This window comes from Giraffa tippelskirchi, chromosome 7 (genome assembly GCF_054371585.1).
Source record: "Giraffa tippelskirchi isolate mGirTip1 chromosome 7, T2T-mGirTip1v1.2.pri, whole genome shotgun sequence".
Lineage (NCBI taxonomy): Eukaryota > Metazoa > Chordata > Mammalia > Artiodactyla > Giraffidae > Giraffa > Giraffa tippelskirchi.
The window spans coordinates 9326620-9466710 of NC_137281.1; the positions used below are offsets into that span (position 1 = coordinate 9326620).

The 140091-nt window shown below is 49.8% G+C and overlaps 8 protein-coding genes, 1 long non-coding RNA gene, 1 other non-coding gene and 1 pseudogene across 17 annotated transcripts; 6 read left to right on the plus strand and 5 right to left on the minus strand.

Annotated features, from left to right (window-relative positions):
• The first annotated feature begins 4304 nt into the window (after positions 1–4304).
• Positions 4305–14274, plus strand: DACT3 (dishevelled binding antagonist of beta catenin 3). Its single transcript, XM_081515573.1, has 4 exons — positions 4305–4687; positions 10316–10412; positions 10563–10715; positions 12017–14274. The coding sequence occupies exons 1-4, from the start codon at positions 4439–4441 to the stop codon at positions 13414–13416; spliced, it is 1899 nt and encodes a 632-aa protein (XP_081371699.1). The 5' UTR covers positions 4305–4438; the 3' UTR covers positions 13417–14274.
• A 6755-nt stretch (positions 14275–21029) lies between these two features.
• On the plus strand, positions 21030–25228 carry GNG8 (G protein subunit gamma 8). Of its 2 annotated transcripts, none has more exons than XM_081510645.1 (3): positions 21030–21591; positions 24506–24591; positions 24976–25228. In XM_081510645.1, exons 1-3 carry the CDS (start codon positions 21576–21578, stop codon positions 25102–25104), a joined length of 231 nt encoding a protein of 76 aa, XP_081366771.1. In that variant the 5' UTR covers positions 21030–21575; the 3' UTR covers positions 25105–25228. The 2 variants fall into 2 exon arrangements, with proteins under 2 accessions (XP_081366771.1, XP_081366773.1); XM_081510647.1 differs by lacking the exon at positions 21030–21591 and adding an exon at positions 21736–24073.
• Positions 25229–31674: 6446 nt separating this feature from the next.
• PTGIR (prostaglandin I2 receptor) lies at positions 31675–36672 on the plus strand. Its single transcript, XM_081515574.1, has 2 exons — positions 31675–33038; positions 34101–36672. Exons 1-2 carry the CDS (start codon positions 32271–32273, stop codon positions 34485–34487), a joined length of 1155 nt encoding a protein of 384 aa, XP_081371700.1. The 5' UTR covers positions 31675–32270; the 3' UTR covers positions 34488–36672.
• A 4559-nt stretch (positions 36673–41231) lies between these two features.
• CALM3 (calmodulin 3) lies at positions 41232–50445 on the minus strand. Of its 6 annotated transcripts, none has more exons than XM_081515579.1 (6): positions 50252–50445; positions 45999–46029; positions 43660–43803; positions 43403–43509; positions 42887–43022; positions 41232–42803 (listed from the first exon to the last, which is right to left on the minus strand). In XM_081515579.1, the coding sequence occupies exons 1-6, from the start codon at positions 50252–50254 to the stop codon at positions 42775–42777; spliced, it is 450 nt and encodes a 149-aa protein (XP_081371705.1). In that variant the 5' UTR covers positions 50255–50445; the 3' UTR covers positions 41232–42774. The 6 variants fall into 6 exon arrangements, with proteins under 6 accessions (XP_081371705.1, XP_081371702.1, XP_081371701.1 ...); XM_081515576.1 differs by having other exon boundaries at positions 43403–43534; positions 43610–43803; XM_081515575.1 differs by having other exon boundaries at positions 43582–43803.
• A 342-nt stretch (positions 50446–50787) lies between these two features.
• On the plus strand, positions 50788–51850 carry LOC145515360 (uncharacterized). Its single transcript, XR_014060857.1, has 2 exons — positions 50788–51232; positions 51329–51850. It is a non-coding gene; the product is annotated as an uncharacterized LOC145515360 (long non-coding RNA).
• Positions 51851–65771: 13921 nt separating this feature from the next.
• TRNAA-AGC (transfer RNA alanine (anticodon AGC)) lies at positions 65772–65843 on the plus strand. Its single transcript has one exon. It is a non-coding gene; the product is annotated as a tRNA-Ala (tRNA).
• Positions 65844–76357: 10514 nt separating this feature from the next.
• On the minus strand, positions 76358–95852 carry PNMA8C (PNMA family member 8C). The gene is given in 2 exon segments (XM_081515582.1): positions 76358–76550; positions 95249–95852. A coding segment is annotated over 1 exon segment (603 nt). The 3' UTR covers positions 76358–76550; position 95249.
• Positions 77566–79801, plus strand: PNMA8B (PNMA family member 8B). The gene is given in 10 exon segments (XM_081507626.1): positions 77566–77765; positions 78086–78261; positions 78264–78720; positions 78786–78880; positions 78883–79024; positions 79026–79099; positions 79102–79256; positions 79259–79552; positions 79554–79713; positions 79716–79801. Coding segments are annotated over 10 exon segments (1839 nt in total).
• CCDC8 (coiled-coil domain containing 8 subunit of 3M complex) lies at positions 82468–86900 on the minus strand. Its single transcript, XM_081515581.1, has one exon. It carries the CDS (start codon positions 84601–84603, stop codon positions 83047–83049), a length of 1557 nt encoding a protein of 518 aa, XP_081371707.1. The 5' UTR covers positions 84604–86900; the 3' UTR covers positions 82468–83046.
• Positions 95853–101297: 5445 nt separating the features above from the next.
• On the minus strand, positions 101298–101820 carry LOC145515363 (actin-related protein 2/3 complex subunit 3 pseudogene; annotated as a pseudogene).
• Positions 101821–122561: 20741 nt separating this feature from the next.
• PNMA8A (PNMA family member 8A) lies at positions 122562–131232 on the minus strand. Of its 2 annotated transcripts, none has more exons than XM_081515584.1 (2): positions 131206–131232; positions 122562–126089 (listed from the first exon to the last, which is right to left on the minus strand). In XM_081515584.1, the coding sequence occupies exon 2, from the start codon at positions 125999–126001 to the stop codon at positions 124520–124522; it is 1482 nt and encodes a 493-aa protein (XP_081371710.1). In that variant the 5' UTR covers positions 126002–126089; positions 131206–131232; the 3' UTR covers positions 122562–124519. The 2 variants fall into 2 exon arrangements, with proteins under 2 accessions (XP_081371710.1, XP_081371709.1); XM_081515583.1 differs by lacking the exon at positions 131206–131232 and adding an exon at positions 126235–126555.
• Positions 131233–140091: the final 8859 nt, after the last annotated feature.

The window sequence follows — 140091 nt, forward strand, 5'->3', positions numbered from 1 at the left end:
CTGGGGACACGGTGGTGACCGAGCCAGCCCAGGTCCTGCTTTCAGGGGCTTCACCATCCAGTGGGGGAGACAGGCTTGTTCCTGGCTAGTGAGGACCCAGAGCGGGGAAGGCTGGAATGGGAGAGCCCAAGAGGGTGGGGCAGCCTAGAATGAGCCTGGGTGTCTTTGGGGGCAGTTCTTCTAAGCTGACTTCTTGAGGTTCACCTTCACCCAGAAAGCTGTAGGCAGAGAGAACCTCTGTCCTTTGACCCCTGTCCTCCAGTGCCCTAGCTCCCCGTTATCACCCAGACTTTTGGCCCTAGAGCTGAAGGCAAGCGATCAGAGCATACACTTAGCCAAGTTCTCTATACACCTTGTTCATGCTCGAAGTTACACACCATAAAGATTTTCCTGAGCCCCATAAAACCAGGATGGTATTTAGCAGCCAATTTAAAACTGCTGCAATGCAGGGAATGCGGGTTTGATCCCTGAGTCGGGAAGATCCCCTGGAGGAGGAAATGGCAACCCACTCCAGTATTCTTGCCTGGGAAATCCCATGGACAGAAGATCCTGGTGGGCTACAGTCCATGGAGTCACAAAAGAGTCAGACACGACTTAGCAACTAAACAAATTAGGCTAGTACCTAGAGCTTAGGCTCCATGTCTTCCCAATTTATATCAATTAGCCCATCTGCTGGTCGGTTGGGGAGCTGCAGCTCTTTAATTTGAAAATGTTGAATGAATCCTAGTCAATGAGGATCTCCAAACAAACCAGAACACCTCCGAGGCATATTCGAAGCCCACGCTTTTGGGGCATGTCTCTTAGACCCCATCCTGAATGTTTCTCCTAAAACTGACTGGTCTAAAATCCAGAAGGGTAGACAACAGAGGGCCAAATCCATCTGCAATGATAGAGCCAGGCCAGGAAATGGATGGAAAGACTACTCAGGCCTGATCCTTGACAATCACACTGCTTCTATCTTGGCCACGACTTTGGTCAACATCCTGAGGTCAGAAATTAAAGGCGATCAAAAACATTGTGTTAGCTTGATTACAGAACTCCAAAAGAGTCCAACATGAGGATGCAAAAAAAAAAAAATCCACACCATCCAATTTAAGGTCCTGCTACTTAAACAACTGGAGATAAATAGGTAAAAATCCATCCTATTGGGCCATCAGAAACCACTAAGCCTAATCTTGAGAGAGACACCTACAGATACTATAAAGAAAAGGGACGTTGGACTTGAGGCTGTCCAGCTTTAAAATACAAAAATGGAATTTGAAGGACTTCCCTGGTGGTGCAGTGGCTAAGACTCTGTGCTCCCAATGCAGGGAGCCTGGGTACCATCCCTGATCAGGGGACTAGATCCCATATGCTACAACTAAGACCTGATGCAGTCAAGTAAATATTTAAATAAATAAATAAAAGGAATTTGAACCTGAGATTCATTCTCCCTGGTGACTCCCAGCAGACCTTCTCCTCTGCATCCATAAACACTCCTCAACCCACAGAGGCAAATGACCATCCCCATTAATGGGCATGCTACCCCCAGCTTTGTAGATACAGGGGCCACCCCACCCATTAAGTATTTCAACCGCCCTCAGGGCCCAGCAATGATTTTGATGAGATGCCACAATTTGCCACACTGTTTAATTTTTTTGGACTTACCACATGGCATATGAGATCTTAGTTCTGCATGGGTGTCTGCGTGCATGCGTGCCCGGTTGCTCAGTGGTGTCTGATTCTTTGCAACCCCATGGACTACAACCTACCAGGCTCTTCCGTCTGTGGGATTATCCCAGCAAGAATACTAGACTGGGTTGCCATGCCCTCCTTCCATACTCCCTTCCAAGACCCTTCCCAACTCAGTGCTCCATCTGCACAGGAAGCTCCCCCTACCCTATCATCTATGGATCAGGAGTCATGTGCGGTACGTTCATTCCCAGGAACTCTGCAGACATCATCATCATCACCATCCAAAGGCCAACAAGGAAATCCACAAAATTGCTACCACTCTTCTGATTCCACCTACTAAGGAAAGGATCTCTCTTCATCTCTTACTTGGAACCCTCTCAGCTGGCTGCATTTTTGTCTCAGATCTTTGGTTTTACTCCCTAATTGGATCATGAGCAATTCTCTTTTTATTTATCTTCCTAGGAATACTTATCTTCAAATGGCTGGTGACCAGAACCCTAAGTCAGCTCCAGATCCAACATTTTACACAGAAAATGTTTCCACTGGTCTTGCACAAACAGCAGGGATGAAAACCAATCCTGACATCACCCCACACACTTACTGCCAAGAAAATCTTGTTTGAGAGCAAGCTTTCCATATCCCCTTTCATCAACCTGATCATCTCCCCACTGTTGGTAAATTAATGTAACTTAAAAAAATGGCAACCCACTCCAGCATTCTTGCCTGGGAAATTCCATGGACAGAGGAGCCTGGTGGGCTACAATCCATGGGATTGCAAAGAGTCAAACACAACTTAGTGACTGAACAACAACAATACATGACAGTCTACATCTGTCTTAAACAAGAGGAGGATTGAATAAAGTTTATCTCTACTAAAATCCAGACTCATTTTTTTCTCCGTGGGACTCACAAGGTTATTTTTAACTTATTTATCAGACCCTTCTGTGGCTCTTTATAATGGAAGTGCGCCAAGTACTTGACAAACATCTCCCTTAATCCTCATAACAACTCTATGCAGTAGACAGTATTACAGCTCCGATTAGACAGCTAAGGAAAGTGGGGCACAGAGAGGGCAAGCATGTTTTCCAAGGTCACACAGCTAGAAAGTGGCAGAGCTAGGGCTCACCCCAGGCAGTCTGGTTCTGGAGTCTTTGCTCGCAATCTCTAACATTGTCTCTCCAGTCCAGGACCAGAAGGTAACCCGGGATCATAAAGGAGGGAGGATCTTGCATGATCTTCTGGGTCCTGGTTTTTAGGGAGTCAAAGTCTGTCTGAGAAATGGGTATAAATTTTGGAGCTAGATCTTAAAGGTAGTAGGGACGCACACTCAGCGTAGTGACACAGGCTGGCCGCCTGAGGGGGCACCAGCCCTGTTCAAGGAGCCAGGGGAAGGAGGCGGGAACCTTGCAAACGAATGTCAGGCTCAGACTCTTATGAACTGTAGTGTTGCGAACAGAGCATCTTAGAAGGCCGAGAACAAAGCCTCTTAGAACGTAGTACAAAGGCCCCTGGAATCGTTGAATGGTGAGCGCAAAGCCTCACAGCATCTGGGAGATAAAAGACACTTAGATTCTGTTCGGGCCAGGGTCTTACAATTTTCGAATTTGGGACATGACCGATCTTAGACTCTTAGACGTTAAGACTGGCTACCGAATTTGAAAGGCCTAGTGCAAAATGAATGGCGCCCCACTCCAGTACTCTTGCCTGGAAAATCCCATGGACGGAGGAGCCTGGTGGGCTGCAGTCCATGGGGTCGTTAAGAGTCGGACACGACTGAGCGACTTCACTTTCACTTTTCACTTTCATGCATTGGAGAAGGAAATGGCAACCAACTCCAGTCCTCTTGCCTGGAGAATCCCAGGGACGGCGGAGCCTGGCGGGCTGCTGTCTATGGGGTCGCACAGAGTCTGACACTACTGAGGTGACTTAGCAGCAGCAGTGCAAAATGAAAATGCAAGACCCTTTTTCAAAAAATAAGAATTTCAAGACAGTAACAGCAGTGTATTAAATCAAACTCGGGGCCCTCCTAAGCAGGTCATATCCCCGTGAAGCTGGCCTCCCTTAGCACAATTTTATGGGTGGATGTCGTCTCAGTTGGCCTGGCCCTCTCGTATTACAGCCGACTATCTGGGAAGGCTTCCTGGAAGAGGAGGCAAAATCAGCACTAGACTCTCAAATCCTTTCCGCCCCGCACGCCGCTTCAGAAGTTGAAGGTTAGGAGAGGTGGGGAGAGAGGAGCAGCTGCCAAATGTCACATGGACCCATTCTCTATTTATAGATCACCCCTGCCCTTCTCGCGGGAACAGTCCAATGGCAGCCACAGCTCTCCCGCAAGGGGGCGGAACCAGCTGCCGGAGGGAGAGACCAGGACCAATGACATCAGGGCAAGGGAAGACTTGTTTCAGTGTGACGCGTGGGGGCGTGGCCAAGGCCCAAAGGGCGGTGAGAAAGGGGGCGTGGCGAGGAGGGCCGTAAGCCGATCGAGTAGGCAGCTGCGAGCATGCGTCGCGTTGGGGGGGTTGCACAGCAGAGCATCTTCGTAAGGAAGGGTACCAGCCAATAAGCCGGGGTTGCTCTGTCGCCGGGGGCGTGGCCATGCAGATAAGGCGCGGGTGGGCGGCCCAATGGGCGGGCGCCTATGCAGATGAGACGGTGACAGCCGGGCCAGCGGGCGGGCTGGCAGGCGGGCTGTTGGGGCGGGGAGGTGGGACCGGGAGAGGGGTGGCCGCGGGGCCCGGCCGGTCTGGGGCGGGGGGCCGCAGCCATGATCCGGGCCTTCTCGTTCCCGGTGAGCCCCGAGCGGGGTCGGCTGCGGGGCTGGCTAGAGGGCAGCCTGGCCGGGCTCTGCGAGTTACACTGGCTCCGGGAGAGGCAGGAGTACCGCGTGCAGCAGGCGCTGCGGCTGGCCCAGCCCGGAATGGGGGGCGCCGAGGCCGAGGACGAGGAGGACGCCGACGAGGACGAAGATGCGGCGGCAGCGCGCCGAGCCGCAGCGGCCCTGGAAGAGCAGCTGGTGAGGGGCCGCCTGTCCTTTCGTCCCTGTGCCCCCCTCTGTGTCTGTCTGTCTGTCTGTCTCGGCTGGATGCTCAGACACCCGTCCGGGTGGGGGAGGGAGGAGGGGAAAAGGAGAGGGGGGTGGGGCTGAAGAGTCTGGGCGGCGGGCGGGATCAGGCCTCCCCGCCCCCAAACTGGGAAAGGGGGCTGCATCGCCTCTGCCGGACCCTCATGTGATGCACAGGCCCGCATTCCCTACACCCCTTCCCCAAAGAAAATACATCTGGGCGCCAAGTACGTGTCAAGCCCGGGCTGAGTATTTGGCAGGCGTTGTCTTCTTGCAGCTTGGGGGATAAGGGGCTGATAGTACCTATTTCATAGAGAAAAAACCCTGAGGCTCAGAGAGGGCAAACGACTCACCCAAGGTCACACAGCCGGATCCAAACATGCCCCTCTCCTGGCCTCCCTATCAGGGCCCCCCGTCTTCCCTAAGTCCTGGTGTGCTTGGAGATCTCCAGAGGGGGCGGAGAGGGGGGAGGGGATCCTCGAACCTCCTGAGGGAAGGATTGCTGCTGAGAGGAAGTTCACAGTCCCTTAGGATCCCACAGTGATCTCCACCCTTTGGTGACACTTTTCCCTCCTTTGCTACCTGGTCACAGCCCTGCTTAACCCAAGTGGTGGCAAATTGAAGCAGCATGGGAGTCTGACTTCTAGACGCCCTGGGTGCTTGATGGTGGAAGATGAGGCAAGGTGTCCAGAATGATTTAGGGAGCATCACCCCTCGCTCCCTCTCTTTGTTATTCCTTAATTCACCTGGGTTTCTTGCACTCTTTCCCCTCCTGCCACATCTCTGACTTTCTGTGCCTGTTTCTCTGCCTTTTTCTGTCTTCTGTCTCTCTGTCTCCCTTGGTCTTCCTTTCTTGCATTTCTTCCTGCCCCACATCCCTGTCTCTCTCTTCCCCTCCCCCCAGCCTGCCAGGCCCCAGACCCCCGCTCCACTTGCTGATCCCATCCCCAAGCCTGTGTGTGGTCAGAGCTTCCCGTTTGGGGAAACCTGAGCCGAGGTAGCAGGGGGAGGGGGCTCTCCCTGCTACTGACCTCTACTGCCCCCTCCTCGGATGGGGAATGGCGGGGAAGTGGGGGTAAACTGCAGCCAGACTCGGAGACTGGACGGCCAGCCCCTCCCCCCACCCCACCCCCACCCCACCCCCGCCAGGAGAGGGACCCTGCACATTCTTCTGTGGAAACAGAAACAGCTGTGGGAAGCCCCACCCCCTCCCAAAGTTAGAGCCGCGCGTCGTGGGGGCCCTCACCAGCTCACCCCACCCTAAGCTGGCTGGGCTTGGGAAGGCACCTCCCATCCCTCCAAAGAGAGGCAGAAGGCATGAGGATGGGCCAGCTGTGTCCTGCCTCCCTGCCCCTCATCCTCTCCCCCTCTCTGCCTCAGTCTCCCCCTTCTCTGCCCCTCTGTCTACTCCCAGCCATCAGTACTACACCCCCCCCAACAATCTCCAAGCAGAGCTCCGTCCCCGCATCAGGGAGGAGGCGGTGGCAGGCAACGGGAGGGAGACAGCGCCACTGAGGGAGGAGCAGAGAAGCGCTAAATATAAACTCCTCTGGTGTTGGGGGTTCCTGGGTCCTTCCAAAGAGGGGGTGGGGGGCTCTTCTGATCCCTGAGCCTCTGTTGTGTGATGCTTACCCCTTCGACTCCTCCACCACCCCCCCGACCCAGGGATACACTCCCTTTGAAACAAGAAAGATTGAGGCCAGAATTGCTTCATTTCTAGTAGGAAAGATAGGGATGCAGGGAAAGATTAGGAGGAACCTCAGAGAAAAGAGGCAAGAATCCTGAATGGGGCAGGAGTGCTGTTCTCTCCCGCCAAGGAAAATGGTCCCCTTCCAGCAAGGACTCAAGTTAGACTTGCAGAGGGACTTCCTAACAGAGATCAAGGGAATTGGACACAGACCAGGGGCATGTGAGTGGGGGCAGTAAAGGTCTGGGAAAGTTTGGGCAAAGGGGTCTTCAGGGGTCCGAACCACATTCATCTTAAACGTGCCTGAGTTGGACAGCCTCAGGCCCACTTGCAAATGGGCTTGCAAAAAAAAAAAAAGATGAGGGGCACTGTGAATAGGCAGAGAGCCAGATTCAGGCCAAGGACCTTCTGGTCTTTTAAAGATTCATCCCCTTGCAGCTGGGAGGATGAAGAATGAGGTCAGACTTGCAAATCGGGGAGTGTTGTGGGGTCCAGGCACTGGAGAGGAAGAGGCCTCTGCTATTTATCTTCCTTACTTCTGCTCTTCCCTGCAGTGGAAGAACTGAAATTGGACCTGCAGAACTTACTGGGGAAAAAAATCTTTTTTCATTTATTTCTAATTACACCAGTAAAGCATGATTTTATATTTTCCCTGTTAGGGAGCCAGGAGAGTGTGCTGGGGAAACTCATTCTACTGAGTTAGGAGCATGCTTTCATGTAATAATAAAAATCAGTATTTATTAAGTGCTTAAAAGGAACTGCTGTTTAAATTTGTTTAGTCCTTACAACAACCCCAAGGGAATCAAAAGATGCCCATGTTACAGATGAGGAAACTGAGGCCCAGCAACCAGCTCAAGGTCATACAGCTGGCAAGTGGCTGTGAGTTGAACTTGAACCCTGGCAATTTGGCTCCCAGCCGTGCCTCCATAAACACTTCATCCTACCATCCAGTCCCCTCATCCCTCCCTTGACCTCCTAAAACCCACCCTCTTGCCTGTGATCACCATTGTCACCCTGGTGTGAATTCTGCGTCTATGCACAAAAACAGCCTACATTCCAAAATACATAGAGTTTGCGTTGCTTTTTTCAAATTCCAGTTTTTTTGGGTGAGGTATCAGAGACTATGGCAGTGGTTCTTAAAGTGTGGACTGATAGACTAGTAGCATCACCCAGGAACTTGTTAGAAATTCAATTTCTTAGGCTCCTGCCTGGAATCAGAAGCTTTGGGGGGGTCAGACCCAGTAAGTTAGCTTTTAACACAATCCCCAGGTAGTAGTTCTGACTCATCATTATACTGTACATTCTGCTCTTTTTTTTTGGCTGTGCTAGCTCTTCGTTATGGCACTTGGGCTGTCTGTTGCGATGCACAAGCTTCTCTAGTTGTGGAGTGTGAGCTTAGTTGCCTTGGGGCATTTGGGATCTTAGTTCCCCAGCTAGGGATCAAACCCATGTCTCCTGCATGGTGGATCTTAACCACTGGACCACCAAGGAAGTTCCTCTGCATTTTTCTTTTTTCACTCCACAACAGGTCTCGGTGATGGTTCTATTATATAGAAATTGCCTCGTTCCATTTTAACAGCTGTATAGTATTCTGCTGTATTCACTCATTCCTTTCCCAAACACTTCCTGGACACGTACTTTAGGCCAGGAGCTGTTCTAGGCACTAGGACTGGGTTGGGGGTGGCGGTGACAGGGACGGCGCAGCAGTATACAGAACAGACACAAATCTCTGCCCTTCTGGGGCTGGGACTGAGAATCTGGTGAGAAAGACAATGAACAAATGACAGCCTGATGCATCATTTTAAGTCAGGAGGTCATTGCTGCTATGTCCGGGGGAAGAAAAGCAGGGCAACCCAGGTGCAGAATGATGGGGAGCTATTTTGGAAAGAATGATCAGAGAAGGGAACATGTAGGCATCTGAATGAAGCAAGGGAGGGAGCCAGGAGAGTGTGCTGGGGAAACTCATTCTACTGAGTTAGGAGCATGCCTGGCATGTTCAGGGAACAGTCCGGAGGCCAGTGTGGCTACAGTGGAGTGAGCAAGGACATGATTAGTGTGGGACAGGTTGTGGGGTATAGAGGCAGTCCTTGATGTGTTTTAGCATCTCTGACGCTGCATCATGCGGCTGCATCCCTGGGATCTGCTCAAAGATGACACCACTCTGAGCATCTCTGTCCACTGAGCTCAAAGTGAGACGATCTGTTGACTTTCCTCCCAGATACAAGCCCAGATGGGGGCTTCTGTTCTAGGAGGGAGGGGTAAGGACCAGAGCCCAGGAGAGCAGCCACAGGAATAGGAAGTTGGAGGGGGGTTTGTCTGCGGGGGAGCCGGCCAGTCTTTCTGCCCTAAATAGGCAAGCCTGGGCGGCTGCCCTCTCAGCCCCTCCTCCCCCCTTCCCTCCCTCCCGCTGCCTGCCTGCCTTCCAGACAAGCCGCTTTTGTCTGAGGGTCAACCGTCAGCCCGAGGCTGCCCCCACCTCTGGCCTCACCCAGATCCATGTGAGACTCTTCCTGGCTCCGGTCCTGTTTTTCAAAAGGGGGTTAAGTCCTAGTGTCTTGGAGACCCCATGTGTGTGGTTTCAGCCCTTGCCCCCACCGTGTCCCAGTCACTCCCCTTAAAGGGTTTCACCTTCATGTCTGATAGGAGGCGGTCTTTTCCTGCAGGACAAAGGATCCAGGGCAGACTCCATCGACATTTCCCATGGGGATGAGGTGCTGTGACAGACACTAGGGCTTCTGGGTGAGGATGGAGCTAGGGCAGGAGGAGGAGGGGTCCCTGCTGGAGACAATGGAACCTCCTGGGGTTTGCTATGGTAGTTCCACTAAGGCTAGATTCACGGAAGGGCTTTCCAGTAGACATTTGTTGTTGTTGATCAGTCACTAAATCATGTCCTACTCTTTGCAACCCCATAGACTGTAGTTCACCAGGCTCCCTTGTCCATGGGATTTCCCAGGCAAGAATACTGGAGTGGGTTGCCATGCCCTCCTCCAGGTGATCTTCCCCACCCAGGGATCGAACCTGCGTCTCTTGAATTTCCTGCATTGGCAGGTGGATTCTTTACCACTGAGCCACCAGGGAAGCCCTCCAGTAGGCATGAAGGGATTCTTTCTGTGAGGTGCAAAGATTTATATGAATCATGGTCAGCCTGTTTTACCCAGATGAGGGACAGAGTCAAACTGCAGCAGGAAAGACTTAAGGAAGACTTACAGAAGGACTTTTCATTGGTGATAAGGGGCATTGGGGAGACTTCCCTGGTGGTCCAGTGGCTAGGACACTGAACACTCCCAATGCAGGGGGGGCTTGGGTTAGATCCCTGGTCAGTGAGTTAGATCCCACATGCTACAACGACAACCTGGTGCAGCCAAGTAAATAAACAAATAAATGTTTAAAAGGGGGGCTGTGGGGAGAAGTGGGAGCACTTGAGAAGAGAGAGTCAAAGTCTGGGAGAAGGCGGATGAATGAATGGCTGAGAGATCTGCTAGGTCCTGAACACTAACTTCTAGCAGTGACCTGCCTTTACAGCAGGAAGACCTGAAGTTATGCTCAAAGAGCATTCTAATAGGGGTTAAGGGGCCATGAACTCCCAATGGAGGGAACAGCTGATAGAGAAGGGACAAGAGATGGGGCCTTTTGAAACCTTATCACTCACACTTAAGAGGGAATGAGGTGACTGGAGCATGAGGGACTGGAGTTAGATGACCAGGAGGACTTTCTAATGGGATGAAGAGACAGAGATATTGAAGGGAATCCTGGAAGTTGGGTACTGCTTTCACCTTTTTGAAATCGAGCCTCACTGTCAAAGCGAAATTCTGCCCATGAGCTGCTAGAATAGAGGACCAGTTGGCAGAGGACTGGGGGGTCTTCTGACCATCTTGCTCTCCCCACCTCCTTAGGAGGCCTTGCCTGGGCTCATCTGGGACCTGGGCCAGCAGCTGGGAGACCTGAGCCTGGAGTCTGGGGGCTTGGAACAGGAGAGTGGGCGCAGCTCGGGTAAGCATGGGTTAGAGGTAGTGGGGTCTGCCTGGGCCACCCCACCCCGCTGTCTCCTGTTTCTCAGGCTCCTCATTCTGCCTCTTGATCTCCTCCCCTCCACCCCGTGTCCCCCTCTGATTGTTTTCTCCCCTTCTCTTTGAAATCTAGGCTTCTATGAAGACCCCAGCTCCACGGGAGGCCCGGACTCACCACCCTCGACTTTCTGTGGGGACAGTGGCTTCTCTGGTTCTGGCTCCTATGGACGCCTGGGTCCCTCTGAACCCCGGGGCATCTATGCCAGCGAGAGGCCCAAGTCCCTAGGTAAGGTGGGTGGGGTTGGGCCCCTGAGAGCCAGGCTTTTAATCACAAGCATCTGAGTCAGACCAACCTGGATTTGAAGTCTGGCTGTTAACTGTCCCTTTCTGGGTGATTTTGAGCACATTCCTTCTTTCTGGGCGTATTTCTCCATCCATTAAAATGGGATTCATAACAGCATCTACTTCACAGGGAAGTTTTGACTATTCAGTGAGCCTCTACCCAAAGACATTGGAACATGGCACATGGTAGCCACTCAGTAAACAAAAATCGCTGCTATTCATTTGTTCAACTATGTTTCTGAGTCCCTACTATGTGCCTTCCTGGCACATATCATAGGGGTGAGGAATAGAGCAGTAAAGAAATCGCTGTCTTCATGAAACTGACATTCGAGTGAGAGAAATAGATAATATACGAGATAAATAAGTAAAACATCTAAGATATTAGATTTTCATTTATTTATTTAATAAGCTCCCTGGTGGCTCAGACAGTAAAGAATCCACCTGCAATGCAGGAGGCACCGGTTCAATCCCTGGGTCGGGAAGATCCCCTGGAGAAGGAAATGGCAACCCACTCCAGTATTCTTGCCAGGAAAATCCCATGGACAGAGGAGCCTGGCGGGCTACAGTCCATAGGGTCACAAAGAGTCTCACGTGACTGAATGACTTTCACTTTTCATTTATTTAATGGTCATGTCCCATGTTAAGATCTTAGTTCCCCGACCAGGGATTGAACCCATGCCCCCTGCATTGGAAGCACGGAGTCTTAACCCCTGGACCACCAGGGAAGTCCCTAATATATTAGATATTGACATGTACCATGAAAAGAAAATTATGGAAGGGGATGAGAGCATGTCTCTTGGAGCCGGGGAGGGAACTGCAACTGTAGAAAATATGGCCAGAGACGGCATCACTGAGACTGTGACATTGGAGTGGCGTCCTAAAGTAAGAGAGGGAGTGGGTCAAGCAGACATCCTGAGGGAAGGGTAGTTTAGGTAGCAGGAGCAGCCAATACAGAGACCGGTGAGGTGGCCCCGCGCATCCAGGAGGTGGAGATCTCTAAGTGCAGAGGAGTTGGAGGTCAGACACGCAGAGGCAGGACGGACCATGCAAGGCCTTGGAGGCCACTGTGAAGACTTCGTTATGAACCTGATGTGTGGAAAGGGGTGAGAGCAGGTGCTTCGTTGTTACTGTCGTTTTTAATGGGAGTGGGAGAGTAGGGCAGGCGGCAGGCAAACTGTTCCTCCTAAGCTCATAGGGAAAGGGCTTTGAGAGCTTCTCTCTTCCTTTTTTGCCTCCCTCCCCTAGGAGACGCCAGTCCCAGCGCACCCGAGGCAGTGGGCGCTAGGGCAGCCGTGCCGCGGTCCTTCTCGGCGCCCTACCCGACGGCTGCGGGGTCTGCGGGCCCGGAAGCCTGCTCCTCTGCGGAGCGACGAGCCCGCGCGGGGCCCTTCCTGACGCCCAGCCCCCTGCACGCCGTGGCGCTGCGCAGCCCGCGGCCGTGCGGCCGCCCTCCCCCGGACTCTCCGGACGCCGCGGGCGTGGGGCGGCCCCTGGACGGCTACATCTCGGCGCTCTTGCGCAGGCGCCGCCGCCGGGGGGCGGGCCAGCCCCGGACCAGTCCGGGGGGCGCGGACGGGGGCCCGCGGCGCCAGAACAGCGTGCGCCAGCGGCCGCCCGACGCGTCCCCGCCCCCCGGAGGCGCGCGATCCGCGCCCGAGCCCCCGGTGGAGCGCGCGGGGGTCCGTCCCGCCAGCCCGGCCCCGTTGGGCCGCGCCTGGGCCTCGCCGTGGGAGGCAGAGGCGACCCCCGAGCCCGTGGCGCCGCCAGCTGCCCCCTCGCCCCCAGACAGCCCGACGGAGGGCCGCCTGGTGAAGGCACAGTACATCCCGGGCGCGCAGGCCGCCACCCGTGGCCTCCCTGGCCGCGCGGCACGCCGCAAAGCGCCCCCTCTGACGCGGGGCCGCAGCGTGGAGCAGTCCCCACCCCGGGAGCGTCCCCGGGCCGCGGGCCGCCGCGGACGCATGACCGAGGCCTCGGGCCGCCGGGGCTCGCCCAGGGCTCGCAAGGCCGCTCGCTCCCAGTCCGAGACCAGCCTTTTGGGCCGCGCCGCCGCAGTTCCGCCAGGTCCCCCCAAGTACCCCACAGCCGAAAGGGAAGAGCCTCGGCCGCCACGGCCTCGCCGTGGTCCGGCGCCCACTCTCGCGGCTCAGGCCGCGGGGTCCTGCCGCCGCTGGCGTTCCACGGCCGAGATCGACGCTGCCGATGGGCGCCGAGGACGGCCCCGCGGCCCCGCCGCCCGAGGCCCGGGTCCTGGCCCATCTCCGTCAGCTCCTCAGCGCCGTCTGCTCTACGGCTGTGCTGGTAGCGACTCCGAGTGCTCGGCCGGGCGCCTGGGGCCCCTGGGGCGCCGGGGCCCGGCAAGCGGCGTCGGCGGAGGCGGCTACGGGGAGAGTGAATCGAGCGCCAGCGAGGGCGAGTCGCCTGCCTTCAGCTCCGCATCCAGCGACTCCGATGGCAGCGGTGGCCTCGTGTGGCCGCAGCAGCTGGTGGCAGCCACCGCGGCCTCCGGGCCAGGGGCTGGTGCGGGTGGAGGGGCGCCTGCGGGCCCCGCTAAAGTCTTTGTGAAGATCAAGGCTTCCCATGCGCTCAAGAAGAAGATACTGCGTTTCCGTTCGGGTTCTCTCAAGGTCATGACTACAGTGTGAGTTTAGAGGTTTGCTTGGGATCCCCCTTCATGGCCTCTGCACCGCCACACCCCCCAATCACTGACCCTTCTACACCTCCTTTCCAAAGACCACCATTCTCTCTGCTTCCAAAGACCCTTCACTGCCCCCATTCACTGCTGTCCTGGTTGAAACCCCTCCTCCTCCACCACAGGGAGGAATTGGGGAGGAGCCATGTTTGACCCAGTTGAGCTGCGGACTCTGCAGCCCTTGGGCTAGAAAGTTCCCTTTCTGTGGGCCTCACTTTCTTCATCTGTACTATGGGTGTACTATGGTATACAGAAGGGGTAATTCAGTTTGAATTTCCCCATTTTAGTTTAGGCAGTCCGTTTTTTCCGCTTCGTTTCTCTCACTGAGCCCCTTATTCCTCGTTTCCATGCCCAGTTATGGTCCCCCTTTACATTCACAAAGTGCCCCCCTCCACATCCTTGAACCCTTAGGATATCCCCTTAGCACCCTGGTCAGAGACTCTGTGGCTGACCCAGAGGGTGCTTGCAGAGTGCCCTGGAAAGGGAAGGAGCACTGACTTTGGGGTTTTGAGGGTCAAGTAGGAGTTGGTAACACCAGGAAAGAAAGACTCACCTCCCTCCCTGGACAGATATGAAGGATTGGGAGGTAGAAGAGGGGAAGGAAGATGGCTTCTATCTCGTGGCACCCCCTGTGAGAGGGAGTGGGGGAAGCCCAGGATGACCCTCAGTTGTTCCAATCCAGTATTTTTTCCTTTTTTTTTTAAAAAAATTACTGTATTTATTATGACGATGGTGACTCCCCAGTGCACAGGGGGGCCAGAATCTGTGTGTTTCTCTAACCTCTTTGTAAATAAATGCACAGTGTTACATATGTGGTGGTGGACTTTCCTTCTGTGGTTAAGTGGACTTTTCCTTTGGACTAATATTTATTGAGCAACTACTGTTTGCTTTGGGTATGGTAGTGTCAGAACCAGATGTCAAATCCTAGCCTAGGTCTCAATAGCATTTTTTTAAACCATGGAATATTTTATATCAATGAATCTAACCTTAGGTTGAGTTTTGTTTGGTCATAAATATGGTTTCATAAAATGGAAATAATAAATAAAAAATAAAATGTTTAGAAATGGAAATAATATAGGTAAAGTGACAGCCCCAAATGCCTTCTCTCAGAAGTCATCATAATCAGTTTGATGTGCATCCTTGTATGTTTTTCTTTATGTGTTTGCATACATGTATGAATCCTAGTAGCTATATAAATGTATGTGACTATACATAAGCATGAAGTGAAGTTAAAGTCACTCAGTTGTGTCTAACTCTTTGTGACCCCATGGATGTATATAGTCCATGCCGTTCTACAGGCCAGAATACTGGAGTGGGTAGATCCCTTTTTCCAGGGGACCTTCCCAACCCAGGGGTCGAACCCAGGTCTCCCTCATTGCAGGCGATTCTTTACCAGCTGAGCCACCAGGGAAGCCCATATATATTCATATACATATAGTTATACTCTATACAGCTAAAACTATTTACATAAGTTGAGCCATATGTATACATTGTTTATCAATTTTTTAATCTGTGCATGGAGATTTCTTTATGGGAAGGGTTTTAATTAATTAGTTGAATTTCTTTGAGGGTTTAGTACTATTTAGCTTTTCTGTTTATTTGTTTATGCTTTTCTATTTCTTCATATGTCAGTTTTACTAAGTTGTATTCTGGGAATTTTTTCATCTCATCTAAATTTAGGTGACGTATTTTCCTATCACTGTAGTAGCTGTGTATGATTCCAATGGGGTTGGGGTTACCCATGATCTAACCTTATTGTCAGCTCCTCAGTTCTTTCTATTTTGGACTTTAGTGCAGTTGTACCTTTGTATATGCCTCTTTGTGCATATACATATTTCTGTAGGAGCCTAGAAATAGACTTGCTTGGTCATTACAGTACAATCATTTGAAATTTTAATTGACATAGTCACAATTCCTTCTGCTGAGACTCCCCTCAGTTGACATTTCCAACAGTAATTTCTGAGATGCCCATTTTTTTCTCCCCTTCACCAAACAAAAGATGCTATTAATCATTTTCATTTTGCCAATCTAGGGGGAAAATGATGTTTTTATTTTAATTAGCATGTCTCCCTACTTTGATACAACACATTTTGTATGCTTGTTGACCCACTTGTAATTCTCTGAATTGCCTGTTCACACCTTTTGCCCATTTTTCTTTTGGGTAAGCCCAATAATTATACTAACTGCATGGATGGGTAAATAGAGACTCAGAGAGGGGCTATTACCCTGGTCACAAAGCAAGAGGGAGCCAGGACGAGGATCCAGTCTCCAACTGACTCCACAGTCTGAATGGGTATTTGTTGTTGCTTTGACCTTTGTGACTACATGGGCTACATGGGTGCGTCCACCTTTCTGTCCCTTTGACTTCTGAGAGAGTAAGGTCTGCTGTACTCACTTGTATGTCCAGGCCCCTCTAAGGCAATTGGGATACAGTAAGGAACAAAACAGAAAAAAGTCCTTGCCCCATGGAGTTTCCCTTCTGATAGATGTGAGTTGTAGTGGTGGTGTGTGTGTGGATTAAAAGATACTTCCTTTTACAGTAACAAAGGTGTTTTTTTTTTTGCTTTTGTTTTGATTTTTTTGCTTTTTTTTTGGCTGTGCCACGAGATTTGCAGGATCTTGTTTCTCCAACCAGAGAACTGAGGCATTGCACTGAAAGTGCCATCTAAAATCACTGGACCACCAGGGAACTCACAAAGTTATTTTTTAAAGTTTCCGGGAAAAGTCATTGCTTCTCGGGCCCTTGGGAATATTTCTCCCATCTCTGTTTCATAAAAGGAGCAACTAAAGCTGAAAGAGGGAAGCGATTTGTCTAAGGATACGCAGGTCACTCAGTGGTCAAGATGGTTGAAGTGCCGATGGCTGGCCTTTCTTCCTTTTTAAGATTTTAGTGCTTAATCATAAAAAAATAACAATCAACACTCTGTGAGCACTTACTATATGCCAGACTCTATTCTCAGTGACTAATTTAATTCTCACATTCTCACAGAGATGGATATGATTCTTATGCCCATTAAAAAATTTATTTATTTATTTATTTGGCTGTGCTGGGTCTTAGTTGTGACACTTGGTATCTTTAGTTTCAGCATGTGGAATTTAGTTCCCTGAGCAGGGATCGAACCCAGGGGACCCCTGCATTGGAAGCGTGGAGACTTAGCCACTGGACCACCAGGGAAGTCCCTCTTATGCCCATTTTGATGGAGAAACTGAGGCACAGCTCTCTGGAGTCACTTACCAGAAACCAAGTAGCAAAGTCCGATCTTTAAGTTCAGGCTGCCTACGAGTCCATGCTGTTAGCCATTGCCCCATCAGCCTATTTCTGTAGGATTATCTCTAGACAGATACACAAGGAACTGCTCACAGGGATGGAGGCTGGGTGGGTGGCAGGCAGGAGGGGATGCTGACATAATAAATATATAAATTCTATAATTTTAAAAAGGTGATAAGGACTGTGAGGGGAAAACTGAGCAGAGATATGAAGGAATTGGGAGGTATGGGGAGGCAGAGGAGTTTTTAACTAGACTGATCAGGGGTGTTCTAATTGAGAGGGTGATGTTTGAACAGAGACCTGAAGGAGGTAGGGAGTTGAGGCTTGTGGATCTTTTGGGAAAGAACCTCCCAGGCAGAGGGGTCAGCCAGTGCTGAAGCCCAAATAGTGCCGTTATGTTGGCAAAATAGTTGGGAGTCCAGCATGTCTGGAGCAGTGAGTGATGGGGGAGAACGGGGCCTGGGGAGGGTGCGGGGGAGGTGAGAGCAGAGAATGGTCTGGGACCACTGCATCACATGGGGTCTCATGGGCCATGGTGAGGAATTTGGTTTTTATTCCTCCAGAGAGATGAGAGCCATGGGAGAATTCAGAGCAGAAGAAGAACTTAGATGTTTGGGGTGTGTGAAGAGGGCGTTAACAGCTCTATTGAAATATAATTTACTACCATAAAATTCACCCATATAAAATATAGGACTCAGTGGTTTTTGTTTAAATTTTTTTCCCCCTTGTGATGAGAGCTTTTAAGATGGACTCTCTTAGCACCTTTCAAACATGCAATACAGGATTATTAATTATACTCACCATGTTGTACTTTATATCCCATTACTTGTTTTACAACTAGAAATTTGCTTTTGACTCTCTTCACCCATTTTGCCCATCCCCCAACCCCTCAGGCAACCATCAATCTGTTCTCTGTGTCTATGAGCTTGTTTTTGTTTTTAGATTCCATATATAAATGAGACCCCATGGCATTTGTCTTTTTCTGTCTGACTTATGTCATCTGTTGTCCATCCATGTTGTCACTAATGGTAAGATTTCCCTCTTTTTTATGCCTGAATAATATTCCATTATATTCACATTTTCTTTATTCATTTCCATCAGTGGACACTTAGGTTGCTTCCACAGTCTTGGCTATTGTAAGAATTGCTGCAATGAACATAGGGGTGACTGTATCCTTTTCAATTACTGTTTTCATTTTCTTTAGATAAATACCCAGAAGTGGAATTGCTGGATCATATGGTAGTTCTGTTTGTTTGAGGAAACTCCATACTGTTTGTCCATTGTGGCTGCACTGGCTTACATTCCTAGGAATAGTGCATGAGGGTTCCTTTTTCTCGACATCCTTGAAAACACCTGTCATTGCTTGTCCTTTTGATGATGGTCTTTCTGATAGATGTGAGGTGATATCTCATTGTGGCTTTGATTTGCCTTTCCCTGGTGTTTAGTGATGTTGAGCACCTTTTCCTGTACCTGTTGGCCATCTGTGTGTCTTATTTGGAAAAATGTCTATTCAGATCCTCTGCCTGTTTTTTAAATCAGATTTTCTTTTTGCTTTTGAGTTTTATGAGTTCTTTATATATTTTGGATATTAGTTCTTTATGTATTCTGGATGTTAATCCCTTATCTTGTACATGGTTAGCAATGTACCCCATTCAATAAGTTGCCCTTTTATTTTGCTGCTGATTTCCTGTGCAGAAACTCTTAATTTGATATAGTCCCACATTTATCTTTGCTTTTAGTGTCAAATCCAAAAAATAAAATCTCCACATCTGATGTCAAGTAGCTTACTGCCTGTGTTTTCTCCTAGGACTTCTGTGGTTTCAGTTCTTAGGTTCAAGTATTTAATTCATTTGAGTTAATTTTTGAGTAAGGTGTAAGATAGGGGTCCAGTTTCATTCTTCTGCATGTGGCTGTTGAGTTTTCAGAACACCATTTATTGAAGAGACTATCTTTTCTCTATTGTATATCCTTGGCTCCTTTATTATAAATTAATTGCTCGTGTATGCATCAGTTTATTTCTGGGCTCCCTATTCTGGTCTGTTAATCTATGTGTCTGTTTTTCTGCCGGTACCATACTGTTTTAATTACCATAGCATTGTAATATAGTATGAAATTAGGGCACATGATGCCTCCAGCTTTGTATTTCTTTCTCAAAATTGCTGTGGCTATTTAGAGTCTTTCCTGATCTCATGCACATTGTAGAATTGTTTGTTCTATTTCTGTGGAAAATGCCATTGGAATTTTTATAGGGATTGCACTGAATCTGTCAATTGCTTTGGATAGTATGGACAGCTTAACAATATTAATTCTTCCAGTCCATGAACACAGGATGTCTTTCCATTTATTTCTGTCTTCTTCAAAGTCTTTTATCAAGGTTTTATCAATGGCTTTTATTATAGTCACAGAGTTGTCCTGTGATTATATTATCACCACAGTAAATTTCAGAACACTTCCATCACTCCAGGTAAAAACTCTGCATCCCTTATCTGTCATCCTACAGTCTCCCCAGCCCGTGGGGGTCCACTTTTGTAGATCTATTTTTGTCCTTATTAGAGTAGCCTGTTCTGGAAATACATGTGGAGTCAGGCAATATATAGTCTTTTGTAACTGTGTATTTCACTTAGCATAATGTTTCAAAGTTTATCCATGTTGTAGCACATGTCAGTACTGCATTTCTTTTTATTGCCAAATGATATTCCACTGTTTGAATAGACCACATATAGTTTATCCATTTATCAGTTGATGAACATTTGGGTTGTTTCCACTTTGGGGCTTTTGTGAATAATGCTGCTATAAACATTCATATACAAGTGTTTGTGTGACTACATGCTTTCATTTCTCCTAGGTAGATACCTAAGAGTGGAATTGCTGGGTCATCTGGTAACTCTGTAATCTTATGAGGAAATGCCAGAGTATTTTCTAAAATGGCAGCATCATTTTACATCCCCACGGGCAGTGTATGAGAGTGGCAGTTTCTCCATATTCTCACTAGCACTTGCTACGGTTATCTTGAGACTTTGTTTTAAACAGGGTCCCTCTGGCTGCTCTGTGCTAAACAGGCTGAGGGAGACAGAGGTATTAATAGAAGCTGGAGACCCAGTGAGGAGGGACTATAATTGTCCAAGCTGCAGGGCATGGTGACTGGACCAGAGTGGGGGCAGCAGAGGAGGTGAGAAGTGACTGGATTGTGGACAGACTTTGAAGATGGAGTTAATGGGATTTGTTGCTAGAGCAGTTTCGGGGTGTGAGAAAGGGAGGGGTTGGTCAAGATTGACCCATCAACTGAGATGAATAAGACTGTGGTAAATGTGGGTTTGGCAGGTGGAATCAGGAGCTCAGTTTTGGGCAACTGAGTTTGAGACACTGCAGACATTCATGTGGAATGTTCAGTAGGGATTGGGTATTCTATGCTAGATTTACTGTTGGCAGTCATCGCACGTTTCTTTAATAATTCAAGTCAGAATTGAATCTGCAATCCAGGGTCTCAGTTTCTCCGTCCAGAAAATGGGATCAGGAGTACCACTGTCATGAGGCTGGGGAATTCCTCTGCAGCACAGGGCAGGATTGCACATCTGGAAACTAAGGTAATGCGTAGGGTGGAAAGGTCCACAACCGGGAAGAGAAATGGAGGTTACGCTTGGTTCAGACAGTGTCCGCCTGTCCGTCTCCCCGCCCCGAGCCTCTGGCTGCCATTAGAGACAGGGAGGGAAGATTGGGTCGTCACCCTGTCTTTCCCCGCTCTGAGCTGTGTTTCCTCCTCGGGGGCTGCCCGGGCCAAAACTGCTGATGGAAACCAGCTGCGGGAGGCGCCGAGGTTAGGCGTAAACCCAGGCCCCTCCCCGGCGCCGGCCGACCCCGCTGAGGGAGGGGGACGGGGGAGCCCTAACTCCCCACCGCTCTTCCGCAGCCGGGCCCGGGGCCCTGGCACGTCCGGCGCGCCTGATGCTTTCCAGATGTGAGCCTAGTTCCCCTCCCCCCAACCTGGCCCTGCTGCTCCCGCGCGATAGGGGGTTGGGGAGCCAGGGTCCGATATCCCCCTATCAAACTGGGGACCCAGGCCCGTATTCCCTGCCGGCCGGTCACGCTTCCCTGTTCAGGCGGTAAAAACCGAATTGGGATGGAATGACTGCATTAAAGCCGCTTCTCTCCCCGACCTCCACAGCTTCCCGGGGCTCAGCCTCCGCTCCTCCCGTAGCCCGCTTGGGAGGCGAGGTCGGTAGCTGGTCCCAAGACCCGCCCCTCGCGGCAAACCACACCCCGAACACGCCCCTTATAAGCCCCCCCCCCGACCACCACGCCCCTTCGGCGGCCCTGATGTCTTGCCTCTGGGACGCGCCTGGGCAGACCCCGCCTCTGCCGTCCGGTCCCCTGCGGAGGGCGCGGTCGGTCGTGTCTGTCTCTCTATCCCGTTCTGTCTGTGTCTCGGTGTCCGTGTTTCTCAGTCACTGTTTCTGACTACTTTTCTGTCTGTGTGTCTCTCCTGTACCCTGCACGTCTCAGTCTCTGCAACCCTCTGCCTGTCTCTGTCTCTCTTAGTCCCTAGGTCTCCATCTCTCCAAATTTCCGTCTCTGTGTCCCTATTTCTGCCTCTGTCTCTCCCGGCATCTCTCTCTCCCTCTCTCTGAATTTCTGTGTCCCAGTCCATCTTCAGTGAGCTTTCTCTAGCTCCCTCCACCTTTCTGTGTCTCTCCCACCTCTAATTCGCAGCCAGCCAGCGGGGGCGCTTTGCCCTCCGGGTTTCCACCTTCTACGGCTTTCGCGCCGGCCGGGTGTGCGGTTCAGCGGGCCGCGGGCGCCTCTGTGTGGCCGGCAGGGAGCTGTCAGGAGACGATCGCGGGCTCAGTATGGGGCACCCGCAAGGTGTGTTCAGGGCAGGACACTGTGGGCGTCCGTGGGTGACACTCGCTGTGTGAGTGTGTACTACTTTGAGGTCGCGTGTGACGTCCAGAGGTTGTGCGTAGCTATGTGACCTTGTGAGATTTCCTGTGACAACCAGAAACTGGGCGTGACTGTGTGAAATCTTGTTCAGTTCATTCGCTCAGTCGTGTCCGACTCTTTGCGACCCCATGGGCTGCAGCACGCCAGGCCTCCCTGTCCATCACCAACTTATGTCCATTGAGTCGGTGATGCCATCCAACCATCTCATCCTCTGTCGTCCCCTTCTCCTCCTGCCTTCAATCTTTCCCAGCATCAGGGTCTTTTCAAATGAGTCAGTTCTTCAAATCATGTTACCCTGAGACATAGTGTGTGACTGTGTATGTGAGTGACCAAGATGACATATCGGTGACTGCATGTGACATCATGAGTTTGGGTGTCCCTGAGATACTATTTGGGGGACTGTGACATTGAGAGACCATGTATGAGCAAGAGGTCATGTGTGACAGTGTGCAATATTGTGAGGATGGGAGAGTTGTCTGTGTCCATGGGGAGATGGTGTGTGAGAGAGGGCAAGAATGAATGAGAATGGCCCATCAAGTAATGGTGTGAGAAGCAGTGTGAGAGGCCTGTGGGGAGGGAAGCTGAGTGTGAGTGACCTTGTGAGTGTGTGACAAGGATGTGTCAGCCACAATGATGATCTGTGAGATGCTGGGTGTGATTGTGTGTAACACAGATTGTGTGGGACCCTGAGAGACTCGCAGAGTGTCATGACAGTGTGTTAGAGAGTGTGCAACTGTCCAGGGTGCTCAGATGAGCGTGCAAGAGAAACCTCATGGGTGTAAGTTGTGACACTGGGAGGCTGCGATGTGAAGGCAGCACCTGTGTGTGATACAGATTGTGTGAGGCTCAGCAAGACATCTTAAGAGGTTGTGTGTGATCCTGTGCGGAACTGTGTGTGTGTACACTTGACGCTCAGAGGTCATCCCTCTGACGGTGGTTGTGTAAGATGTCACTGGTAGTGATGGGCCTCTCAGGGAGATTGTGAGGAACTGTGTGACATTTCGAGAGGTCGAGTGACTGTGGCGCTGTGGAAGGTTAGGGTGGTTCAGGAGACTGTACACAGCATCATGTGACACAGTGAGGAGTTGTGCATCTCCCTGCGAGGGACTATGAGTGTGATTCTGTGTGCTGAGAGGGGGTCATCTGGGATGGGGTGACACGGAGGTTGTGGGTGTGACAGGGTGGCAGAGCATATGTAATGGAGTGTAAGGCTGTGTGGGACCCACAAGAGAGATTTGAATGACTGTGGGATAAATGCGGCAGAGCGGGGGGCTCATCCTAAGAGACTCTTTACCTGTGAGTGTGTGTGTGTGTGACAGAGATAAAGACAGAGATTGAGAAGGAAGAGTGACACAGAGAGAGAGAGGAAGGGAGAGAGACACAGACACACAAAGACAAAGAGAGAGATGGACAGACATAACGAGAGGACCCAGAGAGACAAGACGTGAGGGTGATGGGGATGCTGGTGGCGGTAGCAGGAGGAGGCGGGTCCTCAGGGGCTGTGCCCCAGGAGAGGGGGCGGGGCAGAACTGAGGCGGGGACCCAGACGCTGTGTCTCTGTCACCCGCCTGCCTTCCCAGCCCTGAGCAGCAACAGGTAGGAGGCTGTGGTCCTGAACCCCGACAGCTGGTCCCTCTGCCTGGGAATGAATGAATGCGTGAGTGAATGAATGCCTTTATCCTTGCTCATCTCCATCAGCCTGCCTTTCCCTCTGTCTCTCCGTGCGCCCCCCTCTGTCCTCTTTCGTCACTCCGTGTCCCCTCCTGCCCCTCCACTTCCTTCTGTCTGCTCCCTGCCCTTTCTCTCCTCTCTCCCCTCTATCACTGTCCGTCTCTCTAGCGCTCTACTTGCCCTTCTTTCTAGTCTCTCCCACCTCCGTCACTCCATCTCTCCCTAACCCTTCCATCACCCCTTCTCTTTCCTCCCTCTGTCCTTTTCTCCGCTCTGTGCTTCTCTCTCCCGGTATCACTCAGTCTCTTTCCTCACACCCCTGTCTCCCTCTCTCCCTCTGTGTCTACTCCCTCCATCACTCCATCCCTCCCACCTGTCTCTCCATCTTTCTCTCCCTCAGTCTCTTTATTCCCCCTCCCTCTCCCCATCTCTCTCTGTTTGTCCCCTCTGTTTGTCCCTGTTACCATCCTCCCTGTCCCTCTCCCAGTCCTGGCTGGGTTGCCCCCCTCTCCAGCCCTTTCTCTGGCTGCTAATGAGCAGAGGAGCCTTTGAGGTGGCCAGGGCTGGGATGGGGGGCTCCCCGAGGGGGGCGGAGGGGGCAGCTGCTGCTAAGGCCCTAATGAGGCCCCCTCTGCGCCCCTCCCGCCGTGATCTTAATTCCTTCTTCTCCCTGGAGCCACCGCTAATTGGCCTGGGGAGGGCCCCCTCCTGGCTCTTGGGCTCTCTCCGGGAGGTGAGGACACCTGGATCTCTGGATCCAATACCTGTGTTCCTGTCTTTCTGTCCCTACCTCCACCTGCTTCTCAGCCTCCCATCTGTGCTTCCCCCCACCTTCCCTCTCTTCTCTCTGTTCTCTCCTTCACCTGCCTCTAGGTACCCCGTCTGTGCACCCCTCCAAGCCTTCTCTTGGCCCTATCGTCCTTGTTCATTGGTCCCTCTTTCAGCCGGCTTCTTGGTCCTCCATCTACGCAGATCTCCATCTCTCCCCTTTTCTTCTGTTTTCCTGTCTCTTCCTCCACTCTGGGCACCGCATCGGTGAGCCCTTCCACGCACGCCCCTGTTACTGGGTTCCATCACCACCGCCAACCCTATTTGGGGACCCAGCTTTGCCTTAGCCTACTCCTTCGCCCCCACTCCCACGGCTTTTAACCTTTCCCCGCTGCAGCCATGTCCAACAACATGGCCAAGATCGCGGAGGCCCGGAAGACCGTGGAGCAGCTGAAGCTGGAGGTGAACATCGACCGCATGAAGGTGCTGGGTCGGGGTGGGGAGGAAGGCGGCGGGCTCCAGGGCTGGAGTCTGGACTGGTCAGAGTTGGGAGTGGAGCCAGGAGCCCGGGTGGAAAGATCACCTTCGGAACCGGACTGGACTCCAATGAGTGGGGGGGTGGGGGGAGAAGCTGGACAAGGGCTGGACCGAGAAGGGGCGGGGCCAGAGCTGGGGCGGGGCCTAAGGGCGGGCCCGGTAATGGGAGGGGCCCGGGCACGGGGGCGAGGCCTGGCAATGGGAGGGGGCCCTGACACGGGGGCGGGGCCTGACAAGGGGCGGGTCTGACTAGAGGAGGGGCCCAGGCAGAGGGCGGGGCCCAGGAAGGGGCGGGGCGGGGCGAGGACATCTCCCGCTGGGTGCCCGCAGGTGTCCCAGGCAGCGGCCGAGCTCCTGGACTTCTGCGAGACTCACGCCAAAGATGACCCACTGGTGACGCCAGTACCCGCCGCAGAGAACCCCTTCCGAGACAAGCGCCTCTTCTGCGTCCTGCTCTGAGCCCTCCCGATAGTTCGACTCCCTCATTCCGTCACAATATGATTCCAATAAACGTGGTGACTTCGGGGGTGCCTGTGCTCTCGGGGAAACTGAGGCACGTGCAAAACTTGGAGCCATCATGGAGGAACCCGTGTCCCTTCTCATTCCTTCTGTGTGTGTGTGTGGAGTGTGGGGGTGTAGGGGGAGGTTATGTGGATGCCGAGCGGGGGGATGTCAGAGGAAATAAGCGTCCTGGCTCTGGACTCCACGGAGTGTTCCCGAGATCCTGAATTGATTTAATCGTCCCAACAGGCCCAGAATGCTTCAGCTGATTACTTGTATGAGGAAACTGAGCCAAAGGAGGTCCCTTACTCAGAGTCACAAGCTAAGAGATAATGGGGTGAAGACTGGGCGCTCCTCCTCCCTCTCGGCTGGCGGCTCTTCTCGCCCTTCTCCTGCGTTGGAAGTCCTTACAATACCCAGTACCCACTTTTCTTGTCCCCTGAATGATTCCAGCCCCCTTTTTCACATGGGCCTACTCCCTACTACAGCTCCACCCCCACAAGCACTGAACTTGTCTCTGTTCCCTTATTCATTCTTCCAAACATTCTTGGTCCTGTAATGGTTGAAACAGGGGTCATGGACATGACCAAAACAGCCCTGGCCCTGCGTTCCTGGGGTTCAGAATCCAGTGGTAGTGACAGACCTGTCCTTGGATAGTGATGATTCAGAGTGGGCAGGGCTGGGCTGGGGGAATTCAGAGGGAAGGCCTGACTCAGCTTGAAGGTCAGGGAGGGCTTCCTGGAGGAGGGGACATATGAGCTGGTACATGGTGGGAATTAAACGTGGGGACCCAGAGAAGAGAGAAGTGGGGCTACAGGAGACAAATCAGTGTGTACATTCTTTTCTATTTCCTTTTTCTGGGGACCCGGATGATGGTGACAGCCCTAATTCCTCTTCTGTGTTTCCCACTTCATACATTGGTGATCTCTAGGACCTGTATTTGTTGTTTAGCTGCTAAGTTGTGTCTGACTTTTGGGGACCCCATGGACTGTAGCCCACCAAGCTCCTCTGTCCATGTGATATTCCAGGCAAGAATACCGGAGTGGGTACCCATTTCCTTCTCCAGGGGATCTTCCCCACCTAGGGACTGAACCCATGTCTCCTGCATTGCAGGCAAATTCTTTACCACTGAGCCACCAGGGAAGCCCTTTAGGGCCTATATAGCCTGCAGTTAAATGAGAGTACTTCACATAAAAGCCCACCTTGATGGCTTCTTCCATCTGGAAGGTCTGGGTGACCTCAGAACTGCACAACCTCCAGGGTGACCAGAGGCTGTGAGATGGGGCCCTGGCTTTCCAGTTTGCCAAAGTCCCCACCATACCCTATTGTCTCCAGGGACACTGAGGGTCAGACACTATTTATCACAGAGCCTGTGCCAGGAGCTTCTTACAGAGAAACGAAGAGAAAGGTAAAATGCCTTGAACCCATGATTCTGTTGAAAATAAAAAATGCAGACTGGGTGAGCTATGGGCTTGGTTAATTATTTAACCTGCTTGGTCTGAGGTCCACTGAGTTTGCGACCCCTCCCCTCTCCTCACGCCCTCTTGTCTTGAGTCTGCACCCCTGGATCCAGGTGGAGATGACTCCCTGGGCCTCCCCTCCTCAGAGGGGCTCTGCCTGCGTCTGGCAAGTGCTCCATTATTCACATTGAATTAGGGTCCCCTGGGCCCCAAATCTGAGCTTCCTGTTGAATTGAGGCAGGAGATGCTGTAATTACATCTCCCTCCTGCCTCCCACCTCTCAGCCTGGCTCCAGCCCTGGTTGCATCATGTCTGTGGGAGCCCCGGGGGAGACGAGGGGGGGACAGAGAGAGCCAAGGATGAGCTGAAGGGAGGAGGAGTGATGCTGAAGGGAAGTTGCCAGAAGGATTCTGGAATTTCACAGACTCAGCATCCTTGCATCTTAGAACCTGAAATGCAAGGGAATCTCAGAAACTCAGAGGGCTGGAATTCTGGAGTCTTTGAACCCTGTGGGGCCAGGGTGATGGGGTCCTGTCCCCTAATTGGTCTAGGATTCCAGAACTCCGCACTTCAGAAGTGTACGGACTTCTTGAGCCTGGCCTGTTAGACCCTTTGAACCCTGGGATCTTAGAGTTGGTCTTGGGGAATGGGAAGCTGGGGAGAAGCAAGTGGGTTTGGCTGACCTAGTGGTGGGGCAGGGAGCCGGAGGAATGTGTGCCTGCCTGGAGGAGCAGGGCTGGGTGAGCCTGCACCCAGACTGAGGCTGGGAGAGACGAGAAGCCAGAAGGGAGAAGCCAGAGCAATTCCTGGGTGACCAGCCTCCAAACTGGATAATCTCATTAGTGGGTGGCACCTCTGGTTCCCCCTTCCTGCCACCCCCGGCTGTGAGGTCAGCTCTGGGGTCAGGAGTCAGAGCCAGGCCAAGAGGCAGAGAGGTGAATACCTGGGGAAGTGCTGGCATTTAGCAGTTCCCTCCCACTTCACCCCAAACCCCAGGGCTGCGGGCTGCCCCACCCAGCTGTCTGCATGCTTGGCACTGAGGGGCCGGAGAGTAGGAGTGGAGATAGCAGGGCCAGAAGGAGCCATAATCATGGCCATCACTTATCGGGAGTCCGGTTTCACAAGCCCCATCTCACTCCATTCTAATGGCAGCTCCCACAAGGACTCTGCTTACCCCCTTTTACAGACATGGAAGACCGGCATGGAGAGATAACCCGGTCAGTTGGCGCTTGAGGTTGGAGTGGGAGGAACGAATGGATGACCTCCAGAGGGGCTGGAGGGGTTCAAAGGGGGCCTTGAGGGACAGAAGTGAGGGGATCCTAGGGGAGGGGCCCAGCACAGGCAAAGGCAGGGCAAGGGCAACAGAGTAGGGACACCAGGGGCCAGTGAAGGAAGCGGCGGCTAGTAGGTGGGCAAGGGCCCATTGTGGGGTGGAAAACGGGGTAGTGGGCAGAGAATATTGGCCTCTAGCTGTAGGGGCTGGGGCCTGCTAAGGAGGGATGGTCAGGATGGACACACAGCAGCTCCTCACAGCAGTGAGTGGGGACAGATGACAAACGGGCCTGGCAGGCATGAGCAGCTGGTGGCATGTGTGTCTGTGTGGGGGGATACGAGGTGGGGCCAGCTTCCTCCCAGGGCAGGGCCTGGAGAACGGATGCCCGGGAGCCAGGAGAGGGTCAGGCCCAGGGCAAGCTGGCATCTTAGGTCAACAGCGTGACCAGATGCAGGCCTGGGCAGGCAGCTGTAGGCGCTGGCCGGCAGGAGTGGGAGAGCTTGTCCCAGTCCCATTTCCTGGCCTGCTTGGTGCTTCTCCCCATGAGGACACTCGCCCAGATGGAATGACTCAGCTGAGGGCCTGCCCAGGCTCCAGCTGTGACCCTCTACTCCCACCGCTTGTCGCACGCCACTTGGGACCACACCTCCATCAGATGGTACCACCTCTAAGTCCCTCAGCCCTCTACACATGGAGGTTTGTTGAGTGAATAGCAACCCCACCAGTAACTGTCTGAGGGCACCCTAAAAGCAGGCAGAGTGAATTCCGTCTCTAATCTAGGTCCATATAGTCAAAGCTGTGGTTATTCTGGTAGTCATGCAAGGACGTGAGAGTTGGACTATAAAGAAAGCTCAGCACTGAAGAATTGATGCTTTTGAACTGTGGTGTTGGAGAAGACTCTTAAGAGTCCCTTGGACTGCGAGGGGATCAAACCAGTCCACCCTAAAGCAAACCAGTCCTGAATATTCATTGGAAGGACTGATGCTGAAGCTGAAGCTCCAATACTTTGGCCATCTGAAAAGACCCTGATGCTGGGAAAGATTGAAGACAGGAGGAGAAGGGGACGACAGAGGATGAGATGGCTGGATGGCATCACTAACTCGATGGACGTGAGTTTGAGCAAGCTCCGGGAGTTGGTGACGGACAGGGAGGCCTGGCGTGCTGCAGTCCATGGGGTCGCAAAGAGTCAGACACAACTGAGTGACTGAACTGAATCTTTGTTCAGTCACTGAACAAAGTACAACATGTACTTTGTTGTACTTTGTACAACATCCCAACAAAGGCAAGGCAGCCATTTGATGAAGAATATCAAGGCTTAGATACATACCGACACACGTGGGCTGACAGCCACGAAGAAACACGTGATTGCCGATGAACAGACACAACACACCAATAGACACAGATACACAAAAAGACCTTACAGGAAAGAATACCCACCGCTCACACATACACACATACACACACCATGCTGATACAATGCTCACTTAGGTGACCCAAACCCACACACGAAATTCATAGGTCCACAGTCTCTAGCACACTCCCTTCCGGGTACCCATTCCTCCCCCACCCGATGCTGCATGTCCATTCCCAGTCCTCCCGGGGCTGTCCTCCGTCTTCTGCAGCGCTACCCCGGGGTCCCTCTGGGGACACTCGAGTCCCTTCTCAGCAGTGTGTGGCAGGGGGAGGGTGCTGACTCACCCGTCCAGAGCAGTTCCTTCCCACAGCTCTTCCACCCCCGGAAGCCACCACCCCATCCTCCAGCCCAGCCCAGCTGGGGTGACCTCTCGCAGCTGAGCAGGAGGCTGGGGGCTCCCCAGAAGGTGAGCGTGTCTGACCCCGGCATGGACCCCAGGGATCCTTAGGAATGAGTGACAGTCGTCACCTTTCCTGCCTGCTCTGGAGCACAGAATTCATGTCAAGGTCGCCAGGGCTTCTGACCCTCAGCGGCAAAGGTGGGGAAACCGAGGCCTGGAGGGTGGTACCGTCTGAGACCCTGCAGGTCAGGGGAGCAGCATGGACTTCCCGAATGCTCAACAGTGCCTGGCAGGGGCAGGAAGCCAGTGACAGGGAGGCTCCGGGGACCAGAACACCCCCTCCCATCCCTGCAGTTCCTCTGATGCTGAGACAGGACGCTAGCCTGCCAGGCGTCATCCTTCATTAATATGAGAGAACTTCCTGAATTCCCTTTGGTCTCGCTGGGGATCTTGCAGAGTACGAGGGGGGAACCATGTGGCCAAGAAGTCTGAGACACAAACACCAGGCACCCTCAGAGCAGGGCTGAATGGTCACTCTCCAGAGCTCCTGGTGTGGCCAGAGCTGGGGCACCCATCCTGGCGGAAGCTGGGAGTGCCAGCTGGGCATGGGTGATAGGGAGATGGGAGATGGGGGAGAGGGGAGGGGATTGTGGTCATGGAGGCAGGGGTGACATGAGGGCAGAGAGAGGAAGTCGGTAGCTGCCCAGTGTCCAGTCCTTGGGGTCAGGATCATTCTTCCTGGCCTTGGATGTGCTATGATATCTACACAAGTTCTCTCCTTGTTCCAAAGAGGAGTCTGGGATGGGCCACTGGCCATGGTCAGCCCACCAGGCCCATGGAATCAGTGTTGCCCCATTGTACAGGTGAGGAAACTGAGGTCCACTGGCTTCCCTTCCTGGCCTTGGAACCATCCCATAGCAAGGAGGTGGTTCAATGGGGACAGAAACTCCAGTCAAATGGCGTGAGATCTTGAATTTGTCATCTCTGCATTTAAATGGCCTCCCTGAAAAATAAGGGGCATCTGAAAAGGTCTCTGAGGTCTTATCTGACCCTTGGGTGGAGAGGCCGCATGGGAAATGGGCTTTGTGGGAATAAGGACTGGTGACTGCTGTGCTGGCCACGGGCACACACAGGCAGACCACACAAGCGGGAGAGTGGTGCAGCTGGCAATGTGTCTGTGGAGGGCTGGGAGACATTCTGGAAGAGCAACGTTGGAGCCCTGGACTGGACGGCTGTCTGTGGCTAAAATATTATTCCTTGAAGTCAAGGTCACCAGCGCTTGGCCTGGGGCCCGGGAGGGCTGCTGGGGTGAGAGGCAAGAGGGCGGGAGGGCGCTCCCCTTTGATACTGACCAGTGGAAATCCTGGCGGGGGGAGCTGTCCCCTACCCGTGGATGTCAGGTCCCTCCTCCCCCCACGGCCTCTCCAGGGCTCGGCGGGGGCGGGAGAGTGGGCGAGCTGGGCGCCTGTGGACCGACAGGGCTCTAGGGACTGGCATTTCTTTTCTCTGGCAGGGCCACCTCTTCCCCCAGCCTTGTGGAAGGAATGAAGTGAGTCCAGGGAAAAGAAATCTCAGTTGTGCCTGGAAAACACTCCATAAGGGAAGAATTTCCTGGTCATTTCTCAACCCTTAGGCAATGCCCTAACCCCGAGGGGCCTGAGCTTAGAATAGATGCCAGAGGCCACCCCCAGACTGCCTCGCAGACTGGCCGGCTATGCTGCTCAGGTCCTGTCCAGGTCCCCACTGGTGAGCTCCCCATTCCAGGGAGATGATGACTCAGGTGATCCCCACCCGGGGTGCCGCTGGGCAGCGCTGGGAAGGCAGAAGGGTGCAGAGTCAAGAGCATGCCGGAGGAGGTGGCAGGTGGTTCAGGATAGGGTCCGCAAGAGGACGCGAGGAGGGAGAGGGAGACACGGGAGACGGATGGGTGTCTTGGGCAGGGGGGTGGAGGGGAGCACGCCAGGGAAGGCGGGAGGGAGCCAAGGGGCCTCTGGAGAAAGCAGGGGGAGGGAAGGCGGGGCAGAGAGAGGAAATGAAAAGCCCAGGCGAGCGATCGGGGCTAGATGAGTTAGGGAGGGAGGTGGGAGGGAAGTCGGGAGAAGCTGCCACTCGGAGCGGACTCAGAGAGCAAGACCCCGGAGAAGGAGCGCAGGGGGACAGAGGGGCTGAGAGAGTCGGCAGAGGTGCGGTGAGGAGGGGCTGGGCAAGCAGAGATGCAGAGGAGGGGATAGGTCGGAAGAGACAGGGAGGGAGGAAGGGAGAGGTGAAGAGAGTGGACCAGGGAGGGGACTGAGACAGAGCCAGAGCAAGAGGCAGAGGAGGAGAGAACTAGGGGCTTGGCAAGGGCAGGACTAGACAGAGAGACAGAGATAGCAAAGGAAAGAAACACCGGAGAGAGAGACGGGGAGGGAGCCTGGGGAGACAGAGGGCAGAGAGAGAAATAGACGCCCCAGAAGTGCGGAGGGTAGCCTGGGACGCCCCTCCGCCTCCAGCTGCACCGAGGACCCCGGGGGAGCAGGGAGTGAGGTGCTGGGCATCACAGGGCAGACCCGTCTCCCCTTTCCTCGCCACCTCCCACCACCCCCTCCCCGAGGACCTCTCCAGCCAGCCTCCCCGGGAGGCAGCCGGAGGCCGGGGATGGCGGATTCGTGCCGGAACCTCACGTACGTGCGGGACTCGGTGGGCCCGGCCACCAGCACCCTGATGTTCGTGGCGGGCGTGGTGGGCAATGGACTGGCGCTGGGCATCTTGGGGGCGCGGCGGCGGTCGCGCCCCTCGGCCTTCGCCGTGCTGGTCACCGGGCTGGCGGTCACCGACCTGCTGGGCACGTGCTTCCTGAGTCCGGCCGTGTTTGCGGCCTACGCCCGCAACAGCTCGCTGCTGGGCCTGGCCCGGGGCCGCCCGGCGCTGTGCGATGCCTTCGCCTTCGGCATGACCTTCTTCGGCCTGGCCTCCACGCTCATTCTCTTCGCCATGGCTGTGGAGCGCTGCCTGGCACTCAGCCACCCCTACCTCTACGCCCAGCTGGACGGGCCCCGCCGTGCCCGCCTGGCGCTGCCGGCCATCTACGCCTTCTGCATCGTCTTCTGCTCGCTGCCCCTCCTGGGCCTGGGCCAACACCAGCAGTACTGCCCGGGCAGCTGGTGCTTCATCCGCATGCGCTCGGCCGAGCTGGGTGGCTGCGCCTTCTCGCTGGCCTACGCCAGCCTCGTGGCCCTGCTGGTGGCCGCCATCGTCCTCTGCAACGGCTCCGTCACTCTCAGCCTCTGCCGCATGTACCGCCAGCAGAGGCGCCACCAGGGCTCACTGGTTCCCGGCCCCCGGGCGAGAGAGGATGAGGTTGATCACCTGATTCTGCTGGCCCTCATGACAGGCATCATGGCTGTGTGCTCCCTGCCTCTCACGGTGAGTCTCCTGGGCAGCTCCGGTGGGCGGTGGGGAGGAGGGCAGCGTCCAGTTCTAGCTGCCACCGCTTGCGCCCATTTCACAGATGGGGAAACTGAGGCTCAAAGAGGTCAGAGGCTTTGTCCACAGTCAGACAACTCCAAACTTTACAGAGACGTCTCTACTCACTTGCTTCTGCTCCATTTGACTCCTCCTGACCCTTGTCTCCTCTCTTCCACATCCCTAGCCCCCTACCCCTGCCAGTGCTACCCCCCCACCAACCTTCCCCTACCCCTGCAAGACTAATAAGATCCATCATTCAATATTTCACTCTGTCTACCCTGTGTTCAGTGGTTTAGAAATCCCTTCTCTGATCATCTCAAGAATGATCTTATGCATCTATTCCACAAGCATTTAGCAAGAAATGTGATGAAGTTTCTGTTGGCATTTCTACAAAGGAGGCTTGATGATGTCTTTTGCCCACGATCACACAGAGGTAGGGCTGCACCCTGGGCTCCTCTAATGCCAGGGTCTGATCTCCTTGCCACCCTGCTCCCCACTTCTCCAGCCCCACCCATGTAGCTGCCCCTGGGCTCTCCTGGCCTCACCCCTTCACTGCAGGAACTCCTGCCCTGCCCCACCCAGATGGCAGCAGGGCCGACCCTGGTCCTGTGGCACCCCGTCCTCCTGATACTCTCTGGACCTCAGCTTCTCTTTCTGTAAAATGCAAGGGCTAGGGTTAGAGTTGAGAGTCATCAAACCTTTGAGGGGGTGACGGAGGACTCAGAGACGGGACACACACAGACACACAGACACACACACAGCCCTGGGACCCAGCTCCGACACCCCACCTCTCTCCCTCTAGGGTTTTGCTGACTGTCTCCTGGGGCTTTCTCTCCCTCTGCCCCCGGATGTATTCCTTATTTAGTTCTTGTCTTATTTCTTTCCCCTTCCGACATGCCGCGCCTCCCTCATTTCTGCCAGTGAGCAAGGGAGAGGAGGGGATCCAGAGAGGGGTGTGTGTTGAGGGGTGGGGCAGAGGAGTCCTGGGGTGCTTCTTGATCGCTCTCCCCTTGCCCTCAGATCCGCGGCTTCACCCAGGCCATCGCCCCGGACAGCAGTGAGATGGGAGACCTCCTGGCCTTCCGTTTCAATGCCTTCAACCCCATTCTGGATCCCTGGGTCTTTATCCTCTTCCGCAAGTCCGTCTTCCAGCGGCTGAAGCTCTGGTTCTGTTGCCTGTACTCAAGGCCTGCCCAAGGCGACTCTCGGACATCCCTCTCTCGGTCCGCCTCGGGGAGGAAGGACTCAAGCGGCCCCCCTGCTCTCGAGGGGAAAAAGGGGAACTGGGTGCCTTTGTCAGCCTGGGGCGAGGGGCAGGGGGCCCCCTTGCCGGCCGCACAGCCACCCACCAGCACCATGGGAACACCCTCCAAAGCGGGGTCTGAGGCAGCCTGCTCCCTCTGCTGACATCTGCCTGGTGATCTCCCGCCCTGTCTTCCGGCAGCAGCTGCCAGAAATTCAGGAACATGACCGATGGTTGGCTGCGGGCAGATCCGCCTAGAGATGGCTCCTGGAGCCCTGCCGGCAGGAACATGGACCCTCTGGATTCAGGGGATGATCAGCTGCTATTTCTTCTTCCTCTGGGTGGCCACAAGGGGCTGCGGGAGGACGGAGATAGGGAGAGGAATTATCCTGGAACATAAAAAAGAACAGTTCTCTCAAAATATCCGGCGGCCTTGCCGGCCTGCTCTGGCCCTCACTTGCCCATCCATCTCACTGTCTAAATATTTAGAAGGCAGAAATGTTCCCAGCAGCTTCTGTGCGCTCAGGTCTGCTCTGGTTAGGGTTCTGCCTCTGATCTTCCTTCATTCAGGGTGCTCCTGATGCCCACCCCAAGGCCCTAACGGACAGCCCTGAGCCCAGCTCTGCGGGGGTTGGGGGGTGTCCCCAAGAGCCACCCTCTCTCTGCCTCATGAGAGCCTGGGATTCCCTGACAAGTTCCCTGTCTCCCTTTCCTTCCGATTCCCCATTGGACTTGGGAGGCCTAGTCCACCCCCCACCCCACCAGGGGAGAAGGGGCGACTGTTGCCTTGGGAGTGACACCACTGGACAGTTGCTTGAGAAAAACTGCATGCCTTGGTGAGTTGCAAGATGTGGATGGCGGGTGGCAGGAGAAGCTGGAGAAGGAAGGGGTGAGAGCTACAGAACCCAGGGACGGCCCAAGGACTCAGACCTAAGTCTTGTACCTATCCGTGGATAAATAGCTGCCCCCCTAACTGCCCCTGCAGAGCCTGACCTCACCCCCTGTGTCCTTGGAACCCTTGCAAAAATGTCATGCATCCATTCATTCATTCAACAAATAGTGGGCCCTGAATCTACCAGGTGCTGGGGTCACAAACCGGTCTCGGCCCCACCTGGGACTCCTCTAGGGTAATTTCCAGCCTTCATTTTCCCTTCTGATAGCCAGGGCTTTTCCAGCTATCCACCCCTCTCTCCTCATTAGCCATCCCCTGCCTTTAGGCACCAAACTCAAGGGTTTTCCAGGAGTGAGCATGAAAGGAAGTGGTGCTTCGGATGGTGGGAGGTGAATGGGAAAGCCCCCAGACTCTCCCCAGCCCTGGTTCCACTTTCTCACTTGCTTCAGGGTTAAAGCAATCAAGCTGCCCCTGGGCGGGGTGGGGGTGGGTGGAGGAATAGATGAGGCAAGAGCTTCCTATAAAGACAGCGGCTGAAGTGAGTCCTCCACCTCGTGAGCTGCACCCTCCTTGCTCCAGCCTGCTATTATTAGAGCCACTCTACATAGGCTGGAATCAAGGTCCAGAGAGGGCAATCCCCAGCCCCAGGTCACACAGTGAGGAGAAACTGCAGCCTGCAGGTGGAGCTGGGTTTTTTTTGGCCATGTTGTGCAGCTTGTGAGATCTTAGTTCCCCATTCAAACCCGGGGCTCCTTGCAGTGGAAGCGTGGAGTCCTAACCACTGGACCGCCAGGGAATTCCCCGGTTTATCTTTGTATCTCCTTAATCCAGGTTGGGTTAGTGAGTTTGCCTTGGTTTCCTATTGAGTAGAATGGTGATCGTAATCTAGTACTTAATTTACAGGGCTGTGCTAAGGATTAAATGATTCAATTTAATCATTTAAAAGCAATTTAGCAGAAGACCTGGAGTAAAGCCCACAATATGTGTTACTGTTACTGCTGCTATCGCCCTGGCTATTGGTGTTTGTTGTCTTTGGCATCTGAGCACATCTGGCTTGAAAACAAAACTTTTCTCCATTGTTTTGACTTATTCCCCCCTACCCCAGTCACTTTATTTCATTTGAGGGAATGGCTGTGAGAGTTAAAAATAGATCAAGATGACTGCTTAATGGGTAGGGGGTTTCCTTTTGGGGGAATGAAAATATCCTGGAACTAGAGAGTGATGGTGGTTGTACAATGTCGTCAATGTACTAAATGTCACAGAATTGTACATTTTGAGATGGTTAAAATGGTACATTTTGTGTTATGGGTATTTTACCACAATTTGAAAAAAAAACAAACCCATGTAATACTGGAAAAAAAATTGAGGAAGTTTAGAAACTTTTATAGTAGTCTTGCCAGAGTCATATTGGATTGCTTGAATTTAATAATAAACATGTTGACTTGTACCAAAACAAACCAGAAAACGGGTCTAGCAACATCAGATGGGGGTCCGGCCTTGGCTACCAAATCTGCCTCAGTGGGAACCAGCTCAAAGGACCTGGTGTGGAGGGGTTGTGTTTCAGGCAGGAGTCAAGGGCATACCTCCCAGCTCCACCCTCTGCCTGTCCAGGCAAGATTCCCTGGGGGTGGGGTTGCACGCCTCCTCTCTCCCCTGAGGGTGGGTCCATTCAGGCCCCTCAGAATTCGCTGAATGGCAGCGTAGGGCTGGGCTTTTGAACTCCCAGCGCCCCAAGGTGGGTGCCACTATCAGTCCTCTTTTTCAGATGTGGTTTAAGGGAAGAAGATTCAGTGTTGAAGCTGGTTTTCTGCTGACTTTTACCCACCAGGCCTAACAGCTCAGGATTCCGCCCCCTCCTCTGCATCCCACTGTGGATGTCTAAGCTGTCCGCCAAGGGCCCCAACTCCCGCCCCATCAGCCCGGATCTGGAAGCTCCTCTCCCTGCTGGTTCCTGGGGTAGCGTCTTCGCTGTCCTGTCTGGAGCTCCTGAGTGGCCCATCCCCTGCCTGCCAAGCTCCAAGGGCTCCCACTGCCTGGAGGCCAAGGGCCAAACTCCCACGCTCTCTGCTTAGCCACAGCAGAAAATCAAGATTTCCCCAAAGAGCACAAGACCTTTCAGGCCTCCACCTCTTTACTCATTGGGCTCACCCTTCCTGTAAGAGTGTTTCCCTTCTCCATTCATCAAAAGCAGCCTTGCCTTTCAAGGTCCCACTGAGGCTCCTCCTCATCCTTGAAGACATCATCACTCCTCTCAGGTGCTCTAGGCACTTCTGGGGCTCCATGGTGGCCCTCACTGCAGCCTGCAGCACAGACATCTGTTCATTCATTCAGAAGGCTTTGATTGAGGGTTTACTGTGTGTCAGATTTTGTCCCTGTGATGTTGGGGACATGGTGATGACAGATAGCCTTGGCCCTGCTCTCCAGGAGCTCACTGCTCAGAGTGGGCAGGGCTGGGGGATTGGGACCCGGGAAGGTGGAGTCTAGGGAGAAGATCAGGGAGGGCTGCATGGAGGAGGAGATGGCTGAGCCAGGATGGATCTGAGGATTGTAAGAAAGTGAGCCAAGTAAAGAGGAGAGCTTCTGCTGTGCTCAGGGTTCTGACTCCGGTTTCTAATGCCTCCTTTCTTTCATCTCTCATTCATTCCGTCAACTCAACATGCATTCCCTTGAGCCTGCTCTGGGCTCAAGGCGGCTCTGCGCTGTTAGGTAGATAGCAGGTGACTGACATTGCCTTGGGCTTACCTTGCTCACAATCCAGTGGGAGTGACAATTTTTCCCCCCTGCAGCCTGTGGGACCTTAGTTCCCTGACCAGGGATCAAACCTGTACCCCGTGCCAGTGGACGTGCGGAGTCCTAACCACTGGACAGCCGGGAAGTTCTCAGGGGGTGACAATTTTATAATCACAGAAATATGTATTATAATAAGCAGTAAAAATACAAATTTATAAGCTGTGAAATGTACTGAGAACACAGTGCAAGGGAGGTGCTAGCTCTGGTCTGGGGTTGGGGTCAAGAAGTGAGAGACTAGGAACAAGTATGTTTCCTTCAAGGAGACTTTATGCACTTTTAACTTCATTTCTTTATTCATTTCTGATTTTGGAGCACAGATGGGACTTAAGCATGCACGCCCATATACACCCTGGCGGGTCCTTGGGAGTTGCCGCTTTCTGGACCCTCTCTAGTCACTGCCCCACCTGCTGGCCACAGTGGGAATGACACAGAGAAGTGGTCCCACAGCCACTCCCTCCCACAAGTGAGGGGAGCCTGGGTCTCTCTCCTGTGGGCCCCGATTTGGCACCTCTCCACGTGTCCCCCTGCCTAGTCACTTTCTCAGTGACAGGCTTTGAGCTGGCCCAGCGGATCCATGAGCCTGAGTTGGAAATGACTTCCACGACCAGCGTCAGCTGATGCGTGCTCCTCTGTGTCTGCCCGTGTCCATTAGCAGTGCAGAGTGCCATCTCTGTGACTGTGGTTAATAAAGAATGGGAAGGGGAAGTCATGCCTTTTTAATAATGCAGGTTGTACGGGAGTAAAAGTCTTTCAAAAACTAGGGCCCAAGGGGGGAAATAATCGACAAGCAGTAGAGAAGTGCAGGCAACGCGCTGCGGTGGTTAAAAGCGTGGGCGTTTGGGATGTGAATAATCTGGAGTTCAAGTCCCAGCGCAGCCACTTCCAAGAAGAGTGCTGTGAGAGGCTTTACTGCCCAGGCCTCTGTTCCTTTCCTGTAAGCTGTTTAAAAAAAAAAAATTATTTTTGGACACACCATGTGACATGCCAGTTTCCTGACCGGGGATCAAATCTGGGTGCGCCCATCTCCACCTCCCCCCTACCCCTGTAGTGGAGGCTCAGAGTCTCAACCACTGGACTGCCAGGGAAGTCCCTCCTGTCAGCTCTTGATAACTTATGCTCATATGCCCACTGGGGAGGATACATGTCATAAATGGGAAAAAGGGCAAAAAATTTTATTAGGACTCAACCTGGCCTTGGTGAGACATAAATGAGATGATGTCTAGAAAGTGGCACACCCCTCTGAGGTGGATGTTTTTATGTTCCTCCTTTGAGAGATGATGACTGTTTCCCATTTTGCAGATGGGTAAACTGAGGCTCAGAGAAGTGAAGTCACTGCTCCAAGGTTATGAGGCAGGCAGCGTTGGAGCTAAGACCTGAGGCTTAGTAAGTATAGACACTGAAGTGAGTGGTCGCACTGTGTTGGAGCCCAGTTCTGTGAGTCACCAAGACCTGTCTTCTTCTGACCTATAAGACCAGAGTTTTCCACAGGTATACCAGCTGCTAAGAAAGCAGCTCTCATCCCAGATTCCACTGTTTTGACTCCAGCCTCAGCCTAGCCTTCCCCTTATCTCTGGCCTGTTAGTCACTCAGTCGTGTCTGACCCTTTGCCACCCCATGGACTGTAGCCCACCCAGCTCCTCTGTCCATGGAATTCTCCAGGCAAGAATACTGGAGTGGGTTTCCATTTCCTTCTCCAGGGGATCTTCCTGACCCAGGGATCGAACCTGAGTCTTCTGCATTAAAAACAGATTCTTTACCATTTGAGCCACCAGGGGAAGCCCTCTGGCCTACCTGAAGTCATTTTTCAAAAGAGATTTCGTATGTTTGGCTGTGCTGGGTCTTTGTTGCTACGTGTGGGCTTCCTCTCGTTGCTGAGATTGGAGGCTACTCTCTAGGTGCGGTTCTTGGGGCTCTCAATGCAGTGGCTTTTCTTGTGGAGCACGGGCTCTAGAGTGCGGGCTCAGTAGTTGTGGTGCATGAGCTTAGTTACCCTGGGGGCACATGGGATCTTCCCCGATCAGGGATCCAGCACTGGCAGACAAACTCTTAACCACTGGACCACCAGGGAAGTCCCGCCTCCCTGGGCCCTTTTTTTTTTTAAATGACCGTTTACTCTGAAGCCACAGGAAAGCCCCTGAGTTTGGGCCTCACCAGGCTTCTCTATCCTCCCAAGGCCAGGCAGAGGTGAATAGGTGGCTTTTTCCTCCACTGAGCTGTTTCTGCTCACCTCCTGCCTGGTCCCCGTGGTCAAAGGGACAGTTGCTCAGATATTAGACTGTGTCTACTGACCATTCACTCCCGCCCCTGAGAGGGAATCAGATGGGTTTTGTAGCTGGGGACTGGGCCTCCCCACCTAAGATTTTTTTTGATATGGACTATTTTAAAAGTCTTTGACTTTGTTACAATATTGCTTTTTCTTTATTTTAGGATAATTGCTTTACAGAATTTTGTTTTCTGTCGAACCTCACATGAGCTTGTTTTTGTTGTTGTTCTGGCCTTTTGGCACTATGTGGGATCTTAGCTCTCCCTCAGTTGGAAGGCAAGGTCTTAACCACTGGACAGCCAGGGAAGTCCCATGCTTTCTTTTCCATAGCTCTACTTACCCTGGGGAAGTTGAGCTTTCTAGGGTTTCTAGTAGTTGTTCTGAGCTTTAGTCCTTTGTCTCTCAGGACTGACTGAAGCTGTAAGATCAGGAACACATCTCTTTTCTCCCCACTATGTTCAGTTCAAACTCAGCACTTAGCCTGCCGATGGGCACTGGTCACCTTGTAGCCAGAGGGCCCTGTCAAGAATCCCCCACCTGGCCTGGGCCTCCCGTCTGACCCGGCCTTCCGCTGTTCTTGGATGATGTCCTTCCTCCTCCTGCACAGCAGGTGACCATCCTCCACCTTTCAGCTTGCCACTGGTTTGTCCCCAATCCGGAATGCTCCTGTGACGCGATGGACCTGCCTCAGGCCTTGGGCCTCACCGTGCGGTCCTGTGTGTGACTGAGAGGTGGCCCTACTAAGGCTGGGTTGGTCTTGCACACGCGTGCAGGCGCCGAGCACTCAAAGCTGACAGGCTGGGACTTCCCTTGTGGCTGAGACTCCACATTCCCAGTGTGAAGGCCCCAGGTTTGATCCTTGGTCAGGGAACCAGATCCCACAGCAGACAGATTCTTTTGGGGCAGGGCTTTAGGCCTGTGCAGGGAGCAGGCCCAGAAACCAAGACAAGAGGAGAGGAGTAGTCAGGTAGTCACTGTATTTTATTGGAAAACATTGATATATATTTTTCTTCACAGCTTGAACACAAATATTGCCCGGTTTGAAAAAAAGAAAAACCAAAACACTCCGAAAACATCCACAGCTTCACGCCTACCTGCCCGTACCCTCAGCTCTTGGCTGGGTCTCCCGCTATGCCCTCCCCCCTTCCCTGGAGGCTGGGTGCCACAGGGTGGACGAGAAGATTCTCAAAGCTGGGCAGGTCCCAGGAAAAGCCACTTGATCAACCTGAGGGGTGGGGTGGGATGGGGGTGGGGGGCAGGTGAAATGAACGGAAAAAGGAGAAAAAAAAAAAAAAATCCAGACGACCGAACTGCCCATGTTGACTCACTTGTCCCAGAGGCAAAAGTCAGAAGCCAGGTTGCGGATCATGCTCTCCGCTGGGGAGTGTGGGGGCAGGCAGGTGGGCGCACAGACAGCACAGACGGGGCTGGGGAGCCGGCGAGTCACCACGGGGAAGCGGAGGGGCCGGCGGGCGACAGGGCTATTTTATTGCAGGTACGTTCTCTTGAGCGCGTGGTGGGGCACATCCTCCCTCTCCCCGCCCTTCAGCTAGCCCGGCATGGTTTCAGACAAAATTAAGAGTTTTAAGGGGTATAAAGAAAAAACGGAAGGATGAGTAGCATGTGACAAAGCGGCCAACCCCACGTGCGTTCCCAGGAGGGGACCGGGATGCGGGTGGGAGGGAGCGGCGTGGGATGTTAGCACCAGGACAGCTTGAGATCGCTTCGGGAACACGGGATGGGGGCAATGCGCAGGGCACCAGGGGAGCGGTCCCCACTCGCCCCACCTCAGGGAGCCAGTCGGATGGTTTCAGAAGAGCGGCCAATGGGGTCTGAGCGCTGCCCAGCCTGGCTGGCCTCCTCACGTGCTAAGAGCATGCCAGCTTCCAAGTCTCCCTCGCCCCCTGGCCTCCTCCTGGGCCACATCCAGTCAACACCACAACTCCAGGCCCTCCCCACCACCCTCAGTCCTTCTGGAATGCCCCGCTCGGCACTCCTGCCCTGAAAGGCTCTGGGATGGGCACAGGGTATCACAGGCTGGTCACATGCAACAGCAAAAGGCGTGCTTCTCGCGCCCGGCCCTCCTGAGGGCCTCGGCCCCTCCCCAGCAGGTCCCGGGACAGCACTGGCGGCCACCCCAGCACCCCAAAATAAGATGACAAACGAACAGAAACAAACCAAAACAGACGAGAGCCACCTGGGCTGGAGGAGGGCAGAGGCCCCTCGAAGGGGACTGGGGGGCTCATCTTATGAATGCATCAGGCCTTGGAAGATGTGAATGGAAGGCGGGAGGGCCGAAGGAAGAGATGGCGGGGGCCGGGAAGGAGACTCGGGAGGAAGAGAAAGAGCAATCATGCAGCTTGGGACAAATCTTTTGTTGCTTTATCAGATTCTCAGTCCATCAACTGGTGTTTGCTAAAACCGGGATAGGCAGGGAGTGTTGAAGAGAGTGCGCGCGCGGGGAGAGAGATCAAGAGAACGGGCATCACCAGCTGCCCGGGGGCCTTCACTTTGCAGTCATCATCTGTACAAACTCTGTGGAGGGAAAGACAGGGAGGTCAGCCAGAGAGTGGGGCGCCCCAGGCCCCCACGGGCACGGAGACGGGCCGGCGGCTCACCTTCATAATTGACCTGGCCGTCCCCGTCGATGTCGGCCTCCCTGATCATCTCGTCCACCTCCTCGTCGGTCAGCTTCTCGCCCAGGTTCGTCATGACGTGGCGCAGCTCTGCGGCGCTGATGTACCCGTTGCCGTCCTGCGTGTTGGGGGACAGACGAAGGCTCTGAGTGTGAGGTGTTCGTCTGCCCGGCTCTCTCCTGGGGGGCAGTGGGGAAGAGACCCCAGCACATCCGTCCTGGGTGTCAGGGGACAGACAAAGGCTCCAAGCTCGAGGCGTCCGTTTGCCTGGCTCTGTCCTGGGGGACAGTGGGGGAGAGTCCCCAGCGGGGGGCCTGTCAGTCACCTCCCTTGGCACAGGCAGGGGCTTCCTGCGGTGGCAGAGCAAGTTGGCAGTGGGGCTGGCGCTGGAACCTGGCCTCCGGAAGTGGGAACTCCGGTTAGGCTGGGTGTCCTGCGACCCCACCTGTCCTGCTGTCTGCCGGAGTCCCAGAGCCTCTTGGGGAAAGGCCTGCTCACCTTGTCAAAGACACGGAAGGCCTCTCGGATCTCCTCCTCGCTGTCCGTGTCCTTCATCTTTCTGGCCATCATGGTCAGGAACTCGGGGAAGTCAATGGTCCCGTTCCCTGCAGGGGGGGGGGGGAAGATGCTCTGTGCCTGGCCTGAGGACATGACCCCAGGGCCCTGGCAGAGGAGACGCTGGCCATCCACCCCGCAGGGCGGCACCCCGGGGGCGCTGGGAGGGGGCTGCCCTCCCACTCTGGGTGCGGGCTCACCATCTGCATCCACCTCGTTGATCATGTCCTGCAGTTCGGCCTCAGTGGGGTTCTGCCCCAGGGACCTCATCACCGTCCCCAGCTCCTTGGTGGTGATGGTGCCGTCCCCGTCTTTGTCAAAGAGGGAGAAGGCCTCCTTGAACTCTGCGGTGAAGAGGACAATGAACCAGAGGTGAGGGCACGGGAAGGCCTGTGAGTCAGGCCCTCCTCAAGAAACCAGGAGGTCCGATGCCAGCCCAAGCCTCCCGCCTCTGTACTGGGGACGGGCCCCTTCCTTCCTCCCATCACCTCACTGAGCACCTGCTCAGTGACGGGGAAAGCTGCCTGTCCTGCCCGGCTCACTGAGGACACGGGGGGGTGGGGAAACGGGCTGACGGTGACCTTAGATCCTCTACATTTCTTTTTGGTCCCTGACTTCAGTCTCTCCCTCGAGTGATGAAACAGACCAGTGTCCTGGAAGGGAGAAGTGTCCAAGGAAGTCTCCATCTGAAGTGTGCCAGCCAAGGTCAGCTGGCCAGGAGAGGAAGGGCAGGAGAGACTGCAGGATGGCTCCGGGCACCACGGCATCGCGCCCGATGGGGACTACCAGCCCAGCTCTCAGTTTCCAGAGGAGCCACGTGGGGTGGAGCGTGGGGGCGGCCGGCAGCGGAGCAGGGCTGATGGACTGTGTGTGGGGTAGGCGGGGTGGGGGGTGGGGGGTGTGGAAGGAGAGGGGATGGCTGCCAAGCCAGGAGGCCGAGGAGCTGGGGGTGCTGAGTGGGAAGGCCACAGCTGGAGCCACATCAGGAGCGGGAGGAGAAGCACGTGGCTCCTGCCCTCCCACTGGGCCCATTTTGGCACCTGGTGCTCCCTGCCCCCAAACCCTCAGGGAACAGATGCCTGGCAGCCTATTCCCAGAGGGTGTGGGCTGGGGTGAGGCGGTGGACAGTTTTCTAATGGGGATGGGGGTGGAGTGGGGGTGGGGTGGGAGGTGATGTGGAGCATGTGTTGGTGTCAACCGAGGGCAGAGCTGGGGCTGTGGGTGGCCGGTATGGGAGCCACAGGTAGAGCCGAGAGGCTTTGCCCTCGCCCAAGCCTCTGGGCCCTGTAGACCCCGAGTCTCCTGTGGGATGCTGGCACCTCCCTGTGCCGAGGCCTTGTTGTTCTCAGGGGTCATGTGGGCACTCTGCACTCAGGATCACTGAACAGCAAGGCAGTTCTCTGGTTTGCCTTGGTGGGTCTCTGTAGCCACCCACCCGGGGCCAAAGTTCAGAAGTTGAAAATGTGGGGGGAGCGGGGAGGAGAGGGGAGGAAAGAAGAGAAGGCAAGTCCACTCCTGCCTCCCCCCACTTCAGAAGCTGGGCTTTCTGTGCTTGTCACATGCAGCCTGTTGAACCTGACAGTAAGGCCAGGGTCCAGGGGCTACTTTGTGCGGCCCATGGCTGTGGGACTTAACTGGGAGCTGGTCTCTGTCCTTAAGTAGTAGCTCACAGTCTGGGGGGGCGAGAGGGACAGGACACGGAAACCGTCTCAGCACACAGTACTTCCTGTAGCTGAGGATTACTGGGCTTTAGGGGAGCCTACAAAAATTAATTACATAGGACTCAAGGACTTCTTTAAGCTTACTGGGAGATATGTGATTGTTCCTTTGTTCATTTAGCTATTTAGCCAACAAAAATGTACGCAGCAACCATTATGTTGTAGGCACCAAAGGTACAGCAGGGACCAACACACAAAAAAGCCCCCCAGTAAGGAACTCGTCTAGTGACAGGTAGATGCAGCCGGCAAACATCAGAGATTAATTTCAGATGGTGAGAAAGGCTATTAAGGAAACAGAGAGGGATGGAAGGCTGTTTATTTGAGACGGGGTCAGGGAAGGCCTTTCCAAGATGACATTTGAATCAAGACCCAAAGGAGGAGAAGGAGCTGCCTGGTGCAAAGAGCTGGGGGAAGGCACTTCCGGCCCAGGAAGAAGCGAGTGCAAGCAGGCGTGCAGAGGTGGGAGTGACGAGCCCTCTCCTGGGTGGCTCCTGAAGTGGGCCAGGAGCCCCGCAGGGGAGTTCACCTTCTAAGCCTAACTGGTAGGAGCCAGGAGAGACGGCCGGGCTCACCCTGCAGCCACCGATTAAAAGGCCCAGTGACCCCCTCGCCAGGAGAGGAACACAGCCCTGCCGCCTGATGAGGGCCTGGCTCAGGACTGCGGGGTCTGGTGTCACTCGTGTGCTCTCATACACGTGAGTGTCTCTGTCAGATGCTCCTCCTGGCTGGAATAAGACTTGGCTGGGGATGCAGAGGCATTCGTGCGGCAGGGTGAGGGGAGGGAGAGGGAATGGGGGAGGGAAGGAGGGAAGCAAGCTCACCTGCGATCTGCTCCTCGGTCAGCTGGTCAGCCTGGAAAAGCAGGAAGGAGAAAGTTAGTCACAGGCTGGCACATCTTTCCTTGCTCAGCCCGGCCCCCGCTGGTGCGGCCAGCTCCACATGGCAGCCCATGTACCTGGGCAAGGGCGGTCATGCCAGAGCCAGTACTGGGATCAAGTCTGGCGATTCGGGAGGCTGGAGACCCAGGCCAGCCTGACCCAGGGCCCGACGACACCCTCGATCCCAGGGTCTCCAATCTGAGCCAGTGCTCTGGAGCCAGCCCCAGCCTAGCCGCATCTGCGCCAGTGTCGTCACGGCCGCTGGGAGCCCCAGAGGCTGAGTGAAGGGAGCAGTTGCCCTGGAAGCCTAATCAAGCAGCTCTTCTAGAAGGCTCCAAACTGAAGCAGGCCAGGCCCAGGGTAGGCAGCTGGCTCTTTCCTAGTTTCTATGTCACCAATTTGGAAGCACTAGGTCCAAGCACTGTGGACCCAACTGGTGTCTGTGGAGTGCCTGAAAGAACCCCGGGCAGGCAGGGGGCAGCCCCCACTCTCTGGAGCGGGCACCATTCACTCCACTGCTCCTTTGGGGCAGGAAGGGTGAGTGTCGGGGAGGTACTGCAGCAGGCATGGCGCTGGTGGCAGAGGCTGGAGCACTCAAGTCAGCTCCCCCTGCTGTGCTGCAGTTGTTAACCCCTGCTGGCCCCGGCCACACTGGGGACTGGCCAGTCGGGGTTGGGCAACCCTTGCTGCCTGCCAGGCTTGGGGTCGGGGAAGAGGAGAAGCAGAGGCCAGCAGAGGGATCCTCTGGGGGAGGAGCCATGCAGGGGTGGAGGGGCTGAATCCCAATGTTTAGCTTTAGGCAGTAAAAGAGGAATTTTCTTTGGGGTCCGTGAATGCTGCCAGAAGACATGGCTCGCCCTTGGACCACTGCCCTCTTCCTTCATTCCCTCTTCAGCTAGGGGAAGGGGCTCCAAATCTACAGCAGGCTTCCAGCTCTGAGTCTGACAGCCCCTCAAACTAAGGCATGCTACTGTGTGTACTAGCGTTATTCTACACAGAGGTTCTAGAACTTCCTTGGGAATCTAGCAATAGCCCCACCCCCACCCTTCTGCCCCATCCCAAATGTGAAGACCAATCACATTAGAACAAATCTGACATGTCCTTTTTCTTTCTTTCTTTTAAACATAAAGGAAGAAGGACTCGAGGCTAAGCCCCAAACAGGCAGAACAGGAGGGGAAATCAGGGTGATGATTACAAAAGGGAAATGGCTAAGGGAGAGGGAAGCAGGAAGGTAGAGAAGGAAACACACCACACATGCCCATTCTGGAAAAGTCCAAAGTCTAAAGGGAAGGTTAGGAGGCCAAATGGAGATACTTCTGCATCACTTCAAAACCGACTCAGGGCGGCCAGGCTCCTGCGTGCCAGCCGGGCAGCCCCAGGCCCACGAGCCCTTTGCTCCTCTGCTTCCCTTGGCTTCTATGAGCAAAGAAGCCTGAGCTGATCGCCTAGGTCCTGACACCCGAGGAAGCTGCTGGGGGAAAGTGAGAAGACAGGATGGGCTTCTGTTACCAAGGCCAGGCAGTGCCAGGGGCGGGGAGGAGGGCTGGGGGGAGGGCTGCCCTCCCCCAGCTTTCATCCTTTCCCCTGGCCTTTGTGGTAAGGGCTAGCCCAACCAGGGCCCTTCGCACCCCTGCCACACCACCCTGGGCAGCACCCGCAGGGGCTGGGGGCAAGGAGGCTGGGGCAGGTTGCAGAATGCCCGAGTGGTGCTGAAGGCTGGTGTCCACCGCTCCCTGCCGCCAAGCTGCAAAGCGCAGAGGAGGCACCGCCACTGTTTCAGGCTTGCTGCAAATAGGCGTGGCTCTGCCTGTAGGGCCGTCACACTCCCTCCCTCCCTCTTAGGAGACCCTCTCCTCTGCGTGGGGAAGGAAAAGGGCCCAGCTCCCAGCTAGAGATCTCAGAGCAAGGCTGCTGCCCAGAAAACTGATCACTGCCAGGGATCCCTTCCTTCTCAGGGCTTTTTCCCTTTCCAGATCTGCAGATTTGCAGCTTTCACCAAAAACTATCTGCAAAATAACCCAGCTGGTCCCCTGCTTCCCCATCCCTTTAGGCTCCAGCAACAGGCTGGACAAGAAAGAAAAAAAAAAATCCTGGGGTGGGGGAGGGAAGAGGGTATTATTTCTCTGCCTTGCCCCAGCCCCCAGCCAGTGCCAGAAAGCAGTGTTAGATGAGATCAGAAACCAAGGCCAGGGCCCCTCACCCGGGCCAAGGAGGAGCCACAGAGCTCAGGCCAAAGTCCAAAGCCAGTTAACAGTGACTTGTCCCACCCATACCTTCCTGATTACAAAGGGAAAGAGAAACTAGTGGGGCCAAAGCTCAGGTATTATTTGGCAGGTGGGGGCCTCCTGGCTCCTGTCAGTGATTCGGCACCCCTTTAGCAAGGCTCTGCTGGGGGAAAATGGGGTAGCGGCGAGAGGAGCCATCAGGCCTGTGTCAGCAAGTATGAGATCTGATACACAGCAGCGGCTGCCTGTTCTCCCCAGCCTTGCCAGGGAGGATGGCTGCACACGGTTCCGAGGCTGAGCCTGGGGGGGCTGGGGGACTGTGGGTGGCAGGGACCAGGAAAGAACTAGTCTGCTGGTTTTCTCTCAAAACACGAGCTGTGGGAATTAACAGAAGCACTCAGGGAGGGCCCCGAACGGAACAAGTGGCCCTGGGGCTGATGAAGGGGTCCCTCTGGAGGTCCTCTCTGCAGCCCCCACCCCGAGGCCATAGGAACAGGCATGCGATTGTCACCGACGCCACAATGTACTGCACTGTCATTTGGCACAAATGAGGAGATGCAGAGCGGTGTGTGGAACTGGAGACCAAGATAAAACCAGCATTCCTGTTTGGAAAAAAACAGCTCTCTGGGTCTGAAAGGGGCAGCGAGCAGGTGAGGTTCAAGGCTTTAAAAGCTGGCTCATTTGATGCCTCCCAAACTTTGCTCCTCCCCACCCCCATTTCATGCGGCTTCAGTGCGCAATAGAGGCCCCAACAACTCCGCCCACCTGCTCCCACTGCCCGGTGCCTCCTGCCCAGCCCCATTCTTCCTGGGAAAGGGACCCTTGAGCCACTCCCTCCGGCCTCTGCAGCCCACTCCCCATCCAGACTGAACAGCCTTTGTCCCGGCTTTGCCCTGGAAACTTCCAGAGAGCTACCCACCAAATCCACCTCCAACCCCAGGCCCACCTCGGCTGCCATTCATTTTCTTTAACATGTCCCGGATCTCCTTCCACCTCACCTCCCACCACAGAAGCCGAAGTTCTCTCCCACCCCTCACTTTGGAAACGCACCTCCTCATGAACCCAAACACAACACCCTCCTTCCCCCCAAAAACCCCAATCTCCCTTCCTAGTTCAATAGTCTTAACCCACTAGGAACCTCAGAACCTTCTCTGGCTGCCCCTCACATCAACCACGAGGAGCCCTGTCCCCCCACCACTGACAAGCTCGCCATCCCTTTTTGACCCCTTCCCCGACCCCATCCTTTTCAGTCCCCGTAGGCTTCCAGAGCACCTTCAAAAGGCTTCCAGAGCATCCTCTAACCTTGGCTGCCACCCACCCCAGGCTCTTCCTTCCAGAGCATGCACCTCACCCTCCTCCTCCCTCTGCAATGTCGGTCTTTGGAGAACCCCCCTTTCTCCCCTCAACGGTCTGATCTGCAGAAGCGACCCTCTTCCCTGCCTCCCGGGAGGGGTCCCCCTCCACCCTGGCCCAGCTACCCACCACCCCCTCTCAGGGAGTTCCCCAGCAGCCCGGCTTCCCTCCGATCCCCCTTCTTTGCCTCCTATTAGGACCCAAAAGCCTTTATCAGGGCACAAATCACCTCCTTCCCTAGCCAATGGCTCTTACCTCGCCCCCCTGGAATCTTAACACTCCACCTTAGCGACCAAACGCCCCATCCTGGGTCCAAGAGTCCAGATGCTCCATCGGCTCAAATGCCCCCTTGGAGGGCTCAAGTGCCCTTTCTGGGGTCTAGACACCCCATCTGGTGCTAACTGTCGCTTCTGGAAGCCCCCAACTCCCTTTGGGGATCCAAACCCCCCACTGTGGGCTCAAATGCCCCCGATCGAGGGGCAGAGAAGGGTCCAGAGGCGCTCCCCGGGGCCCAAACGCTCCCCCCCTCCATTCTGAGTCCACTCGTGCTCTCGGGGGTCCTGCTCCGCCGTGCTCGCCTCAGTGGCCCCAACCTCGGCGGCCCTCAGTCTCACTCACCATGGCGAGGGCCAGGTGTCCGGAGCGCGGGTATCAAGGTTCCTCCGGCGGCGGCAGCAGCTGCAGCAGCTCGAGCTCCGCCGCGCGTCTGCGCCTCCACACTCACTGCCTGCAGCGCGCGCCGCCGCCGCCGCCGCCGCCCGCCCCAACGGTCCCTCAACGGCCGCCGCGCGCGCCCCGCCTCGCCCGGCCCCGCCCCGCCCGGTCCGCGTGCCGCCGCACTGCGGCTCCCACGGATCCCTCCGCGCCTCTCTCCGGACTGTCGGGCCCGCGACTCTTTCACTCCTCACAGGGTTGGGTTTATGGCCGGCCGCGCGCGCGCGCGCACCCGCCGCGGGACTACTTTCCGTCACCATGCGCCCCGCCCCCTGTGCCCACTCTACTTTCCTCCTCGGCGGAGGGGCACCGTTCGGCTGGAGCGTGACGCGTCCCTGTGTGAGACGCGCCGCTATTGGGCCCGGACCACGGCGGAAATGAGAGCGCGGTACCGATTGGTTCGGCCTTCCCTGCAATGCGTCAAACTGGGGCGAGCCACTGCGTGGTGGTGGTGGGCAGCCTGAAATGTTTGACTGTGTGGAGCCGTGAGGCGCAACGAGACGAAGGGGGAAATTGTGTGACTGTTAGAGAAGCAAATATATCGTCTTCGTGGTCAGGAAGTGATAAAAAGGGTGGCGGAAGATGCAGAAGTACTTTCTTGGTTCTCCCCTCTGACAGATGGAAGATGGTGCAATCCAAAATGCTGGTCTGGAAGCCCCGCCCCCAACTGGGCCCTCGGGGTGGCGGGGTCTTCAAGGTTCAGCTTTTATCCTGAAAGTTCCGCTCATCGCCCGTCGGGGCATGTGTCTGCACCGTGAGACACACTCCACAGGTGTGCGAAGCCCCTGTCCTCGCTTCACTTCACTTCTAATCGGTTCAGGGTCTGTGAAACGGACTGTTCCAGGACAGCCCTGGGAACAAGGCATTAATTCAGTCATTCATTCAGTAAGCCTCGGTGGGGTGCCTGCTGTAATTCAGGGACCTGTGCTTGGCTGGGCGGGGGAGAACAAACTTCCCAACCATTGTCCTGCTGTCTTGTAGACCACCTGAGGCTTGCACTCCTTGTTCCAAAGTTCCAAGCACAGAAGGAAGAAGACTGGGCAAGTTAACTGAGACTATTTACTGGCGCTCAGAAGCGGCACCCCCACCTCCCCAACTTCTCTTGTTTTGAATTAGGGCTATATTTGCGTCTGTGCCCTGCCCCCTCTTGGTGATTGGCTGACGAGTGGCAAGTGAGTCAAACTGGACCAATCTTTATGTTACACCTGGAACAGGATGTAGGCTGAGCCAATGAGAGGTCTTCCCTGGGATTTTGGATCTAGACTTTTGGGGGCAGGAAGTCTTTTGTGTGGTGAGGCTGTGGAGAAATAGGTCTGGACCTATCTATGGCCTTTTCCACACCCAGAGGAGAGAATAAAACTGATTCCAGGGAGAAGCAATGAAGAGGTGGAGTGAGAGAGTCCTGTTGCCAGTCCCTTCCCTGATTCCAGCTTGAGGCCAGCTGCACACCATCATGCTAGGATTTTGATTATATGAGCTATTAAAATGTCCCTTTTATCCCAAGCTGGTTTGAGTTGAGTTTCTGTCACCTACAGCCAAAGAATTTGTGATGGATATGAGCCAGGTTAAACTCTGTCTTGGTCATCAGCGTTGGCCCTGAAACAGAGAGGGCCAAGGACCCAGTCGTCATTGGCTGAACAAATAAGCAAAGGAAGTCACACTCATGCTCTCTCTTTCTCTCTTCTCCTTGTCTCTGAGTCTCAATTTATACCAGAAAGACCTTAACTTCTGAATTACTTAGTCCATGAAATGATAGATGTACTACTATCAGCACGTTTGAACACTTACTGTGTTCCAGGCACCATTCCACCTGCTTTGAGTGCATTAATTCATTTAATTCTTACAACCTCCCTATGAGTTTGTTACTTTCACTTTCCACCTTTTGAAACTGTTTTATTGCCACTGGAATTAGATGAGCTCGGAGAAGTATAAAGCCTTGACCAAGAACAGGGAAGTGAAGTAGCTTGCCTATGGTCACACAGTAGGAGGCAGAGTCAGGATTTTAACCCCAGCAGTTTGACCGAAAACCCCACACTCTTAACCACATTAAACTACCAGTGGGAGAAATCTTACTTGTTTTCCATTATCCATTTTCCCTGTTTTCCAGCCTAGTAGAATTTTAGCTGGGCGCATTGCCATCCTAAGTAAAAACAACATTTCCTAAACTTCCTTGCAGTTATGAGTCCTCATTTGATGGAATTCTGTCCCAAAAGGATGTGAGCAGAAATGATACATGAGACTTCTGGGTATACCCTTAAAGGGAGAGGACATATCTTCCCTTTTCTTCTTGCCTGCTGATAGGGCGGCCATGAGACCAATGGTGACCATACCCACCTGGGACTTTGATGATTTTCCTGAGGAGAGTCTACCTTTCCTTACCTAGGGACAAACTTTTATTTGAGAGGGAAATAAACTTCTATATTGCTTAAGCCACTGGTATTTTGGATCACTTGTTTATAACATATACATGTCCTCTCTTTGGTTACTGCCCTTGTTTTGGTGGAAGCCGACTCTTGTGCCTAATTTAGTGAGAGGTCATGTGGCTCAGATGTTAACCAATCAGCGTGTCCTACTTCCAAACCTCTGACTGCTTCAGAGCCAATTGTATGACTTTTTCTCTCTCTCTCTTTTTTGTATTGTTTGCATGTGTGACATAATTTACACTCAATAAAATGCTACAGATCTTAAGTATGAGTGAATCTTAAGTACAAGTTGAATCTTATACTTAAGATCTTAAGTTGAATGAGTTCTGACAATAGTGTACACCCATATAACCACCACCCAAGACAAGTTACAGAACACTTCCATCACCCCAGAAGTTAGATCCCTGTGGCTCTTTTCAGTCGATTCCTGTTCCCCTCAAGCAACTATTGTTCTGGCTTCTGTCATTGGAGATTAGGTCTGCCTGTTTTAGAATTTTGTAGAAATGGAATCCATATAGCATGTGTTTTTCTGGTCTTGGCTTCCTTCACTCAATGTAATATTTTTAAGCAAAAGTTGCATGGACCATACTTAACACTAAAATACATTTTTTGTTGATCTGGAACTCAAATTCAACTGGAGTCCTGTATTTCTAATTGCTAAATCTGATGATCCTAATCTCAAAGTGCTTTCTTTCCAGGATTGGGAAATGATCTTCAGTGACCTTACAGGGGACCACCTGGATTTCCAGGCTTTGGGGTGTCCTATGCTATAGCCCGGCAAGAATTTGACAGCAGCTTCAAGTGGTCTGAACTTTAGGAATGATCAATAAACTAAAGCTCAACCCCATTATCGTCAAGGAAATTCAAATTAAAATCACAATAACACACCAGTTCACATCAATTGGACAACCACCAACCCCAATAATACTCTGTTGCTGGGCCCACCCAGCATCTGGTGACCTTATTATTTCTCTGACTCCCTACACTTTCCCCTTCACTTTGTCTCTTCCAGCCACATCAGCATTTTGCTGTTCCTTGAACACATGTGGCTGATTCCTGTGTATGACCCTCTGTATTATTTCCTCTCCTTCAAATGCTCTCCCCATAATAGTCATGTGGTTTGTCTCCTCCTTAGCTTTGTTCAAGTGACACGTCCTCAGTGATGGCCTCCCTTGATCATCCCATTTAAAATTGTAACCCAACACTCCAAATTCCCTTTCCTTTGCCTTATTTTTTCATAGGTGTGACCGCCTTCTCAAATATGATATACTTTTCTTATTTATTCTATTTACCATTTGATTCTCCCACTGGAATACAAGCTCCATGTGGTCTGGTCTTCTTTTTTTTAAATTTTTGTTTATTTATTTATTTACTGTCGCCTCTGCTGGGTCTCCCTTGCTGCACGGGCCTTTGTCTAATTGCTGAGAGCGGAGGGCTACTCTCTGGTTGTGCTGCATGGGCTTCTCATTGCAGTGGCTTCTCTTGTTGTGGAGCACGGGCTCTAGAGTGCTGCGGGCTTCAGTAGTTGTCATGCCTGGTTTCATTAGTTGCAGCTCTCGGGCTCTAGATCACAGAATCAGTAGTTGTGGTGCACAGGCTTAGTTATTCTGCAGCATGTGGGATCCTCCTGCGTCAGGGATCAAACCTGTGTCTCCTGCCTTGGCAGACAGATTCTTTACCACCGAACCACCAGGGAAGCTTGGGTCTGGTCTTTCTATTTTGTTCACTGTTGTATCTTCAGTACCAAAAGCAGAGCCAGGAATATAATAAGTGCTCAGTAAATTTTTTTTTAAATAACTGGATAAATATGGGGAGGTGGAAATTCTCCTGCAGTGCTGTTGGGAGAATATATTGATACAGAGACTCTAGTGAGTGTCCCATTCAGAACAGGCTAGGTTATAGTACAGTAACAACTGCAAAAACCTCAATTAACACAGTAAGTTTCTTTCTCACTCACATAAAATCCACCAAGGGTCTTAGTTTTTCCATGGGACAGCTGTCCTCCATGTGGTCACTCAGTGCCCCAGGCTCTTTTCTCTCTCCTGAAGTCCTCTATGTTGCCGCAGCAGGGGAAGGGAGACTGGAGAATGTCCCAGGGAGTTTTCATTGTCTTAGTCAAAGTGACGTCTGTCACTTCAGCTCACATTTCATTGTCCAGAATCAGCCACATGGTCCCATGTCACCGCTGAGGGATAGAGAAGTGTATTTTCTTGTGTGCCTCAGAAAAAGAAATAGGAAACAGAACGTGGTGACCATATCATGGTCTTGGTCATGGAGAGCTAATTGACCACCTCTATAGAGAACTTGGACCTGTACATTTGCTAAAAATCTAGCAATTCTGCTCTTAAATGTATCCTTGATCATTTCAAATTGTTTTTTTGTCTGTTTGTTTTTGGTTTTTCTTTGGCCATGCCCCATGGCTTGTGGGATCTTAGTTCCCTGATCAGGGATTGAACCCGTGTCCCCTGCAGTGGAGGCATGGAACCCCAATCACTGGACCACCAGGGAAGTCCCTCAAATTGTTTTGGATGAGCTTCACAATAAGAACCACATTTTACATCACAACTCAGCCATGTTTCATATACATATATACATATATATATATATTCAGAAACTATGTATTTAGTCTGAAACAAAAATTTCAGAAACAGAACTTAGTCTTATTATGGGCAAGGCACTCTTGGTGTTTTTGAAATTATTCCATTTCATGTTTCAGAAGTTATGCTCATTGTGACCTACTGATTCTACCAGCCGCATCATGTGTGTGTAAGTGTTTGAGTGTGTGTGTGTGTGTGTGTTAGCACTTCCTTACTTTCTCGCCTTATAAACTGTTTCAGAGTCAAATTGTATAGTTCCTGCTTCAATCCTAGAATCAATCATTTCTCTAAGGAACCTTGGGCCCTTTTGTTGGAGAATGATGTTGGAAATGAAGATCTGGGCTCTGAGTGTCCTTGTTGCTATTGATGATTGCTTTTTTAGACTCTACCTCTTTGCATTATTATAATTATTGCTCCAAATATCCTTAAATTGATCACCTATCTGTAATTACTACCACATTAACTTTTCTTTAAAAATCTTAATGGTTATCTCATATGTTCTGGAGGCAGGTGAGACCAGGATTGATTCAGTGGCTCAATGATGTAACAAAGAACCCAGACTTTTTCTCCTTCTGCTCTGGTATCTTCAATATTTCCTGTCTTCAAACTTGTTGCTTTAGGTGGCAAGATGGCTGCCACAGCTTCAGACATTACTTCCCAAGGCAGTAGCTGAAGTCAGGATGGAATAAAATAAGATTCTTTTATTTCCCTTTATCAGAGAGAATAAACCTTTTCTCAAAACCCCTTCAAGTTTTATTGGCACATAATGGATCACATGATAACTCCTAAGTCAATCGCTAGCAAACAGGAACAAGGTTTAGACCAATCAGGGTTCACCTTTTGGGGCAAGACTCCCTTTCCTGAGTACACTGTTACCTGACACCTGGACAATACTGGGGTTGGGTTAGCAAGAGAGAGGGATGTGTGGTGGGAAAAAGGTCCACCCCATGGAAATGTTTTGGATTTTTCTTGGGAAATTCCTGGGGGAAAAAAAAGGAGAGTTAAATTGTCTATGATACGGGGAAACATTCTTAATCCCTTTCTTTGTGTGTATGTGTGTGTGTGTTAGCTGCTCAGTCATGTCTCTTTGAGATCCTAAGGATTAAAGCCCATCAGGCTCCTCTGTCCATGGGATTCTCCGGGCAAGAATGCTGGAGTGGGTTGCCATTCCCTTCTCCAGGGGAATCTTCCCGACCCAGGGATCAAGCCCACATCTCCTGCATTGTAGGCAGATTCTTTACCATCTGAGCCACCCCGGAAGCCCAACCCCCTTGCTTTACTTGTTTCTATTTTGTCTCCCCATGGACTTTGCAACCTGACTGCAGCCCTCCAGGCTCCTCTGTCTATGAGGAGGTATTCTCCAGGTAAGAATACTGGAGTGGGTTACCATGCCCTCCTCCGAGGGACCTTCCCAACCCTGGGATCAAAACTGCGTCTCTTATGTTTCCTGAATTGGCAGGTGGGTTCTTTACCACTAGCGCCACCTGGGAAGCCCCAATTAGCAGTAAGGCAAAGAACCGGCCAAGAAGGGCATTTAGGGATTTCCCTGGTGGTCCAGTGGCTAAGACTTCATGCTCCCCAATGCACAGGGCCCAAGTTTGATCCCTGGTCAGGGAAATAGATCCCACATGTTGCAACTAAGAATTCAGATGCCGCAACTAAAGATCCCATATGCTGCAGTGGAGAACGAAGATCCCACCTATTGCAACAAAGACCCAGTGCAGCCAAATAAATAAATATATTTTTAAAAGAAGAGAATTTAGGGTTGTCACTGAGAAGATTCAGTAGTTAGGGTAAGTAATTCAAGATGCTGTAACAAATAAACTCCTAAGTCTCAGTGTCTTAACACAAAATTGTATGTATGTCACTTACACGATGTCTAACATAGCAGTTCCTTTTAGGCAGATGGTCTACAGGGCCCAGGTTCCTTTTCTTTTATGGTCCTGCTCTCCCCCGCAGATTTCCCGGGTGGCACTAGTGGTAAAGAACCTGCCTGCCCATGCAGGAGATGTAAGAGACGCAGGTTAGATCCCTGGGTCGGGAAGATCCCCCAGAGGAGGGCATGGCAACCTACTCCAGTATTCTTGCCTGGAGAATCTCCATGGACAGAGGAGTCTGGTGGGCTACAGTCCACAGGGTTGCAGAGATGGACACGACTGAGCGACTTAGCATGCACGCATGCATCCCCTGCACACTCACACTTCTCTTCTGGATCCTCTATCCAGCCAGAATTTGGGAAAAGAGAGGACACAGAGCATCATGAGGTTACTTGTCCTGAAAGCAGCGCATGTATTTTGACTGCGTTTCATTGGCTAGAACCCAGCCCCATGGCCAGCCGTAACTGCAAGAGAGACTGGGAAACCTATCTGGCCGTTTGCCCAAGAAGAGGAAACAAGATTCGATGGACAGTGGACATTCTTTGCCACAGGAGATGACCCAGATGTTACAAATGTCACTTCTGCTTGCAGCCTGTTGGTCTAAAATTGTTCATGGCCACTTCTAGCTACAAGAGAGGCTGATTTTGTAAAACTGATACTTTATGGATTTCTAAAACTATGATCGTCTTAACTTTAAGAATTAATTTTGGGGAAGAATTGGCACGTCCTCTTTTGAAATTTTCTCATTTGACTCCTACTAATGTGGGATAGGATTATTTCTAGGTATTTTAAAGTATTTTTGCTGACAATGTGAAAGGAGCCCAATTTCCCACAACATTCTCTAGCAGCCCAGGATCTATTGACATGGTGACTTTTTATAAGTGATCTTGAATCTAGCCTTCTATTGAAAGCGTTAGTTGCTCAGTCATGTCTGACTCTTTGCCATCTCATAGACTGTAGCCCGCCAGGCTCCTCTGTCCATGGAATTCTCCAGGCAAGAATACTGCAGTGGATTGCCATTCCCTTCTCCAGAGGATCTTCCCAACCCAGGGATCGAACCCGGGTCTCTCACACTGCAGGTAGATTCTTTACTGTCTGAGCCACCAGGGAAGCCTCCTACTGAGGTTGATTCTAATACTGAGGTTGATTCTAATATCAGTTTGTTCTCTGGATTATTTCTAGGTTACTACAGATTTACTTCTTTGCTCAGGGTCATTGCTGCTCGAGATATTGTTCTTTCTTTCTTTCTTTTTGCTTTTTGGCCCCATGTGGGATCTTAGTTCCCTAACCAGGGATGGACGCTGCGCCGCCTGCATTGGAAGCTCAGAGTCTTGACTGTTGGACCAGAAAGTCCCAAGACATCATTGTCTGTGCCTTCAAGATGCAACCTTTCTTAAAGGATGCTCGGTTTTTGTCTCCAGGATTTTCTTCCAAGTCACTGTCACCCATGCCCAAGGTTAGATGTGTGCAGAGAGCCAATGACACCTGCAGGTTGACTGCTGCCTGATTGACATTTGTCGAAGAGGAAGCCTGCATTCAGACACATTAAAATGAGCAACTGAGAATCGATATTATCCATGGATAAGTTTATGTATATATTTTCTGGATCATTTGATAATGAGTTGCAGACCTCATGTCAGATTACCTCTAAATACTTAAATGTGAATTTCCTAAGAACAAAGACATTTGCTTATGCAATCATAGTGTGTGTGTGTGTGTGTTAGTTGCTTAGTCATGTCTGACTCTTTGCAACCCCCTAGACTGCAGCCCACCAGGCCCCTCCGTCCATGGGATTCTCCAGGCAAGAACACTGGAGTGGGTTGCCATTTCCTTCTCCAAAAGGAACTATAGAAAAAAAGAAAGTGAAGTCACTCAGTCGTGTCTGACGCTTTGCAACCCCATGGATTGTAGCCTACCAGGCTCCTCCATCCATAGAATTTTCCAGGCAAGAGTACTGGAGTGGGTTGCCATTTCTTTCTCCAATGCAATCATAGTACAATGATCAAAATCAGGAAATTCAGCAGTGATACAATAATCTAATCTACAGACCTTTATCAAAATTCATCAGTTGTTCAAAAAATGACCTCTATAGCAAAAAAAAAAAAAAGCTTGTTTAAAACGTTTATTTTACCAGTCAGGATGACATAGTCTATTTAGTTATCATATCACTTTCATTTGGAACAGTTCCTCGGTCTTTCTTTGTGTTTTATGACATTGACAGTTTTGAAGGTTTCATGTCAGTTATTTTGTAGACTGTCAGTTTGGGTTGGTCTGATGTTTTCTCACAACCAGATTCAGGTTATATACTTTTGAAGAATAGAGATTGTCATAAAAGTCATTCTGTGTCCTCAGTGCATCTTATCAGGAGGCAGACAATGCGTTTTGTCCATTACTGCCCATGGTGATGTTTCTCACTGTAAAGTTACTCTTTCTCTCTTTGTGGTTAATAACTAATCCACAGGGAAATACTCCAACACTGCATGAATACCAGTTCTCACCAAACCTCCACTTGCTTGCTTTAGATTACTTCATTTTTTCCCACAGATTGGTATTCAAGAACCATCCTAAAAGATGGGATCTAAACTATCCAGTCTAAATGACGGCATTCCCAAACGTACATGTGGATGCGTGTTAAGTCACTTCAGTCGTGTCCAATTCTATGCAACCCCAAGGACTGTAGCCTGCCAGGCTCCTCTGTCCATGGGACTCTCCAGGCAAGAATACTGGAGTGGGTTGCCATCCCCTTCTCCAGGGGAATCCTCTCAGCCCAGGGATTGAACCTGGGTCTCCTGCATTGTAGGTGTACTCTTTATCATCTGAGCCACCAGGGAAGCCTCACATGTACAGAACTCTTCAAAGTCATGGCTGCGATTAGTGCTTTTCTGTCTTTATATGAATTATATACAAATTGTAAACCCTCATCATCTTTTTCACCCCAGAAGTGTAGGACAGCGTAATCTCCATCCCTTCATTGACTCTCTCCCAGGACATAAATGATGGGCACTATATTCAGCAAAGATGCTCCCAGGGGTCCACATTCATGTCTGTAACCACTAGACGGCAGTACATGGGACCATTTGCACATATTTCTGCCACCTTCTTTTCTTTCCTGGCAAAAGTGTCACAGACATAACATTTCCAGAGGGGGTGGCTTTGTACTCTGGGAACTCATTGCATGTCTCACTTTGGGGTAAATGTCATTGTTTTATTCCATTCGTATGGTGAGCATCCCAGTTTGTGGGTAGTTCTGATGGGGAACTTGTCATCCAGGGACCGTGAACCTGGATGACACAGTTGTAGCAGCTTGGGCCCCCACAGGAGCTGGGAGCAGCTCTGGCACTGATGGAAACAGATGTTAGCCATGGCAGACCTGAAGCACCGGCCAGCAACACCAATGCTGGTTCTTTCTCCAGATCCTGCTCTGATCCATACACCTGGCACCTCAGTCTTCTCCAGATCCCCACTGGATATTCTTTTGATTTCCATTTTTAAAATCAGGAAAGTGAGGTTACCATGGACCAGGGATACATAGGTAGTGGCAAAGCTTGGGTTTGGACACTGGCCTGCCCGGCCCCAAAGGCTGGGATCTTGTTGTTGTTCAGCCGCTAAGTCACATCCGACTCTTTGAGACCCCATGAGCTGCAGCACACCAGGCTTCCCTGTCCCTCACCATCTCCCTGAGTTTGCTCAAACTCATGTCCATCGAGTCAGTGATGCCATCCAACCATCTCATCCTCTGTCACCCCTTTCTCCTCTTGCCCTCAATCTTTCCCAGCATCAGGGTCTTTTCCAGGATCTTGACCTTGGTGCTATTCTGCTTCTGGAATTATCCATGGAGTTATCTGGAGGTCTTTGATAAGCTATTCAATAAAAGGCAGATCCAGCCCATGAATCCTTAAATATTCTCCCAAAGAGATACCCTCTCCCCAAAGGACACCTTTTGTCCTCAAAACAATTCTTAAGTTCTTGGATTCTTAGGGTCTCAAGACCAAAGCTCGGCAGAATCTTCAGCCTCCCATCTTCCCCCCAGTAAAATGTCCACTTCTCCTAGAGAGGGGGCAAGGAGAGATGTAGGGGGAGATTTCACTCTGCCCTAGGCTGACTTCAAGAGTATGGCAGATTTTCTTTTCTGGAGGTGGCTGCAAAAACCATCTATGGCTGCAACAAGGCTTCTAGAACCTTGCTACTCCTACATCAAGAGTGAAGTCTGTGTCTCCTTCCTTGGGAACTGAGAGAGCCTTGGTGACTGCCTTGACTAATAAAGCGGAAGTGATGTTATGTAATTCCAAAGCTAGCTCATAAAAATGCCACACACTTCTGAGTTGTTCTCTTGGGACACTTGCTCTTGGAATCCAACTGCCATACTGTAAGGAAGCTCAAGCAGCCAGAGGAAGAGGAGGAAATGAAGCCTCAAGCCCTCAGCTCCAGCTGAATTTCTCACATGAGTGTGAGGACACACTCACATGAGTGTGCCATCTTTTTTTAATTTTGGCCATGCTACACAGCATGTGGGATCTTAGTTCCCCAACCAGGGATCTAATCTGTGTCCCCTAATTGCAAGTGCAATCTTAACCGCTGGATGGCCAGGGAAGTCCCCCAAAGTGTGCCATCCTGAAAGCAGGTGATGCCATGTGGAGCAGAGTACTGTCATTACCTTCCCTGAATTGCAGTTTTGTGAGCAAAATGAATAGCTGTTGTTCTAAGGCACCAGGTAGTTGGGGTGATTTGTTATACAGCAATAGATAACTGTGACACACACAGAAACTAAGCTACCAGTTGTCTCTTGGTCTCCACAAGGGATTGGCTCCAGGATCTCTCCCCCAGCTCTCCCATTAGATGCCAAAATCCTGAGATGCTCAAGTCCCTTACATAACATGGTATAGTATGTGTGTATAGGCCATGGACGTTCTCATGTAGACTTTAAATCATCTCTAGATTACTTATAATACCTAATACAGTGTATTTGCTATGTAAATAGTTGTTGGAGCAGCTATTCACAAATTCAAGCTTTGCTTTTTGGAACTTTCTGGAATTCCTTCAAATATTTTTGATCTGAGGTTGGTTGAACCCACGCATGGGGAACCTATGGATACAGAGGGACTGTAATCAGAAACTGGCGCAGCTGTCGCCTAGGTTCAGAAAACACTTTTTGCACCGAGTCAGGGCCACACGCTCATCCAAATCCTTCAGAAGAGCAGAACCCTTGGAGTCAGGCAGACACAAGTTGTCAATCAGGAGAATTTAGTAAGATTATGTATCTCAAGTGCCTAGCCAAGAATATAGCATGTAACAGGTGCTCAATAACTGTTAGTCACAGTTATTGTGACTAACAGTTACTAGGACTGTTCTGTGGATGGATGTTGAAAGTCTCTTGCTGGATAGTCTCTCTCGAAGGTAGACCGGGAGGCTTCTGAATCCCACCACACTTCCTTTGGGCTGAATTTCTCTGCCTAGAGTCAGAGAGCCTGCATGCTCACTCAGACATGACCGGCTCTGTGAAACCAGGGACTGCAGCTCGTGGACTGTAATGGAATTTTCCAGGCAAGAATACTGGAGTGGGTTTCCATTTGCTACTCAGGGGATCTTCTAGACCCAGGAATCGAACCTGTGCCTCGTGTGCCTCCTGCGCCTCCTGCATTGGTAGGCGGATTGTTTACCACTGAGCCACCTGGGAAGCCCAGAGTCAGAGAGATCTGGGTTTAACTAACTTATGGCTCCTCCAGTTTCTGGCTGTGTGACTTTGCACAAGAGACTTAACCTCTCTGTTTTTGAAGTCCACATCTGCAGAAAGTCAAGAGATCATATTCCCTCCTAAAGGGGTTGCAATGAGGTTGGCTAGTGTGGAAGGCTTAACACAATGTCTGGCATACAGTAGGTGTCCATAGCGTGTGCTGAGAGAGGAGGGGGTATTCCCTCCACCCTCTGCAGAATCTCCAGGGATCTCCGTCCTCGCTCTGTCCTCCACCGCGAGTCTGACCAGGTAGGTGATGGTGGTGAGAGGTCCAGAGAGGAAAGGAGGGGAGGGGTTCTTCTAGCCGGGTCAGCCCTGTTGTTCTCTCATTTCCCACCAGCGGGCGCTCTGATGAAGTTAGGATTACAGCTCATCGCCATTGCGGTGACCATAGCTAGCCCCGTATGTGCAGATCTGACTGCACGCGGTTGAGCGCTTTGGCTCTCTTAAATGAGACAGGATTCTCAATGTCTTTCTTAAAATTAAGAAATCTGGCAGAGTCACAGGCTTATATTCACTATATTTGTGTAAGAAAAGTGCCAACCATCCTCTTCTGATGGAAAGAGAAAACCGACAAGTATTTAATTCCTTTTAATAATAGAGATGATGTTATCACTATGGCAACAAATGATCAAGGAAGACAACCAATCAGAACTGCAGGTTTCTCCCGGAGGTTATTTTTCTCAAGACATGGCAACAATTTTTAGGAGACTCTCAAAGACTCTTTTGGAGAAGGAAATGGCAACCCACTTCAGTATTCTTGCCTGGAGAATCCCGTGGACAGAGGAGCCTGGTGGGCTGCTGACTATGGGGTCGCAGAGTCAGACACGACTGAAGCGACTCTGCATGCATGCATTGGGGAAGGAAATGGCAACCCACTCCAGTGTTCTTGCCTGGAAAATCCCGGGCACGGAGGATCCCGGTGGGCTGCCGTCTATGGAGTCGCACAGTGTCGGACACGACTGAAGCGACTTAGCAGCAGCAACAAAGACTCTTTTGTTCAACTTATCCTTCAAGGACAGTCTTAAATGAACAGACCTGGTTGGTGACAGGAACTCAGCCTCCAGGTTGCACAGGAAAACCAGATTGGTGTTCTCAGTTTACTTCCTTATGGGATGGATTCTTTAGATGGTTTATTATGCAAAACAGCATCTCTGTATGTAGCTAGCTGCAGGGGAGAAAGAACAGCCTTACCTTTTTTTTTTACATTTTAAACATTATTTTTATTAAAAATTTCAAATCACTTTTTCACACTCCCTTGGTTAATAGTTGGGGACTTGCATGTTAAAGGGCTGGTTCTGAATCTCTTGGGTTGACACCACAGAAAAAAAGCAGCACCTTGATCTTGGACTTCTCAGCCTCCAGAAGTGTGAGAAAATATATGTCCATTGTTAAAGCCACCCAATTGAGGGTATTTTGTTATGGAAGCCTAAGCAGACTAAAACATTGAGTTCCCTTCTTCTGCCCATAGTCTCAGTGGCCCACAGACTAACACACACCTCTCGTTCACCTCTGACCCCTAAACACTCCTGAACAAGGGATTTTGTCCCAGATCAGCCTGAGTGGGTAGAGGTTGAGAAAAAGTTCTATTTTCCTCAAATTCTTCTCTGGTTGAGGCATTGCCATAATAACCGCTGTTCATCTTACTCTCTTTCCAGCTGTGTTATGTACACAACAAAAGCACACACATGGAAACTGAACTCTGTAGAGCTGCAGCTTCTCAACAGAAGCTACTCTAAGTATTTTGAACGGAGAAAATTTAACGCAGGAGATTTACTAGGAAGGTGTCCATAGGGTCAGAAAAGCGAGAGCCAGAAAGGATGGTGGGGGCAAAAAGAAGTAGCATGTATCAGTCCTTCGTTCCTTTTTATGGCCGAATAATATTCCACTGGAGGGCTTCCCTGGTGGCTCAGCGGTAGAGAATCTGCCTGCAATGCAAGATACAGTCTGTGGTGTCATGAAGAGTCGGACACGACCTAGCGACTAAATAACAACAACATTCCATTCTACGGCTATGCTGTACTTTGGATTTAAAAAAAAATATTTATTTATTTGGCTGCACCTGGCCTTCGTTGTGGCATATAGGATCTTTTAGTTGCATCATGTGGGATCTGGTTCCCTGACCAGGGATGGAACCCAGGCCCCCTGCTTTGGGAGCCCGAGTCTTAGCCACTGGACCACCAGGAAAGTCTGCTGCATACTTTAGTTATCTGTTGATGGCCATTTGGGCTGTTACTACCTTTTGGCTGTCATGAATAAGACTACAGTGAACATAGATATACAAGTTTTTGTTCGAATACTTCAGTATTTCTGCTCTTGGGTGACGAAAATGCTCTAAAATTGATGGTGCTGATGGTTGTGCAGCTCAGGAAATATACCCCAAACCACTGACTGCTGCTGCTGCTAAGTCGCTTCAGTCGTGTCCGACTCTGTGCGACCCCATAGATGGCAGCCCACCAAGCTCCGCCGTCCCTGGGATTTTCCAGGCAAGAACACTGGAGTGGGTTGCCATTTCCTTCTCCAATGCATGAAAGTGAAAAGTGAAAGTGAAGTCGCTCAGTCGTGTCCGACTCTTAGCAACCCCATGGACTGCAGCCCAGCAGACTCCTCCATCCATGGGATTTTCCAGGCAAGAGTACTGGAGTGGGGTGCCATTGCCTTCTCCGGTATTATTTGTTAGAGCTACCGTAACAGTGTCTACAGCAACTTACAGTAAATACTATCCTGCTGTTCTCCCACTGACCACCAGATAGCACACTGGATTTAATATTAATACTTGCCACTAGAGAAACAGCGGGGGGTATAGCTCAGTGGTAGAGCGCATGCTTAGCATGCATGAGGCCCTGGGTTCAATCCCCAGTACCTCCATCTCCATATTTTGTGCTTCCCTAGTGGCTCAGACGGTAAAGAATCTTTCTGCAATGTGGGAGACCCAGATTTCATTAGATCCCTGAGTTGGGAAGATCCCCTGGAGAAGGGAATGGCTACACACTTCAGTATTCTTGCCTGGAAAATTCCATGGACGGGGAGCCTGGCGGATTACAGTCCACTGGGTCGCAAAGAGTTGGACACAACTGAGCGACTAACACAACACGTAGAAGAGCAGACACTGCTAAGTGCTTTTGTTAATTTAGTTGAGATGAGACTTTTGATTTCTTTCTTAAAAGAAATTTATTTATTTACTTACTTTTGGCTGCACTGGGTCTTCATTGCTGTGCTCAGGCCTTCTCTAATTGTGGCAAGAGGGCTCTAGAGCGCAAGCTCAGTAGTTCTGTTATGTGGGATCCTCCCGGATCAGGGATGGAACCCATTTCCCCTGCTTTGGCAGACTGATTCTTAACCACTGGACTACCAGGGAAGTCTGAGTCTTTCAATTTCTTTATCTAAAAGCAAGTCTAGAAAAGACTTGGGCCTTTATTTCATAATGTTTGTGGAAAGACAGAAGTAATCTTTTCCTGATTTGATAGAGAAGACCTGTTTTCTTTTCTTTAAAAGAAAAATACAGAAAGGCTATTTAGTCTTGCTATCACCATGGCAACAAATAATCAAGGAAGACAGCCAATCAGAAACCTAGGCTTCTTTGAGAGGTTATTTTCTTTGGAAATTGCAACGATTTCTAAGAGAATCTCCCAGACTCTTGTTCAAAGTCTCTTTCCCAGGACAGACTTCAATAAACAGAGAACAAAGGAGGTTGGTAACAGAAAAATTCACTCAAGTCTCCTGGTTGTAACGGAAAATAAGATGGATGTTTTGGGATTATTCTCAATCTGTCGATTTATCAAAGCTGATTTGATTTACTGATTGATTTATTGTCCTTTGGCTGCACCAGGTGATTTGTGGAGATATTGGTTCCCTGACCAGTGTCCTTAACAGTGAAAGCACAGAGTCCTAACCACTGGACTGCCAGGGAGTCCCCTTGCCTGAAGTTGATTCTTTAGAAGGATTTATGATGCAAAATAGAATCCCTCTCATTGAAAGTGCAGGAGAGAAGGGACATCTTTATCTCTCTTTCTTTTGATGTTTAAAAATTATTTTTGCACTGTGCATGACTTCACCTCAATCATTAATAATGTTGATTGGATAATCTTACAGTCACTTCCAATCTCTTCTCATGTATTACTATGATACTATAATAGATGATGGACAGGGAGGCCTGGCGAGCTGCAGTCCATGGGGTCACAAAAAGTTGGACACGACTGAGGAACTGGACTGAACTGAACTGGTAATAGCTAAAAAGGCCAGCTCCACTGTTTTCCAGACCCACTTGCAGCTGCTGGTATGTGGTAACCTAGTTCTGGGCAATGAGTGTGCTGGAAGCTTTGGGGAATTATTTTTGCTGCTGGATAAAAGAGGAGAGGCATGAGAGGAAAAGACTCTGTCATCATACCTATCTCCCTACTTTTTTGCTTGTTGTGTGAGAAGGTGATGTCTGGAGCTTGGCAGCCATTTTGTAACCATTAGGTAACAAGGTAGAAGGCAAAAGCCAACAAGCGGAGGAATAGATTCTTGGTTCTCAGTAACATGCTTGATTAATTAAATCCAGAAGCCTCTTTCCTCCAAAATTTTAATTAAAAAGCTGAGAAATGTCCTTATTGTTTATGTCTGCTGTCAGTTTGGTTATCTGTAACGTGTAGCCAAGACACACCAGGCTGATCCATGTTCCTCCCCAGATTATGCTAGAGCAGGGCTCCCAAGCTCAAATATACACAGAGACCAGGTAGCTGATGTGAAAATGAAGCTGCTATAACCTTATTTTCCTTTTATTTGCATAAACTTATAAAAGGAGAAAAAAAGCACACAGATCCATTTCTTAATGCCAGGAGACTCCCCACTTTCTGGACTAAGTGAGTTAATTATAACCGGATCAGTGGTGTTTTCATCAGGGAGTTAAATATTTGCAGCTAGAGCATGAGCTTTACTTCCTATTTTAAAAACATGCAATGAAGAAATAAAATTTCCCACCCCCAACATTTAGAACATGCTTTGTAGCAATTATGACTGCAGGGTGAAGAGTTACATTCCAGAAGAGATCAACCCAAAACCAGTAGGGTTAAAGTGGCCTCTGATAGACAATCTTCTCATTCATTCATTCATTTATTCATTCATTCATCTAACACTTAGCTTCTCCTCTGTGCCACACACAGTTCAAGGTGATGGGGACATAGCAGTGATCAATCAGGCACTGGTTCCTGTTTGTTTGGATCTTACATTCTTGAAACCTAATCAGAACCTTCCCCCACCTGCCTGGGAAATATTTGTGTCAACAGTCTCTCCAGGGGACTTACAGAGGTTAAGACTCTGTGCTTCTAATTCAGGGGGTGTGGGTTCAATCCCTGGTGGGGGAACTAAGATCACTTATGCCTCATGGTATGCACCCCCCCAAAAAAAAATAAAACCACAACAGTCTCTCCAGGCCAAAGTTTCTTATTGTTATGTGCTGACTTGTGTCATTCCCCAAATTCATATGTTGCAATCCTGACCCCAGCACCTCAGAACGTGACTGTATTTGGAGATAGGATGCTTAGAGAAGCGATTATGTTAAAATGAGCTTAAATTGGATTAACAGGTCCTAATCCGATTGGACTGGTGGTATAAGAACAGGAAATTAGGACACAGACATACACAGGGCAGAGCTTATGAGGACACAAGAAGTTACCTGCAAGGCAAGGAGAGAGGCCTCAGAAGAAACCAACCCCTGTTGACAGCTTGATCTCAGACTCCCAGCTTTCAGAATTGTAAGAAAAATTAATTTCTGTTGTTTCAGCCACCTAGGCTGTGGTGCTTTGTTCTGGCAGCCCAAGCAGATAAATACACTCATCAGCAGTTCTAAAAATTTTTTTTATTTTAATTAATTTATTTAGTTGCACTGGGTCTTAATACAGGGTGTAGGCTTACTTGCCTAGAGGCATGTGGAATTTCGGTTCCACACCAAGTGATCAAACACACATCCCCTGCATTGGAAGGTGGATTCTTAACCACAGGACCACCAGGTAAGTCCCCCCATCAGCACCTTTGAAACTTGCGGCCAATGGTTTCAATCCTAGTTCTAATTAATGCAGAATCTAAATACTTGAGACTTATTTTTTTAAATTTCCAGGAATACCCTGACGGTGCAGTGGTTAGGATTCTGCACTTCCACTGCAGGGGGCATTCCTGGTTGGAGAACTGAGATCCCACATGCTGTGGTGACGTCCAAAAAACAACCCAACCCTGGATTAAAAAAATTCCACGAAAAGATGAGTCATTCATCACATGCATATGCACCCAAGTTTTCTGTCGACTGTTCTATGAATTGTCTGTACATGCTTCTTATTTATCCTGTGAAGTCCTTCTCTGAACCATTCCCAAAAGGCTTCGGATTTGTTCACTTTTCTGGGGGCGTAGTAAGCCCAGATCACAAATATGTAGTATTTAATTGGGCTTCCCAAGTGGCGCTAGAAGTAAAGAACCCACCTGCCAATGAAGGAGACGCAGGTTCAATCCCTGGGTCAGGAAGATCCCCTGGAGGAGGGCATAGCAACCCACTCCAATATTCTTGCCTGGAGAATCCCATGGACAGTGGAGCCTGGAGGGCTACAGTCCATGGGGTTGCAAAGAGTCGGACATGACTGCAGCGACTTAGCACGTGGCAGTATTTGATTCTTTTAACCATTAGATCTAAAGCTTCTGCTACAAGGGATCTGTTCTGGGTGGGGTTCTTTACCCTCCATCAAATGGTATAGTGTAGATAAAGGGTGTACAAATTCTCAGTGCGTTAGCTGGGATGGTTAACTGCAGCGTCTGCCCACGACCTTTCCGTGTGGCTTAGGCTTCTGAAAACTTAGCAGCTGGGTTTTCCAAGACGCTTTCCCAAGAACAAGTGTTCCAAGAGTCAGTAAGCAGAAGCTGGCAGACTTAATGTCATCACCACTTCCTTCTTAGTAAACGGAAGTGAGTGCTAGAAAGGAAAAGGCTGGATCCTCAGGGGAGGAGGGTCGAAATAGCTAGAGCTGATCCTGGATCGGGACCCACTTCCCGAAACAGGTGACATTGACCTGAGTCTGAAGGGAGGAGGTGACCTTCTGTGAAGTAGGGACAGGGAAACAGTGCTTTTGAAGGGGTTAGTGTACAAAAACCTCGGTGGCAGGATGGAGAACAGGAGACCTGAAGAGCTGGTGAGAGTAAGGTGTGACTGCGTGGGGAAAGCGGCAAGGCCAGGTCCACTGGGAATTGTGAGCTGATTATGCCAGGGATGTGACCAAGGAGCAGAGGGCTGTTGGATCACCAAGACCAGAGCTGGAAGTTTCTCTGCAGTTTAGGCGCTGTGTGACGCTGGGAGAGTTAAACAACATTTCTGAGCTGCACTTTCCTCCTTTGTGGGATACTTTGAGCTACTGTGTTGAGTTAGGCACGTAGAGGGCTTCGCACACGTCCTGGAGTGCAGTAGGGCTTTACGTGGCGAATATTGGTATTCCTCCTGCTTCTCCTCAGTACTGTCCTAAATCCCTTTTTGTATGGAGAGAAGACGAGACGATGCTTTAGGGATTTGCTGCGTCAGAGCGCCCTCTGGTGGGCACAGGGAGATATGGCTCACAGAAGAAAGATGGACCAAAGGTTTCTATCTTAAAGATCTTTCTTCCCTCTCTCCCTCCCTCCTTTCGATCTCCCGGTGGTCTTTACTTCCTTTCACATGCATTCCCCCAGGACCTTAGCTGGAGACCCAGCGGGGGTCCTGGTTTGAGGCAGGCTTCCCCCCCTCACCTTGGAGTGATCCCCAGTCTGGGAGTCTCAGGGCGCGCAGGGTGGGAGCGAGGGCGGGGTGGGTCTCCCTGACACACGCCTACGGACGTGACCGAATCTCCAGCCCAGTGTCCCCACACACAGCCCCTGTTGGCGGTGGCGCCCCTTCAGCCCACGGGGTCCGAGATCCCTGCGCCCCAGGGCAGGCCCGGGTTGAACCTGGTGAACCCGAAGGATAACCTAGTGGGTCCCTCTGTGCGTGCCTGGGCAGGCGCGACCCTCCCGACTCCTAACGGGGGGTGGGTGTGTGTGAAAGTGCGCGAGGGGCGGGGGTCGCTGGGTCAGGGGACCCTGCATGGAGGTCTCCTGGATTTGATTTTGTTCACGTGCTTATAGTTGCGGATGTGGGTGTTTCTCTTTGGGGCTGAGGCATATGTAGTTTATCTACGTGTTTCATTTGTTACGACTGTGTGTCTCTCCGTGAGTGTAGGTGGGGCGAGTCTCGGGGTGTGTGCACATTGTGTGTGTGTGTGAGTGCCCGTATGTGTGTATGTATGTAGGCTCAGTCCAAGTGTGTGTCAATGTTAGTTTGTGTGAACGCAAGTGTGAGTGCGTGTGAGCCAGTGTGAGTGTTTTGTGAATGTGTGATCGTGAGATTGTGGCACGGGCTGACATGAGCCTGATGCCACACCTTGAATCGAACGAACCTCCAACACCAGCCCCTTCAGTCTGGGGGGGCGGGGAGATAGATCTAATGTCAGAACCTGAAGTCGCAAGTGTCCGGTCAACACTCGGCCCACCTCTCAGCGATGTTCCGTGTCGCAGAACCGCGGGAAGGGAATAGTGGAGGCTCTGCGAGCAGTAGATGAAGGTCTGACTGTGCCATATGAGCCGGTTGGAGTGTCTGCAGGCGCGGGCTGTGGCTCCCGAATTGACCACCAGGAGGCGCTGCAGGGCTGCTACTTGACGCACCTGCGAAGGCGCCTTCCCGGAGCTCAAGAGCGTGAACGAAATAATTTGCTCAAATAGATTCAGCTCCGAGGCAGGGGGCTGGGGCTCAACACTAACAGCAAAAGCGATAACTATTATTTATAGATCAATACATGCGCGCTGATTATTTAAACGCAAGTGTAGGCGCTCTTATTGTACCCATTTTACAGATGGGAAAACAGATTCAGAGAGGGTAGATGACTTGCTCTGAGTCACCCAGGGCTGGAATATGAACCCAGGAGGGCTGGCTTGACTCAAGTCAGGTCCGTGTGACTCCAGAGTCCCTGGCTGGACCCGTTCCTTGCTGTCTCCCCAAACCCTGGAGGGACAGGGGAGGGGGAAACTGGACGTGGAGGAGCGAGGGCTGGGGAAGTGGCCAGGACGAAAGGGTGCAGAATGTTAGGGACCCGAGGTGCTGGGATGGGGACTCGGTTTGGGGACTCGCAGTGGTCTCTGCATAAGCTGCCCCCATTGAGATCTTGGTCAGGTGTGGGTGATCTGGAAGCGACTGGCCGCTGATTCATAACCTCAGTAGGACTTGCTGAGGGCTGCGGGGGGTTTGCTGGGCACCAACATGCCACAACCTCTCCTATCTTCCTGACAATGGTAAAAGAAGGTGATCCCCATTTTCAGGGACATGAATGGAGGCATGGAGAAGTTAGTTACCAGCCCAAAGTAGTAAGGACGGGACAGGTGCATGCTGGTTATTTTTTGCTGCATAACAAACCACCCCAGGGTTTCCCTTGGTGGTTCAAGTGGTAAAGAATCTGCCTGCAATATGGGAGACCAGGTTCGACCCCTGGGTCAGGAAGATTCCCTGGAAAAGGGAATGGCAACCCACTTGCCTGGAGAATCCCATGGACAGAGGAGCCTGGCAGGCTACAGTCCATAGGCTTGCAAAGAGTTGGATATGACTGAGCCATTAACACACATACATACACAAACCACCCTGAACTCAGTGACATAAAACACAAAATGTTTTATTATGTTCATGGAGTCTGTAGGTCAGCATAATGAAAAAGCACAATGGGGATGGATTTTTTAAGTTTTGCAATGTCTGGTGCCTTAGCTGGGGTGACTCTAATGACTAAGGTCTGGAATCAGCTGGAAGCTTCATCAGTCATGTTTGGTGCCCCATCTTGGATGATCTGAAGACTGCACTTAGCTGGAGATGTTGACTTGAACACATACACTGGTCTCTCTATGTGAGTTGGGCTTCCTCACAGCATAGCAATTATGCTTCAAGTGGGAATGTCCTGGGAAGGAAGTCTCACGAGCAAATATTCCAAGAGAATTGGGCAAAAGCCTTATAATTGACCTTGGGAGACACAGCATCACTTCTGCGATACCTGTTGAGGCAGTCACAAGCTTGTCCGGGGTCAGATTCAAGAAAAGGGAATGTGGACTGACCCCACTCCTAGATGAGGATCGAAGAACTTGTTGCCTTGCTTTAAAACTGTCATCAGTGTCTCTTCTCAGGAGTGGACAGGAAAAAGGTAAAATGTGATGAATGACCATCCTGCAGCTCTGCTCAGCAGGTAGAATTACAGACAAGATATATAACTGGTATTGCTCTAAGACACTTTACCACCAGTGCTAAGAAAGTGGGTAACATTAGGGAGTTTGGGATTGACCTGTAGACACTGCTATATTTAAAATGGATAACTGGGACTTCCCTGGTTGCCCAATGGTTAAGCCCCGGAGCTTCCATTGCAGGGGGCACAGGTTCAAAACCTGGTCTGGGAACTAAGATTCAACATGCCATGCAGCATGGCAAAAATAAAATAAAAGAGATAGCCACTACTGTATAACACAGGGAACTCTGCTCAATATGTAACAACCTAAACGGGGAAAGAATTTGAAAAAGAATATATATGAATCACTTTGCTGTACACCTGAAACTATCACATTGTTAATCAACTATACTCCAAAATAAAATTTAAAAATTTAAAGAAGTTGAGAAACAAATGGAGAGAGATACCATACAAGGAATTGTGCAAATATAGCATAAATGCCCCCAAACAGCAATGCACATTTTGCAAGAACACATGAAAACAAAAAGACAGACATGAAAATGTATAAAACGAAGAGTTTTCCGGGGTGATGGAGGAATGTGAGAAGGGGGTGAGGATCAAATGTCATTTTAAAGACATGGAGGCAGGTGGAGTTGACAGTTCCTTGGATCTAGATGTCCTGAAAGGCATGCCACAGGCCACTGAGATCTAGACACAAGGCAGTGAAATGCATTTTGCTTTGAGGATCTGCTGTTGTGGTTTCCCTGGTAACCACTGGAGGGAGAGACTGAAGAAAGAGGAGCAGAAAGACCACAGAGTGGGGACAAAGAGGCAGTGAACTTCGTTCCCATGATTCAATTATAACCTGCAGGAGAAAACCCCCATCACTTTTTTCTTATCTGAGGGCTCTAGGGTACCTTTTGCTGTAATATCCAACTCAGTGGTTCTGGAATTGCTTGGTCTCAAGACATCTTACATTATTAAAAAATTCAAGGACCCCAAAGAGCTTTTGTTTCTGTGGGTTCAATCTGTCGATATTTACCATTAGAAGAATGTCAACTGACCAATTAGAAATATTTACTTATGAACTTGTTTAAAAATAGCAATAGCAAACATATGTTATGTGTTCACCCAAATAACTTATTTTCCAAAACAAAAACAAATTGAGAAGAGTGGCATTGTTTTTATCTTTTGGGAAATCTCTTTCCAGTCTGACTCAGCAGAAACTGGTTTCTCACACCTGCTTCTGCATTTGTTCAGCTGCAATATCTCATGTCACGTTGCCTCTGAAAAATTCCACCGAACACTCGTGAGAGAATGAGAGTGAAAAAGACAGATAATGTTTGAGCAGTATTATGAAAATAGTGTCGATCTCATGGACCCTCCGAAAGGTCCTTGCAGATTCCCTAGGGGTCCCAGGACCACACTTTGAGACCCTCTGCTCTGATAGGGTGGCTGTTGTTGTTCAGCCGCTGACTCGTATCTGACTCTTTGAGACCCCAGGGACTGCAGCACGCTGGCCTTCCCTGTCCTCCTCTCTCCCAGAGTTTGCTCAAACTCATCTCCATTGAGTTGGGGATGTTATCTAACCTTCTCGCCCTCTGCATCCACTAGTAGTCCTTCTTAACAAGCAGGCTCAGTGTTTGTCCTCAAACACAGGGAGTGGGGAGGATTTTGCAGAACATTTGATAAGCGCTCTCTCTTTTTTTTTTTTCCCCAGCTTGGAGGCAGTGGCTAGGCCAGTCATGGGTCCCATCTCTGTCCAACAGAGTATCCTAATTCCAGGACAAATATCTAGAGAGGGGCTAGGCAGGACAGATGGGGTTCCCAATGCTCTGCCTGGCTGGTGTTTGCTCTCTAATTTTCTACTCAGCTTCCGGGACCATGTTCCCGCTCAGCTCTGGCTCACTCTGATCAGGAGAGAAATGAGGGAGAGTTCCATCTGCGGAAGAGTGTGGCCAGAAAATGGAACAAAGATCCATTGCACCTGTCTTTTGTGAATAAATGTGGGCTTAAGTACGAAAAGAAACTTGCATTATGCAAGAAGGATGGCGGGGGCCCTAGAATAGAAGCTGCCATAGTCGGTGGTGATGAAAACCACTTTTAAAATGACGCTGTGTGTTTGTATGTTACATGGAGTTAGGTTCTGAGCTGAGATCACTGTGAACTGATTTTTTTTTATAGGTGTGAATGCCTGGTGGGATCCCCAAAAGGAGGGGAAGATGTGGATCAGTTCAAAGTTCATGACTGTTTCCTACACACAGGCTTCCCAAATGGGGCGCTAAACACTTCAGGTGCCCAGATCACATTTGCAAACCACCCTCCGGAGGTCAAACTGCAGTTAATAGAAACGCCTGAAATATACTTCAGGGACTTGCCTCTGAATCTTAATCTCTTTCTATTTCTTCACCACCACCACCTGACAACCATTGGTTTGTTTTCTGTATCTATAATTCTGTTTCTGTTTTGTTATGTTTGTTCATTTGTTTGTTTTTAGATTCCACATATAAGTAAAATAATATAGTATTCGTTTTTCTCTGACTTATTTTGTTCAGCACAATACCATCTAGGTCCATCAGTGTTATCCCAAATGGCAAGACTATTTACTTTTTAAAATGGGTCTTTAAATAATAAATTCCATTATATTTAGTGGAATATTACTCAATCATATGTACATAATCTTCTTTATATATAAATACATGTGTAAATACTATATATATTATAATATACAATAAATATGAAACAATCTTGTTTATCCATTTTATCCATTCATCTGTTAATGGGCACTTAAGTTGCTCCCATATTTGGCTATTGTAAATAATGAATAATGTAAATAAATGAAAATCTATTCCTAACATGCATTTCCCCTGTTTTTTATGTATTGAAGGTAGCCATTAGCAAACTTACATATTACACATGTGGCTTGCCTTGGGGGATCGCATTATATTTCTTTCAGACCACACTGCTCTAGAGTGAAGAGTGACATCCATTTGGTGGAAAGGGAAGGGAAGGAAAAGGGGGAAGCAGGGAAAATGAAAGCCAGGGCGCATGTGGGAGAGTGAGTAAGCAGTTTGGTTTGCCCTAGGACCAGTTGCCATGGTAACCTTGCAATAAATTCTCTTCCTACTTTAAAAACAAAACAAAAATGAAGTGTTTTGGTTTCTTTTTTAAAATTTCCTTCTTTATTTTTATATCTATTTGACAATTAATTGTATATATTTATATTAAATGGTTGTATAAAGGGTCAAGAAAGAATAAATTCCCATCGCCATCTTTCAGGGAGCACCAGCTCTGGGCCAACCTCTGTTCCAAGGGCTTTCACGGATCATCCCGTTGAATCCTGATAATGATCCTGTGAAAGTGAAAAGTGAAAGGGTTAGTCGCTCAGTCGTGTCTGACTCTTTGCCACCCCATGGAGTGTAGCCCACCAGGTTCCTCTGTCCATGGGATTTCCCAGGCAAGAATACTGGAGTGGGTTGCCATTCCATTCTCCAGGGGGTCTTTCCAACCCAGGGATCAAACCCGGCTCTCCCACGTTGCAGGCAGAGTCTTTAACATCTGAGCCACCAGGGAAGCCCAAGGATCCTATGAATAGGGTTAATGGTTATGGCCATTTCACAGAGGAGCGAACTGAGGTGTAGAGAAGACCAGGAAACTGCCCAGAGTCATAGCGAGGGCAGCAGCAGGAACCCAATGGCTGGGCCACAGCGCCTGATTTATGCAGAGTTGGGGTGAGGGTTAGCAAGGATGATGAAGGGGAAGTGTGTTCGGGGTTGCTATGACATTCACCCATCCCAGCCTGTGGACCCAGTTAGGATCAAGGTCTTCTTCCGAAAGTGATGTTTAATATCACTGCCGATCACACCCACACACGAACCATTTGCAAAAACACACAGTTAATAGTAGGTGTATGGTTATGGCTACAGAAACATCTGTAAGAGTGAGGCCTCACTGAGCGAGGCCAGACCCCATCAGTGAGGGTTGTGAACCCTAAAGGATGCCAGCACCTCACCGCTGAGGCCTGTATATACTTACTGAAGCCGATTCCCACTGAGTGAGGTCTGAAAACTCTGAGCGTGGCTTGCACCCCAAGAGTGAGTCCTGTTCCACCATGGGAGCCAGAGGCCCTTGATCTACAGACTCTCTGCAGCCTGAAACCCACCTGTACACTGTGGAGGGCTGGAAGCGTCTACCCCTGAAGCTCGGGTCTCCCTAACTGCTGTCTCGGCCCCTGTGAATATGGCCTTTGGGAGGGCTCATCACTGATGGTGATCCCAACCCCCAGAGTCTTCCTTTGCTTGGGCTCCTAGAGCTGGATCCCTTCAGACCCCAGCAACTGCGACCCAGGCTGCAGCCCTGGCGTTGCCATGGTAACGGCCCAGCTGGAAGCAGGGGCGAGCCCGTGTGCGCAGGCGCAGGGCCGCTTCCCGCCAGAACTGCAGACTGAGCAAAGGGCGCACCGCCAGACTTGGCCCGGGCGCGGCGAGGGGAACGCGCCCCTCCCCGCAGCCCACCGCGCCGCCCTCCCCAGCACTTGGCCCGGGTGCCGCCGTGTCATTCTGCCTCGGTCAGGCACAAAGGGCGGAGCAGAGGGGCCAGTGGCACCCTTGAATTTGCCACGCAAACTCCCTGTGGGTGCTAGGATGCCCATGAGGAGGGGGGTCTCGGGAAGGGCCGCCGGGTCAGCTGCCCGGGAGCAGCAGGAGCCCGAACCTGGCCACGTTCACCTGAATCTGAACTCCGGGCCCTGCGGCGCTGTTCCAGGGTGTCCAGGGTGGCATTTGCCCATGGCCCCGCAGCCCACGTGTGCCTCGGGCTCCCTCCTGCTCTGCAATCAGCGCCAGAGGCTGTACCATGGCCACGGGCCCTCTGAGGGGACTGGTGCAGGGGGCTGGCCCTGGACGTGCACGGGGCCGTCCAAGAGGTCCTACAGCCGGTCTTCCTGCCCCAGGGCACGTTCGGGCTGAGGAATGCCAGGGCCATGAGAGTCGGTCAAGAGAAGGCCAAGGCCACCGTGATGGAGTTTGTGGAGAACATTAATCACGGCGTCATCCCCAGGGAGATTCGGGCAGGGACGGCATCTAGAGGGTTCTGTGCAAGGAAAGCGCGGAGGACAAGAGGGTCCTGAGGCAGATGAGACGGTCGCTGCTGGATGAACTCCCGTCCCCCGAGGAGGCAGTGGCCAGGGTCTCTGGGGACAGGTCCACCCCTCCCACTTCGGAGACCAAGGCCCGTGGGTCGGAGCCGGCGGTCAGGGAGGCTGACCTCGCTCCTGGTGCAGCCAAAGATGCTAGAACATTCGGTCATCGAGGTCGCGGAAACGGAACCAGAGGCAGCAGGTGGACCCAGAAGGGCAAGAAGAGGGACTGTGGAGGGCGGCCATCCACGTCGGGGAAGCGGGAGTCCGAAGACTCTTCTGAGGAGAGCCTGAGGCTCATGAACCAGGAGATGGATCGGGAGGACCTAAGCGGGGATGAGGATCATAGCATGCTGCAGGCCGTCGAGGAGGAGTTACTTAGGTCGTGGGCCCTCCAGAGCCAAGGAGATGACAGGCAAGGTCCTCCGTGAGTTCTTGGCTCCGGCAAAGCCAAGAAGAAGAAGAAAGATATCCCCCTGCCCAGGGAGGGGTCGACTTATCGGTCATACTGGCAGTGGGAGACACGTCGGATGAGGAGACCGCGGACAGGACACCTCCCAAAGTGAGTTCCAGGAAAACGGGGATCAAGAAAAAGAGAGGATAGACAATCCTGAGTTTGTGGCCATTGTGGCTTACACAGATCCCTCTGCCCAGGACGAGGTGTTGAAAATGGCTTCTGTGATGGAGTCGCTGGACTGAAGGACAAAGAAGACAAGAGACCCTGCTAGAGGTCTTGTCCGTCATGGCTGAGAACATCTCCGGAACTGCGTGAAGGTGCAGGAGGCAGGCCGCCAGGTGGCCGCCGTGGTCCTGAGGAAGTCCAACGACAGCATCTGCTGGAATGAATGCGTCTCCACCAAGACTGAGCCCCAGACCCCCTCCAAGGGGAAGAAGGCTCCCCGGGCCCCCCTGGGGAGCTGGGGGGGGGAGATGAGGAGGAAGATGGGGGAGGGGGGCTCCTGGAGCTCGCGGCGCTCCGGGCGACCTAGGACGTGGCTGAGTTGATGGAGGAAGAAAAGGAAAAGGCCTGGGAGGGGAGGAGGTTGAAATTCTCCAAAGGCCACCTGGGGGAGGTCTTGGCGCTGCAGGCCGCCCGCGGGAACTGGTAGTCGGAGGAGGCGTCGGAGGACGCAGAGAGCTAGGAGTCCGAGTCCGAGGACCGGGCGTCCAGGACCAAGCGGGCCCGCACGGCCTGCAGGGCCCTGGATCGAGCAGGCGGCGTCAGCTCCTGCCCCGTCGGGGAACCCGTAAAACCTGAGAGGAGGGGCGTGGCGGCCGAGGCTGGAGGGGCGCCCTCCCGAGACGAAAACCCAGGAGGAGGCGGCGGGAAGCAAGAGCAGGAAGGGGCACGCGGGAGCCGGGACTCAGGCCGAGGCCGGCCTAGGGCTCAGCCGCCCGCGGGCTCCAAGTCGGCGCGTGGGAACAAGACGGGTTGGGGCAGGAGGCTGCACCCCAAGTGCCGCTAGGGCCGCCCCGAGGGGCGAGGCTGCAGCTGCTGGTGGGCCCCAGCTCCGCACTCCCTCTGTCTTCCCCGCCGCGGAGGCGACTCCAGTCAAACCATGCATTCCCGGCTCTTCTCTGCGCGCCGCCCACCGCTCGCTCTCTAGTTCTTTCAGTCCCTCCTCTGCAGGTGGCGCGAGCGATCCTGATGCAAAAAGAATGTAACGTGTAATGAGCTCCCGCGGAGGCAGCAGCCCCAGGTGATGGGACGGTCTCAGGGCCCACCCAGCCGGCTTGGCTTTGGGTCTCCCGGCTTAGCACAAGGGCGAGTGTGTCCGTGGACACAGGGCACCGGAGGAGGCCAGCAGTGCCGGGGCGTTCTTTCCTGTTCTCTGTGGAGCCCCGATCCCTTTCAGACTCATGGTTCTGGCCAGCGGCTGTGAGCCTCTGTTCCTCATCCCAATCTGATGGAGGCTGGCCTGTGTGATGGCGGTTCAAGCCGGACAAGGAGGGTGTCAGGGTGCAGCTGAGCCAGGAGGCTGAACCTCCTGCTGGGGGAGAAGAGGATTCCAGGAAGAGAAGCCTGAGAGGCAGGGCGGGGGTGTGCTCCTGCGGGGAGGGGAGAAGAGGTGGGGGAGGGGAAGGGAGGGGCGGGGACCAGGGGGCCAGGAGCAGGGGAGAAGGGGGAGAGGGAAAGTCCCTGCCCATTTGAAGTGCAGCTGGTACAAACGCACCAGCTTCTCAGGGCCAAGGCCTCCTGCTGGTTCCACAGGCTGAATCTGAAACTCGACCTGCAGTGTTTTCAAACAATGGGACTTCTTAGCAACACTTTCAATTTGGGACAATTCACATACGGTATGTTGGCTTTTCTCTGCAGTACGAAGCAGTGCAACTCCCACAGGTCTGTGGCTCCCCCTAGATGTCCCACCAATTCTCCCCTACCCACCTACCGTGGGGTGACAGTCCCCTGGGCGCTGGAGGGAAGGGGTGAGGCGGGCGGATGCCCAGTGGAAGCGCACTCAGTAGGCAGAACATCCCGTGCAAAAGCCCCAAGCCACTGTGGAGACTGGGGTTTATTCATGTGTAACCCTTGAAGCCTCGGGTGCCAGGATTCTCTGCTGGGCATTGGGGAGACCATGTCTCCAAACAGGACCCCTGCCTTCACAGGGTTGGCCGTCTAATTACATTCCACGTGACTGGAGTTTAGATTGCTAACTCTGCCGAGGTCCCTGGGGTCGGAGCGTGCAGAACTGCCGGGAGCATGTCCCCTTCCCGGTCCTGGGACCCCTAGGAGGAAGCTGTCCCGCCCCTCGGTAGGCTCAAACGGAGAGAAGGGGGTCCTGAGATTCTCGGGAATGTCATCTGGTCCTGGAACGCCCGGAGGAAGAAGCCAGAAACCGGTAAGCCTTTCCCACAGTTTAGGGCCCGGAGCCCACGAGGCCCCGCCTTCCTCATTGCAGGCCCCACCCCACACAGCACGCTCCGCCCCCCCAAGAACTAGGCCTGCGGAGGAAGCGTCAACCGAGGCGAGCGCTGTCGTGGCCTGTTTATACACTAGGAGGCGCCCTAAGACCAATGGCTTAAATCGTGAGCACAATGACCCTTCTTGGGGTCCACCGCCATGAAGTTCTGCCTGTTTTCTCAACGCCAGTCAGCCCAAAACCGACTTTCCAGTAAAGCTGCAAAGTAAGGTCCTGAGACCAACTGCATCCACATCTCCTGGGAACTTCTTAGCAATGCATATTCTCAGGCTTACCTCAGACCTACAGACCTACTGAATGATGTCTAAGAAGTCCAGGCCAGGACTGCAGCCTGTCGGGATGACCCAGCTGGGCTTTAGACCTATCTCCAAGAATTTCCCTTTATCCCGCCTCTATCGAGGCCGGGGCCGGAGAAGGCAGTGGCACCCCACTCCAGTACTCTTGCCTGGAGAATCCCATGGACAGAGGAGCCTGGTAGGCTGCAGTCCATGGAGTCTCTAAGAGTCAGACACGACTGAGCGACTTCAATTTCACTTTTCACTTTCATGCATTGGAGAAGGAAATGACAACCCACTCCAGTGTTCTTGCCTGGAGAATCCCAGGGACAGGGGAGCCTGGCAGGCTGCCGTCTGTGGGGTCGCACAGAGTCAACCACGACTGAAGCGACTTAGCAGCAGCATCGAGGTCGGGGGGCATGGTTATTTGCTGTCTGTTTTCCCTGGGGTTAGGATGGGTTAGGGGGACCCAAGACAATACAGGGAGAAGTCCCCCAGCTCCCAGGGTGTGTAGCAACCCAAGTATAAGCTCACTGTAGCAACTTGATACACTGCTCACTACCACACCACAATCCACTTCTTTGGCCTGTTCCTACTGCAATGATTTTTTTCCAATGTATCCAGTGACCAAGCTGCCCCAGATTCTTGGGCCGCATAGCCTGCTCTAGCAATTCACAGCTCTGATGTGAAGGGCCCCTGAACCCGCGCTTTGGACGTTTCCCAAATTATTCTTCTGTACGTGGTAACCAAGATGGGATGAAGCATGTAAACTGCAGGACCTGGACCCACCACGCCTGCAGAACCCGGGGGTGTGGGCATGGCAGGAAAAGTGACTTAAACACGGGTTGGCATCTCGGAGGGTGGGAATAAAGGAACACAAGGCTGTGACAAAATCACCCCGGAGCATTTTTCAGTTGCCAAGCCAGAGCCAAGAAATAAGTTGGTAAATATTTTTATTTGCATGTTGACCTGCGCCCTCTTTTCCAGTTCCAGGAGGCAGTGAGTGAAAGTGTGCAAGCAAAAGGGGGAAGAAAAAGGGGAAGAGGAAGGGATTTCTCCTATGCCTCGCTCCCTTTTCCAGGCTGAGCACCTTGAGTTGCATTTGAGGAAGTTAAAATCATGGGGGATGCAACTCCATTGTATGGGTTTCTTTCATTACATTCCTTGGGTTACTATAAAGAGGCTGTATTAAAAAAAATCAATGCATAGGGAATTCCCCGGCAGTCCAGTGGTTAGGACTCGGTGCTTTCACCACTGCGGAGGCCTGGGTTCAATCCCTGGTCAGGGAACTAAGATCCCACAAGCCATGTGGGAAAAAAGAAAAAGAAAGATAGAAAAAAATCAATGCATAGAAAATACAATTTTAATAAGAAAGGGGCATTCGGTAGAGACGTGAGAGGCACTGCCAGGCCCTCACTCTACCTCCGTTTTCAAGTGTGGAGAGCTGGAGACGTGCCATGAGTGACCCACACTGTGGCAGGCGGTGAGGTCCTCCTCGGCCCCCCTGCCCTCACCTCACAGCTGGTCCTCTTGCTCTCCGTGCTCTGCCTCTGCTCTGGCCTCGGCCCGCAGGACCCTGAGGCTCCTGGCCTCACCTGCCCTGGGGACTCTCTTGGGTAGCGTGGGCAACCGGGGAGTGTGCCAGAAGGCTCTCCGGCGCTTCCGAAACCATGAAAAGCGTCCGGGGGTCTGGAACCTCACTGTCTTGACCGGTTTCCGGGTCCGAGCTCCTGCGGTGGCCCCTGTGGCCCTTCCGGCAGCTGAGGATTCGGCCTCCTGGACAGCTGGGCTCTCTGCCCTCTGGACTGACCCAGCTTCTGCCCCATCAGGTACAGCCTCTGCTCCCTGGACAACCGGGGCCTCTGCCCTCGGATTCTCTGCAGCCTCTGCCCTCTGGTCAGCCGGGACCTCTGCCCTCTGATTGTCCCGGGTCTCTACCCCTTGGACAGGTATGGCCTCTGCTCCCTGGACAGCCAGGGCATCTGCTCTCTGATTATCCACAGCCTCTGCCCCCTGGACAGCTATGGGCCCTGCTCTCTGATTATCTACAGCCTCCCCTCTCTGATTATCTACAGCCTCCCCCCTCTGATTATCTATGGCCTCCACCCTCTGATTACCTGCAGCCTCCCCCCTCTGATTATCTATAGCCTCCACCCTCTGATTATCTATGGCCTCCCCCCTCTGCTCATCTGCAGCCTCTCCCGCCTGAGCTCTGAATGCTGTTTCCTCCTTCCTGCGACGTCTGAAGGAAGCCCAGTTGATCTGGGGCCTCCATCGCCTTGGGGGGGTCTCAGGCACCCGCCCATCTCGTGCGTTTCCCACGTTACACCCCAGGCTAGCGCTGCCTGGCACCGATGCGCTGTCCCTCTCCACCCTGGTAGAGGCCTGCCTGGCTTCGCCCACCCCGGGGCTGGACTTCGGTGCCCAGCCCTTCACCCTCCGCTTCAGCTTCCCCCAGGACACCTGGCTGACACACTCCCGCCACCTGTCTGCCTTGGACTGCTGGGGCCCCGGGCTGTCATCAAACATGGGCACGGGCAGGTTCACCCGGCGCCGGGGAGGCGGCGCACTGGTTTTCTTCTCCCCTCGCCGGAGGAAGGCCTCCACCACTTCCTCATCATCCTCGCTCTCCAGGTCGCTCCCGAGGAATTTGCTGCCCAGGTAACTGACGGGCATTTTGCGCACCTTCCTGCTGCGGCCGGCACCTTTGCGGCCCTTGTCAGCCTTGTTCCTGGAGGTCTCGAAGTCGCTGAACTCGCTGTCACTGGCGTTACTGCTGTCATAAGTGCCCACGACCAGCCGAGGGGGTGGGGTCACCATCTGCTGGACTCTCCTCCTCACTCGGGGCTCCTTAGGCTTTCTGGGGGGCTGGGGTGGATGCGGGGTGCTCTTCTCGATGATGCGGGCCACGTCCTCCAGGGTGCGGCCTTCTTCTTCCAGAAACTGGATCAGCCGTTCCCGAAATTCCGCCTCCTTGGTGGCTGGCTTGGAGATGACCCTCCAGACGCCTCCGGCCAGCCGGACCTCGCGGGGGATGAGCAGATAGTCCACGTCTTCCCCAATCTGCAGCATCCCCACGGTGGAGTCCTCCTCCCGGCGGAACACCTTGCCGATTTTCTTAAAGGTCCCCACGGGCTTCAAGGCTTCCACGAGGACGTCCAGATCCACGTCTTTGCAGACGTCCGGGACGCTCCAAAGGATGAGGCAATCGGGGGACGGGAGGAAGCCCCAGGGGAACCAGCCCCCCACATGGCTTTTCTCGAGCGTCTTTAAGATCTCCAGGGTGAAATCTGGGCTGGGGGCAATGAGCCCAAACTACTCGTAGCCTCGAGTCTTGGGCAGGGGTCGGGGGAGCGGGAGGGGTAGGTTGCTCTCCCCACAGCGCTGCCCAGAGAGGCTCACCTCCCACTTTTCTCTGCAACAAGTCCGGTCTCGATCCGCTCCCCGCGAAGGATTAGTGGGACTCAATTTCCAGGATGAGTGAGCCGGGGTGAGGTCAGTTCTGAGGCTCCCAGCCCACTGCAAGCTGCAGATGCGGTGTCCCGGCCCCAACTGCGGGCGCACGGGCTGTCCGGTTGTTCTTCCTGTTCCACGGATGCGCCTGGAACTTGAGAGAGGACTTCGTAGACAAAGGCGGCTCAGCCTTAGCTATTCAATATGGCCGAGGCGCTCGGCGACCGCGGGGCAGCTCCCCAAGAGGGTCTCCTACTCCTAGGCAGGCTGCCTCCCTAGGCCAGGCTGACCTTGCCGCGCCTCTCGCCTCCCAGCCGAGGAGCCCGCGCGCGGGCAGGAAGTTCCTCTTCGCCGGCCCCCAGGATGGGGCCCACCTTCCCCCTTCTCATCTTACACTCCGGGACTCTGGAAGACTGACAGGGGGGCCGTCCACTCCCTTCGGGACGCCCTCATTCCCCTCCCCCACGGGGGTGTGGCCGCGCCCCGGGCCTCTCTGGGGCCGCGTCTTCCTAGCCGATCGCCCCGCGCCGAAGCGAAGCCCACGTCAGCAGCATTCCCCGGGAAAGGCGGCCATTCCCAAACCTGCCATCCCAAACGTGCCGGTTCCAGCCAAGCCCGGAAGGTGGGCGTGCAAATGGGGCAGTCCCTCTGAAAGCCGTTGGCACTGTGTGTTACTATTTTAAAATCACGTGACTTTTGGTATCAGCAGTTTCTACCTATAGACCCAGACAGGTGGGTAGAGAACTTGGTACCAGCTCCAGGTTGGAGCTTGGCACCCAGTAGGTACTCTAGAATACTTCTGAGTGAATGAATGAATGGTTGGATGGGATCACAGGCTTCACTGGACAAGAGACTGAGCAAACTCCGGGAGATAGTGAAGGACAGGGAAGCCTGGCTGTGCTGCAGTCCATGGGGTCGCAGAGTTGGACACGATTTAGCCACCGAACAACAACAACCTGATCATCAGTAGAAACTCTTTCAGTAAAATATTAGGCAGCTATGAAAAAAAAAAAAAGTGACTGAGGATAGTCACCTTTTATGGAGCACTAGCTATATATTAATACTAGACATCACTCTATTAATACAAATTAACTCAAGAAATCTTCACCAAAGCATTATGAGAGGTAATATGATGCTCATCCCCATTGTATAGCTGAGGAAATAAAATCACTTGCTCAAGGTCACATGGACAGGAAGGATGAGAATGTGGATTTGAATCTGAAATAGTCTGACGTGTGGGAGTGTGTGTGTGTGTGTGTGGGCATGTTCACATGCATAGGCCAAATGGCATAGACGGGAGCATGTTCTCTTTGGATGTATGACTGAGTGAGTGAAAGTCACTCAGTCGTGTCTGACTCCTTGTGACCCCATGGACTATACAGTCCGTGGAATTCTCCAGGCCAGAATACTGGAGGGGGTAGCCGTTCCCTTCTGCAGGAGATCTTCCAAACCCAGGGATTGAACCTAGGTCTCCCATATTGCAGGTGGATCCTTTACCAGCTTAGCCATGAGGGAAGCCCAAGAATACTGGAGTGGGTAGCCTATTCCTTCTCCTGCGGATCTTCCCGACCCAGGAATTGAATCAGAGTCTCCTGCATTGCAGGCAGATTCTTTACCAACTGAGCTATCAGGGAAGCTCTGGATGTATAAACATTGCCAAAAGTGGTTGTGTATGGGGAGGGGGACGGGGGACCCCCAGAAGTGGCAGGCATATGTACTTTTCACTCTATATTCTGTTAGATGGCTTAGATTGTTTTTAGCAATCGAAAATGTTCATTAAAATAAGCTAAATTAGGACTTCCCTGGTAGCTCAGTGATTAAGACTCTGTGGTTCCAATGCCAGAGGCACAAGTTCGACCCTTGGTTGGGGAAGTTCCACGTGCCCTGCAGGTCAGCCAAAATAAATAAATAGTTAACACTTTTGAGGATTTCAAGTTGTTTTTTTTAAAGTTAAATTAAATAGAAGGTCCTCAGATGTGGCCACAGACCTATGGGGTCAGAGTCCCTGGGACTTGGGGACCAGGATTTGCAAAGCTTCCCAGGTAACTTTGAGGCCCACAAAGCCCTATCACACCTGCCTCCTCACTGTTCATTCAACAAACAGGCTCATTGCCACCTCAGGGCCTTTGCACAAGCTGTTCCCCCAAGTCCAGAAAGCTGTGCTTCCCTCTCCTCTTGGCAACCTCCCTCTGCTCAAAGGTCATCATTTTACAGCAGTCATACTACACTGCCCTCCCCAACAAACTATTGGGTGACCTCTCCCCTCTCCAGGGTCTTCTAGCCCAAGAATCCTTAACCCGTTCTGTGCCATGGACCCTTTTCAAGATACTGTTTCAGTGCGTAGGATTGCGTCCATGAGATTACAAAGGAGACTGATTATAACGAAATAGAATTGTTAAAGAAAAATCCCAGCAACAACAAAATCTATAAATTAATCACGTTAACATAAGATAAAAATGAACACATGTAATTTTGTTTAAGTCACCACGTGTGATTTTATTTCACTCTTGAAACACGCAGATGTTTAGGGAAAGTGGGAAGGGAGCGAAAAGAAAGGGAAGGGAGAGAGGGAAAGAAGGAAGAAAGATGCGTGAGGGGGGCGGGGGCGGTTAAGGTCTCAGCGAGGCCTTTGCAGTTATTGGCTCATTCTGGTTGTTTTTGTTTTTGCAGAGCCGGGTCGTTAGGCTTCGCTGGGTTTTCTTCTCCTCCTCCTCCCAAACTCCAGCCCAGCCGCCGCCGGGCTCAGCCCCCGCCGGGCCTCCCTTTTGCACAATTTCTCGTCTCGGCTCCTAGCGGTCTCCATGGCAACGAGGTGCGCTCCTCCACTCGGGTCGACTCTAAGGAGGTGGGCGGAGGGTGGGGCGGGGCAGCCCCCCTTCTCAGCTTATTACTTCCCTAGACTTGATTCCCCAAATCGGCTTCCCTGATAAGCTGTTTTGTGGAAGCTGGAAACTAAAAACCAGGACACCTCTGGTTGAGGAAAGCTGGTTTAAGAATCCAACTCTGAGAAGTCAAGCCTTCCACGTGAGAATGATCTCGAAGATAAGGCGTCGGGTTTTGTAACCGGTAAAAAACGTGTGAGTGGTGGGGGAAGGGGTGGAGGATTATCCTAGAAATAAAACCTTCAAATGTTCAACATTCTTACAAAAATTGCCAACCCCTGAGCCGTCCCGCTCTTGGGTGTTTTAGATTGCCTTCATCTCTGGCAAGCGAGATTCTTCAGCCGCCCCAGAAAAAAATGATAATTATAGCTCCCACTTTTATTCTTGTTTAAAAGAAATGAAAAAAATCCAAAGAAGATGGAGGAAGAAAACAAAACATGGCTCAGATTTCTCTACCCAGCTATTCTTGGTTGCCACTTAGAAACACACACACACACACAACAAAAGTGACACATTTAATATAACGCTGAAGTTACAGAAAGGTGTAAAATGAAAAATGTCTCCCTCTCCCAGCCCCAAGCCTCCAGTCTCTCTCCACAAAGTAACCGCAGTTAAATGCCTCTGTACTTTTCCAGAAAAACATACAAACAAAAAAACTGCTTGCATGGGTAGAATTTATTTACCCGATGAGGATTTTTAATATCCTGAATTATTTTCATCACATCACTTACTTCCTCCTGGTATTTTCTTATTCATTTATTTATTGTTTCACCCTATGAAAACACTGGGGATTCCCTGGTAACTCAGCTGGTAAAGAATCCACCTGCAATGCAGGAGACCCCAGTTTGATTCCTCAATTGGGAAGATCCGCTGGAGAAGGACTAGGCTACCCACTCCAGCATTCTGAGAGAATTCTCAGTATTCTGGAGAATTCCATGGACTGTATGGACTGTGGGGTCACAAAGAGTCGGAGGCGACTGAGTGACTCTCACTTTCACATGAGAATACTAGCCCCATGAGAGCAGGGATATTTGTCTGCTTTCTTCAGTGCTGAATTCACAGAATCTAAAACAGTGCTGACGGGAGCTCAAAATATTTGTTGAATGAATGAATGAGGGGATTGGGCTGGACCTAGTGCTATAAAACTTGCTTTTTTTTACTTAATAGCATGTCTTGAACTCTTTCCATACCAAGCAGATCAGTCTCAATTTTTCTCAACAGCTTCCCCCCTTGTGTAAGCCCTCAAGCCTGGAATGTGACAATACTAATAATAATTCATTTTTTTCGAGCACTTATTTTGCCCCCGACCCTGTGTATTTTCTTTTAATCCTGCAACCCCGCCGAAACAGGTATTATTCCCATTTTCCAGATGAGGAAAACTGAGGCTAAAGGCAGTCACACAGCCAGGAAGTGGCTGCTGCTACTGCTAAGTCACTTCAGTCGAGTCCGAATCTGTGCGACCCCCTAGATGGCAGCCCACCAGGCTCCCCCATCCCTGGGACTCTCCAGGCAAGAACACTGGAGTGGGTTGCCACTTCCTTCTCCAGTGCATGAAAGTGAAAAGTGAAAGTGAAGTCGCTCAGTCACGTCCGACTCTTAGCGACCTCATGGACTGCAGCCTACCAGGCTCCTCCGTCCATGGGATTTTCCAGGCAAGAGTACTGGAGTGGGGTGCCATTGCCTTCTCCGGAAAGTGGCAGAGCTTTGAATTAACCAGGTTTCTGAGGTTCTAGCCCCATACTCTTTATTTGATTATTATTATTATTTTTTTTTTTTTGCCACACTGGGTCTTCATTGCAGTGTGCAGGCTTTCCTCTTTTGTTGTGGCCCACAGGCTTCTTGGTGTGTGGGCTCTCTAGTTGTGGAGGGCAGGCTTAGTTGCCTGGCAGCATGTGGGATCTTAATTCCCTGACCAGGGATCCAACCAGCATCACCTGCATTGGAAGGTGGATTCTTAAGCACTAGACCACCAGGAAAGTCCCCTGCCCTACACTCTTAAGCTCCTTTATTTGTCCTGCTGCCTGGAGGGTTGGGAGTGGGGAGCAAGACTGACAGGCAGTCTCCAAAGACTGCTCTCCAGGTGACACATGTAACCTGGGCACAGTCACTCAGTTCAGTTCAGTCGCTCAGTCATGTCCAACTCTTTTCGACCCCATGGACTGCAGCATGCCAGGCTTCCCTGTCCATCACCAACTCCCAGAGCTTGCTCAAACTCATGTCCATGGAGTTGGTGATGCCATCCAACCATTTCATCCTCTGTCGTCCCCTTCTCCTCCTGCCTTCAATCTTTCCCAGCATCAGGGTCTTTTCCAATGAGTCAGTTCTTTGCATCAGGTGGCCAAAGTATTGGAGTCTCAGTTTCAGCATCAATCCTTTCAAGGAATATTCAGGACTGATTTTCTTTAGGATGGACTGGTTTGATCTCCTTGCTGTCCAAGGGACTCTTGCTACAGTCCCCATAGGAACACAGTCCAAGGGAGTCTTGGCACAGTCACTAGATTTGTCCTAAATGCACATAAATCAGATCCCTGTCTGGAATGAATAGGATATAAATTATCCACACTTTTGAACCAGATACCACTGGGTTAACGGACAGCACATAGTAGGTCCTCAACAAATACAGCAGGAAGTAGCCTTGTGGTCCACACTCCACCCACGTAATAGGGTCACTCCCACCTCCCACCCTCCCTAATCCCAAATCTAAAGGCTTTTGGTGAGTACAGAAGCAAAGCTGGCCGTTAGAGCAACCATATATTTAAAGAAAGATTCATTCATTCATGTGGTGTATTTCTCTAAAGTAGTGATTCTCAAATCTGGTTGCACACTATAATCGCTGGGGAGAGTTTTAGAAATCCAAGTTTACTGAGTCTAACCTATTGGATCAGAAGGTCTTGCGGTGGGGGGTAGGGTACTGCATTAAAAAATCTCCCCAGGGACTTCCCTAGTGGTCCAGTGGCTAAGATTTTGCACTCTGAATGCAGGGGACCTGTGTTTGATCCTTGGTCAGGGAACTAGATCCCACATGCTGCAACTAAGACCTGGTACAGTCAAATAAATAATAAATATATTTTAAATGTCTAGTTTTAAAAAAATCTTCCCAAATGATTCTGATAGAGGTGATGGCTGGTGGGGCTGGGCAGAGGTAGAAGAGGAACTGAATGTCCCCATAGGAATTTGACCGACTGGAAGTACCACAGTACCAGCAAAAAGCCAGATTGTAAATTAGAGTTTGTCCAGTGTTAGCAATGGAGACAAGCCCTTTAGAGTGGTGGAGGTGGGGAGGCCTCTCAGGCTGAAAAATATCTACCCAAAGATTTTACATCCTAATCCCTGGAATTTGAAAATGTTGCCTTATTTGGAAAAAGGGTCTTTGCAGATGTCAGGAAGGATTTGAGATGAGATTGCCATGGATTATCTGGGTGGACCCTAACTGCCATCTGGAATGTCCTTATAAGAGAGAAGCAGGACTTCCCTAGTGGTTCAGTGGTTAAGAATCTGCCTGCCAGTGCAGGGGACATGGGTTTGATCCCTGGGCTGGGATGAGTCCACATGCCACGGAGCAGCTAAGCCCGTGCACCACGACTACTGAGCGCGTGTACTACATACAACTACTGAAGCCTGCATGCCTAGAGGCCATGCTCGGAAACAAGAGAAGCCATCAAAATAAGAAGCCTGAGCACCGCAACTGGAGAGTAGCCCCTCCTCGCTGCAGCTAGAGAAAGCCTGCACACAGCAATGAAGACCTAGCACAGCCAAAAAAAAAAGAAAGAAGTGAAGGAAGATGATGCAGACATAGAAAAGAGGTACAGAATCAGAGGAGGCAATGTGAAGATGGGAGGAGAGACCAGAATGATGGGGCCTCAGCCCAGGAACACCTGGAGTCACCAGAAGTTGGAAGAAGTAAGGAAGTCTCCTTCGTAGAGCCTCTGGAGAGGGCTCAGCTTTGCAGACACCTTGATTTTGGACTTATGGCTGGCAGGACTGTGAGAGAATAAATCATAGTTGTTCTGAGCCAGCTGATCTGTGGTCATTTGTTACAGCAGCCACAGGACAGGAACCCAGACCCCCTAGTGTAGCTACTAATTCCTCAGACTCCAATGGAGAAAACTTGAAATTAAAGCCTTCAACTTTAATTCCTTGACCTTGTCTCTGCAGAATAATCACTGCTGAAGTGAAAGAATTCTTGTGCTGTGTCCTGACCCCCAGCAGGCTGTTTTGGGTGATGGGAACCTTGGAAATGTTTTAAAATGCCTCCTGTCCTGGCCTGCAGAATTTCTGTCAGCTGCCTGCCCCTGGTTGCCAGCCTCATACCAGGGTTATCCAGTGGTTAGACCTCCCTTCTCTCAGGAGTGAATTAAACCTTTGGCATTTATATATCTTTCATTGAATTTTCTCCCAAAGTCATCTCCCTCTTACTGACCACTTGATCTTACAGACAACATCTTTTTGAGTCTTCATGACCACCCTCAGCAATAGGTACTACTATTATCAACCCATTTCACAGATGGGAAAAAAATTGAGGCATGGAAATGAAGTACTTTACTCAGGCATCCCACCTGCAGACCACCCCACTGTTTATTTCATTGTCAGCTTTACTGAAAGTACACTTTACATCTTATACAACACATTCTTTTGAAAATGTCCCCTGTGGTAAGTTTTAGAGTCATGATCACCACCATCAAGATACAGAACCCTAAAAAAACCAACCCCCCCAAAATATATAGAACCCCCGAAATCTTCCTTTGCACTTTTTGTGGCAGTCCCCTTTTGCCTACTGGTGTGATTTCTGTCCTTCAAGTGCTGCTTTTTCTAGAATTTTATATCAAAAGAATCATGTAGCATGTGCCTTTTTTGTCTGGCTTCTTTCACGTAACTTCGTGATTTTGAGATTCACTTGTGTTGCTGTGTGTATCTGTAGTTCATTTCTTTTTGTTGGTATGTGTGATTACTCCACAACTTATCTGTTCATTGTCAGATAAGTGGAGTAATCTGGGTCCTAGCAGTGGAGATCTGGGTCCTAGCAGTTTTATGATTAAAGTGTGTTAGTCTCTCAGTTGTGTCTGACTCTTTTTGACCCCATGGTTTGTAGCCCGCCAGGCTCCTCTGTCTGTGAGATTCTCCAGGCAAGAGTACTGGAGTGGGTTGCCATTTCCTACTCCAGGGTTTATGATTAAAGCTGCTGTGACTATTTCAGAGCCTGTGTTTTTCACTGCAAGTTATATACTCTCTGGTTGCAAAGAATCTATAGCATGGGTACCACTAGCCCCACTTTACAGATGAAGAAACTGAGGCCCAGAAATGTGAAGTCAGCTCCCTGAGGGCACACAGCTAAACAGGTGGCAGAGTCAAGAGCTGAACCCAGACCTGTGTAGCTCCAAATCCTTTGCCTCTCCCTCCATTATGTGCTCTGTTGATGCCAGCCACGGTTGGGTACTATCTCTTGAAGGTCAGAACCTTGGTGGATTCACCAGCCTGCCCCTTGGCACCCCACATTCCAAAGCAGCCTTTTGTCAGCACACAGAGAACATACTGTCTCCTGAGGGAGCTGGGTAAGTATGTACCAAGTTCTGGAACCAGAGCTCTAATACCAGGTTGATGTGTTTTTTGTCAACACAAAACACCAACTGTCACTGGACCCAGGATCCCAATGGCCCACACTGAACAGCTTCACCCTGTCGGTCACTGCTAAATCATTTGCACGTCTGAACAAATTCACTCCTCCCACAAACCTGGTGAAATAGGTTACTATTATCCCCATTTTACAGATAAGCAAGCCGAGTCACCGGGGGTTAAGTGGCTTGCCCAGGCTCATGCTCTGCGAAGTGGAGGAGCCAGGACTCGAACCTAGGCCATCTATTCAACACTCCTCCTCACCTCCAAACCTCCAAACACCACACATGTTCCTTTAACTGGCAGGCTGCTTAGTGAGGAAACCAATTAGAGGAATTTCAGAGTGAATTCCACTATGCACTTGCAGGGATATTTATCTGTGTTATGTCAAGGTTTTGGATCAGGAAATGTGGACCTGTAAGTCCCATAGCTCAAGGGATGGGAGGATACAACGAATTAATGGAGGATGAAGGACTCTGCCCAGTGCCTGCCAACACGGGATGGCGGTTACTGTTTTTGTTCAAGAGAAAGTTTTTCACCTTTCCCATCAGCCACTGGAAGCCCGTGAGATAGGAGAAAGATGTGGGTTCTGTGTTCTGTTGGCCATGAGATCTGATAACACCCCTTTTCAAAAACAGTGCGGGGGCTTCCAGTGCTTGTGCTCAGTCACTAAGTCGTGTCTGACTCTTTGCAACCCCATGGACTGTGGCCCACCAGGCTCCTCTGTGCATGGGATTTCCCCCAGGCAAGAACACTGGAGTGGGTGGCCATTTCCTTCTCCAGGGGATCTTCCCGACCCAGGGACTGAACCCATGTCTCCTGCGTCGGCAGGTGGATTCTTTACCACTGGGCCACCAGGGAAGACCGACCCACACAATACACTTTTCTCTAAAAAAGATAAACAGCCTGGCATGTGGTTGGTGCTCCCCTAGTCCCTCCTAAAGGAAATCAATCCTGAATATTCATTGGAAGAACTGATGCTGAAGCTCCAATACTTTGGCCACCTGATGTGAAGAGTCGACTCACTGGAAAAGACCCTGATGCTGGGAAGGATTGAGGGCAGGAGGAGAAGGGGACGACAGAAGAGGAGATGGCTGGATGGCATCCCCGACTCGATGGACGTGGGTTTAAGCAAACTCTGGGAGATAGCAAAGGACAGGGAAGCCTGGTGTACTGCCGTCCATGGGGTTGCAAAGAGTTGGACATGACTTAGAGACTGAACAACAACAACACTGTAGGTGTCCAGGAAATATTTGTTGAGTAAATGAATGATCCATACTCAACCAGATATTATCCACATCTGTTTGCATGGTACCCACACCCACTCAGATGTCCCCAAGTAAGTCAAATGTTAACCACTCACTAGGAGGAGTGTGAAGGTAGAACCTTGTGTTGGATATGCTCAGTTCTGTATCCCCAGCTCCTAGAACAGTTCCTGGGACATGGTAGGTGTGCAATACACACCTGTAGAGTGAATGAATGAATGGACCAGTGATCTCCACTCAACTAGATGTTAACCACACCCACTCAGATGTCACCCACCAGTTCACTCAGATAAAAATACCCACCTTCACACACACTAGTCTGATGTTACCCATTCTTACTCAAAATTTACCCACTCTCTTGAATGATACCCATCCTCACCGCATCATCCACACTACTCATATTCCCCAAATTTACTTAGAGGGTACCCACCTTCCCAAGTCGCTACCCACACCCACTCAGCTGGCGCCCAATCTCACTCAGCCGCCCCCACGCCCACCCCAGGTCACCTCACGGCTCCTTGTCAGATGCGTGGTGCTGTCGACGGTTTTTCTTGTGCTTCCCCTCGCCTTTTTTGCCATCTCCAGCCTTGCTCTCCTTCTCTGGGGAGTCCAGAAGTGGCACTCTGACCACCCATTCGGTGGCCCCAGTCCCCGGCTTCTTCCTTAGCCCTGACACATAGCACTTCCTGGCAGGAAGCTCTCTGGGGCCCATCACTGTTGGACGCAGTTCCTGTCTCAGGACCCCGGACACATTCTCCACCATCCCACCTTCGCTCTGAAGGAAGAGGGGCGGCTTGGTCAGGAACTGCTTCCGGGGCATGTAGACCTCTCTCCACCTTCTGCCCTTGCCCTTTATCTCCCCGGGGATCATGGCGTAACTGATGCCCTCAGCCAGCCTAAAGGTGGCTGCCCTAGAGCTCTCTTCTTCCACAAACGCCTTCCCAGCCACTTTAAAGTTTTAGGGTGGGGGCGGGGGGCTTATGATCTCTTCAAATTTCTCATGACTGCAGTCTTCCGGGATACCCCGGATCATCAGGGACTTGTAACTGTTCACCTCAAGGGTCTGGCACCCATGCTCCAACAGTGCAATGTCCTTGCCCCCAAACAGCATCTTGCCCAGCTCTCCGAGGGGCAAGTATGCCCGCTGGTGCACACCTGAGCTGCCTCGGGAATCCAAAAAAATATCCATGATGCCACGCTCAAAGGTGAAGGGAGAGGCCTCGGAGGGCCCAGTTTGTCCACCTTGGTCAGAGATGCCCTTGGCCCTGCCCACTGGGCTGCACGTGTCCAGCCTTCTGTAATCTTCCTCCGAGGCGGGGCTTGGGAATTCCTAGGGACTTGAACAGTGTGAAGCAGGGGGTGGGTGTCTGCCAGCAGCCTGGGGGAGCCTGAGTCCTGGGCCAGGCTGCACCGTGGAGGGTCTGAAGATGCTGCTCCCTCATTCTTGGCGGTGGTCTTCAAAGGTCTTGCAGGCTCTGGCTGTCTTAGCAGATCTGGGACTGCTGATCGTTCTGGGGCTGCTGCCACTGGGGTATCGTGGGTGGGTGTCCAGCAGGCAGGAAGGCTCATTCTTTGCCACTGGCCCAAAGGCTGCCCTCACCGCCCTGTGGCCTGGCCGAGACATGGATGCGGCCGCTCGTGGCACTAGCTCCCGCAGTGACGTCACCGCCTCCTGCTCCGAGGCCCAGCGGTCTCCATGGCAACCGTTAGAACATTACCTCTGCCGGTTCACTCTGCCCAGTCGCGTAGAAATCAGAGTCCGAGGGGCTCATTCAGGGCTGAGGGGGTCAGCCACCTGCTTTCGAAGTACACTCTTTTCTCCCTTGAGAAAATGACTGATTCAAGGAGTCGTGGGACAGGGAATATACAAGATGATCTTGTAACATTTTGAGGGTCAGAAAGTAAGGAAATACTAAAAAAAATGATGAGAACAGGTGGAAGGGTACAGAGCCAGCTTGAAGGGCTCCCACAGGGCTCCCGCGGGTCAAATCTGGACGTTTTGAGCCTCAACGTTATAAATGAGGGCAACAGATCATAGCCCCTTGAATAAAATAGGGATCCATGAATCTGTGTGGATACAAATAAATGGATAAATGGAAAGTTTGGTGGAAGAATGTGGACTCTTATTTTTTCTTGTAGAAAAAATGAATCAAGGAGAACAAAAATATCTTTTTTTTTTCCCCTCCTGGGCCACAGTGGCAAGTGTGATCTTCCCAGATTGGGGATTGAACCTGTGCTCTCTGCCACGGGAACACAGAGTCTTAACCACTGGACCACCAGGAAGTCCAGGAACAAGTGTGTTCAACTAAAAAGATCCTGCATGTCACAGTGAGGATCTCTCATTTGCAACAAAGATCCTGCCTGCCCCAACTAAGACTCAATGCAGCCAAATAAATAAATAATTTTTTTTAAAAAAGAAGAATTCTAATAGTTCTCAACACAAGGAGAGAATTTGTTTTTCCTTTTTTCCCCCTTCTTTTCTTTTTATTGAGAAGAGGTGGATATTGGCTGAAATTACTGTGGTAATCATTTCACAATACAGGTAAGTCAAACCTATATGCTGTACACCTTAAACTTATTCAGTGTGTGTTAGTCGCTCAGTCGTGTCTGACTTTTTGTGACCCCGTGGACTGTAGCCCACCAGGCTCCTCTGTCCATGGAATTCTCCAGGCAAGAATACTGGAGTGGGTTGCCGTGCCCTCCTCCAGGGGGTCTTCCTGACCCAGGGATCAAACCCAGGTCTCCCAATTGCAGGCAGATTCTTTACCACCTGAGCCACAAAGGAAGCCCAAAACTTATACAGTGATGTATGTCAATTATTTTTCAATAAAACTGAGGGGAAAAGAGACTTGTAATAAAGATATTTATAACAAACTCCTTGCAAAAAACTTTTTTTGCCATGAATTTATGAATCCTTGGGGCACCATTGCATATCTCTGGGTTTATGCACATTCCAAGTTGAAAGGGAGGGGACAGAATGGTTCATTTATTGGATCCACCAATATTGCCTGAGAAGTCTCCCTGTTCCCGGCTCCAGGAGACGTGTTGGGCATACTTGAGTGAATGAAACAAGCTCTGCTTTTAGGAGCTTAATCCAGTGGTTATGACTGGCCAGGCCAGCCTGTTTACAGCCAGGGAGAGAAACACTATAATTATCACGAATATAATATTCTGATCCTTGATGTGGGGTGTAAAATACAGAGTATAATAATTGAGACATGTTTTGCTGAGGTTTAAAGAAAGAACTAAATAAAATATTCTGGGGAAATCTGAGCAACTTATCCTATCTGGACTCACCCTGGGAAGGCTTCCTGGAGGAGATGACACTGGAAGGGATCTTGAAGGACACATATAATAACCACAACAGCAATATTGCTTTTAGAAGGCGTCATCGCTGTCACTTACATAGGGTATGCTGTGTGCCAGACAACATTCTAAGCCCTGCATCTATCATTTAATTTTTTAACCACTTTTAAAAAAATTGAAATATAGTTTATTTACAATGTTGTGTGTGGTATAGCCATAAAATGGAATATTATTCAGCCAAAGGAAGGAACGGAATTCTGATACATGCTTTGACATTGATAAGCCTTGAAGACAGTATCGGAATTCTGATACATGCTTTGACATCGATAAGCCTTGAAGACAGTATCGGAGAAGGCAATGGCACCCCACTCCAGTACTCTTGCCTGGAAAATCCCATGGACGGAGGAGCCTGGTAGGCTACAGTCCATGGGGTCGCTAAGAGTCGGACACGACTGAGCGACTTCACTTTCACTTTTCCCTTTCATGCACTGGAGAAGGAAATGGCAATCCACTCCAGTATTCTTGCCTGGAGAATCCCAGGGACGGCGAAGCCTGATGGGCTGCCGTCTATGGGGTCGCACAGAGTCGGACACAACTGAAGCGACTTAGCAGCAGCAGCAGCAGCAGAAGACAGTATGCTAAGTCAAAGAAGCCAGACACAAAACACCACATGTGTATGATTCCATTCATATAAAATCTCCAGGACTTCCCTGGTGGTCCAGTGGTTAAGACTCTGTGCTCCCAGTGTGGGATCATGGGTTCAGTTCTTGGTCAGAGAAGATCCTGAATGCCATGCAGTAAAAAAAAAAAAAATCTCCAAAATAAGTAAAGCTGTAGAGATATAAAATTGATTAGTAGCTGCCAGGGAAGGAGGGAGGGGGGAATGAGGAGTGACTGCTTAATCAATATCAGATTTCCTTTGGGGATGATGACAATTCTTGGACTAGATAGAGGTCATGTTTGCACAATATGGTGAAGGTACTAAATGCCACTTGTGTACACTTTAAAATGGTTACTTTAAAGGCTTCCCTAGTAGCTCAGTGGTGAAGAGTCTTCCTGCCAGTGCAGGAGAAGCAGGTTTGATCCCTGGTCCAGGAGGATCCTACATGCTGCAAAGCAAGTAAGCCCGGGTACCACAGCCACTAAGCCTGTGCTCTGGAGCCCAGAACCACAACTACTGAAGCCCTAGAGCCCCTGCTCTGCAACAAGAGGAGCAACTGCACTGAGAAACGTACATACCACACAAAGAATAGTCCCTGCTCGCCGCAGCTAGAGAGAAGTCCTCACAGCAACGAAGACTCAGCACAGCCAAAAATCAATCAATCAAAGTATTTTAAAAATAAATGAATGTAATATATGCTTAACAATGAAAGTGAAAGGGCTTCTCTGGTGGTTCAGATGATAAAGTATTCGCCTGCAATGCAGGAGACCCAGGTTCAATCCCTGGGTTGGGAAGATCCCCTGGAGAAGGGAATGGCAACCCACTCCACTATTCTTGCCTGGAGAATCCTATGGACAGAGGAGCCTGGCGGACTACAGTCCATGGGGTTGCAAAGAGTTGGACACGACTGAGCAACTAACACTTCCACAATTTATTCCTGCTTAAAAATGGTTAATTTTATATTACATGAATTGTACCTTAATTAAAAAAAATTCAAATGACTCTATCTTCGGCTCAAATGTTTTGAATGTTGGTGGGTCTATTCACTACGATGGGGAAACTCTAGGGAGAAATGAGCTATGAGGTCAGGAATTCCATTTGGGGGGGTTCTTAAATTTGATATGCCTAGCAGACATCCAAACAGAGTTAGACATACAAGCCTGGAGCACAGGGAAGAAATGGGGCGGGGATATAAATTTAGAAGTCATTGGCACATGAGAGGAATTTTAAGCTGAGGAGCAGGGTGAGATCATCTAGAGATAGAGTGTGGAGAAAGGAGAGAGAATGGTGGCTCAATGTCAGGCAGAAGAGGAGAAATTGAGAGAAAGGATTAAGGATTGTGCCAGAAGGGAAGGGGCAAGAGAACCCCAAGAGTGTGTATTTGAAGAACAAAGAAAGGAGTAGCAAAAGACTGGAATTGGCCCAAATATCCATTTATAGGGGCTTCCCTGGTGGCTTAGTCTGTAAAAAAATCTGTTTGTAATGTAGAAGACCCAGGTTCGATCCCCATGTTGGGAAGATCCCCTGGAGAAGGGTATGGCAACCCACTCCAGTATTCTTGCCTGGAGAATTCCATGGACAGAGAAGCCTGGTGGGCTACAGTTCTTGGAGTTGCAAGAGTTGACTTAGAGACTAAACCACTACCACCACCATCCATTTATAGACTGTTTAGCAAATCATGGTACAGCCATATAATGGGAGACACACACATGTAAAAGAAAAGCAAGAGAGAATTCTCTTTGCTGGTATGGCAAGATTCCCTTTCTAGGAAACAATGTACTGAATGTACTGAAACAATGTACTGAAATCCTCAAGATGTATTGCTAACATAATAAAGCAAGGTGTGTGTGTTTACAGCTAAGGGAGGAGTTACAAAGAGAAAAGTAATGATTCATGCCAGAGCAACCTAGCAGATGCCACTTTAATCCAGGAATCAAATCGAACATCCCCAGTAGTAGCACATACTGAAATCAGGTGCCCCTGCAATGACAGACCAAGGAGGACACGTCCAGGGAATCACTTCTGGGAATTCCTGCCAAAAACGCATCTGATCGCCAGGAGACACCAGACAAACCCACACGCAGGGTCATTCCACAAAACAGGCCCGCCCTCTTCAAAGTGTCAGGGTCACAAACGTTCGGGAAAGATGGGAAAGGGCTCCAGAGTGAAGGCGGTGAGAAAGAGATGACTGAGTGCAACTTCCGGTCTCACATGACATCCCAGGCTGGAAAAATACAGTTGCTGGAAAGGATATGAGTAGGATGATTGACGAGACTGAATATGGACTTTGGATTGGATAAGCATGTGGTGCTAATGTTGAACTTCCTGAATTTTTAAAAAGTTTTTTTTTTTCTTTATCATTATTTATTAAGCACCAACTTAATACTGCAGACATTTCAAGTCACCAGTCAACAACTCATTCTTCCCCACCCATCCCTCCCCAAATTCTTGATAAAGAGCTCTTCAAGTAAAGACACACACTCTTCTCTCCACTGTATAAAACTTCATGAAATAAAGGCAAAGAACTGTGTACATCTTGCTGTAAATGTTGCCCACCGCTGTGGAGACAGTGTCTGCCCAAGGCTACCTTCATTGTCCAGGTCCTGAAAGACTCTTATTCATGAATTGTCTCTTCACAAAGCAAGTCCACCACTTGCTGGGTTTATCATTCTCAGAGTCAAAAACTTTCTCACAAAGTCTCAGTCCAGTCTCTTGCCTTAGCTGTTGTAAGTATGCCCTCATCACTTCGTCTTCCTGTCTGTTTGCAGATTTGGTGTAAATGGCATTAAGTGAAAAACCAGGCTCTCCGGGAAAGGGAAAATTAGTGATTCCCAGTGTATACATTTCTTTCTCACCTTGGCTTTTGGAGTTTCTTTAGACGCTCAGACATGTAGAGAGTTATATATATCAAGGTCCTATCAGCTTCATTCTTAACTTCATAGTTTTTGAAGAAGACACTGGCCTAAAAGTAACAGATAGCTTCATCCACAATATCTGTTTCTTTTGTCTCTCTAGGGGCAGGTCCTTTGAACTGACTTCTGATGGGCAACAGTGCCATTTTCCCAATGAGTTTGGTGTCAGGGTCCATGAGGGAAGAGTGGTAAGCTGGCATCTTGGAAGCGCCCGGGTCTCAACCCCGACGAAGAGAATCTGGTTAGAGCTTGGTGGTTCTGGTCTGGTCAAAAAAATAGTTTTTAATTTAGATCTTACTCTCTTTTATTTCATTTATTTTTACTTTTAGTCTTTGCCGAGTGGCATGGCATGTAAGATCTTAGCTCCCAGACCAAGGATCAAACTTGTAGCCCCTGCACCGGGAGTGTGAAATCTTAACTACTGGACCACCAGGGAAGTCCTGAATTTCCTGATTTTTGATAACTCTCATGGCTGTGTGAGAAAAGGTCCCTCTTATTTTTAGGGAGGGAACACTGACATATTGAGACGTAAAGAAACATGATGTATGCAACTTATTCTCAAAAGGTTCTGAAAAAAAAAATACTATATAGAGAGAAAAGGATGGGGGATAGAGTGTGTCAGTTTCCTGGGGCTGCCATATCAAAATGCCACAATCAGGATAGCTTAAAACAATAGAAATATATTCATTCACTTTTCTGAGGCCAAAAGTCAGAAATCAATAGGGCCATGCTTCTGCAACTTCTAGGGGAAGTCATTCTTGCCTCCTTGCCTCTTCCTAGCTTTTGGCGATTTTTGAATTTGTATATATATATCTTTTATTTAGGCTGCACTGAGTCTTTGTCAAGGCGCATCAGATTTCTCGAGCTGTGGCACTCCAGGGCTTCTCTAGTTGCAGTGACGCCAGTTCAAATTCTGGATCGTAAAGATTCCCCTGGAGGAGAGCATGGCAACCCATTCCAGGATTCTTTCCTGGAGAACCTCACGGACAGAGGAGCTTGGCGGGCTATGATCCAAAGAGTCACACACGACTGAAGTGACTTAACATGCACGCTGCCGGCAAGTGGATCTTAGTTCTCCAACCAAGGACTGAATGTGCAGCCCCTGCATAGGAAGGCAGACTCTTAACCACTGGACCACCAGGGAAGTCTGCTTTCGGTGGTTTGCTGGCAAGCCTTGGCTTTCCTTGGCTTACAATTGCACAACTCTCATTTCTCCCTCTGTCACGTGTGCCTCAGTCTTGGTTCACATGACGGTCTTCTTACAGGACACCAGTCACATGGGATTCAGAGTCTGTTCTACTCCAGTAAGACTTCGTCTCAACTGATTCTGTCTGCAACCACTCTTTCCAAATAAGTTCACATTCTGAGCGACTGGGGATTATGACTTCAAGACTTCAATATATCATTTTGAGGGGAGGGACACATCTCCTAACAGGAAAAAACAGGGAGGGCTGGGGAGAAAGAGAGAGAGAGGGAATGATGATTTATACAAGGCGGAAAATTACAGGGATGCAGTTCTTAGTCCCGGTTTGCACCTCAACTATAAGCTTGAAATTATTTCAAAGTAAGAATTTAACCAGCACAGAGCGGATAGGATTTCAGAGAAGGGAAGGACAGCCAGATAAGGGCAGAGAAGCAGCTGTTTTGTTGACTTTACACAATGGAAGCCCCTGTATCTTGGTAAGAGTCACCCCGTTTGAGAAGTAGGGACAAGAATCAGATACAGAGGGTTGGAAGGGTGAGCGAAAGGTGTATTTGTCCAAACCCAGGAATGGTGGTTCTTTGAGGGTGTTTAAAACAGGGGAGGGACTTCCCTGGTGGTCCAGTGGTTAAGACACGGCACTTACTCTTCGAGGGGAGCAGGTTCGATCCTTGGTCAGGCAGCTAAGATCTCATGTGTCTCGGGGCATGCCAAAAAAAATTGTTTTTAAAGAGAAAGGGAGGTGGTAGCTGGAGGTGGGGGTCAGGAAGGGAGTCTCAAAAACAAAAAATGATGCAAGAGAGATTGTTAAACAGGTTAGCACAAGATGGAACCTTCCCCGAGTAGGAGAGATGGGACCCCATTGCAGAGAAGGGACTGGCTTTTGGTGGAAGTGTGGCCATTTCCTCCAAGAGCAGAAGAGAAAGACAAGTAAATGTTGGCAAAAGCAAATTTCAGGCTGAGAATCTAAAGAAGAAAATTTTGTTTTATTTTTAAACAAAAATTTATATTGTGCTCACACACCAGAACCTGTCCTAAGCATTTTGCAAATATGACTCGTTTTATTTGCAGAAAAAATCCTCAGAGAAAGGTATGGTTATAATTTCATCCCCATCTTGCAGATGAGAACACTGAGGCTCAGAGAAGGAAAGTGTCCTCCCCAGGGTCTCGCAGCTGGTAAGAGGCAAGTCTTCCCCGAGTTGGGTAGTTGGGCTGCAGAATCTGGACTCAAACCCTACCCCATAATACCTCTGCCTGTCTCACCTCTGTTCTTAATAAAGGAAGATGCGCGCTCAGCAAGTGGGGATTCGGGCTCGCTGGGGGCACTTGGAGGTTGGAGGACAGTGGAGAATCACCAGCCACGGTCTTGGAGAGGAAAACTTTCTAGAAAAACAGGAGAGTTACGCGTCTGAGGTTTGTGGTCCCCGGTTTTCTGTGAAATTGAGGAGGCTGGCTGTGGGAGTTCACCCTGCCTCGTGGCAGGCCATGGCATTTGGACGAGGAGCAGTGTCGGGGCTGGGGGGGGCCCTTCCCCAGGCCCCAGCCCATCTGCAAATCCTCTGTGCGCTCTGGGCCCTGGAATCTGGCGCTGTCTGGCCCGTTGGTCCTTCCAACCCGCCCACCTGGTGCCGTTGGAGCTGAGCTCTGAACGAGCACGTCCCCAGGCTGAGGGCGAGGGAAGGGCCTGGAAGGGTGTCCACAGGCCGAGGTCCAAGGGAAACAAGTTCCACTCCAGGAGCAGAGCCCACTGGCTGGGGGTGGGGAGCTGTGGGGACGAGGGAATGCAGGGCCCAGAATTTGGAAGCTTCATTTTGAACCCCTGGGACTGGGGAGGGGTGGGGATGAGGGGGGGACAGTGGGGACAGGAGTGGGGGTGGAGCTGTGGCAGGTCCCCTCCCACAGTTCTGGCAAGTAAGACAGGCCCGGGACTCTGGAGTCAGCCAGATGGGAGTTTGAATGTCAGTGCTGCGGATTGCATCCAAGTTTCTGGATGTAACTTGAGGCTCTGTGGAGGGCTGAATAATGTCCCCCAAAGCCAGTTGCTATGCTGATCCTGCAAGCGTGTCACTTCCTGTGGCAAAGGATTTCACAGATGTGACCAAGTTAAGGATCTTGAGATGGAGAGAGGAACCTAGATTACCCAGGTGGATACCCAACAGAATCGAGAAGATTCCTTGTAAAGAAAAGAGCGAGGCAGGAGGGTCAGAGTCAGAGAAGGAGGGAAGCCAAGTTTCAAGTGATGCAAGAAAGGGCCCTGGGCCAAGGAGTGCAGGCGGCCCCTGTACACTAGAAAAGGCAGGAAAAGTGATTGGTGCCCGGAGCTCCATAAGGAACACGGCCCTGCTGACCTGCACAGACTTCTCACCTCCAGGACTTAAGACAATGAATATGTGCTGTTTTAAGCTCCTGAGTTTGTGGTGATTTATTGTTGTTGTTATTCAGTTGCTCCTCGGGGTCCGACTCTTTGTTACCCCATGGACTATAGGATGCCAGGCTTCTCTGTCCTCTACTGACTCCTGGAGTTTGCTCAAATTCATGTCCATTGAATTGGTGATGCTGCCTAACCATCTCATTCTCTGCCACCTCCTTGCTTCTCCTTTTGCCTTCAATCTTTCCCAGCATCAGTGGCTTTTCCAATGAGCCAGCTCTTTGCATCAGGTGGCCAAAGTATTGGAGCTTTAGCTTCAGCATCAGTTCCTTTAATGAATTTACAGTAATTTCCTACTATAGCAGAAACTTGGAAGAGCAAGTTTATTCATCTCTCAGGACCTCAATTTCTCAGTCTGTAAATTGGGGATAACTGAGTCATCACAGCATTGTAATGAAGGTTTTTTTTTTTTTAAATAAACATTTAAATATATATGTGTGTGTGTATGCATATATGTGTGTGCTAAGGGGTTTCAGTTGTGTCCAACTCTTGGTGACCATATGGACTGTAGCCCACCAGGCTCCTCTGTCCATGAGATTCTCCAGGCAAGAATACTGGAGTGGGTAGCCATTCCCTTTTCCAGGGCATCTTCCTGCCAGGGATCAAACCCATGTCTCCTGCATTGCTGGCAGGTTCTTTACCGTCTGAGCCACCAGGGAAGCCTTTATATGTTTATTCAGCTGCACCAGGTCTTAGCTGCAACACACAGGATCTTTGTTGCTGCATGCAGGGTTTTTAGTTGTGACCCCTGGTCCCCCTGCATTGGGAGTATGGAATCTTAGTCACTGGACCATTAGGGATGTCCCTGTAGTAAAGGTGTGATGAATGGATACACTGGAGGTGCTTAGGGTGATCACCGACACACAGTAAGTGCACAATAAACAGAAGCTCTTTCTTCAAAATGGAGATCAACTATTTCTTTATTCAACTAATATTTATTCAGCATCTTCTACAATTCAGGCACTGTTCCAAGCGCTGGAGATGCATCATGAATGAGACAGGCAAATGCCCCAGGCCTTGGGGAGCTTCCATTCTAGAGAAGGAGAAAAAACAAAAGAATAAACTCTAGGGGCGATCAGATGGTGGTAAGTGCTGGTTAGCAAACAAATCAAGAAGAGGGACTGACAGAGCTGGGGGACTGGGTCGGGGAAACTTTGTGGAGAAAGGGCCATTTCAGTAGAGACCTAAAAGAGGTGAGAGAGCAAGTCTTGTGGAAATCAGGAAAGAATCTTGTCAGAAGGATTTGGCAAGTGCAAAGGCCCTGGGGCAGGAGTATGCCTGGAGTTTTCAAGAATAAAAAGTAAGAAGGCTAGTGTGGCTGGCAGTGAAAAGTAGGGGGAAATAGGGTCAGAGAGATGGTAGGTGGAGAAAAAGCAGATTATATGAAGCTTTGGGTCCAAGGCAAGTTCTATGAATTTAAAAAAATCTTTTGGCTGTGGCATGTGGGATCTTAGTTCCCCAACCAGGGATCTAATCTGCGTCCCCTGCATTGGAAGTGCAGAGTCTTAACCACTGGACCGTCTGGGAAGTCCCAAGGATTCTGGCTTTTATTGGGAGTGATCTAAGGAGAGACATAATCTGACTTCAGTTTTAAAGATTCCCTCTGGCTGCTGAGTGGGGAACACACTGCGAGGAATAAGAGTAAATCTGTGATCCCAGTCAAGCTACAGTCACAGGAATAATAATAGGATTTGTTGGAGTAATAAACGAGGCTGTGTTTGTAGAGCAGGTGCCTGGCACATATGTTAGACTCTAATTATTACTGTTGCATTATTATTGTTGTTGCTGTTATTTCTCCCTTGTCACAGAAAATTTCAGAGTCACATCTTACGATGGATTGTCCCCCAGGCTGCAAATCCTAGTCCCCAGAGAGAGGAATCATCCTTACCCCTCACAGAACCTTCTGTTTCCTTCTCTCACACTCCCTTATTCATCACAGTCATGACACTGGACTCCAGTGGTTACTATGGTAACCCAACAATTGTTCCCTGCCCCTTTCTTCACTCCCCACCTCTGATTTTGAGGCTGAAAGTCAGGGACTCATTTTTCCAGCATTCTTGACTTCTACTCATAGTCATGTGACACCATTATGGCCAAAGAGATGAAAGCAGAAGTCAGCTGGGAAGCTTCTGGTAAACCTTTGTGTCCCTGATAACAAAAATCTTCCTACCTTGATTGTAGATGTGATGGTCAGAGTTGTGGCAGCCATCCTGTGGTCATGAGACAACAGTCATGACCATGAAAGTCAACACTCTAACGGATGATGAGGCAGAAAGACCAAGAACCTGGGACATCAGATGTCATTGGACCAATACCTGAAACTACCTTCTTCCAGATTTTGTGTTATGTGAGAAAAATAAGTACCTATTTATTGATATCATCATTTCCTAGTATTTGCCATCAAGCACATTCTTTACTGAAGAGAAAATGGCCCAGAGAGCCATGGGCTGAAACTTAGCATTAGCCAGAGAGTTGTTGGAGGTGCTAGGACAGAAGTACAGGAGGGGGTGGGCTCTCAGACCTTAAGACCAGAGAGAGACAGCCTCAATTCTTCTTTGGAAAAAAAGAGAATTTGGGGAATGCGAACTTAGAATGCGCCAGGAGCTTCTCCTGAAAAACAAAAATTGGTCTCAGATTCAAAAGATAAAGCCAATAGGCAGAGACATGCAGAAAGGACAGAGTCAGAGACAGAACCATTGCATTCCCAGTTGTCCTAAAAGAGCCAATTCAGCTTTTTAAAAACAGAAGCCTGGGGTGGGAGGGAGATTTAAGAAAGAGGGAAAACGTGTATACTTACGGCTGATTCACTTCGTTGTATGGCAGAAACCAACACAACACTGTAAAGCAATTATCCTCCAGTTAAAAATTAAAAAACAGAATCCTAAGCTTCTGGACTAAAAGTAAAATAGCCTAGTAAATACAGCCTCTTAACTCAGTGCAGTCAGTACATAGGGGAAGATGTTTGCTATCAGTCTTCCCTGGAAAGAGACTCTATGAATTTGACACCAGAATCTACCTGTGACTTGTGGGTCCAGAGCTGGGAAAGGAATATGTATCTTTCTGTGAGGTAGACTTCACCTGGGTAAACCATAAACTTCATTTCTCCTGTTGTATAAGTCAGTCAGGGTAACATCAGCTGCTGTAACAAACAAACTCCAAAATGTCTAATGACTCAAACAATGTTAGGAATTTATTCTTGCTCATGTAAAGTCATGGTTGTTCTTCACTGCAGGTGATTTTCCTCAAGGTGTTCTCAAGGAACTCCAAGAACCGGAGTTCCTTCCACCTTCTGGCTCCCCCATGTTCAACATTTGGCTTCTGAGGTTCTGGGGGTCATCTTTGTTCCAGCTGGCTTGAAAGAGGAAAAGATTTATAAAATCATGGACAAAGGTTTAAATTCCCTTCCATTCATGTCCCGTGGCTTAGAACTCAGTCATGTGGTCACACTTAAATGCAAAGGAGGCTAGGAAAGCGTCTTCCAGAGGTGTGCACAGCAAAAGAAGGAATTGGTTTTGCAGAACTACTAGGAATGTGTGTCATGCTGCACAATCCTAAAACAATAATATAAAACACAATTACAGATAATACAATAATGATGATAATGTGGTGAAATGGGATGTTGGTCTAGCTAGCATCCCTTTTAGAGCCACTACCTTCATGGTCCTCAGGAAATCATGCCTCTCTCCATCTCCTCCCTGTTATTCCCACAGCATGAACTCTATATCTCGTCCCAGGGTCAGCACACGACCCACTCAGTCAAGAACAGCTCAACCTGGGACTTTTCCTAGAGTGACTCAGAGAGGGGTCTCTCTTTCCTCTTTCCCCTGGATGAATTCGGGAGGACAGAAGCCCAGAGTTGCTGGAACTGTGCTATGAATACAGCCAACACCCAAAAAACTCTAGAGACAGAGAGAGACTGATTCTCTGAGGCCATTGCTCAGTGCCTGGATTCTGCCATCCTGAAATCAAACTATCCTTGAATTATGTTAGCCAAAAAAATTCCTTTGTAGTGAAAGTCACTCAGTTGTGTCCAACTGTTTGTGACCTCGTGGACTATACAGTCCATGGAATTCTCTAGGCCAGAATACTGGAGTGGGTAGACTTTCCCTTCTCCAGGGGATCTTCTCAACCCAGGTCTCCCGAGTTGCAGGTGGATTCTTTACCAACTGAGCCACAAGGGAAGCCCAAGTATACTGGAGTGGGTAGCCTATCCCTTCTCCAGTAGATCTTCCCAACCCAGGAATTGAGCCAGGGTCTCCTGCATTTCAGGTGGATTCTTTACCAACTGAGCTATCAGGGAAACCGAAAAGTCCCTTTGTAAGAAAATTTTATTTTATGTAAGCCAGTTTGAACTGTGGTTCTGTTATTTGCAATGGACTGATATGGTATGGACCTAACAGAAGCAGAAGATATTAAGAAGAGGTGGCAACAATACACAGAAGAACTGTACAAAAAAGATCTTCATGACCCAGATAATCACAATGGTGTGATCACTCACCTAGAGCCAGACATCCTGGAATGTGAAGTCAAGTGGGCCTTAGAAAGCATCACTACGAACAAAGCTAGTGGAGGTGATGGAATTCCATTTGAGCTATTTCAAATCCTGAAAGATGATGCTGTGAAAGTGCTGCACTCAATATGCCAGCAAATCTGGAAAACTCAGCAGTGGCCACAGGACTGGAAAAGGTCAGTTTTCATTCCAATCCCAAAGAAAGACAATGCCAAAGAATGCTCAAACTACCGCACAATTGCACTCATCTCACACCCTAGTAAAGTAATGCTCAAAATTCTCTAAGTCAGGCTTCAGCAATACGTGAACCGTGAACTTCCAGATGTTCAAGCTGGTTTTAGAAAAGGCAAAGGAACCAGAGATCAAATTGCTAAGATCTGCTGGATCATCGAAAAAGCAAGAGAGTTCCAGAAAAACATCTATTTCTACTTTATTGACTATGCCAAAGCCTTTGACTGTGTGGATCACAATAAACTGTGGAAAATTCTGAAAGAGATGGGAATACCAGACCATCTGACCTGTTTCTTGAGAAACCTGTATGCAGGTCAGGAAGCAACAGTTAGAACTGGACATGGAACAACAGACTGGTTCCAAATAGGAAAAGGAGTACGTCAAGGCTGTATATTGTCACCCTGCTTATTTAACTTATATGCAGAGTACCTCATGAGAAATGCTGGGCTTGGAGAAACACAAGCTGGAATCAAGATTGCCAGGAGAAATATCAATAACCTCAGATATGCGGATGACACCACCCTTATGGCAGAAAGTGAAGAAGAACTAAAGAGCCTCTTGATGAAGGTGAAAGAGGAGAGTGAAAAAGTTGGCTTAAAGCTCAACGTTCAGAAAACTAAGATCATGGCATCTGGTCCCATCACTTCATGGGAAATAGATGGGAAAACAGTGGAAACAGTGTCAGGCTTTATTTTTTTGGGCTCCAAAATCACTGCTGATGGTGATTGCAGCCATGAAATTAAAAGACGCTTGCTCCTTGGAAGGAAGGTTATGGCCAACCTAGATAGCATATTTAAAAGCAGAGACATTACTTTGCCAGCAAAGGTCCGTCTAGTCAAGGCTATGGTTTTTCCAGTAGTCATGTATGGATGTGAGAGTTGGACGGTGAAGAAAGCTGAGCGCCAATGAATTGATGCTTTTGAACTGTAGAGTTGGAGAAGACTCTTGAGAGTCCCTTGGACTGCAAGGAGATCCAATCAATCCATCCTAAAAGAGATCAATCCTGGGTGTTCATTGCAAGGACTGATGTTGAAGCTGAAACTCCAATACTTTGGCCACCTCATGCGAAGGGTTGACTCATTGGAAAAGACCCTGATGCTGGGTAGGATTGGGGGCAGGAGGAGAAGGGGACGACAGAGGATGAGATGGCTGGATGGCATCACCGACTTGATGGACGTGGGTTTGGGAAGACTCCGGGAGTTGGTGATGGACAGGGAGGCCTGGCGTGCTGCGATTCATGGGGTCGCAAAGAGTCAGACACGACTGAGTGACTGAACTGAACTGATGTCCATTTAATTCCCAGGTGGCTCAGCAGTAAAGAATCTGCCTGACAATTTGGGAGACTTGGGTTCCATCCCTGGGTTGGGAAGATCCCCTAGGGAGAAAGAAATGGCAACCCACTCCACTATTCTTGCCTGGGAAATCCCATGGACAGAGGAGCCTGGTGGGCTACAGTCCACGAGGTCACAAAAAAGTAGGACACAGTTGAGTGACTGAGCAGGCATGCATGCAATAAAACTACTGGCACTCTCAATATTACTCTAATTATAATAATTAAAAGTTAAAGGGACTTCCCTGATGTCCAGTGGTTAAGAATTCACCTTCCAATGCAGGGGACTTGAGTTCATTTCCTGCTCAGGGAACTAAGATTCTATATCTGCATGTGTGCTAAGTCACTTCAGTCTTGTCCAACTCTGTGCGACCCTATGGACTATAGCCCGCCAGGCTCCTCTGTCCATGGCATTCTCTAGGCAAGAATACTGGAGTGGGTTGCCATGCCCACCTCCAGGGGATCTTCCGGATGCAGGGATGGAACCTGTGCCTGTTAATGTCTCTTACCTTGGCAGGCGGGTTCTTTACCACTAGCGCCACCTGGGAAGCCCCAAGATCCCACATACCAAGGGACAACTAAGCGCATGCACCACAACTAGAGAGTCCACGTGCTGCAACTCCTGAGCCTGTGTGCGCTAGAGCCTTGGAGTCACAAAGATTCAACACAGCCTAAAGAAACAGAAATAAATAAATGTAAAAAAAAAGTAGATGGATTCTGGGTCCATCTGGAAAGTGGAACTGCTAATATTTCTTAACAGATCCTGTGTGATATATAGCATACACAAAGATGGTTGTGTATGTATGCAATGGTTCTGTCTCTGACTCTGTCCTTTCCTTACCACACACACGTATACACAAACACACATGTATCACACCAACATAAATGCATACAGTTGAACACACATTTGCGCACATATACATGTGTACATATCCAACCATGTATATACATAAGAATACACATAAATACATATGCATCTATATACACACACACAAAAATATACATACACTTACACACATGTACATACGATGTATGGACATAGACACGTGTACATTCACACCAGTACACACAGGCACACACACACACACACAGATGTGCTGGGATATTCATAAACATTTCTTAAGGAAAAATGAGAACGTGTTATGGTCGTTGGCTTCAGGGGAGGCAGAGGAGAAGGGTGATGGGGTGGGTGCTTTCTATTTTCAATTTTGCACTGCTTGAATGTCTAACACTGTGCTTACCTTATTTTTAAATGTCCACAGGGGCTATTTCAGCAGTGGGTTAACGGGTCATTTCTCATTTTCTTCTTTATATGGTTCCTTATTAAATAAAAACCAAACCACCACAACCTAAAAATAAAATGTGTTGGAAGCCAAGACCATATTATTGGCAGCAGCCACAGTGATTCTCTTTTCTTTCTTTTTTTTCCCTCTTCCTTTTTCTGCATCTCTGATTGCTCTTGTAAATCTGTCACTGAATAAAACACTTTCAGCCATATCAGAACAGCCCAGTACCGGCACACCCGTGCCTGTGAGATTGTTTAATCCAGCAGCTGCCACCTCTCACATTCCTCAGGCTCCAAAAACTGACAAGAGCATCTGCTAAGGATTTATTCAGCCTTGTGACCTAAGAACTTGGTAACAAATGCCTGGGTAACAAGTTTGAGCACAATGGTTTTCTATTCTAGATGGCTTCAGGTTGGCAAGTTCAGAGTATTTTGCTTGTGAGTTTCTCATTTGCAGTAAGAAACGACGAGTTTCACAATTCTGCTCAGAAACAAACAAAAACCAAGAAAACCTCACCCCACTGCACCACTTTGACTCCTTCTGGATCTGCGTTACCAATATTAGAAATGACAAGAGTTTCACAATTTGATCAGAAATTAAAAAAAAAATTCCCCCCCCATACCACTTTGAATCCTTCCGGATCTGTATAACAGAGATTAGAACTGACAGCTGTTTAAAAAATTGTTAACAACAACAACAAAGAAAATTGTTATCAGAGCTGGGACATTGTTGAAAAGCAAGTTGAGACCAGCTCATTTAACAACCATGAAAATGTTAAAAAAAAAAAAAAAATGAATGAGTTTTGGAAATGGAGGAAGGAAGAAAAAACACATCAGTGGAATGATTTCCAATCTATGCATTCAGTCTGTCAGTCAGCTTTTTAGACTTCGTGATTCTTTGATCGTATCCAAGCTTTAAAATTCAAATGTATCATTTGCCCCTCATAGCTTCTGAGTCCTGTTTTTCTGCTTAGAAAAAGGTTTCTCCAACGTCTAAGTGCATGTTTTGTTTTCTTCTAAGTGCATGTTTTGATTCACCATTTTCTTTTTTTTTTTTGTGGAGTGCTTGATGGCTTCGTGGTTAGCCTTTCAATTTTGGATCCAGTGAAAAGAACACAGAAATCTAGCTTTTAGCCCCTCAGTCTCCAAAGAAAGGTTTGGACGCTTGGTTCTTATCTTGCCTGCTGAATCGCAACACTGCCTTCTTCAAAACTGAAAATCTGGTACCTGTGGGCCCCGAGTGGTTAGGATGATTACCCATTGATGACCCATTTTATTATCTGATAGGGCTTAATCTTGCCTCCCCCATGCATTTTGCTTCTTCAAAACTTATCTGTTACTCTTGTATGGTAACAATTTTCGACGGTTTATCTAGCAAGCATATGTCAATTTTCAGGTGGTGAACAGTGGGGAACTTTCATTTTAGAGTCAATAAGAATCTCAGCTGTTCCCATTGCTTAGCCTGAACGTCAAAGTCATGGGGAGGCACCCAGCTCATGTCCCCCACGGCACGTGATCACAAGTCAGTTGTTACACATTCACTGGCTGTTATAGAATTATTACTCAGGGGTTGGAACCTTCTCCAGGACGGCCGTGCCCGAGGTTTACTTGTCATGGAGTTGAGCGTGACAAGGCATGTGCTTTGTGGAAATAGTTAGTGGAGTTTTGCAGGCACGGACCTGCCCAGACCAAAACGTTTAAAAACTAACCAGCATCCACAAGGATACACCTTCCAAGACAAAGACGCTTTATAAGAAGTGCAAATATTTGTCCATAAAATGGTAGGAAATGCTGGCAATAACAACATAAAAATCTGGCTAACTTAGCAATATCTGTAAATGTGGTTTGGGGGTAATTTCACTTTTTTTTTTTTTAAGTACAGTGTTGCCTTTCTCTGAGGAATCACCATGACAGCTGGGACCCTGGACACATACAGTAAGTCCCCTACATATCAACAAGTTCCATTCTGAGATCGCGTTCTTAAGTCCAACAAAGATAGTCCACGTACCCAACGAATACAATCTACTGTATAGTACTATACTATAATAGGTTTATAATACTTTTGCACAAATAATGCATAAAAAAAGCACAAAAATAAAGAAAACATTTTTAATCTTACAGCACAGTACCTTGAAAAGTACAATAGTACAGTACAGCAGCTGGTATACAGGTGCTAGCGTTGAGTGAACAAACAAGAAGAGTTACTGACTGGAGGAGGGAGGGGAGGTGGGAGAGGGTAGAGCTGAAGCGTCGTCAGCAATAGGAGATGGAGGGCAAGGTGCGATTTCACACACACCTGACATTGATGGGACACATGTTGGGACACGCATCTTTGAAAGTTTGCAACTTGAAGGTTTGTGTATAGGGAACTTACTGTATTCTAAAAAACTGATTGCTCAGTACAGTGGGGCTCAGTTTTGTGTGCTTCCTGCACCACCCCACTTCCATTTTGTTCCAACCAACCATACCCCCGAATTTCTCCATAAACTTCCTGTCCACAAGGTTCCACCCTTGGAGGGTGTGATGGATTCTGTGTGTTCGAGGTCAGTGCCGTTGTCTACTACATGAAGAAGAGGACTTTTCCAGGGGGCAAATGTGTGACGCTGGCGGAACTCACCATTGTCTACACCCCGGTGTGGCTTTATACACAGGTTCTGGAACCTTCTTTCCATCAGGTCTTCCTTAATACCAACTGCAGTTTCCTCACCTGCATGAACCAGCCCCAGTTCCAGGCTGTTTCGGAGGAGGTGAAACTCTGTGAGAAAATGACCCAATGTGGTGCTAAAAAGTTTGTAGGACATGAAAATGTTAGTCGCTCAGTTGTGTCTGACTCTTTGTGACCCCTTGGACTGTAGCCCGCCAGGCTCCTCTGTCCATGGGATTCCCCAGGCAAGAATACTGGAGTGGGTTTCCATGCCCTCCTCCAAGGGATCTTCCTGACCCAGGGATTGAACCAAGGTCTCCTGCATTGTAGGTGGATTCTTTACCGTCTGAGCCACCAGGGAAGCCCCCTGAAGGAGTTACCACAGGATATATTTAAGACGACGTTGCAGGAGAAAACTGCTAGCAGCAGGTTCCCTGGGACCCCAGACAAAAGTCATTTTGAACATTTGACAGCCGTTGCCAAATGGCCTTTAAACCAGTTCACACTCCCAATAATAGTGAGTGACACTGTTTCATCACACCCTGGCCAGCACTGGCTATTACACAACTTTTGAACATTTGTCAGTCAGATACGTGGACAAAGGAATGTCTTGGTTGTTTTCTAGACTCTTGGCTCTATTCCATTGATCTCTCGGGTCATCCTTATCTCAGTCTATTCTCATCTCATGACTGTTTCTTTAGCTGGGCTTCCCAGGTGGCTACTGCAGGAGAATCAAGAGCTGCAGGTTCCATCCCTGGGTCAGGAAGATTCCCTGGAAGAAGGAATGGCAACTCACTCCAGTATTCTTGCCTGAGAAATCCCATGGATGGAGGAGCCTGGCGGGCTATAGTCCATGGGGTCGCAAAGAGTCCGACATGACTGATCAAGCATACACTCTTTCTTTAAGTGTGATGTTGAGCCTCTTTTTATGTGTTTAACTGTGGACGCTTGTTTTTCAATAAACTTCCAATTCGAGGTTCTTGCCTATTTTTCTAACTGTTCTTTCTCGCGATCATTTATTGAGCACGAAAAGGGAGGCACGGAATCTCTATTTTTCCCCAATTTGTCACTACCTTTTGACTTTATGTTACTTTTTTTTTTCCTCAGGTAAAAACTTTAACTTTTCTGTTAGTCACAATGGTGAAGAAGCAGGCTTTCTTTGATGGTTTTGGGTTACAGGAGACTGGAGCCCCTCATTGGGTCTCAGGGGTGCCTACATTTAAGTAAGATCTTTGCCTTTTGCAAGTCCACTCAGCTTTGACAGTCTTCCTCCCCTCCAGATGATGTGGATAAAAGGGAACCCTCCTACATGGTTCGTGGGAACGTAAACTGCTGCAGCCATTGTGGAGAGCAGTATGGAGGTTCCTCAGAAAACTAAAAATACAATTACCATATGACCCAGCAATCCCACTACTGGGCATACATCTGGAGAAAACTCTAATTCTAAAAGATATATGCACCCCAGTGTTCACAGCAGCACTATTTCCAATAGCCAAGACACAGAAGCCACCTAAATGTACATTGACAGATGATTGGATCAAGAAAATATACATAATGGAATACTGCTCAGCCATAAAAAAGGATGAAATAATGCCATTTGCAGCAACATGGATAGAACTAGAGATGCTCATACTAAGTGAAATAAGTTGGAAAGAGAAAAACAAATACCATATGACATCACTTATATGTGGAATCTAAAATATGACAAGTTAAGCTATCTATGAAACAGACTCAGACTTGTTATTGCCAAGGAAGAGGGGCCTAGGGGAGGAATGGAGTGGGAGGTTGGGGTTCTAAAATGTAAGCTATTGGATGAAACTGGAGCCCATTATACAGAGTGAAGTAAGCCAGAAAGAAAAACAACAATACAGTATACTAATGCATATATATGGAATTTGAAAGATGGTAACAATAACCCTATATGCGAGACAGAATAAGAGACACAGATGCATAGAACAATTTTATGGACTCTGAGGGAGAAGGTGAGGGTGGGACGTTCTGGGACAATAGCATTGAAACATATATATTATATGTGAAACAGAACACCATTCCATGTTCGATGCATGAGACAAAGGCTCAGGGCCGGGGCAATGGGATGACCCAGAGGGATGGGATGGGGGGTCCAGAAAGGGGAACACATGTAAACTCATGGCTGATTCATGTCAATGTATGGCAAAAACTATTACAATATTGTAAAGTAATTAGCCCCCAACTAAAATAAATAAATTTATTAAAAAATAAATAAATAAATAAAGTGACGTGTACCCCATCAGTCATTTTGGTCATCGAAATAAAACATATCAATTCAACTTTAAAAAAATAAAATAAAATAAAATAAAATAAAATGTAAGCTATTATTTATGGACTGGATAAACAACAAGGTCCTACTGTATAGCACTGAGAAGTATATTCAGTATCCTATGATAAACCATGATGGCAAAGAACACTAAAAAAGAATATATATATATGTATATATATATAACTAAACGGCTTTACTGTACAGCAGAAATTAACACAACATTGTAAATCAACTCTACTTCATTTAAATGATTAAAAGAAAACAATTTTAAAAAAGGAAAACTTCCTCCCCTTCAAGATGATCAATGATCCACCCAACTTTCCCTCTGCAACTTCTGCAGTTTTATTTTCTACATTTGATCTGTCTGGAATTTATTTTGATGTCAGGAGTGAGCTGTTTTTCCCGTTACCTATTGTCCCAAGACCACTTTCTGCGTAATTCCTCTTTCCCACGCCAGTTTGAAACTCCACCTATACCGCACTCTTTGCAGATTTGGGTCGCTCTGTTTCTCCCTTTCTTCAGTCTGTAACTGAACTATTTTAATTATTGCAGGCTCATCATACAGTTTAATGTTTATCAGATAAATAGTCCTGCAGCCAGGCCTCTTGCACGACTGACCTATCTCTCTGTTTTCTGCGTGTTTATTTTGGATGTTTCCCTCTCTGTTTCTACATGTTGACAGTTTTAAAAACAGCCAGCCTGCCTCATAGGAAATGCTTCAGTTAAGGGCATACGGAATCATGGAAAAACAGTGGGAGGGAAGTTTTTGCTTCAGAGATTTGCCCTTGAACGTTCTGTAAGTGCTCACATTTCTTATCAAAGTGTGAAAGTCACAGGGGAAACACCCAGAACAAGCCTGGAGCATGAGAGCTGGCCTTAATCGCTGACATTAGCTACACATTGACCAATGTTCCACACCGTCCCCACTGGGGGCCCCACGGCTCTACTTTCCTTGAGCGTGACCAGACTTGAACTCTCTGCAAACCCTCTTGCTTTTCCAGTTTTGCAAGAATAGAAGAGCCCAGGCTGGAATTTTAAAAACTGACCCTTGGGAAGCTTAAAAACTTTCCAACCAAAAACACATTGATGAAAAAAAACTCAAATACACATTGGAAGAGGACAGCAAAAGCTTTCTTCCAAGATCTGCAGCACAGCTCGTTTACGAGGCAGCCAGAGATGATGTGGTGTCTGCCGCCAACAAGGGCATTTGGCTCCATGGCATTTTTTAGGAGGTGAGGGGCTTCACCCCGAGGCATATAGGATCTTATTTTCCTGACCAGGGAGGGAACCCGTGCCCTCTGCACTGGAAGGGAGGAGTCTTAACCACTGGACTGCCAAAGAAGTCCCTTGTGGCTTTTTTAATATAGGGAAAAGTATAAAGGAGAATCTCTATAGTACCACCTCCCCCTGAAAAGGTCCATGATCCAGACTTTTTTTGCTACAATTTTTTAAAATAGCATTGAAATTCACATGACATAAAATTAACCATTTTAAAGTGTCCAGTTAGTGGCATTTAGTAACCACAGTTTGGGGCAACCTCCACCTCTATCTAGACCCAGAATATTTTCATTGCCTCAAAAGAAAACCCTGAACTCATTAAGCAGAAGTGTGACAGTCTTAGGGGAAACCCATTCGCCCTCCCTGCAGCCCTGACGACCACTATCTACTTTCTGTCTCTACAGATTTCCCAGTTCTGGACATTTCATATAAATAGAATCACACAATATATGGCCTTTTGTGCCTGGCTTCTCTTACTTTCCCTTCTCCAGGGGATCTTCCAAACCCAGGGATCGACCCCAGGTCTCCTGCATTGCAGGCGGATTCTTTACCAGCTGAGCCACAAGGGAAGGCCAAGAATACTGGCGTGGGTAGCCTATCCCTTTTCCAGGGGATTTTCCTGACCCAGGAATCGAACCGAGGTCTCCCGCGTTGGGGTTCAGCCACATGTAGTGTATGTCAGCACTTCACACCATTTTATGACTGCATCTTTTTTTGGCAGCACGGTTTGTTCACTGAATAATATGGCTTGGATGAAACAATTCTGCAAGGGGGGTGGGGAAGGGGATGGGTGGGGGATGGGCAGGGCATGGAATAGAGTTTGGTTGGGGGGAGCCTTAGGCCTTTCCTAAGGGGGCTGCACAGGTGGGTTACATTTGTGAAAAATGCATCCAGCTGAACACTTACGATACACCTACTTTTCAAGAAAAAGGTTTTAAAAATACGGCCTGACAATCAGCGCTCAGAGATCCGTTTTATCCCGACAACCTCACAGTGTTCTATTCTATGGTGTCGTATAAATCTTTGGAAGACCATTTCCAGTTTTCACCTACCTTTTACAAAAGCGCTATAATCAGCATCCTGGCATCCCTCAGCACAGTTTGATGAGTGTATTTTAAACTTTGATGGCCAGAACCACATCACTCTCAGGAGGATGTACTGATTTCCATGCCTATTAAGAACACTTGGGTAGAGTCTGCTAAGTTGCGGGTTTTTCCCTTTCAGCACTTCGTGCCACTCTCTTAAAAATAAACAAACAAGGAATAGACAGTAGCCTGCTCCCCCAAACTCTCTCCAGCACTGGGCACCCCTAAACTTTTGCATTATTGTCCAGTTGGTATGTGAATGATGAGATCGCATGACTGTTCGGCTTTGCACTTATTTTAATCATGCATGGGAGAGGTGGGGAAGCAGAGTGGTATCTTGGATAACAGCCTATCTTGGAAGCCCGGGCTCCAAACCTGGGCTGTGTCATTTGCCAGTGGAGTGAACTTAGCCTGGTTATTGACCTCCAAATGATGTTTCCTCGTCTATAAAAATGGGGAGGAGCATAATAGCACCTCCCTCCCCATTTTTTTTTTAGGCTTAAATAAGATATTGTGGCTTCCCTGGTGGCTCAACGGTAAAGAATCTGCATATGATGCAGGAGATGTAGGTTTGATCCCTGGGTCGGGAAGATCCCCTGGAGAAGAAACTGGCAACCTACTCCAGTATTCTTGCCTGGGAAATCCCACGGACAGAGGAGCCTGACAGGCTACAGTTCAAGGGGTTGTGCAAAAGAGTCAGGTACAACTGAGCGACTAAAGAACAATTACTTCTCTTTTTATCTAAACATTTATTAATTTCTTTTTAAATGTACGACTGTGATCCTTCTGAAAGGTAATGGCATACAAAGCAGGAAGTAGAGAACCCTACTTTAGTAAAGAACTTTAGTCCTTTATTCCAAATGGCTGTCCAGTTTTCCTAACACTAGCTATGCTTAGAAAATCCTCTTTCTCCCCTGTTAACTCAAAATAAATTTCTACTCTGGACTCATTATTTTGTCCCACTGTTTTTTTGGTCTATTTCTTTCTTTTTTTTATATATAAATTAAAGAGCATAGTTGATTTACAATATTGAGTTAGTTTCAGTTTTCCAGTAATCATGTGAGAGTTGGACCATAAAGAAGTCTGAGCGCTGAAGAACTGATGGTTTTGAACTGTGGTGCAGGAGGAGACTCTTGAGAGTCCCCTGAACACCAAAGAGATCAAACCAGCCCATCCTAAAGGAAATCAGTCCTGAATATTCATTGGAAGGACTGATGCTAAAGCTGAAGCTCCAATACTTTGGTCACCTTATGAGAAGAGCCAACTCATTGGAAAAGACCCTGATGCTGGGAAAGATTGAAGGCAGGAGAAGGGGGCAACAGAGGATGAGATGGTTGGATGGCAATACTGATTCACTGGACATGAGTTTAAGCAAACTCTGGGAGATGGTGAAGGACAGGGAGGCCTGGTGTGTTGCAGTCCAGGGGGTCTGTCTTGTTCCTGGCTGTCTCAAGGTAGATGACCAATCAATTCTGGCTAAACAGAATCATGGATGAATGACCAAACTGTACCTTCTGTCCCCCCTGGCTGTATGCAAGCCGCTCCTCAGCATCGCCAACCCTCCACCCCCCTTGCCCTGGAGGCACCTCTGGCCGGGCCTTGCTCCAAGGTATATCACAAACAGAACACTGACCCATCCAAGAGGCCGTCTGAGAGGCTCCCTTGGAGACCTGACTTCCCCTGTACCCCACGGAGCCCCATCCCTGGGTCTTCCCCCACCTCGGGTCATGTTCCCCCCACTACCAGTCTTTCCTGGTGGATTGGGTCTAACTGGAGGGAGTGACTGCTCCTGGGAGGTACTTACAGATCTTGGCCAAACCCAGTTTTCCCCCTAGAGGGGCCGAGGCGAGGACCCAGTAAATTAACCTCTGACCAGCGTCTTTGGGTGATTGCACTCCAGGTTGTAATTAGCTCCCCTGTCCTCAGAGTCCAGCTTCCCCTTTGGTCTCCAGGGCATCACGTGACTCTGGTACAGTGGTCACCATGGTTCAGAGGTCCCTAAGAGGGGAGGGGCTTGGGTGGAAGGAAATCGAATTCGATCTTTCGCTGAAAAAAAACCTCAATTTCTGTCTGAAGGGAAGAGAGGGTTTTCATCTTCTAGCTGCTTTTAAAAGTAAACTTGCCCTTTCAGGTAATCCACACCACCAGTTACCTGTTCTAGAAACTTCTAGAAACCCCAAAATCTGGGGGGGGTGGGGGCAGTTTTCACATTGGTGGCAGGTCATATAGCAATGAGGGCAGACATCTTGATGACTTCCTCTCATGGAAAATTGATGATTCTTCCAGCTTGAACCCAGGTTTGACAAGAGCTCATGCTGGGGCTTCCCAAGTGGCACTAGTGGTAAAGAACTGGCCCGCAATGCAGGAGACGTAAGAGATGGGGCGTTCAATCCCTGGGTTGGGAAGATCCCTTGGAGGAGGGCATGGCAATCCACTCTAGTATTCTTACCTGGAGAATCCCATGGACTGAGGAGTCCGGAGGGTTACAGTCCATAGGGTTGCAAAGAGGCAAATATGACTGGAGCAACTTAGCACACACACACCCCAGGCTGGGAGTCTAGGACAGTGTGTATTGTTCAGTGTTGGGGGAACACTTTCCTCAAATTAAAACAGTTCATGCCACTGGCATCTATAAGAGACTCACAATCACTTGGTTTGCTAAATTTTATTTGATAACATGTACATTTACATTTACTAATCACGGTGTCAATTTGTTAACACAATGAAGCCGTAATGGACCTGATTTTGAAATCAGGAGCTGGAGAGCCACAAGCTTGAAAGGCCAATTCAATCCCATGTTTTATTTTGCTTGGACCCAAGGATACACACAGATGAGGAGCTGCAAACGGAAACCATTTCCTTTTTTCCTGCATCGTCAGACTCATCCAGAATTTTGAAATGAATTGTCATAAGAAACCTGCTGAATCACTAACAACATCTAACAACTATTCACATCTTTTATCACAAAAATGTTAAGTCACAAAAGAGACCACAAACTCTAATAGAATATGAATTACTGTGTGCCGTGTTGATACGTTTTGCTATCAAACAACGCAGCATCACAGTAGGACAAGAACATGTGAATTACAAAGAGAAACTTCTTTCAGAGTGTTTGTTTCAAGATAGGGCATTCGCGGGACCAATTTCTCCCACTTGGAACCTTTCCTATGAGCTGAATTTACAAGAAAATTAGATTATATGCAAATAGACGGTGAAATCAACAAAACGGATACCTGTACCAAAACACTAATGAACACAAGGTAATATTTTGATAGTCTGGTGTGACTTGTTTGGCTTATGATACATTCAAATAGTCACTTTTTAAAAATAAATAAGTGAAAAAGTAGATTCGGATGACTTCTCTGAGCACACCTTGGGCTTCCCCAGGATACTGTCTGGAAATCACTGAGCTCGGGTGACCTGGCCCTGCCCCCCCTGCTGCACACATAGGAGACAAGGCATTCTGGTCTATTCAGAGGGCACAAATGATCAGCCAACTTTTAAAGAATATTTTCCTGTCTCTTCCTATAATGGGAGATTTGGTCTTCAGCCTCGAAGAGCATTTGGGGGGGTATGGGATGGAAGTAGAGCCAGGGGACCCAGGAACGGCAGAGTCCTTCCCTCCCATCATTCTTTTTTGGCTGCAGGTTTCCTGCAAGGGTTTCATCCAAATGGGAATCCAAGTACCAGTTTTATTAACAGAACCTCAAACCAAACACTTCAAGGCTTAAGTGGGTGGGGCCCTTACCACCTTCTGGTTAGAGAACTGGAGGATGGACATTGAAAACTAGTAGGAGTGAGGAAGTGAGGTCTGCGGGGAAGATCTTGACTTAACCTACCCAATGGTCGAAGCAGAGAGACGATGTAAGGGAGCAAAGGGCTGCACACCTCTTTACCTCGCCAGGCCCTGCAGAGAGAGGTTGGCTCACCATTCAGAAAAGGAAGCAGGGAATGGGGGAGAAAGGCCAAACATAGGCAACCATAACAGTGAACCAGCCTGTGAGTCACAGTGAATGTTCTAGAACTTTTCCAATCTGCTTCGTGACTCTTCATCCTCTGAGGCTGTGTCTAGGAGGAGGTGAAAAAGCAGGCCCAGCCGAGGAAAAAAAGCACAGGACTATGCCTCCCTCCCGAATTCCCTACACCTAAGACCTTACACACCATTTACCTCTGAGAGTCGGATCTCTACAAAGTGAGTCCCTAAAACAATCAAAGGTCAACAAGAGCAACTTTGTTCCCGACTTGGAGCCTCTTTCCTGGTCTTCTTCCAACTGCTCAGGTGCAGATGGTCCCCCATAGGTTCTGTGGATAAGTCAGAATAGCTCAAGAGGAGAAGCAGGGTGTGTCGGGAACGATTTTTCACTTCCTGAGACTTTCTAAGTCTTTGAACATGTTGATCTCCCGACCAGGCCTCCAGAAAACTCCAGCCTCAAGGCCACCCACTCTGACAAACATGACACCAAACAATGCCATCCTTATTGAGGGAGATGGGTCAGATGAAGGGAGAGATGACTGGAGAATACCACAGAGACACACTCATCAGCAAGGGATGGGTGAGCGGGTTTGCTCTGACCTCCTGTCTCCACAGGCATCCCCAAGTGTCGCCCTTCAGGGGCTCCTAGGAGGGGGGTCAGGGCTCTCGGCCTCTGAGGCCTCAACTGGTGGGTCACCTGCTTCCTCCACTGCACTGGGGTCCTCACCCACCTCCTGACTCTCTGCCCCTTTGGGTTCCTGTGCTCCCACCTGCCCCTGCTGCTCCTCCCCCTCCATCCACTTGTTGACACAACCCAAATGACTTCTGTTGTCATTCTCACCCCTGGAGGCATGTGGCAGGCCTTGTGGCTTGGCCTCTGGACCCTGTGAGGTTGAGGTTGGTGACTCATGGGGCTGGGGGTCGCCAGGGGCCTTCTGGTCTGGTGCATCCTGGCCCAAGCCTGGCCCTTTCTTTGAAACCTCTGGCTTCTTCCTGGGGTCTTCCGAATCGACAAGGACATAAGAGACAGGGCCCAAGCTCACCTTCTTTTTCTTCCTCATGGGGGCAGGGCTCTTTGCCGAGGCCCAGCCCATGGCCTTCTTCTTAGGTGGGCCCTCCAGACCACCATCTTGGTCTGACTCAGAGGCAACTCCCCAGCTTGCAGGTACATGAGGCGGGTTGCTGGGAAACTTCCAGGCACATTTTACTTGAGGCTTCTTCAAAGCCGACCCCTCCTGCTTCACACATGGTTTTTTGTTGTTCCTGACACATTCTAACATCTCCGTATTTTTACCATCATCAGCTTCAGGATGCTTCAAGGAGGCCGAGCTGTGGGAATGGCTGCCTTGGGATTTCTTCCAGGGCACTGGTTCCTGCTTAGGAGTTTCTTTCTGCTTCTTTCTCCTGGAATGAGTCAGAGCTCCAGCCTTTCGAACCAAAGGTTTGGGAGCGTCACTCCCATCTTCCACGTCTTTCCAGCCACCCGGGTTCCCCATCTTCAAGGCAGAGCCCCTCTCTGCAGCCCTCCCTGGCTCCTTCTTGACCTTCGTTCCTGCTGCTGAAGCCAAGGATGCCACCGCTTGGACCTCGGCAAGCTCTTGCGCCCTAGCTTCCTCCTGGCTGCGCATCTCGGCATCCATATAGTAGATGATTTGCACCACAGCCCCCAGAAACACCCCCAAAACTTCTTCCCAGTTCTCGGGGGACCGATTCTGGGTCTGGGGTGGTGGGGCCCGGCTGAGTTCAAGCAGACGCACCACACCCTCCAAGGTGCGCTCCTCCGCGTCCAGGAATTCATTCAGGTTTTTCAAGAACTCAGCATCCTGGGTGGGGTCCCTACAGACCACTCTCCAGATGCCCCCCCTTCCTGGGAACTCCCGGGGTATGGCCCTCAGGTTCACACCCTCCCCAACTTCAACTAGGGCAGCTTTGGCATTTTCTTCCCTCAAAAAGATCTTATTGAGCACGGAGTACGGGCCCAGCGGGGAAAGGACCCCATTCAAGGTCTCCTCGATTTCCGCTTGGCCACAGTCCTCTGGGATGCCCGTGACCAACAGGGACCTGTGGATGTCCGCTTCCATCCCCCGGCACCAGTCCTCCAAAAGTTTCGCCGCCATGGTCGTGGACACCGCGGGGCTCGATTCCCAGGTGTGCTGAAGCGTCTACGAGGCGGACCGCGCCTGCAGAGGTCCGTAAGCAGCAATCCTGAAAGGTGACAGGAGACGGAGGTCAGAGAGCCGATAAACACGGCCAGGCTCAGAGCTTTCAGCTGCCCCCTCCATGGTGGGCCTGCAAGAGGCCTCGCGCTTTCCCAGGGCTTTCCTCCCCAAACCCGGCCCCGGGTGCTCACACGTGTCCTGGAATCTGCCGAAAACCGCGCTCAGCCCCTCCCCCGGGGCCTGGGTCTAGGCCCGCCCGGCAGGGATACGGCAGCCCCGCCTCTGAACGGCCAGACGAGCCACGGAGAGGCCGCCGGGATGCAGCCGCTGGCCAGATGCCAGCTCGGGCCGCTCCAGCACGGATGCTCTGGACGAATAGCCCCAGCGTCCGCCCCCGCTAGGACTCCCGGCGCCTCGGCTGGGCCCCAGCAACCGCGCTGAGCCGAGGCAGGCATCTCAGTGAGCGCTTGCGCACTTGCTCCCGCGCGCTGCCCGCGGTCTCCATGGCAACCGGTGGTTGCTTCAGAGCACGTGGGCTACGCAAATGGGCCTGTGGAGCGGCTGGGAACGCGACTGTTGACCTACTGACCGAGCCAGGGATTTGCATGTTCTCGGACTGCCCCTCCTGACCCAGCCTTTCCATTCTTCTCTACTCAAAATGTGGGCTTCCAGGATGGGGGTTGGGGGCGCTGACTTGCGTGGCTGCGCCAACTACCCCTCTTATTCTCCTCCTTCCTGTTTGGTTCAGCCAACAGGACCCCTAGGAGACATCAGAAAGCGCGAGGCAAGAGGAGAGAGCGCCTTCGAGTCCCCCGAATTTCCCTAACAAAAGCCACAGTTCTTGTTGAGAGCCGTCTCAGCTACGTTTTCTTGTTCCGGCAGTATCCAGAAGTTTCTAGAAATGTCCTGACTTCCCCCCCCTTCCCCTCCAAGCCTGGGGATTCAGTTCAGTTCAGTTCAGTTCAGTTGCTCAGTCATGTCCGACTCTTTGCGACCCCATGAATTGCAGCACGCCAGGCCTCTCTGTCCATCACCAACTCCCGGAGTCCACCCAAACCCATGTCCATCGAGTCGATGATGCCATCCAACCATCTCATCCTCTGTCGTCCCCTTCTCCTCCTGCCCCCAATCCTTCCCAACATTAGGGTCTTTTCCAATGAGTCAACCCTTCGCATGAGGTGGCCAAAGTATTGGAGTTTCAGCTTCAACATCAGTCCTTCCAATGAACACCCAGGATTGATCTCTTTTAGGATGGATTGATTGGATCTCCTTGCAGTCCAAGGGACTCTCAAGAGTCTTCTCCAACACCACAGTTCAAAAGCATCAATTCTTCGGCGCTCAGCTTTCTTCACCGTCCAACTCTCACAACCATACATGACCACTGGAAAAACCATAGCCTTGACTAGACGGACTTTTGTTGGCAAAGTAATGTCTCTGCTTTTATTTTATTTTATTTTTTTTTGTTCTGTGATCCTCCATTCAAGGAACACACAGGCATTTATTTTTTCAAAGTGGAAGTAGCTCCCTCCCCCACCCCTGACCTTATCATATAAGAAACATACTGCTGAGTCGCGTCAGTCGTGTCCGACTCTGTGCGACCCCATAGACGGCAGCCCACCAGGCTCCGCCGTCCCTGGGATTCTCCAGGCAAGAACACCGGAGTGGGTTGCCATTTCCTTCTCCAAATGTCTCTGCTTTTAAATATGCTATCTAGGTTGGCCATAACCTTCCTTCCAAGGAGCAAGCGTCTTTTAATTTCATGGCTGCAATCACCATCAGCAGTGATTCTGGAGCCCAAAAAAATAAAGTCTGACACTGTTTCCACTGTTTCCCCATCTATTTCCCATGAAGTGATGGGACCAGATGCCATGATCTTAGTTTTCTGAACGTTGAGCTTTAAGCCAACTTTTTCACTCTCCTCTTTCACCTTCATCAAGAGGCTCTTTAGTTCTTCTTCACTTTCTGCCATAAGGGTGGTGTCATCCGCATATCTGAGGTTATTGATATTTCTCCTGGCAATCTTGATTCCAGCTTGTGTTTCTTCTAGCCCAGCGTTTCTCATGATGTACTCTGCATAGAAGTTAAATAAGCAGGGTGACAATATACAGCCTTGACGTACTCCTTTTCCTATTTGGAACCAGTCTGTTGTTCCATGTCCAGTTCTAACTGTTGCTTCCTGACCTGCATACAGGTTTCTCAAGAAACAGGTCAGATGGTCTGGTATTCCCATCTCTTTCAGAATTTTCCACAGTTTATTGTGTTCCACACTGTCAAAGGCTTTGGCATAGTCAATAAAGCAGAAATAGATGTTTTCCTGGAACTCTCTTGCTTTTTCGATGATCCAGCAGATATTGGCAATTTGATCTCTGGTTCCTCTGCCTTTTCTAAAACCAGCTTGAACATCTGGAAGTTCACGGTTCACGTATTGCTGAAGCCTGGCTTGGAGATTTTTTGAGCATTACTTTACTAGCATGTGAGATGAGTGCAATTGTGCGGTAGTTTGAGCATTCTTTGGCATTGCCTTTCTTTGGGATTGGAACAAAAACTGACCTTTTCCAGTCCTGTGGCCACTGCTGAGTTTTCCAAATTTGCTGGCATATCGAGTGCAGCACTTTCACAGCATCACCTTTGAGGATTTGAAATAGCTCAATTGGAATTCCATCACCTCCACTAGCTTTGTTCGTAGTGATGCTTTCTAAGGCCCACTTGACTTCACATTCCAGGATGTCTGGCTCTAGGTGAGTGATCACACCATTGTGATTATCTGGGTCGTGAAGATCTTTTTTGTACAGTTCTTCTGTGTATTCTTGCCACCTCTTCTTAATATCTTCTGCTTCTGTTAGGTCCATACCATTTCTGTCCTTTATCGAGCCTATCTTTGCCTGAAACGTTCCTTTGGTATCTCTAATTTTCTTGAGATCTCTAGTCTTTTCCAATCTGTTGTTTTCCTCTATTTCTTTGCACTGATCGCTGAGGAAGGCTTTCTTATCTCTCCTTGCTATTCTTTGGAACTCTACATTCAGATGGGAATATCTTTCCTTTTCTCCTTTGCTTTTCGCTTCTCTTCTCTTCCCAGCTATCTGTAAGGCCTCTTCAGACAGCCATTTTGCTTTTTTGCATTTCTTTTCCATGGGGATTTTCTTGATCCCTGTCTCCTGTACAATGTCACGAACCTCTGTCCATAGTTCATCAGGCACTCTGTCTATCAGGTCTAGTCTCTTAAATCTATTTGTCACTTCCACTGTATACTCATAAGGGATTTGATCTAGGTCATACCTGAATGGACTAGTGGTTTTCCCTACTTTCTTCAATTTAAGTCTGAATTTGGCAATAAGCCGTTCATGATCTGAGCCACAGTCTGCTCCTGGTCTTGTTTTTGCTGACTGTATAGAGCTTCTCCATCTTTGGCTGCAAAGAATATAATCAATCTGATTTCGGTGTTGAGCATCTGGTGATGTCCACGTGTAGAGTCTTCTCTTGTGTTGTTGGAATAGGGTGTTTGCTATTACCAGTGCATTCTCGTGGCAAAACTCTATTAGCCTTTGCCCTGCTTCATTCTGTACTCCAAGGCCAAACTTGCCTGTTACGCCAGGTGTTTCTTGACTTTCTACTTTTGCATTCCAGTCCCCTATAATGAAAAGGACATCTTTTGGGGGTGTTAGTTCTAGAAGGTCTTGTAGGTCTTCATAGAACCGTTCAACTTCAGCTTCTTCGGCGTTACTGGTCGGGGCATAGACTTGGATTACTGTGATATTGAATGGTTTGCCTTGGAAACGAACAGAGATCATTCTATCATTTTTGAGATTGCATCCAAGTACTGCATTTTGGACTCTTTTGTTGACCATGATGGCTACTCCATTTCTTCTAAGGGATTCTTGCCCACAGTAGTAGATATAATGGTCATCTGAGTTAAATTCACCCATTCCAGTCCATCTTAGTTTGCTGATTCCTAGAATGTCGACGTTCACTCTTGCCATCTCCTGTTTGACCACTTCCAATTTGCTTTGATTCATGGACCTAACATTCCAGGTTCCTATGCAATATTGCTCTTTACAGCATCGGACTTTGCGTCTATCACCAGTCACATCCACAGATGGGTATTGTTTTTGCTTTGGCTCCATCCCATCATTCTTTCTGGAGTTATTTCTCCACTGATCTCCATTAGCATATTGGGCACCTACTGACCTGGGGAGTTCATCTTTCAGTGTCCTATCTTTTTGCCTTTTTATACTGTTCATGGGGTTCTCAAGGCAAGAATACTGAAGTGGTTTGCCATGCCCTTCTCCAGTGGACCACATTCTGTCAGACATCTCCACCACGACCCATCCGTCTTGGGTGGCCCCACACAGCATGGCTTGGTTTCATTGAGATAGACAAGGCTGTGGTCCATGTGATCAGATTAGCTAGTTTTCTGTAATTTTAGTTTCAGTGTGTCTGCCTCTGATGCCCTCTGATGCCCTCTCGCAAGCCTGGGGATAGTGCTTCACATTTCCTTGCTGGTTTCTTCAACCTCCTGCCTTCAGGCAACACCTTTTGTTTTGAACACCTTTATTAATAATTAATGAAACACTCCTCAGTGACTCAGTTTGAGTTGCCATGTTTCCTGTCAGGTCCTCACTGGTACAGCTAGCAATGAGGCTTCGTAACTGTGAGATATTAGACTAATAATTTGAGCTCTCTGAGTTCCTTGCTCTTCTTCACAGTAGGAATATCATTGATTCCAGGTTCAATGATTTGCTGAGAGTTTTCCTGGGACTCAGAAAAATTATAGTGTTCACAGTTACGGTGTGTTATTTAGTTGCCAAGTCGTGTCTGACACTGTTGAGACCCCATGGACTGTAGCCTGCCAGGCTCCTCTGTCCATGGCATTTTCCAGGCAAGAATACTGGAGTGGGTTGCCATGCCCTCCTCCAGGGGATCTTCCAGACCCAGGGATCGAACCTGCGTGTCCTACTTGGCAGGTGGATACTTTAGTCTCAATTATAGTTTATTACAAGAAAAGGATACTGCTTAAGGTCAGCCAAGGGAAAAGAGAAGGGCAGAGTCTGGGAGAGAGTTATACGGGTTACTTTTAAGTTAACCCATACATTAAGTTACACGGGCTTACTTTTCCAACAACAACGTGTGATAACACGTACGGCGTATTAACCAGGGAAGCTCACCTGCGCCTTAGTGTCCAGGATTTTTTTCTTGTTCCCGAATCCATTTGCATGGAGCACATTTGTGGTTGACCTTAGTTACTCAGCCTTCAGTATCTTCAGAAATCGAAGAGATGCTGCAAGGCCCAAGGCCACGACCATCACTTGCATTTTAATACACGATTCTGGAAGGCTTAGCAGTTACCCAGGAGTCACAAAAGGGCTAGTTGGTTCTTTAAAATGGACAGGGTTTGGGGACTTCCCTAGTGGTCCAGTTGTTAGGACTCCATGCTGCCACTGCAGGGGGCATAGGTTCAGCCCCTGGTAGGGGAACTAAGATCCCACATGCCGTGCAGTGAGGGCAAAAACAAAAAACAAAAAAATAAAAGGTACAGAGTTTGGACGACCCAGACCTGTTAAGTCTTCACTGCACGGATGCCTATGAGTGTTTCAATCAGGGTTCAGTCAGAGAAGAAGATTCTGAGTTAAGCATTCCAAAATATTTGAGAGACAATTTTAAATTTCTTATATATATACGTATGAACATACAAATATTTATTTGTAATTACATATATACTATACAATTACATGTAATTATAAATGTATATTTGTATGTATGTATATACACGTGTGTGTGTGTAAGAGAAGTCATCCGCCTGTTCCTTCTCCCATCAGTGAACCACCCACAATTACCAGTGGCTCTAAAAATAGTTCTGAAGCACCCTTGGTAGGAGTCCTGGCTGTGGTTTCCATGACAACACTTCCAACTGCAGTTTCCATGACGATGGGTCCCTGCAGCCCCAACCCTTTCACCCATCTCTGCACTTTAGAGTTACCTTGGCATCCTCTTTTTCTCCATTTCGCCTTTAGGTTTTTATTTTGTCTTCCTGTGTATTTTGGATGAGAACCCCCAGAATTTCCATAAATACTAAGGTCCCGGGGGCTCTGGGCTTCCACCCAGATTTCCCCTCCCGAGTAAGTTGTAGTAACCCACCCTGATGCTTCTGTGACTCATCTGACTGGTGCTAGCCAGTTTGTGCTGTGAGAGCTCCTTCTTGCTCCAGCGTTTCTTCGGTTTGTACTTTCTAAATGTCCCATGACATGGCTTTCCCCCTCACCGCTAACCTCCAGACTGCCAGCCTCAGCATCTGATGTGAGTCTCTACACATATTTCTCCAGCTCATGTAATCATTAGAAATACACAGATCAGAGAGGATTCCCTGGTGGTCCAGTGGTTAGGACTCTGTGCTTCCACTGCAGAGGGCTGGGTGGGATCCCACAAGCCTCACAGCATGGCCAAAACAAACAAACAAACAAAACCCACAGACTATTTTCAAATACCAATAATTTATTTATATTTTTTTAAAGTATTGTTAAAATACTCCAGAAAAAAAACAGGAGGGTAGGGGGAATAGATCGAACAAATTGGCTGAGAATTGACCTTGAAAACCTTTGTTATAGATGGAGGTCATTACACTATTCTTTCTGCTGCTGTTTTCATTTTAAAGTTTCCAAAATGAAAAAAAAAAATGTTAATGAAAGAAAGAAAATGCCTTCGGTCTTTGGTATTTTCTTTTTTTTGCTAAAATGGTTTACAGAAAGAGTAAAAGTTGTCCCCACGGGATTTTATTGTTTTGATCGTGACTCATAAAATAGAAAATAAAATATCTTGTACTGTTTATCAGAGAGACAGTAGTCTTGAAGCAGGATCTTATTCCCCTGTCCAGGGATTGAACCTAGCCGCCAGTCCATCAGGGGCTAGAGGCTAGAAGCAAAGTTCCCCAATTCTTACCCTGTTTGAAAGCAAAAATGTTTCAAGGAGGCAAAAATTGCAAAACAAGTACAAAGTTTATTATTACAGACACAGCGACACAGCACAGCGTTCAGGAGAGCACCCAGAGAAGCCGTTTATTTCTTCAAGTCAGGAGCAGGGCAGAAATACACACCCAGAGAGGAGTGCAGGCGTCCTGAAGTCAAGAGGTGATTTAAATCCCTCATACAGGACAATCCTTCCTGGTCTTTGTTTACATTTGGCCAATTATCTTGCTTCTCTTTTCACACCTGGGTGGTCTCAGGACCCGCCCCAAGATGCATGCGCAACTTTTCGCGAAGGTGGATCCCGCCACAGATCCCTCATAGCTCAGTAGGTAAAGAATCTACCTGCAATGCAGGAGACCCCGGTTTGATTCCCGTGTTGGGAAAATTCCCTGGAGAAGGGAATGGCAACCCACTCCAGTATTCTTGCCTGGAGAATCCCATGGACAGAGGAGCCTGGCTGGCTACAGTCCCTGGGGTTGCAAGAGTCGGACACGACTTAGCGACTAAACCACCTAAACCACCACAGATCCAAAGAGTTGGACATGACTGAAGGTCATGCATGTCCTTTGGGTGCCCATCCACACTTGATTTAGGTTGGAGCCCCCTCCCTTTTTGACCCCCAAGGAGACTTCCTGCATAGACGGGGAAGTCTTCCTTGACCTCAGGAGTGGTCATCTTGTCTCTTTACTTCAGCAGAGCTCAGCTTCTGTCACTAGCTTTGTCCTTGGAGTGTCTGGGTGACAACAAAGCTTCAATTTTACTCCACTTGACAAGCACGGTGTCCAGCCCGGAGGCCTATTTTGTTTCGTACTTCAGCAGTACAACTTTCTTTCTTTCTTTCTTTCTTTTAAAGACTCATTTGTTTATTTTTATTTTTGGCTGCAATGGGTATTCAATGCCGCACTTGGGCTTTCTCTAGTTGCGTCAAGCAAGGGCTACTCTCTAGTTGCGGTGTATGGGCTTCTCGTTGCAGAGGCGTCTCTTGTTTCGGAGCACAGGTTCTAGGTGTGAGGGCTCAGTAGTTGTGGCGCACCAGCTTAGTTGTCCTGAGACATGTGGGATCTTTCCAAACTAGGCATCAACTGGTGTCCCTTGCATTGCAAGGCGGATTCTTAGCCACTGGACCACCAGGGATGCTCCAGTATGATAATTTTTAAAAGTAAAATTCACATTGTTAACTGGTTAGAGAGAGACACCCCACCTCTCCTTGTTTTGTTGAAATAGTTAACCAAATAAATATATGCCATGTTCTTTATTTAAATAATTATTCTCATAATTTTAGAGAACTGTCATTATTAAATACTTAGATATATGAAAAAAGTATACCTAATAATAGAATGAATGCCTGCTTGCTGATTTATCCACCACCCCACCCCTAACTTAAGAACTGAAGCATTTCTGTGTTCATTTTGGTCCTTTTCAGCCATATGCTGTGCTGAGCTAAGTCAATTCAGTCATGTCCAACTCTTTTTTGACCCTGTGGACTGTAGCCCACCAGGCTCCTCGGTCCATGGGATTCTCCCGGCAAGAATACTGGAAGTGGGTTACCATTTCCTCCTCCAGGAGATCTTCCCAACCCAGGGATCCAACCCATGTCTCTTGCATCTCCTGCACTGGCAGGCAGGTTCTTTCCCCTGGGAAGCCCTTTTCATCCATGCTCTTCCACAGTTCTCACCTGAAGATGTTTGTACTTGCTGTTCCTTGTGTGATTTCCTCCTTGTCATTCAAACTTTGGTCCAAATGTCACTTCTGAGAAGCCTTACCAGACTTCACCTAATTTACAGAAGTTTCCCCCTCGTGTGTGTGTGTGTGTGTGTGCGTGTGCTCAGTTGCTCAGTTGTGTCCAACTCTTTGCAATCCCATGGACTGTAGCCCTCCAGGCTCCTCTGTCCATGGGATTTTCCCGGTAAGAATACTGGAGCCGGTTGCCATTTCCTCCTTCAGAGGATCTTCCCAACCCAGGGATTGAACCTGAGTCTCCTGCATTGGCAAGAAGATTCTTTACCACTGAATGGCCTGAGGAGCCCTCTCCTCCTCACATACTTTCACAAAAATCACTATCACACCACATTGACTTATTAGCATATCAGTTAGTATTGCTGCGTAACAAACAATTCCCCAAGTGGTTTAGGGGTAGTACATACACCATCTAAGGTTGTAAGCCCCTTGACAGTGGAAGCCCCCTAAAGGCAGACACCTTGCCTGTCTTTTTCACCTTCAGATTCCCAGAATCTAAGCTGTGTTTGCCACAGAGGGACATTTAATCATTCTCTGTTGAATGAATAAATGACTCTGTCCATTGACTGTCTTGGGTTGGAAATCAAGCCAGCCACTTGGACAACCGCTGGAACTCTGAAGCCACAGAATGAGACACTCTCTCTGAAAATAAATAAACAAGAAGTAAGAGAGAGGGTTGCCTCTGTCTGCAGTGCTGGGAAGGAAGCCAGAACAAAGGAGTGCTTATTCTTCAATGTAGACAGGTAAATAGTAAACTCCACATGAGAGACGCCCGCCCTCCCCTGCCCAAGAGGGAGATTTTTTTTTTCCCCCTGATGACAGTCAATGAGGCCACTCACTCCAGATAGCCATAAATACTGTGGGTGGCCACTCCCGGGAAACTTTCCAATCTGCAATTTCTCTGCCTCCTCTCTCTCAATTCAGGTCCCCGTAGGCAAATCAAGGTTGGAATGAATATTCACAGCTCACGTCCTCTCCTCACCCTCTTCCCTACCATCACCCCACATATGTACGCTTTCAAAAATCTCCACTGCTTGTAACAGATCTTACCACAAAAATTTACTTTTTATCCTGGCAATCTTTCCCACGGATTTCTTGAATTCCCTCTCCCTATTGGTCCAGCTAAAAGAATTGTCAGATGGTCAGAGTCAATGAGAGCCATCTTCTAGGACAACCTGTTGGTCTGGCTGCAGTGCATGCAGGGACCCAGAGATAGGGAGGGCCAGAGGTAGGGGAGCTGTAATTGGGAAGAACAAATCTGACTCCATATTGAATCTGTTTCTTTTACTTTAAACTTCTTGTTTTATTGCTTCTAAAGGAATGTTGCCTATGGTTTAAAGTATGCATAATGGCCAATCTCCAGGAACCTTGTTTCCTATGCCTGAACATTAAGCTAAAATACCTTTGTTTAGGGAATTCCCTGGTGGCTCAGTGGTTAAAACTCTGCTTTTCCGATGCAAGGAGCGAGGGTTCAATCCCTGGTCAAGGAACTAAGATCCCACATGCGATGATGTGTGGCCAAAAATAAATAAATAAAATAAAATACCTTTGTTTAGCTCACAGGAAACTTCCTGACCAGGCTCACCTGTGAATGGCTGTAGGAAGGAAGAAATGAACACATCTCCTCTGGAGTCTGGCTGGAACCAGGAAATAGTTAAAATAACTTAATCACCTTTTGGGGAGGTTTTCCTGGTGGCTTAGTGGTAAAGAAAGCCGCCTGCAATGCAGGAGACCAGGGTTCAATCCCTGGGTCAGGGATTGATTCCTTGGAGGAGGAAATGGCAACCTACTCCAGTATTCTTGCCTGGGAAATCCTGTGGAGCAGGAATTCTGGCCTGCTACAGTCCGTTGGCTCTCAGAAGAGTCGCTCACGACTCACTAAACAATATCACCTTTTTTACTTTACTTCCTTACCTCCCCCTCTTTGTTCTATAGAATAAACTAGCATCCGTCCCAGGGAAGATGGTTCTTTGGGACACTAGTCTACTATCTTCTCAGGCTGCTGGCTTTCCAAATAAAGTTGCTATTCCTTGCCCCAACGATTCTTCTCTCAGTTTATTAGCCTGTCATGTGGTAAGAAGTACAAGCTTAGACTTGTAACAGGGTGAGTTGACGGATGGATCTGAGCCCTTGAATATGCCTACAGGCTCTTGTAATCATTATCATCATTACTACTATCATTATTACATTAATATATAAAATTACTGTTGTTATTATTATTAAAGTACAGTTCTAGCACTGTTTATACAGCAGCAAACAAGGCAGACAAAATCCATGAGCCTGGCAGATAAGTGGAGTAGAGTCTTTCCAGATGAGGAAAACAGCCAGTTCAAAGGCCCAGGGGCTGGAGACCATGACACGTTTGCGGAACACCAAGGAGGCTAGTGGCCTTCCCTGGTGGCTCAGACAGTAAAGAATCTGCCTGTAATGCGGGAGACCTGGGTTCAATCCCTAGGTCGGGAAGATTCCCTGGAGGAAGGCATGGCAACCCATTCCAGTATTCTTGCCTGGGAAATCCCCATGGTCAGAGGAGCCTGGAGGGCTACAGTCCATGGGGTCGCAAAGAGTCAGACACAGCACAAGGAGGCTAGTGTGGCTGGGGTGGAGGGAGGGAGGGGGAGAAGGTGTGAGTTGTGATCAGAGTTGTGATCAGAGAGTCCTCTTGGGAGGACTTGGCTTTTTCCCAGAGGAACATGGGAGATACCATGGGGTTCTGAGCAGAGGTGTGATCTGATCTGAATGTAACCCTCACGACAGGCAGGTGGACTAGAGATTATCAACCCATTATAAAGATGAGGACACTGAGGCTAAGAAACCACACAGCCAGTTTGTAGGGGGGCCAGGATCTGAACTTACATCTGTCTGACTTGCTGTGCCTCTGACTGGGGACTTGGACCCCAAGCAGAGAGGATAAGGGGGGCAGTCTGGTGACGCCGGCTCCGGAACTGAGCAGAGGAGACGGGAGAATGACGATCCACAGAGTTCCCTGAGCAGGGCTGTGTCTGGCAGAGATGGCCAGCTGCTCTCGTCAGAGACCCTCCTCTGTCCTACTGCATGCCAACCAGAGAACAAACCTTATGGCCAGTCCTAAGAGATGTGATTATCCAAGAGCCACTCTGGGGAGGATCTGGACTTTACCTTTCTTGTTCAGCTTGGAATCTTCCAATCATTGTAAGGTTTTCTGGACTCTTAGAGCCCCTCGGGCTTCTCTATGCAAGACCTTGGTCACACACGACCTGGATCACAACTCCTTGTCCTTCAGGACTCAGCTTCCTCCAAGAAGACCTCCTTGACTGCTCAGACTGGGTCCAGCACCCCCCTTAAGTCTCCTTTGGCCCAACTCTGCCCATTCTGGAGATGGATCTGTCTCCTGCACTGGATTGTGAGCCCTGGGAAGGCCGAGCTGGGGCTGTCACTGGTCACCACTGTCTCCCCAGCACAGGTCAGACACAGAGGAAGGGCTAGGGGAATGAATACTTTTATTGACAAAATTTGCCATAAATTCCCCAAAGACACTAATGCAAGAGGGAGGAGGTTTAAGGTGATGGTTAAGACAACTTAGGTCAAGCTCAGGCTCAAACCCAGACTCTATGACGTCAGAGTTGGGAGATGTTAAACACATTGCTCCATCTCTCTGAGCCTCAGGTTCTCTGCCTGCAAAATAGGATGCTGGGAGATCCCAGGGATGATGATACGAATAATGGGGTCTGGCACACAGAACTCACCCAGCGCACGTCAGCTTCCTTTACTATCATCATCCAAGACAGGGAAATGAATGATTTTCCTGACAGACACTTGTTTTGTCTTTTCCTAATTTGGGGAGGGTGGGGAGCAAGCAATAAGCAGTGGGGTTTTTTTTGTTGTTGTTGTTGTTCGTTTGCTTTTTTGCCAAGTGGCATATGGGATCTTAGTTCCCCTAGCAGGGATCAAACCTGTATCCCCTGCAGTGGAAGCACAAAGTCTTAACCTCGGGCCCACCGGGGAATTCCTAAGCAATAAACTTTTTAATCTGATTATAGAACACATAAAAAGAGCGATCTATAGCCATTATGAAAGAAAACACTGAAAAGAGTATTCAGTACTCTTTTCCCACAGCTCATGTTGCATGGAGAATCTCTTTACCATCTTTTTAGAGGTAAAATCTCGACTCTCCTACAATCATGAAGTGGACACACACCAAACATCAAGAAAGCTAAAATGAATTTCCTTCATACATAAAAAACTGGCTTCTCCTGACATCAGGAGAGGGAAATTATTTGTCCACCAAGACAAAATTAATTCACGTGTCTGTGGACAGTGATCACTTGCATTGTTTTGTTATCTGCAATTTGCAGAGAAGTGAAGAATTCAAAGATTCAGAGACCTCATAGAATCAGAAAACTTGAAAAGGGATGGCAGATAATGTCGAATTTTCCAGCAAAGCCACCCGTCAGCTTTTTAATACATGTCAAGGTCTTTCACAATTTTTCCCATCAGAAACAACAGAATACAAAATATCTGAATTCATCTCACCTATTATGTTTTAGGAAGCTTTATTCTCTGTGGGGTGTGTCTGTGTTCTGGGTCACAGTAAAATATATTTCTTACCATGGACCACGGTCAATGTTGTGTGAAAGCCACTGTGTGTGTGTGTGTGTGTGTGTGTGTGTGTGTGTGTGTATTGCGTCCGACTTTTTGCAACCCCCTGGACTATAGCCCACCAGGCTCCTCTGTCCATGCAATTTTCCAGGCAAGAATACTGGAGTCCTGTTAAATACAACCTAATTAACTACTCCCCTGTGGATGAACTTGAGGGTTGTTCTGCTGACTTTTTTTTTTTTTTTGCTATTTCAGATGAAGAGCTGAGCAGTGTCGGCGAGGAGGTTTGGTTTGTACGTTGCTTGGAATCAGATGGGACTTCTCGACTTGTTTGAAATGATTATGCTTTTTCAGAGACATGCTGTCTGGCTTGTACATTTTCATGGCACAGAACAGGAATCTAAAATACACCCCCACGGTTCAATAACACAGACCTGGCAACTCTATCCCCTCCCGGGGCTATTCTGAGCTCTCTCTGTCTCTCTCCCCTTCTCTGGAAATAACCAACAAAACCTTGGGATTATGTGTTGGGGGGAGAGATGTGTTTTCATCTGAGCTGGGGCTCAGGTTACAGCCGCCAGCTGCAGGCCCTGAACTTTCTGCGGCAGCTCTCTCCACTCTCAAGGCGAAGAAACAAGCTTCCAAGGGAGGAAACGTGGCCAGGAAACTGGGAGGCCCCATGTTCTCTTTCTTTGCTTGATTTATTTTTCCTAAAAAAAAAACAGCCACGTGGCAAAATAATCCATATGGTAAGATTGCATGAATCTAATGCTCAAA

Excerpts from the sequence above, each read along its gene's own strand:
- CCDC8 (XM_081515581.1), bottom strand. The coding sequence starts at position 84,603 with ATGCTGCAGATTGGGGAAGACGTGGACTATCTGCTCATCCCCCGCGAG.
- PTGIR (XM_081515574.1), top strand. The coding sequence starts at position 32,271 with ATGGCGGATTCGTGCCGGAACCTCACGTACGTGCGGGACTCGGTGGGC. Across the intron at positions 33,039-34,100 it reads TGTGCTCCCTGCCTCTCACG|ATCCGCGGCTTCACCCAGGC; the intron begins GTGAGTCTCCTG and ends CCTTGCCCTCAG.
- PNMA8A (XM_081515584.1), bottom strand. The coding sequence starts at position 126,001 with ATGGCGGCGAAACTTTTGGAGGACTGGTGCCGGGGGATGGAAGCGGAC.
- CALM3 (XM_081515575.1), bottom strand. Across the intron at positions 43,804-45,998 it reads GACCGAGGAGCAGATCGCAG|AGTTCAAGGAGGCCTTCTCC; the intron begins GTGAGCTTGCTT and ends TCTTCACCGCAG. Across the intron at positions 43,510-43,581 it reads CTGCGGGGTGGATGGCCAGC|GGAACGGGACCATTGACTTC; the intron begins GTCTCCTCTGCC and ends CCCCCCCTGCAG.
- DACT3 (XM_081515573.1), top strand. The coding sequence starts at position 4,439 with ATGATCCGGGCCTTCTCGTTCCCGGTGAGCCCCGAGCGGGGTCGGCTG. Across the intron at positions 4,688-10,315 it reads CGGCCCTGGAAGAGCAGCTG|GAGGCCTTGCCTGGGCTCAT; the intron begins GTGAGGGGCCGC and ends CCACCTCCTTAG. Across the intron at positions 10,413-10,562 it reads GGAGAGTGGGCGCAGCTCGG|GCTTCTATGAAGACCCCAGC; the intron begins GTAAGCATGGGT and ends TTTGAAATCTAG.
- GNG8 (XM_081510645.1), top strand. Across the intron at positions 24,592-24,975 it reads TGAACATCGACCGCATGAAG|GTGTCCCAGGCAGCGGCCGA; the intron begins GTGCTGGGTCGG and ends GGGTGCCCGCAG.